At 49.3% G+C, this 139,801-nt stretch overlaps 6 protein-coding genes and 2 long non-coding RNA genes across 20 annotated transcripts in view; 4 read left to right on the top strand and 4 right to left on the bottom strand.

The window, feature by feature from the left end:
- Positions 1–13,938, top strand: part of VPS33A (VPS33A core subunit of CORVET and HOPS complexes) — a 23,804-nt gene extending 9,866 nt beyond the window's left edge. The window contains exons 5-13 of the mRNA XM_082698432.1: positions 502–618; positions 1,567–1,741; positions 2,584–2,777; positions 4,527–4,653; positions 5,504–5,571; positions 6,098–6,235; positions 8,383–8,520; positions 9,853–10,021; positions 11,017–13,938. Coding sequence (XP_082554558.1) covers positions 502–618; positions 1,567–1,741; positions 2,584–2,777; positions 4,527–4,653; positions 5,504–5,571; positions 6,098–6,235; positions 8,383–8,520; positions 9,853–10,021; positions 11,017–11,198 — 1,308 coding nt within the window. The 3' untranslated portion in view covers positions 11,199–13,938. The remainder of the gene's footprint in view (positions 1–501; positions 619–1,566; positions 1,742–2,583; positions 2,778–4,526; positions 4,654–5,503; positions 5,572–6,097; positions 6,236–8,382; positions 8,521–9,852; positions 10,022–11,016) is intronic.
- The window catches only part of LRRC43 (leucine rich repeat containing 43), a 298,822-nt gene extending 244,919 nt beyond the window's left edge, over positions 1–53,903 (bottom strand). The window contains exons 1-13 of one of the 3 annotated variants that reach the window (XM_082698424.1): positions 53,774–53,898; positions 52,103–52,363; positions 50,981–51,091; positions 49,331–49,470; positions 47,565–47,803; positions 46,752–46,939; positions 45,771–45,997; positions 43,965–44,106; positions 43,631–43,789; positions 43,342–43,527; positions 42,977–43,013; positions 42,811–42,855; positions 39,275–39,430 (exon numbers count right to left, since the gene is read on the bottom strand). In XM_082698424.1, the coding sequence (XP_082554550.1) occupies positions 39,303–39,430; positions 42,811–42,855; positions 42,977–43,013; positions 43,342–43,527; positions 43,631–43,789; positions 43,965–44,106; positions 45,771–45,997; positions 46,752–46,939; positions 47,565–47,803; positions 49,331–49,470; positions 50,981–51,091; positions 52,103–52,363; positions 53,774–53,866 (1,956 nt within the window). In that variant the 5' untranslated portion in view covers positions 53,867–53,898 and the 3' untranslated portion in view covers positions 39,275–39,302. Of the gene's footprint in view, positions 1–39,274; positions 39,431–39,769; positions 40,832–42,810; positions 42,856–42,976; positions 43,014–43,341; positions 43,528–43,630; positions 43,790–43,964; positions 44,107–45,770; positions 45,998–46,751; positions 46,940–47,564; positions 47,804–49,330; positions 49,471–50,980; positions 51,092–52,102; positions 52,364–53,773 lie in introns of those variants that run through there. The other 2 variants (XM_082698425.1, XM_082698426.1) reach the window with 2 other exon arrangements.
- On the top strand, positions 15,467–16,876 carry LOC309847779 (uncharacterized protein). Its single transcript, XM_082698587.1, has 2 exons — positions 15,467–15,564; positions 16,430–16,876. The coding sequence occupies exon 2, from the start codon at positions 16,455–16,457 to the stop codon at positions 16,587–16,589; it is 135 nt and encodes a 44-aa protein (XP_082554713.1). The 5' UTR covers positions 15,467–15,564; positions 16,430–16,454; the 3' UTR covers positions 16,590–16,876.
- On the top strand, positions 16,934–35,340 carry DIABLO (diablo IAP-binding mitochondrial protein). Of its 2 annotated transcripts, none has more exons than XM_082698564.1 (6): positions 16,934–17,100; positions 17,907–18,033; positions 23,177–23,308; positions 24,338–24,382; positions 24,536–24,632; positions 34,465–35,340. In XM_082698564.1, exons 1-6 carry the CDS (start codon positions 16,952–16,954, stop codon positions 34,659–34,661), a joined length of 747 nt encoding a protein of 248 aa, XP_082554690.1. In that variant the 5' UTR covers positions 16,934–16,951; the 3' UTR covers positions 34,662–35,340. The 2 variants fall into 2 exon arrangements, with proteins under 2 accessions (XP_082554690.1, XP_082554691.1); XM_082698565.1 differs by having other exon boundaries at positions 16,965–17,100; positions 24,272–24,382.
- On the bottom strand, positions 35,481–39,288 carry B3GNT4 (UDP-GlcNAc:betaGal beta-1,3-N-acetylglucosaminyltransferase 4). Of its 4 annotated transcripts, none has more exons than XM_082698536.1 (2): positions 39,203–39,288; positions 35,481–36,706 (listed from the first exon to the last, which is right to left on the bottom strand). In XM_082698536.1, the coding sequence occupies exon 2, from the start codon at positions 36,696–36,698 to the stop codon at positions 35,625–35,627; it is 1,074 nt and encodes a 357-aa protein (XP_082554662.1). In that variant the 5' UTR covers positions 36,699–36,706; positions 39,203–39,288; the 3' UTR covers positions 35,481–35,624. The 4 variants fall into 4 exon arrangements, with proteins under 4 accessions (XP_082554662.1, XP_082554663.1, XP_082554661.1 ...); XM_082698537.1 differs by lacking the exon at positions 39,203–39,288 and adding an exon at positions 39,033–39,112; XM_082698535.1 differs by lacking the exon at positions 39,203–39,288 and adding an exon at positions 36,922–37,032.
- A 21,692-nt stretch (positions 53,904–75,595) lies between the features above and the next one.
- Positions 75,596–135,856, bottom strand: MLXIP (MLX interacting protein). 7 transcript variants are annotated; one of them, XR_014302583.1, is made up of 18 exons: positions 134,824–135,856; positions 92,456–92,562; positions 91,637–91,722; positions 90,179–90,268; positions 89,756–89,797; positions 89,250–89,421; positions 88,502–88,591; positions 87,749–87,840; positions 86,149–86,800; positions 85,604–85,725; positions 85,331–85,484; positions 83,776–83,900; positions 83,178–83,279; positions 82,949–83,076; positions 82,565–82,688; positions 80,880–81,009; positions 78,372–80,295; positions 75,596–75,962 (listed from the first exon to the last, which is right to left on the bottom strand). XR_014302583.1 is itself a non-coding variant. In XM_082698381.1 (17 exons), the coding sequence occupies exons 1-17, from the start codon at positions 135,234–135,236 to the stop codon at positions 80,174–80,176; spliced, it is 2,751 nt and encodes a 916-aa protein (XP_082554507.1). In that variant the 5' UTR covers positions 135,237–135,672; the 3' UTR covers positions 75,596–80,173. The 7 variants fall into 7 exon arrangements, 3 of the variants coding, with proteins under 3 accessions (XP_082554507.1, XP_082554509.1, XP_082554508.1); XR_014302584.1 differs by having other exon boundaries at positions 75,596–76,161; positions 134,824–135,610; XR_014302585.1 differs by having other exon boundaries at positions 75,596–76,161; positions 82,608–82,688; positions 134,824–135,404.
- LOC309847804 lies at positions 99,591–100,900 on the top strand. The gene is made up of 2 exons (XR_014302636.1): positions 99,591–99,798; positions 100,057–100,900. It is a non-coding gene; the product is annotated as an uncharacterized lncRNA (long non-coding RNA).
- Positions 123,789–130,307, bottom strand: LOC309847796. The gene is made up of 3 exons (XR_014302627.1): positions 130,155–130,307; positions 125,559–129,212; positions 123,789–125,325 (listed from the first exon to the last, which is right to left on the bottom strand). It is a non-coding gene; the product is annotated as an uncharacterized lncRNA (long non-coding RNA).
- Positions 135,857–139,801: the final 3,945 nt, after the last annotated feature.

Here is a 139,801-nt window from a genome sequence, read left to right as displayed (position 1 = left end):
ATAAAGTAAAATGTATTTTCTGAAAATGAGTTCATACTCTAAAAATTGTTCAGCTTCATTTTTTGTCAGTGTTTGTGAGATCTCATGTTTGTCAGAACTGCTGAGTGTTCTGTTGTGCGGTCCTCTGGCACTTTGGGGGTCAAAGAATGTGTGCCTTTGTGGGGATTAGCATGTGGCCTTCCCAGAATGCCCTTCCATTCTCAGTGTCCATCTTCGTTAATCAGTTTACTTGAGAGTCGATAAGTAAGAAGAATTGCTGTGCTTGGTGAACACTTTCCTTCCAGAAGGTTCTGCCAGTTGCTTCCATACTATATCCCAGTAGCATGGCTGTTGACCTCGTGTTCTTGACCGCCAGACAGCAGCTTGACAAGACGGTCTTGCGTTCCCAGCTTTCCAGGCAAAGTGGGAAATAAAGGGGAAGTCCCAGGGCCAGACAGAGGCAGGCGCCCAGCACGCGCCCAGGGACAGGGGCCTAACTGGAACCACCTTTTCTCCCCGCAGGAGTGCTACCTGGAGAGTGACCAGACGAGCCTCTACCACGCAGCCAAGGGGCTGATGACCATGCAGGCTCTGTACGGGACAATCCCCCAGATCTTTGGGAAAGGAGAGTGCGCCAGGGTAAGAAGCGGTGCGTGTTTCTACGGTGAAGGAAGGGTGCCCTGGTACCCAGAAAGGGAGAGATGGGAAGCTATTTACAAACAAGTACAGCCAATCCTATTTATTTCTGAACTCACCTAATGGCTGAAATGTACATGTAACCCCAAATTGATATTCGCAGTGTTTTGCGGCCACGTCAAGAGTGGCAAAAATTTGAGTGGCCCGCTGTGCGTGTTCCCAGCTGACGTCCTTGCAAAAGCAGTGCTTGCCCTCTTGTTACGGCTCTCGGGCTATACACAAGTGTCCTTTTGGGCCCTTATGTAGTGTCACGCATTATTTAACACCATGTTTTTTTGCATTTTTGTGCTTTCTGTTGGTGATTTCCCTGTTTCACAGGGCCCCAAGGGTGGGTTGTGCGGCACTGCCCGTGTCCCCCCACTCAGGACGCTTGCAGTGCCGTGGTTGGGCCTTACCCAGAAGAGGATGCCGTGTTGGCTCAGCTTCCTGCAGGCCTGAGTGATGGTGCTGTTGGCTCAGAGTTCATTGTTGGTGACTCAACAATCTGTAGGAAATAGTGTCTTTAAATAGAGGCACACGGAAAACAAGCTTGCCCGTTGATGAGTCAGTAGAAATGTTGTGACCAGAGGCTCACCGGAGCCTAACCCCGTGTTTCCCCTTGGAGCAGAGGCTCGGTATGCACCGAGTCAGCGCTCGTGGTGGCTTTACAGGGGTCTCGTGAATAACAAGTTCCCGCCTCGCCGAGTGGTGGCAGCCATCGGCGCGCGTGCACATATGGGAGTGGGTGGCCAGCCGCAGACACTTTTCTCTAACTGCTGATTTCTGATCAGTCTCCCCCTTCCACAGTTTCCCTCCTCTTACATTTTTTTGATTGTCTTTCTGGTTTTAGCTACATTTTAAAATCTGCTGCTTCCCAGAAAGGTCCCACCTGATCTAATGTTTTGTTTCCAGCAAGTGGCCAATATGATGATCAGGATGAAGAGAGAGTTTACAGGAAGCCAAAATTCAATATTTCCTGTTTTTGATAATCTCTTGTTACTCGATCGAAATGTGGACTTACTCACGCCTCTCGCCACTCAGCTTACGTATGAAGGACTCATTGATGAAATTTATGGCATTCAGAACAGTAAGTAAAGTGACATCTGTGTTTCCTGAAAGGTCAATGGATAAAAATATTCAAAAGGGCATTTTTTGAGGGGAGGGGGTTTCATTTTGGGGGGGTTTTCTTTGAGATGCTTTCTTTGCACATAAATTAGAAGCTATTTGAGAATATACAATTCTGACTTCTGGCTTTTGGACACCAGATTAAACAAAAATCTGGCAAAAACTGGTGTCGGTCCCACGAAGGCTGGCCGGATGCTTAGCGTGCCAGACTCTGCTTGTCCCTGTGGGCAGTGACCCTCAGTTAGATACAGATGGCACTGCAGTTTGGAGAAGGCGGACCCTCGGGGCTGGCAGTTGTTGGGAAAGCTTGTTGGAGAGGCCGTATTTGCACTGCATTTGGTGAAGGGTGGGCGGAGAGGCCACAGCGAGGGGCAGGCTGAGTCAGGAACGCAGGGATGCCGTGGAGATCACAGTGCGACGTATCCTGGGAAGGGCTGACACTTGACGTTGGGGACACCAGATGGAAGATTGGGGAGGCCTGCTAGTGTTTAGGTGGGACAGATCATTAGGTCCAAGGTCAGAGACATGTTGGTTTGGCTTTGGCCCACACCATAGGCTTGTTTATTTCTGTAGCATTTTAAATTTTAGAAATGTTTAATAATAATTCTAATAATAATCCAGATATATTTCTTTTGCCATTAAAGTCTACTTTGTGGAAGAATAAAAACCTCAGTATTATATGCCATTTGTTTCCTGAAGCTGGCTTATTTGTCTCCTGAGTTGGAAAATCCTGTTTTGTGCCCAGGCACCTGATCTGTTCCTTCAGTAAATGCACACAGTGGGTAAATGCACTGTCGTTCCCAGGTTATGTGAAATTACCTCCGGAGAAATTTGCCCCGAAGAAACAGGGCGATGGTGGGAAGGAGCTCCCCACGGAAGCAAAGAAACTTCAGCTGAATTCTGCAGAGGAGCTCTATGCCGAGATCCGAGACAAAAACTTCAACGCGGTGGGCTCTGTGCTTAGCAAGAAAGCGAAGGTGATCTCCGCAGCGTTTGAGGTGAGGCTGTTTGGGTTTTGCTGCTGCCCTGGGTCGCAGGCTGGACTGCCCCCCACCAAGGGGAGGAAGAGCCTCAGTCTGTGCAGGTGCATGTTTCCCTCCTAAAGACCTGGGGCTCCTAGGGCTTCTTTTGGGACCTGTTCCCAGACCCGTGACAGAACGTGTTCCGTTTGCTCCTTCCTGGTGGGGCGGCCAGAGCACTGCTTGCACTTTACAGCCTCCTGTCTTCGATATTTTTTTACCTTTTCTTTTTCGTTATTTCCTACCTCCCTCATGAGGAGGCCAGCTGTACTATAAATAAAAGATCCTCCAGAATAGAGCTTGTGGTCAGAGGGGACAGCGCTAGGTCCCTGTGGAGGTGGTGGGTGACAATGAGGGAAGCAGTTCATTATCACCTCCCGCCCCCTCTCACCCGGCCGCTCATTTACTCTTGGGTAAGCTCACTTCCGAAACAGGGAAGTTCAGTAACACGGGAAACTCTGCTTAGACTTCGGAAATGTAAACTGGGAGAATTTTTGAAAACTAATGTTTCACCAAGTCTGTATTTCTAGATTTCATCTTTCTGATGGATTATATTTATTCATTGATTTTCATATTTCTTTTTTTTTTAAGATTATTTATTTATTTATTTGACAAAGAGAGAGAGGGAACACAAGCAGGGGGAGTGGGAGAGGGAGAAGCAGGCTCCCCACTGAGCAGAGAGCCTGATGTAGGACTCGATTCCAGGACCCTGGGATCATGACCTGAGCTGAAGGCAGCCGCTTAACGACTGAGCCACCCAGGTGCCCGATTTTCACATTTCTGAAGTTACATTTGGTTTACATGATTAAATTTTGCCAAAAAAAAAAAAAAATCCCATCACTAAGCGAGGTCTACTTTGTTCGTGGACAATATTCAGGATTGAGATTCAGCAGTAAGAATGCATCTTTTTTGTCTTTTTATAGAGGATACTTTTGCTGTTTACGTTTCCCTCTTAACATAATGTTTTTGTTTCTTATTCGGAAGTGTTTGTGGGTGACCTAATAGTGCCCCCACAAATACTCAGATGCCCCCGAATGCCAGTCACAATAGGAGCCCGGGCACAGGAGGAGAAAACCTCACACACTTACTCTCTGAAAACTACTAACACAGTAGTCAGGCACCATGCATGAACTCATCTATGTTTCTCTTGTAACTTCAGAGCTGGGTTTGGCCTGATTTATTTGCATTCTTTTTCTCACGTTGATATAAGTCATACATCCCATGAGCAAGACACAGAAGAGAGCACTTAAAAATAAAATACCTTGGGGGCACCTGGGTGGCTCAGTGGGTTAAAGCCTCTGCCTTCGGCTCAGGTCTTGATCTCAGGGTCCTGGGATCGAGCCCCACATAGGGCTCTCTGCTCAGCGGGGAGCCTGCGTCCCCCTCTCTCTCTCTGCCTCCCTCTCTGCCTTCTTGTGATCTCTCTCTGTCAAATAAATAAATAAAATCTTTTAAAAAAAAAATATCTTCTGGGCATCTGGGTGACTCAGTCGGTTGAGCATCTGCCTTCAGCTCAGATCATGGTCCTGGAGTCCCAGGATCAAGCCCCACTTCGGGCTCCCTGCTCAGTGGGGAGTCTGCTTCTCCCTCTCCCTCTGCCTCTTACTCCATTTGTGCACGTGCACACTCTGTCTCAAAGAAATAAAATCTTGAAAAAAAAAGTCTTTAAAAAATTAATAAATAAAATCTCCCCCCTGCTTGATGGGTCTTCCATTTCTTCCATTTCAGGAGCGGCACAACGCTAAGACCGTTGGGGAGATCAAACAGTTTGTTTCCCAGCTGCCCCATATGCAAGCAGCAAGGGGCTCACTTGCAAACCACACCTCGATTGCTGAGTTAATCAAGGATGTTACCAGTGAGTATCCTTGGAGGGATAATTTTCATTGGGGCTGATTTTCGTACGCACTGACGCCAGGGTCATAGGCGCCACGATACCTCCTTGGGAAAGGCAGCTCTCTGTGAACATTGTCATTCTCAGTGTTAAAAATTAAGTGTTCGCATGTCCATAGTTAAATGTGTTTCATTGATGGTTAGCTCATTTTCTTCCCATTATTAATATCATCCTAAAACAAAATATTTGGAAAAGCGGTAAGAGGAAAAAACTCTTCTGTAAGTTTGCCACCATAGTGAGGCTCCTTTTTGTCTAGTTATTTTCTCTCTTGTTAAGGGTTTTTTAACCAGACCAATGTGATATTTCTGGTTTTGTTTTTTGTTTCTCCCTTGAAAACTTCCTGCAGAATTGGTAGAGAGATCATACATTGAGTATTTTGAAAGCGCTCGGAAGATGTATTTTAAACCAAAGACAAGTTTACTCACAAAACATGGGAGCCGTGTATTATGATGTCTTCGGTCCTTTGTTTTCATGTTAATAGAAAGCAGTTAAAACTGGGTTGAATTTGATGATGGTTGTGAGTTGCTAGGGAGATAGGCTTTCCCTGGTACCGAGGCAAAATTCTTAGGATCTATCTGTGTTGAGTCCTAAGGGCCCCAGAGGGGTCAGCTACATCTCGCTGCAATTTAGGAGCACAAGGTCGTAGGGTTTTCCGTGTTTAGAAGATTGTTTTCAGATGACAGTTTGAGCCTTTTGCTTGCTTGTTTTTTGCACGTCTTGTTTCTTAATTATCTTCTGTGTCGGAAAGTGCACTGCTCAAATAAATCAACATTTACTTAATTTCTAAGTTGCATATTTGCTGATTACATTTCAGCTTCTGAAGACTTCTTTGATAAACTAACAGCGGAACAGGAGTTTATGTCCGGAGTAGACACTGATAAGGTATGTGAACAAAACAACTGAGAAATCATCGGTGATTTCTCAAACATACGATTATAGGTAGAAGAGCAACGGTGTTGATTCCCGTGCCTTGCCGAGGCATTTTTAAGAGCAAGTGTGGAATGTGAAAGTCTTAAGTTTCTTCATGTCACAGACAGCAAGGCGCTTCCCAGCCCCTGAAACCAGCCATCTTTAAGGCCTATCATAGTTAAATGAAGATATTTGCTTTCTGAGGGAACTGCTCATGTAATTCCTTTAAAGATCTAACTCTATTAATACATTTAAAATTCATTCAGTTTCTAGAAATTTCCTATTCTCTAGAAAATCACCTATTTTCCAAGAAAGTGCCTATTACTATTACGCACGGTCACACACGCCCCAGACATCCTCCCAGAAGGCTGGCTGCTGTGCCAAGATGGGCAGTTGCATTGCCGGAGTGTGTCCTCCTTTGAAAAATAATCCTAAAGACCAAGTTTCTTAGGCCCCCAAACCGGATGCCGGGATACCTACTTGTGTGTTTTGTTTCCAGGTCAATAGTTACATTGAAGACTGTATTGCCCAAAAGCACCCACTTATCAAGGTGTTAAGACTGGTTTGTCTCCAGTCTGTGTGCAACAGTGGACTCAAACAAAAAGTTCTGGATTATTACAAAAGAGAAATTCTCCAGGTCAGTAGCTTTCAAATGACTTAATCTTTTAAAAAAAATACTGCTTAAAGCTCCTGTTTTGGTATACTGTTTCCACTGTCTTAAGTTTTTTTTTAACACCCAGAGCGGGGGTTGTCCTTAGTATTGGTCACTGTTTACTGTTTTTGCATCACAATAACAGCTAAGGTTTATTGAGCATTTACTATGTACCAGGCTCTAGTAAAAGAGCTTTATTGTATTCATTTGTTTAATCCTCACTACAGCCCTTTGAGTTAGATACTGTTATCGACCCTATTTTATGGATGAAAAAAACTGAGGCACAGGGTCGTTCTGTAGCTTGCCCAAGGTCACCTGGCTAGTGAGGGGCAGAGCCAGTGCCAAAGCCCAGGGAACTGGGGTCTGGCGCCCTTGCTCTTACCCAGATTGCATTTGATGGAGGAAAGGACATCTTTGCAAATTTTCTGATATGATCCCTTAGCAGACATACTTAAGCCTGTTTTACTTCATGATTAGGAAAAGGCCACCATTATTTTAAAAATTCTCCCCTGTTTGGATGTGTCTCCTGTAGTATTTATTTGCTATCACCAGGCACAGTTAAAGTCATTATGATTAAAACTAAGTGCTCAAATTTTTTTTTATATTGTTTTGTCTTTTAAAAAAAATTACACAGATGACGCATGCATTCTCATCCTATAAGATTCAAATAAGGCAAAGTGTCCAGGAGCAACACGTGGTCCTCCCCGCGCCCCACTCCCGCCCCCGTCGCCCTCCCCAGACAGGCCCCGGGGCCGCAGTTAGGTTATGTGCCTCCAGACTCCCTTGTTTGCATTTATGGGCAAAGAATATTCACTCTCGGGACGCCTGGGTGGCTCAGTTGGTTAAGCAGCTGCCTTCGGCTCAGGTCATGATCCCAGCGTCCTGGGATCGAGTCCCACATCGGGCTCCTTGCTCCACGGGGAGTCTGCTTCTCCCTCTGACTCTGCCTGCCACTCTGTCCGCCTGTGCTCGCTCTCCCTCTGAAAAATAAATAAATAAAAATCTTTAAAAAAAAAAAGAATATTCACTCTCACTGACTCTGGGGGAGACTGGCTGGGTCCGTGTCCCGGCTCTGTTACTGAGTAGCTGTGTGACCTTGGGCAAGTTATGTAAACGTCTCTGTCAGATGGAGACGGTAGTACCACCCAGCCCGTTGGGTTCTAACAAAGACACGGAGTTGGTGCGTGTGACACCCTTACAGCAGACACTGCCCTGCACACGGAAGTGTTATGTAAGCGCTGGCTTTTACTGTTACTATTTACTGTATCTTTAATTTTTTTTAAAGATTATTTATTTATGTATTTGACAAAGGGAGAGATCACAAGTGGCAGAGAGAAGAGGGGAAGCAGGCTCCCCGCTGAGCAGAGAGCCCGATGCGGGGCTCGATCCCAGGACCCTGAGACCATGACCTGAGCTGAAGGCAGAGACTTTATTTAACCCACTGAGCCACCCAGGCGCCCCTTTACTCTATCTTTTTAAAAACAGAAAGAAAGTCCTCCTGTATATAGTATTCTATTACTGTATTTTTTTGTCCTTGAGAATATATCCAGGGGCACCTGGGTGGTACTGCCCGTTGAGCACCCGATTCTTGGTTTCAGCTGAGGCTGTGATCGCAGGGTCCTGAGATGGATGTGGGGCTCCGTGCCCAGCGGGGCGTCTGCTTGACATTCTCTCTCCCTCTCCTGTGCCTGTCCCTCTGCTCATGCACACATGCACTCTCTCTGTCTCTCTCAAGTAAATAGTTTTTTTTAAAAACGAGTGTATCCAGATCTTCCTCATCAGGATGTATCGATGTGCCTCATTCTTTTTTTAAATATCAAATTATATCACACTTAAAACATTTATTATTTATTCGATGCTCACTTGTTGGGTCCATAAATTCTGACTTTATTCTTTTTTAATAAATTCTGACCTTAAAGGAAAAACTTGAACTTGGTCTTTGAAGCAGGGAGCTGGTTAATTGTGACGAGCACACAGGTCACACACTCCACGCGGCTCCCGTGCCCGTAGACAGCCTGTGGACTTGGGGTCCCAGCGTACAAATGAAATCCGTTTGTTGGAAGTGCTCTTTTTAGAAAGTGGCAGAAACTCTTTTCCTGCTCTGACTTCTGTCCAAACTGCTCGCCTTGCAGACGTACGGCTATGAGCACATACTGACCTTGTACAACCTAGAGAAGGTTGGCCTGCTGAAACCACAGACGGGGGGCAGAAACAATTACCCAACCATCCGGAAAACGCTACGCCTCTGGATGGATGACGTGAACGAGCAGGTGAGACACGCCGCTCCGCTTCAGCTCAGTTTACTTCCCGGTACCAGCCTGGGCCCCAGGGCAAGGAGAGGGAACTGCCGCAGAAATCTGTTCCAGGACCTGGAGAGAAGAGCTGTGTGGAGAGGCCATCTGACAAGACGAGGGATGAGAGCCCTCTGGCCGAGAGGCACAGCCCGCCCCCAGCAGTGTGGCAGAAGGAAGCCAGGGCCGTCAACCCGACCCCTCGTGCTGGCCACTCTCCAGGTTCCATCTGGTGCCTCCCATTGGCCAACCCAAAGAGGGCGTGGGGGCACATTGGCATAGAGCCTACAGGTTCGCCTCCTGGACACAGAGCACCAAGGTGGGGGAGCGAGGAGGCAGAAGGATCTGGAAAATGTCCAGCACGTGTGGTAAAAATGTCGGCCGTACAGAAGTAAGGCAGACAGTGACAAGTCAGGTTCCCTCCACATCTCACCCTGGTTTTCCCTCAGAAGGAACCGCTGTAACCAGTTTTTTATCTGTCCTTCCAGGAAGGTTCTGTGTCTCTACAGACCTTTTAACATAAATGATGCATATTTATACCATTGGCCTCCGAAGTAGAGTGCACGTTGTCTTACATTTATTGCTGATTCCAGTTTTTCTAAATTTCTTATTTTCTCTTTTGAGCCTGAACTTAATCAGGCTGCCTCCTACAACAAAAGCTAATAATTAAAAGTGGCAAAATCAGATTATCTTCCCCCTCGGGGGCAGAATATACATACTCTTAATTTCTATATTGTACAGCGCAATAATAATATATGAGTTCCCCTCTCTTCACTGTTCTGACCTGCCTCTCCCTACCCACCCCAGCTACCACTTAACACCACATCTCGAAGATCCTTCTGTGATCTCATTCTTTTTTGTAAGTTTTTTTTTTAATTGCTGCATAGTGGTTTTGCAGCTAAACTTTAATTTATGATGTAACAGATTTCTCCTGATAGAAATTCAGGTACTTCCCAGTCTTTTGCTAGTACGCATGGAGTTGCGGTTAATACATCGGGCTTTGGTCTCTTCCTGTGGACGAGCCCTTCTGTCAGAGAAAAGCCCAAAAGTAGAACGCCTGGCTTCCAGGGACATGCGCGTCATCACTCAGCTAGAGAGTGCTGGCTTCCTTGCCAAAAGCAGATAACAGCATTTCATGGTCAGTGCCTCGAGATGTTTTGAGTTCAAAGCTAACCTCGGGACGTTGCGGAGTTCAGTTGTGTTTCTGCCTTCAAAGCCAAATCACTGAATTTTGGGTTACCCAAAAGGCCGCTGCTCAGTGGCTCTGCGTCTCTGTAGCTACAGACTTTCCCCCCTCTCGTGATTTCACAGAATCCCACGGACATATCGTATGTGTACAGTGGTTACGCCCCTCTCAGCGTGCGCCTGGCGCAGCTGCTCTCGCGGCCTGGCTGGCGCAGCATCGAGGAAGTCCTCCGCATACTCCCAGGGCCCCACTTCGAAGAACGGCAGCCCTTGCCCACGGGACTGCAGAAGAAACGTAAGTCTGTGGCCAGTCTCCGTAGAGAATTACGTGCTGCTGGTGTGGTTTTCGTGGATTGTGCAGTTGCTTTGTAAAGTACATTTGTAAGGTATTTGTAGGATTCAGGGTCGGGTAACCTCTTTTGTTAGTTGCTAACAAAAGCTCTAGAACCCGGCATTCCCTCAGGAGAGCAGCTTTCAACTGCTGAGTTGATGATCTCAGCTCGAAAAAACATTGAGATCAAAATCGCATTCCTGAGTTTCAAAGGAGCTGTCTGTACATACCAAGACACAGTTAACTGCTTTTTCTTACATATGCTGCTTTTTTTAAAATTAAAGATTTATTTTAGAGAGGGAGGGAGAGCAAGCATGGGAAGAGGGAGAGGGAGAAAGCAGATTCCCTGCTGGGCTCAGAACCCGACTCAGGGCCCAATCCCAGGACCCTGAGATCACGACCTGAGTGGAAGGCAGACACTTAACAGATTGGGCTGCCCAGGCGCCCCCAATGATGCAGGTTTTTTTAAAGATTTATTTATTTTTAGAGCAAGCACACGTGAGAGAGCAAGTGGTAGGAGGGGCAGAGAGAGAGAGCCTATAAGCAGAGTCCCTGCTGAGCACAGAGCCCAGCTCTGGGGCTTGATCCCATGAGGTCATGACCTGAGCCAAAACCAGGAGTTGGGTGCCCGACCGACTGAGTACCCAGGCACCCCCATGATGCAGTTTTTTAGTTTAGTTTTTTTGTTTGTTTAAGATTTTATTTATTTATTTGACAGAGACAGACACAGCGAGAGACCGAACACAAGCAGGGGGAGTGGGAGAGGGAGAAGCTCACGTCCCACTGAGCAGGGAGCCCGACCTGGGGCTCAGGCTCAGGACCCCAGGATCATGACCTGAGCCAAAGGCAGATGCTTAACCCACTGAGCTGCCCAGGCGCCCATGATGCAGTTTTTTAAGACGTTGTAGGAGAAGAACCCATAATAAATAATTGTTTTTTCTGAAATGTTTCCCTTTCAGGTCAACCAGGGGAAAACCGAGTCACTCTGATATTTTTCCTCGGGGGAGTAACCTTTGCCGAAATCGCTGCGCTGCGATTCCTGTCCCAGCTGGAAGATGGAGGTACAGAGTACGTCATTGCCACCACGAAGCTCATGAATGGGGCCAGCTGGATAGAGTCTCTAATGGAAAAACCCTTCTAGGGGGATCAGAGTCGACTTGAATGAACTACAAAATAAACTGCTCCTTTGGAGAAGCCGCCAAACGGAAGTGAAACCCCACTGAAAAATGACAGGAGAATACAGAATTTACTTCGGGGTCAGCTTCTTCAATTACACTGGTTTCTCCTTTCTGCTTCTCTTTCGTGTTTCTAATTTCTTGAAGAAAAAAGAGAAGAGAATCCACCTGGCTCCCAGAAACACCAGTTGTTAATGTTCTAAGCTCGGGGTCTTCCTTAGAGACCCTGCAAACGTATTAAGGACAGTGGGGACAGATAATCTCGTACAGCTGCGCAGATGAGGTCGTTCTTAACATAGGAAGGTGGAGACTGGGCTGAAGATGAAAAGTAGAACGTCTCATCCCTAATGGACAGGAATTTCTGGAAGGCACGTCAGGTCTGGGGCAATAGCTAGGCGATAGAGCAGGAGCTGGCCCTGTCACTGAGTTGAGATCTCTTTGTCCTGCAGATTAGGCCACATTCTGTTTGGTGGTTGTGAGCCCCTGTCTTAGGTGATCCCTAAGGCAAGTGTTGATTCCTTCTGCTTCTCAGTCTTCTATAAAGCAAGAGGCGTGGAGATTTCTCCAAACCCAAGTTCGTCAGCTGTCTGACCAGCTAGGTTTCTGTGGGTCTCATACTTGTCAAGGGCTTTTTACGTCGAAGAACGTGAGGTTGGGGAGCCGCTGCCTGAGAATTTTCTTAGACGCTATTCAGACGCTTTCTGAGCATGCGTGTTGTTCCCGGTGTTGCCGTGGTAGATGCCTCCGCCCAGGCGTTGGTTTTCTTCCCCGTCCATCGTGGGCCCCAGCACCAGCTGGTCCCCCGTGAGCAGCAGCGACTCCTGCTTCTTCGGCCTTTGGCGACGCCACCTGCACGGTAGCTGTCGCACGTCCTTCTCTACACTCAGCCTCTTGCGTCTGTTTTGCTCAGAAACATACAGCTCTGCTGCAAGCCCTGGTCCAGTGACCTCTGCCTCCTCTGGTGCAGCTCGTCCATGACCTTGGCGTCCAGCAGTCGCAGCTGCTCCTCCTGCAAGGGATGGTTAGCCTGTGGGACAGAGGGACAGGGTGTTGGTCGAGAGGCTGGAAACCTGCGTGTGTTCCTGCCTCCCTCCTGCTCCGTCCCAGCATCTGGAAATTAAATCCAAGAACGGGACCAAACGGATGGCTTCATAGCCCTTGCCCAATCTCCCCTTTGTGGAGGGATCAAGGTCAGCATCCTTCCTCCGGGGAGGTGTGGCTTCTGTTGTTTCTCAGTAACCACACATGTTTTCTGCTCATTTTGTTCTGTTAGTGAAATTCTGGTAGCACAATGCACGCTGTGAGTGAAAGAGAAATTCTACAAAAACATCTCTGTAAGAATGAGGAGCAGAAGAGGTCCTATTTAAAAGATCTCCTTCTCATGCATTCCACTTGGCCTTGACATTCAGTATTTGGAAAAGGGTCTTTAAAAAAAACAGGTCTGTTATAGAAAATCTGTTTTCAAATACTCATTATCCCAGGGAGATTCGTTTTATACCTTCCAAGCCCCAGCTGTTGTCAGCCTCAGCCGCTTAGAGAACGAAATCCACCTTGTCCCTCAATGTCTTTGGCTCACGGGATTCAGTTCAAGTCTGGTCAGATCTCCTTGGCTGGGGTTTTTGTTCTGTGAACAGACCCTCAGTTGTGTCTCATGTGTCGACATTCACTCGTGACTCTGTACTCGCTTGCTCAGAGGATAGTTAGGTCGGCTCTTAAAATGCATTCAGCAGACAACTTAAAAACATCAATTGCTTCATTTGTATGCAAATAGAAAGTGCTGGATAATTATATATTATACGCCTTTGTGTGAGTTCACTTAATCCTTGAAGCAGCCTCTGTCTCAAAGGAGTATGCCCTTACTGGGAAAGGGTATGTGAATGGTACATTTATTCCTAGAGAGGGCGGATTGTTTACATCATGTCTGGACTTTTGTCTAGCTAGGTAGACAGTTCTGCCTCCCCAGCAACTCCATAAAAAAGAAGTCTACATAGATAAAGAAGTCTGCATAGGCACTATTCTGTGTCTTACTATATACTTTTTTGAGTTTTAGCCAACAGAGAAGTATTTGAGTTGTGGTTCAACTGTAGAACAAAAGAATACAGGCATACTGAGAGATACTTGGCTTTGGTTCCAGAGCACCCCGATAAAGTGAGTGTCGCAATTAAGTGAGGTGAGTGGATGTTTTGGTTTCCCAGTGCATATAAAAATTATGTTTACACTATCCTGTAGCCTCTTAAGTGTGCAAAAGCATTGTGTCTAAAAAAAAAAAACTATATTGCTTTATTAAAGAATTTGGCTACAAAATGCTCACCATCATCTGAGCTTTCAGTGAATTATAATCCCTGGTCACCATGACGAATATAATAGTAATGGAAAAGCTTGAGATAGGAGAATTACCAAAATGTGACAAAGTAAGCAAATGCTGTTGGGAAGATGGCGCTCATCTGACAGACTTGTTCAGCACAGGATTGCCAAACATCTTCAATTTTTAAAAACCACACTGTCTGCAAAGTTCAGTAACATGAGGTGTATCTCTAACGGTTAAAAGGAGGAATATGAAAAATAGCACATTTAATTCTAGAAGAGCACTGGGAAGGTTTGGCTGCTCTGGCTCTGCTGTCCCTAGAAATGGATTATAGTTAACCGTGACCTGCTGGTCTGCCTCTTGTTCTCACTTGTACATTAAAGATTGGCCTGTCACCAGGAGGAAGTGTCTGTATTCAGCAGAAATTCAAGAAGAAATACTTTTTTTAAAAAATTACCAAGTGAACGGTGTGTCTAAAGCCGATAGGAAGAGGGACTGTGGTAAAATAAAGATGGCGGGTCGCACCAGGGCAGCATCCCACAGACTGATCCGTGGAGAGTCGGAATTCTGCTCTTTGGCCAGATGTATTACATGTAGTCCGAGGCTGAATAATCTGCCACAGAAAATAGAAGATGCCTTTTTGTCTGCCAGTGATCTAAGAAAAAGGCAATAATGGAAACTTTCTCAGTTGCTCTTATTTGGAAATGAATGTCTGTGAATTTTAAGCCATGTGAATGTACCATTCACATACCCTTAAGCTTCGGTTGCTGCGTTGGGGACCGGAGTCTGCAGAGCCTGGAACACCTAAATGCTCCGAGACATCCATCTGAAGGATGTGGGAGTGAAAGCCGACCGAACTGCGCCTGCTTTAGTAGCCTCTCGTTTTCGTCTGTTGCTCTGGGGTGGGCTGAAGGTATAAATCTTAGCCATACTTTCTTTCCTTTGCCTAGACAGGACACACAAGCCCTTCAGATGACCAATTCTCTGGGGGAGCAATTACTACTCACTGGCTTCCTGAGCAGCTTGATAATGTTCCGCTCCTGTTTTCAGCAGGGCTGTGGCCGAGGCAATGATTTGATCATAACGGACCCTGATTAGATTAAGGAGCCATTTGCTTCTGGATGATGATGTTGATAAAAAAGGGTTGATGTCCACACTCCCTGCTATTTTAAAGGTCAAAAAAAAAAAAAACCCAGTCTTTAATCACAAACTTACAACAAAAAGCAAAATAATCTGAAGCAGCATAAAGTTTTGTGCTTTTTCTTCATTGTTACATCTGGGAAAGAGTCTGTTCTTTACTTGCCGAAACCCTAACTGGCTCTTTTTGCATCAATCCTGGGAGTTGAAATTGGTAGTGGGCTCACTGGGATGGTGCCTGTACAGTGCATCTCTAAACTGCTAAACTCAGTCAGTTAGAATCAAGCACTCAGGAGCTCTTGGTTTTCCAAGCTCCTGTTTCTCACATACATGCATACATGCATACTCACACATGTTTTTAAGATAACAGCCCTTGCTGTAGTTGGACAGTCGTAAGTGAAAGTCATTTGTATAGTGGTTCTTCTAGTCTGAGACTCAAGAGTAGGATAGGGCTCCTCTTCAATATGAGCTTGTTAGAAAAGGATTTGGACTGTATCCCACCGGCAGCATTGAGAAAAGCAAGACAAGAAGGGACATGAGAAAAATCCCCTAGTGTAAGCCCATCTGATCAGGAGTTTTGCAGGCATCCTTAGAGCCTGTGGGCTGTGGTGGTGAAAACCGGGGGAGGCGGGCGGGGTGGGGGAGAGGCAGGGTTGCCAGTGCCCCGCCTGGCCTGGGATGGGCTCTGCGCAGCTCCCTGATTGCTCAGGGACCACGTGGAGACTGTGATTGGTCTCTAGACCACACCTAGTTGGTGAGTGCAGCTGTTCCCTGAATATCCCACAGCTCTGCCTAGATCGCTGGAGTGCGCACACGCCTACCTTCAGACACCAGACCCGGAGAGGAGCCGTGGAGCTGCTGCAGCAGAGGAGTCGTGGAAACTTTGCTGAGTGAGTGAAATGGGGGGAGAAGGAAGCTAGTGGCTGGCCCTAAGGGAAGTTGCTGGGCAGGACAGCAATGGAGATGAAGAGCTGGTTTGTGATTGTTGCCATGTAATTCCATCTGTGGTGGAAGATAGCAGGACTGGAACAGGTGCCCAGGAGCACAGTTGGGAAGGAGATAAGCCCAGAATCAAATTGATGCCCACCCCTTGGCACTCCTGCAATAGTGGCTGCCCGTGAGGACAAGCGTCCTGCCCACAAAGCAAACATTTTCAAACTCTGCATGCTGTCCAGCCTTGGGGTCCAGGGAATTGCAAAGGGCGTCATTGAGGACCTGCTGTCTTCTCCCCCCGAAATGGGTCTCTCTCCTCTTCCCCTCCCAGGCAGCACTGACAGCTGGGGATGCATCTTGAGCGATGGGAAAAGCAAGCCTTACTCCACCAGGCCATTAGCAGCACTCACAGCATTAAAAATGCAGGAGGTGGATGGGAGGACAGAGGGCCCGTGATGAAGACTAATGCAGCAGCCGAGACTGGGAACAGACAGGCTTCTCTCTCCTCAGAACCCAGATCCAGATTAGGAGCCAAAGAATGAGGGGAGCTTCTGGCTTAAAAGATTTCTATAGTGTAAATGCTAAGAGGGCCTCTAGCTGGTTGTTAGGGAGAAAATCAGAACTTCGGGCTTCTTCAGCCTTAGGACAGCGTGTTTACCCTTTTGAAGGCCAGGACCTAGCCTAGCCTCCGGTGTCCACATCGCCTACGACACTGACTGGCTCAGCAGCGCTGGCTCGGTGGCTGGGGGGTGGAGGAGGTGACCCTGCGGGGGACCGTCCCCTTTGCGCGCTCAAGGACTCCCGAGTGCCCCTGCCCCGCAGGTCCTCGGGCCTCCCGCGCACGGCGATGCCGGCCTCGTCCACCATCCACGTGCTGCAGCTGCTGCGAGAGCTGCTGGCCTTCGTGCTCCTCAGCTACACAGTGCTCATCGGGGCGCTGTTGCTGGCCGGCTGGACCACCTACTTCCTGGTGCTGAAGTGACAGCGCCCAGAGCCCCGCCCCCCGCCGTGCTCGCCTCGTGCCCGCCCCACGGCGCGCTGCCCCGCCTCCCCGCCTCCCCGCCGGACGCGCTCTACTCGCTGACGGAAGAGCCGTGCGCCTCGCGCCCGGGCTAGGGCTGCCTCTCGAGGCACGGCCACGCCCGGGTTGGAGTCCAAGCTCCCCTCACGACGGCCGACTCTGCTCCGCCCGCTCCTAGCCCTCAGGCCCAGGGCCCGCCCCGTCCCGCGCGGAAGCCCGGTCGGTTGGGCGTTTGCCGCAGCCGTTACCGCCGTTACCCTAAGCCCCGCCCCCTCCCTACCTCCCGTCCAATCCCGACTGCTCCTTCGGGTTGGGGTGTGGTCATGGGGGCCAGGCCCACTCAAGAAGAGGCCGCGCCCCGTCCTCCGCTCGGGAAGTGGCGTCACTTCCGGCGTGTACGTCTGGCGTCCGGCCGCCGCGGGATGGCGGCTCTGAGGAGTTGGCTGTCGCGGAGCGTTGCCTCCCTTTTCAGGTACCGCTGCGGTCGGGTATGAGGGCAGTACCCCAAAGGGGGAGGCGCCGCAGGTAGCGCTGTGGCCGGGAGGGCAGCGCCAATCTAGCTGGCGCTCCTTTCGCTTCTCGGCCGAGCGGGCCGCTGCGTCCCGCCCCTCTGGCCCGAGGACGTCCTGACTCTGCCTCCCGCCTCCCGGGGCCAAAGCCGGGGTTTCTTTCCCACTGACGGCTTTTCCGTTATTCCCCTGGGTGAACGCCGGTGCGCCCCCTCCGCAGGCTCGGGTTGGCTTTCTGGGGAGCCTCGGCCTGTGCTCGAATTCCCGCTGGCCCGTCGCCGTCACTGGAGGGAGATCGGGAGCCGCCCGGGCGAGCGGCGGGTTACGAGAGCAAGTTTTCTCTGCGGGCGGGAGGGGAGCTGGTCAGTCCCCGTTCCAGCTGTGGCCTAGCGGGGACCCTCGGAGGTCCGGAGCTACATGCTGCCTGCGGCAGTTTTTTGTTTTTTTTTTTTTTTCTTTTGACCCGAGGTTTTAAAAAAGCTCTGAGACGGTCTTTTATACTTCCGCACCTGTTGCCGGTTAAACTTCGAGATCACTGTGCCCGCATCCTCGCGCGGCCAGGTGCCCGGGAGTTGGGTAGCAGCTGCTCCTTCCAGCGAGTCGGGGCTTTCCAGACTCACAGCTCCCCACCGAGCCCTGTCGTCGGGAGGGCAGACCCAGCATCTTCGTGTGGGCTCCTGCTTGGCCGAGTGTGAGTTTCCAACCCCTGCGAACTGAAGACGTACAGATTGGTAGTTCCTGCCTTCCTAAGTCCGACCCGTGTTTCTAGGTACAGACAGTGTGTTCCTGTCGTGACTAACTTCAAGAAGCGCTGCTTCTCAGAATTGATAAGACCATGGCACAAAACTGTGGCGGTTGGATTTGGCGTGACCCTGTGTGCGGTTCCCATTGCACAGGTAAAAATACTGTAGCGCCGCTGGGTGTTGCTTAGTGTGCTGGGCCTTCCTGAAGTCTCACCTGCGCAGTGAGCCATCAGACAAGCTGTTCGTGGTGCCCAGTGTTCGCAACACTGGTTTACTTTCTCCTGTACCAGCATCATCGTCTCATAGCTGAACAGATCTAGTAATGTTTGCATTTTTAACTGTCCCATTTGGTAGGAACAGTATGTCAGGGTGGTCAAATTGTGTAAAGAGGGCGGAGAATAAGAAAGGGGATATTATAGTCTGTCAACAAAATAGTTTTTCATTCAACAAAAATTTATTGAGCAACTTTAATGTGCCATACGCTGCTCTCGTAAAACTTACATTCTGTGGTGGGGGTGGGGGTGCCTGGGAGGCTCAGTCGGTTAAGAGTCTGACTCTCTTTTAACTTTTTTTTTTTAAGATTTTATTTGTTTTAGAATGTATGCGGGGTGGGGTGGGGTGAGTAACAGAGGGAGAGGGATAAGCAGAAGCAGACTTTGCACTGAGCGTAGCGCCCTATCCCAGGCTCCATCCCACAACCCAGAGAGGATGATCTGAGCTGAAATCAAGAGTCTGCAGCTCAACCTGCTGAGCTACATAGGCGCCCCAAGCATCTGACTCTTGATTTAGGCTCAAGTCATGATCTCAGGGCCATGAGATCAGGCCACATTAGCCCTGCATGGGGCTCCATCCTGGGCATGGAGGCTCTTTAAGATTCTCCTTCTGGGGGGCTCCTGGGTGGCTCAGCTGGTTAAGCAACTGCCTTCTGCTCGGGTCATGATCCTGGAGTCTGGGATCGAGCCCCACATGAGGCTCTCTGATCGCCAGAGAGTCTATTTCTCCCACTGTCCTCTCTCTCTCTCAAATAAATAAAATCTTACAAAAAAAATAAAAAGATTCTCCCTCTGCTCCTGCGGCCCCCCCACGCTCTCTCTCAAAAAAACCCAAAAAAACAAACATTCTAGGGAAAAGAGAGGATGTGATAAGGTGATGTGAAAGTCGTGATCAGAATGGTCTGAAAGAATAAGCCGTGGTAATATCTTGGAGTAGAGTTTCCCTGGCAGAAGGAACTCTTGAGTGCAAAGGCCTAGAAAGCAGGTGTGTCTACCCAATATGTTTGATGACCAGCAAAAGTTACTGTGGCTGGAGTGGAATGAGAAAGCATAACACACAAAGCCAGAAAATTAGCTGAGGGTCAGACTGTTTTGTCCTTTTGAGCCATCGTAAGGCTTTTGATTTTATTCAGAAAAGGCAGCCACCGAGGATTTTAACACAAGGTTGTTAAAATCTCACATGAGTTTTGTTTTGTTTTTTAGAGATTTTTTTTATTTATTTGACAGAGATCACAAGTAGGCAGAGAGGCAGGCAGAGAGAGAGAGGGAGGAAGCAGGCTCCCTGCTGAACAGGGAGCCCGATGCGGGGCTCGATCCCATGACTCTGAGATCATGACCTGAGCCGAAGGCAGAGGCCTAACCCACTGAGCCACCCAGGCGCCCCTCACATGAGTTTTTAAAGGTTGCTTTGTGAAACTAGGAAGACCAATGGGAGATTGTTGCCCTAGTCCAGGCTTGAGTAGGCAGGCACCAGTGTAGGTGGGGAGAAGTGGACCAAATGTGGTCAGCACAAGATGCTGATGGATTGAATGTGGAGTATATTCCAGGATTTTTTAAAAATTATTTTTTAAATTTTTTAAAAAAGATCTTGTTTATTATTTGACAGACAGAGATCACAAGTAGGCAGAGAGGCAGGCAGAGAGAGGCGGAAGCAGGCTCCCTGCTGATCAGAGAGCCCGATGTGGGGCTCCATCCCAGGATCCTGAGATCAGGACCTGAGCCGAAGGCAGAGGCTTAACCCACTGAGCCACCCAGGCGCCCCATTCCAGGATTTTTTAAAAAGCCTAAGCAACTGGAAGAATGGAGTTAGCATTTGTTGGAGGGAAGGGTGGTACGTTTTGGGAGGATGAAATCAAGAGTTCAGTTTTGGAAATGACAGTGTAAAGCATGTAGTAGACATCTAGGTGGAGTTGGCAGGGAGGTGATATGAAAGTGGTACCTTATTAAAAAGATCACTGATTATATGCTTTCTGAGAAAGAGCTAAATAGGAAACTAGCAAACCCCAGTTTGACAAAATAGTTCTAATACTTAAATGTGTGTTTATCACAAGATCCATTCCAGGGGCGCCTGGGTGGCTCAGTTAAGCGCCTGCCTTTGGCTCAGGTTCTGATCTCAGTGTCCTGGGATCAAGCCCAGAAGCGGGCTCAGTGGGGAGCCTGTTTCTCCTTCTTCCTCTGCTCCTCCCCTCCCCACTTGTGTTCTCTCTCTCAAATAAATAAATTCTTAGAAGAAGAAAAAAAAAAGATCAGCTCCATTGATCACAAGTCTTTGCAGCATCTTCTGAGGCTTTCTCATGAGCCCGATCTCTGCTTGTTCATGAATTGTTGATTCTAAAACCCTTACTTGAGCACCAGGCCATTTTCTGCCACAATTAGGATAGCATTTCTTCTTCCCTTAAAACGAATTTTCTGGGTTTGTCCTTTCTCAGTTCATACACTTTTCTTCAGCCCCAGTTACCTCAGTTCTGGGCCACCTGACAGGAGCCTCAGGTCATTTTCCTGCAGGAACAGTAGTTCCACTTCTGTTTTCGGAACCCGAGCAGCTCCCCACTGTGTGCTGCAGAGCTACGCCCCAGCCGGCTCTCCGCGGCCTCGACTCCTCGCGCTCTCCCCTCCCTCGTGCCCTTTGTTGTGACCAGGTCAGATCCCCGGATGTTCCCTGAATGCAGTGGATGTATTCTTCTCCTCCTTATTTCTTCTTCCCCAGGCTGCCTGGCACTTCTCATCCTGGCTATCTTCAGGCCCAAGTCCCACCTCTTCTTAATGCCTTTCAGAGTTTCTGACCAACAGTGATCTCCGTCTTTCTGACCACTCGTGCTGTATTCTGATACTGGTTGATTGCACTCCCCTGAGGCAGCAGAGCATCACAGAAAGGGCACAAACATTGACGAAGGTGTGGTTTAAGGTCTAGATAATGTGACTTTTTGGGAGAGTTTCTGTAACAGAATATTCGGAGTTTCCATCTCCTCATCTATAAAAAAGTGGTAACACCTGGGCTGCTGGGTGCAAGTGAAAACTTGTTAGATGCAGTGTGGGCGGTGCAGCCGGTTAAGCATCTGACTCTTGGTTCAGGCTCAGGTTGTGATCTCAGGGTTGTGGGATCAAGCCCTCCGCTGAGATTAAAATAAAATGTATTATTAAGATGTAAGTTAGAGTATATCAAAGTTAGCTTCCAGTGAGCAGAAATAATATTCTTTTCACTCTTTCTGTACCTTCAGTGCAAGATACGTAATGAATACTTACTTAATTGTAAAGGAAAATTCTGGATTTGTTCATGTGTCAAAGATTTCTTGACTGACAACTTTTTCTTTTTTCTTATTTTTTAATTTTTAATTTTTAATTTTTTATAAAAATATTTTTTTATCCCCAGGGGTACAGGTCTGTGAATCGCCAGGTTTACACACTTCACAGCGCTCACCAAAGCACATACCCTCCCCAGTGTCCATAACCCAACCCCCCTTCTCCCAACACCCCTCCCCCAGCAACCCTCAGTTTGTTTTGTGAGATTAAGAGTCATCTTTTTTTTTTTTTTAAGATTTTATTGGGGCGCCTGGGTGGCTCAGTGGTTTAAGCCTCTGCCTTCAGCTCAGGTCATGATCTCAGGGTCCTGGGATCGAGCCCCGCATCGGGCTCTCTGCTCAGCGGGGAGCCTGCTTCCCCCTCTCTCTCTGCCTGCCTCTCTGCCTACTTGTGATCTCTCTCTGTCTATCATATAAGTAAATTTAAAAATATATTTAAAAAAAAAAGATTTTATTTATTTATTTGACAGAGATCACAAGAAGAGAAGCAGGCAGAGAAGCAGGCAGGTGGGGGGGCAGGCTCCCCGCTGAGCAGAGAGCCCAATGCGGGGCTCCATCCCAGCACCCTGAGATCATGACCTGAGCCGAAGGTAGAGGCTTTAACCCACGGAGTCACCCAGGCACCCCAAGTAGAGCATTCTTATAAACCTTTCATAACTCAGCATACAGTGAAGAGTATCTTTCCAAAAGCTCATGTTATGACACTTTGGTTTTTGCAAAGGACATTTAGTCCAGTGACAGCTTTTTTTCTTTGTAAACCTGAAAATCCTCTCTGGACTTTTGGTGTTTGAAGTCACCTACGAATACAGTCAGATACCTTTAAAGCAAAGAAACTTCACGCAAACTTTCAGAAAGCAGGGAATACTTGAATTTAGTTAAGGTGGCCATACTTCATTAAGTCTTGAGATAGTTACATTGGCTTTTTTTTTTTTTTTTTTTTAATAGCTGAGGTTAGAGTGAAGAGCCCCACCCCCTACCCAGGACTGTACTGTTCCTTCTGCTCAGAATCGCTCTCCCCCATCCACCCACTTACTTTCTTAGACTCAGCTTATCCCTCATCAACTCTGTAAAGCCTCTTTAAGCTATTTTCATGCAATACAGAAGTGACTGTTTTTCATGCATGCCCCTACTTGTAGCTTGTACAGACGTCTGGAGCGCCTGGGTGGTTCAGTCAGTTTAGTGTCCGCCTTCGGCTCAGGTCATGATCTCAGGGTCCAGGAATCAATCCCCACGGCCCGCTCCCTGCTCAGCAGGTGGTCTTCCTCTCCCTGGTGCTCTTTTTCTCTCAAATAAATAAAATCTTTAAAAAAAGATACACAAACTTCTGCCATAGCTCCCATGGTACTTGATTTGCATTAATTGTTCAAGTTCTCTCTCAGCCCCAGCGCCTCCCCTTTCCCATCTGAAATCTTTGAGGACAGAGAATATATCTTATGTGTCTTCATATCCCAAGCATCTAGCACTATGGTAATGAATGAATCATAACTTCATCAGATTTGTTGGTTATAATTACTAGACTTTTATTTCATGTAGAGAAATGCTTGGCTTTTTGGAACATGGCATAAAGAATCCGAGTAGATGGGAGGCACGCTCCTATATGGTCTTTAAGAGCCAGAACAAAGCCTAAAAAGAAAACAAGCAGTTGCAGTGTGGCAAGTGTTTTTCACTTGTTTCTCGGTTTGAGCTTCAGGTTAGAAGTTGAGTGAAAATGTTTATATCTTTCAGAAATTGGAACCTCATTCTCTTAGCAATGACGCGTTAATGAGGAGGGCTGTGTCTTTGGTGACAGACAGCACCTCCACCTTTCTCTCGCAGACCACATACGCACTGATTGAAGCGATCACTGAATATACTAAGGTAAGGGTCTTCCTGTTGAGTCTTGATCTAAACCAGGGGTTAGCCAACTATGGCTTGTAAACCAAATCTAGCGGGGTATCTGTTGCTGTGGCAACGCTGGAGTGTTGCCAGCCTCCTTTGTCTCTATGTTCTATATTTGTCTATATCTCTCTGTATTTTCTAAGACTGCTTCTGTAGGTTGAAGAGTTGTAACAGACTATAGGGCCCATAAAGCCTAAAATATTTACAACAAAAGTTGGTTGAGCCCTTGACCTAAAGCAGTGATTTTTAGATTTTTTTTCCAGGAATGCTTTTTAAAAGAAAAAGAAGAAAAAATTGTTTTTTAAGATATATTTATTTGACAGAGACACAGCGAGAGAGGGAACACAAGCAGTGGGAGAGGGAGAATCAGGCCTCCTGCCGAGCAGGGAGCCCAATGTGGGGCTCAATCCCAGGACCCTGGGATCACGACCTGAGCTAAAGGAAGCCACTCAGCGACTGAGCCGCCCAGGCTCCCTGAGAAAGAAAAATCTTTAAATACAGCAGCTCAGTTTATAAGACAAAACCAAGCTGATTAGGTGCAGTTACGAATAAAGGGGTCTAGAGAGTCTCCTACTCGCAGCACCAGGCGCTTCACTGTGGGGACAGTGTGAAAACCACTTACCCGCGTACAGAGGTATCTGGATAATCCAAACCCTTGTTTATTGGTCTATTGTACCTTCATTTTTCACAGTTTTCCCCTCTGCCTTCTGAGTTTTTCCCTACATTGTAATCTCTCTGTCTGAATTCCTAACAAACTTTTAGAAACACAGAATTTGACAAGTGGAAGTATGTATGTCCTGGGATAATGCCTCTACCTGCCGCAGTAGTGCGGCTTCAGGGACGTGGAAGGACAGAGTGGGTCACTGTAACAGGACTCTCTCCCCTTGGGGTGTAATCTCACAGGTCCGAACATGCCTCACTTACTTTATTCTGTGTTTGTAGGCTGTTTATACCTTAATTTCTTTGTACCGACAATATACAAGTTTACTTGGGAAAATGAATTCACAGGAGGAAGATGAGGTGTGGCAGGTGATCATAGGAGCCAGAGTTGAGGTAAGCAGAACGTTAACAGATGTTTCTGTATTAGTGCCCCTGCCCCGTTGTGGTGTCTAACAGTGACTGTGCTCTAAGTCTGTCTGGAATAAGCCCGTGTTACGTGCTCATTAACCTCTTCGTGTTGTCTCACGTGCCATGTTTAATTTACAGATGACTTCAAAACAGCAAGAATACTTGAAGCTGGAAACCACTTGGCTGACTGCACTTGGTCTTTCAGAGATGGCGGCAGAAGCTGCGTACCAAACTGGTAGGTTCAGAGTGTACTGCCAAGGGGCCCTTTGAGTTTTCGTCTGGCTGTAAAATGAGGGATTTAGATTCGTCTAAGGCCCACGTGGCTGTACCTTTGTGAGAAAGTTCCCCATTTCCACTAGCTAGGGAGTCCGTATCTAGAAAACGATGCAGCTATTGCCCATTAGAATAATGGCATCTAAATCATTTTTAAGCATTTTGTTCCTTTTATAACCCCGGTATTGATGGATAACTGGGCGTACTGTGGCACGTTGGAGACTGGAGACCACCCGTTGATGTGAGCCTGTATAGATGGGAGAAATGGAGACCTGGACTCCTAGTCAGTGACAAATCCAGGACGAGGAATAGCTACCATTTATTGAATACTGGTCTGTTCCATGCTTTGCAGTAAGTATTTTATAGGCATTGTAATGTAAGGAACTGAGGATTAGCATCCCCACGTCTGCACATGAAGAAAATGGGGACCCAAGGGTTACGAAATGCACTGAGATATGCTGGGTGCGTAAGGAAGCAGCCACACCGGCATTCAGCACGGTGCTAAAGCCTCTGCATCTCCGGGTCCCTGTATAGAAAATGCGGTTCCGCATTCACCAGGATGTTTTCTAGACCTCTCGATCCACCCAGTGGGCGTGAGCTAAAGGTTTTTAACTATATTTTGAAGAAAACTCCATTCTTACCTGAATTGGTCTCAAACTGGGTAGCTCACAGAAATTTCTGTTTTCTGACTTTCAGATAATAGACTAGGGTCTGTAGCACCAAATCTTAAAAAGGATATAATATGTATTTTTAAAACTAAAAACAAAAAAGAAGTCTTAGTTAACTAAAGGAATCTGCGATCCTAGAGGCACAGGTGGAATGAAGGGTGAAACTGACGTAGGAGCAGGGTTTCGAGATGCAGCGAACAGGAACGTTTGCTGGGGCGTCCTGGCGTGAACATTCCCAGGCAGCCTTAGATTGAGCTGGAGAAAAGGGAAAATAAAAGTGTAACAATTATCTGGGAAAAAAACTTTCACAAAACTGATTATTAGGGTTCACACTTTAAATCATGACAAAAAAGGCTCAATGTAAAACATACAAAGAAAAATACTTCAACTATAAGAAAAGAGATTTACCTACGAAGGGAGTATATTCTGATATGGTTTCTGATCAACAACCCTGGATATAAGGCGATAAGTCAGTAACCTATAATTTTACATCCAGTCAAATATTTCAGACCTAAAAATACTGTTTACCAACCGCATATGCTTTCTGAAAAAAAACACTTTTTGAAGAAAAAAATTAGGAAAGAACTGAGATAGAAGAATGAAAAAAATTCAGTAAAACTTGTAAACTTGTCAAAACTTCCGAATGTTAAATCAGTTTAGGAAAGAAGTGAAAGCGTGCCGATAGTTGTTTTGAAAAGAAAAGGTAGACATCATCAGCTCAACATTAGACCGGGCTAAACAAAGAAAACTTGGTAAATTCAATTAAGACAGGGAAGTTTTAAAACAAATAGAACAAGTTCCAACATAAGTCATCACAGTAACTGAATATGTTAAATTAAAAAAAAAAAAAAATCACCGACAGTGGTACCTCAGTGGCTCAGTTAGCGTCTTCCTTCAGCTCAGGTCATATCCCAGCTCCCTGGATGAAGCCCTGCATGCCTCAGCAGGGAGCCTGCTTCTTCCTCTCCCTCTGCTTGTGCTGTCAAATAAATAAATTTTTTTTTTTTTTTAAAGATTTTTATTTATTTGACGGACAGTGATCACAAGTAGGCAGAGAGAGAGGAAGGGAAGCAGGCTCCGGGAGCCCAATGTGGGGCTCGATTCCAGGATCCTGGGATCATGACCCGAGCCGAAGGCAGAGGCTTTAACCCACTGAGCCACCCAGGTGCCCCAAATAAATAAAATCTTAAAAAAAAAAAAAAAATCACAGCTAAAACAAAATGATGTAGGAAGATTGAAAATTACAAAAAGCTAAATCAAATCATTATTGACAAAAAGAAAGCTGCTCCAGAATGCTGGCAGAGAAGTGTCAGAGTAAGGATTCAAGACTAAAAGAACATTAAAACAGTTCAGAGGGTATCAGTCATTGGGCAGTGTGCCTGATAAGGAATTCAAAGTCATGTTCATAAAGATACTGGACTTCGAGAAGAAAGTGGATGAACAGAGAATTTTAACAAAGAAAATGCTAAAAAGGGTGCCTGTATGACACAGTAGGTGAAGCGTCTGGCAACACGGTTCCGGCTCAGGCGGTGATCTCCGGGTTGTGAGATCGAGCCCCATACGGGGTTCCATACTCAGCACAGAGTCTGCTTGAGATTTTCTCCCCCTCCTCCTGCTCGCTCGCTCGCTCTCTCAAAAAAACAAACTACCAGTCAGAGGTGAAGAATTTAAACGAAATAAAAAAACACACCAGAAGGAGTCAACAGCAGACTAGGGGATGCAGAAGAATGGGTCAGCGACGTGGAAGACACCGTGATGGAAAACAAGCTGAACAGCAAAAATTAAAAAATGAAAACTGGTTAAGGGAACTCGGTGACATCAAGTGTAATAGCATTTGCACTATAGGGATCCCAGAAGAAGAAGAGACAGAAACGGGCAGAAAACGTTCCTAATCCGAAAAAGGAAACAGACCTCCAGGTCCAGGAAGCACAGAGAGCTCTTAATGAGGTGAACCTAAGGAGATCCGCACCAGGACACAATATTGCCAAAGTGATGATAAACCATTTTACAAACAGCAAAACCATTACAGGCAAGGGATACCCCAGAACGGGTATTTGATAGCTGGTTTTTCAGCACAAACTTTCCAGGCCAGAAGGAAGTGACATAGTATGTGGAAAGTGCTAAAAGGAAAAAACCTATAACCCAGAATACCCAGAATACCCATTCAAAACATAAGGAAGGGTAGTTTCCCAAACAAAAGTTTGAAGGAGTTCGTCACCACTAGCCCAGCCATATAGGACGTGTTAAAGAAAATTCTGAAAGGAAGAAATTGCACAAATAAAAGCAAATATATTTGGTAAAAATATTATTCATTTAGAAAAACATGGTGGTTAAACCACAAAAGTAGTAAAAATCTATTATTAATCTATAAAAATTACTCAAGGGATATACAAAATGTAAAATAAGACATACATAAAACATGGGGGGCAGGGGAGCAAAAATGTAGTGCTTTTAGGATGTGTTTGAACTTAAGCTACTAACACCTTAATAAAGACGACAGTACGTGTAAGACGTTACATACGAACCTAATGGTAGCCCAAAATCAAAAATCTATAATAGATAAACAAAGGAACAAAACCATCAAACTCATAAGAGAAAAGAAAGGAAGAGAAACAAACAGCCAGAAAACAATTACAAAATGGCAGTAAGTACATACTTAATACTACCTTTAGATGTAAATGGACTAAGTGCTCCAATCGAAGACATAAGGTGACTGGATTAAAAAAAAAAAAAAAAGACCCATTTGTAAGCTTCCTTCAAGAGACTCATTTCAGACTTAAAGACACATACAGACAAAGTGAAGGGATGGAAGAAATATATACACTATGTGGATGGGGGGGGCAGGTAGGGCTGCTTCTACCAGATGAACAGACTAAAACAAAGTGTACAGTGGGACACCGGGGTGGCTCGGGCACTTGAGCATCTGCCTCTTGATTTTGGCCAAGATCGTGATCAAAGGGTCATGAGATTAAGCCCTGTGTGGGCTCCACACGAGGCCTGGAGCCTGCTTAAGAGTCTCTCTTGGGCACGTGGGTGGGACAGTGTGTTGAGCATCTGACGGACTCTTGGTTTCAGCTCCGTTCACGAGATTGAACACAGCATCAGGCTCCACACCCCGCTCAGAGTCTGCTCGAGATCTCACGGTCTCTCCCTCTGCACTTCCATCCCCCACAAGCACTGTGCCTCTAAAATAAACCTTTAAAGAAGAAAAATTTCTCTTTCCCTTTCCCCCTCACTTCCCATGTGTGTGTGCGTGTGTGTGTGTGTGTGTGTGTGCTCGACCTAACAACAACGACAGTAGCAGGAGACCGAGGAGGGCAGTACATAATGATAAAGGAATCCATCTGAGACTGAACCGTCGTAAATACACACCCAACATAGGAGCACCTGTATATAGCAAATACAGACAGAAAGGGAGAAGTTGACAGTAACACAGTGATAACAAGGGCTTCACCCCGCTTGCATCAAAGGATGGACAATACAGACAGAAAGGAAGGAAACAGTGGCTTGGAATGCATTAGCCCAGGTGGATCTAACATTTACACCCACAACATCCCATCCCAAAACAGAATATACATTCTTTTCAAGTGCACATGGAAAGTTCTTCAGGATAGCTCATATGTTAAGCCTTAAAACAAGTCTTAAGTTTAAAATTGAAATCCTCCCAAGTATCTTTTCCTTCCACTATGAATTGAGACAAATCAATTTCAAGAAAAAAAAAAAAAAACTTGAAAAATACACAGACACATGTAAACGAGTGGGTCAACCAAGAAAACAAAGATAAAAAAAAATACGTGGAGAAAAATGGAAACATGATGATCTGAAGTCTTTGAGACACAGCAAAAGCAGTTCTGCATTTGCAGTAACACAGGCCTACCTCAAGAAACAAGAAACACTTCAAAAAAATCTAACCGTACACCTAAAGGAACCAGAAAAAGAAGAACAAAGCCCAAAGCTAGTAGAGGGAACAAAATAATAAAGATTGAAGCAAAAATAAATAGGACTTTTTTTTTTTTTTAAAGATTTTATGTATTATTCAGGGCTAGAGAGGGAGTACAAGCAGGGGGAGTGGGAGAGGGAGAAGCAGGCTTCCTGCTCAGCAGGGAGCCGGATGTGGGGCTTGATCCCAGGACCCCAGGATCATGACCTGAGCCAAAGGCAGATGCTTAATGACTGAGCCACCCAGGCGCCTAAATGGGAAATTTTAAAAAATAGATCAGTAAAGCCAGGGACGCCTGGCTGGTATTGACTCTTGACCTTGGGTTTTTGGGTTTGAGCCCCAGATTGGGGTATAGAGATTACTCAAAGAATAAAAAAAGAAAAAGAAAATGAAGCCAAGAGTTCTTTGTTTCAAAAGATAGACAAAATGGATAAACCTTCACCAGACTCATTAAAAAAAAAAAAAAAGTGTTGAGAATTGGAAATGGAAGAGAAATAATGAACACCACAGAGATACAAAGGTTTAAAAGAACATTATGAAAAACTATATGCCAACAAATTGGACAATCTAGAAGAAATACTAAATTCCTAGAAATAGAAAATCTGGGACGCCTGGGTGGCTCAGTTGTTGAGTATCTACCTTTGGCTCAGGTCATGATCCCGGAGTCTTGGGATCAAGCCCCGCATCGGGCTCCCTGCTCAGTGGGAAGCCTGCTTCTCCCTCTCTCACTTCCTCTGCTTGTGTTCCCTCTCTTACTGTGTCTCTGTCAAATAAATAAATAATTAAAAAAAAAAAAAAACTTCCAAAAAGTGAATTAGGAAGAAACAGAAAATTGGAACAGAAAAATTATTAGTAATGAGATGGAATTTAAAAAAAACCTCCCAACATACAAAAGTCCAAGGCCAGATGGCTTCACCAAATTGAATTCCACCAAACATTTTAAAAAGAAATACCTATTCTTCTCAAACTACTCTGAAAACAGAAGACAAAAGAAAATTTCCAAATTCACTCTACAAGGCTAGCATTATCCCAACACCAAAACCAAAGACACTGCAAAAAGAAGAAAACCAGGGATGCCTGGGTGGTGCAGTCCCTTCACCTTCCTACTCTTGGTGTCCGTTCCAGTCCCGATGTCACGGTCAGGAGATCAAGCCCCTGCATCAGGCTCCGCACTCAGCTTTCTCCCTTTTCCTCCGTCCATCCCACTTCCACCCCACCCCACCCCACCACACACACACCCACTCTCTCTCATAAATATTTAAAAGAAAACCAAAAACCAGTATCTCTGATGCACATAGATGCAAAAATCCTCAATAAGACATTAGCAAACTGGGGTGCCTGGACGGCTCAGTCCGTTAAGCCTCTGCCTTTGGCTCAGGTCATGATCCCGGGGTCCTGGGATCCAGCCCCGAGTCATGCTTCCTGTGCAGTGGGAGGCCGCTTCTCCCTCTGCTGCTGTCCCTCCTGCTTGTGCTCATGTGAGCACACTTGTCAAGTAAAATCTTAAAAAAATATATTAGCAAACTGAGCTCAGTCATACATTAAAAAGATCATATACCAATATCAAATGAAATTTATTCTAGGGATGAAAGGATGGTTCGATATCTGCAAATCAGTGTGACACCTCACGGTAATAAGAGGAAGGATAAAAACCATAGGTGCAACTCAAAGAATGCGAAAAAAAAATTTTTTTTTTGACAAAATAAAGCATCCAGTCATACTATCCTCTTAACAGAGTGTGTTTAGAGAGAACATCCCCCCCAACAAAATAAAGGCCATATATGAAAAACCCATAGCTAACATCATACTCAGTGGTTTACTAAAGGGAGCGGGGAGAAAAAGGATTAACAAGGGGCACCTGGGTGGCTTAGTTGGTTGAACTAATCTGACTAATCCGACACTTGATTTCAGCTTGAGGTATGGTCTCGAGGTTGTGGGATTGCAACCTGTGTTGGGCTCCTTGCTGGGTATTTTCTCTCTCCTTTTCCCTCTGCCCCTCCCCCGCTTACACACACACACACACACACACACACACACAAAATAAATAAAAATCCTTTAAAAATCTTAACCATTTACAATTGCACCCAAAACAATAAAATACTTGGGGAAAAATTTATCCAAGGAGGTGACAGACACATACTGTCAAAACTATGAGACACTGAGGAAAGAAATTGAAGACAACAGAGATGTAAAGACACACCACGCTCTCGCGCGTTGGAAGAATTAATATTGTTAAGATAATGCTGCTCTCCCAAACAAGCTACAGAGTCCGTGCAGCCCCGCCACTGTACTAGTAGCATTTTTCACAGAACTGGAATAATCCTCAAGTTCGTATGGAACCATACGAGACTCTGACTAGCCAAAGTGATCTTGAGAAAGTAGAACAAAGCAGGAGGTATCAGTCCTGGATGTCAAAGCACACTCCGCACCTGCGGGAGGACAGTGTGGTACGGGCACAGACAGACTGATGGACGCCACAGGAGAGGGGGCGGGCCCGGAGGTGAACGCGCACCGTGTGCTCAGCGGGTCTGCGACCGAGGCGGCAAGACTACGGGGAAAAGACGGTCTGTTTCCCAACAGATGGTGTTGGGAAGACTGGACAGCTACCCTCAGGAGTGAAACCGGGTCACTTTGACACCGCGCCCACAAAAATAAACAGATTGAAGACCCGAGTGTGAGGCTGGAAACCATAAACCTGAAAGCAAGCGTAGGCAGTAATGTCGGCCATCAGCCTCAACAGCACATGTATGGGGAACAAAAGAATAATAATTGGGACTACACCCGCCGAAATTAAAAGCTTTACCAGAGCAAAAGAAACTACCAGCAAAACAAAAAGGCAAGCTAATGAATGGGAGAAGATACTTTGTAAATTATATATCTGACAAGGGGTTAATATCCAAAATACATACAGAACTTACACAATGCAACACACACAAAAAAAGAAATCCAGTTTAAAAACAGGCAGAGAGGGATGCCTGGGTGGCTCAGTGGGTTAAGCCGATGCCTTCGGCTCAGGTCATGATCCTGGAGTTCCTGGATCGAGTCCCACATCGGGCTCCCTGCTCTGCGGGGAGTCTGCTTCTCCCTCTGACCTTCTCCCCTTTCCTGCTCGCGCACACGCGCGTGCGCGCTCTCTCTCGCAAATAAAATCTTCAAAAAGAATAAAACAGGCAGAGGACCTGAAGAGATATTTTTCCAAAGAAACATAGATGGCCAACGGACACATGAAAAGATGCTCAACAACCCTAATAACCAGGGAAATGCAAATCAAAACCACAAGAGAACCCCGCACGCCTGTCGGAACGGCTCCCGTCAGAAAGGCGGGAAGTAACAAGTGCTGGCCAGATGGGAGGAAAGGGAGCCCTTGCGCACGGTTAGTCGGGATGTAAGTGGGTGCACCCACCGTGGGAAACAGTATGGACGTTCCTCAAAATAAAAATAGAAATACAGTATGATCCACTAATTCCACTACTGGGTACTAACCCAAAGAAAACAAAGACACGTTCAAAAAGATCCATGCACCCCAGTGTTTACAGCATTATTTACAAGAGCCAAGATATGGAAGCAACCCGGTGTCCATGGTAGATGAGTGGATAAGGAAGTTGCGAATGACGTATGCGTGTGAAATAAAACATGTAAGAAGATTTACAGACGTAGGGGCGTCTGGGTGGCTCAGTCGGTTAAGCATCCAACTCTGGATTTCTGGTCAGGTCATGATCTCAGGGTTGTGAGGGAGCCCCCATGGGGCTGTGTGCCCAGTGGGGAGTCTGCTTAGGATTTTCTCCTCTCAGCCCCTTCCCCCAACTTTTGTGCTTGCTCGTGCTCTCTGAATAAAAACTTAAAGATTTCATTTATTTGACAGGCAGAGATCACAAGCAGGCAGAGAGGCAGGCAGAGGGAAGCAGGCTCCCTGCTGAGCAGAGAGCCCGATGTGGGGCTCAATCCCAGGACCCTGGGATCGTTAGCTGAGCTGAAGGCAGAGGTTTAACCCACTGAGCCACCCAGGCGCCCCAATAAATAAAAATCTTAATGGACACCAAACCCAGGCTATTTTGTGGAGAATCTTAGCAAATCTTCAAGAAACAGAATTCCTGTGTTGCAGAAAGCATACCAGTGCATAGAGCATGATGGCCAGTCTCCTACCTGTTGTCACTGTACAAAGTCAGCATGGGCCTGACCCCCAACTGTACTAGGTAAGCACTGGAACAAAACTATGGTCCGCATCACTTATATGGACGTAAGGCCAAATGTCACCAGCCATTCACCCTCAAAATACAAGATGCTTCAATACTGAAAAAACCTATCAACATAACTCACTACTTGAGATTATCTGCAGTGGAGGAGGAAGGCGGTACATGTCATGTCAGTACATGCCCTGAAGCCATCAGTGAAAGGTACCCATTTATGCCATAAACCTGAGTACAGTTACAAATAGAATTTTCCCAACATGATAAAGGCTAAGTAACTACTTAGTAAATATGAGAGGCATTCCCATCAAGGTCAGAAATAAGAGTGGTGCTTACAATTCTCCAGTGCCTTTAACACTGTACTGAGATTCTTAATACAGTAAGGTTGGAAAGAACCAGATCTTCTCTAGATCAGTTTATAGGCAGAGCTCTGTGACGTACTAGAAGCAGGTAGACAGGATGATAGAGCCCAAAAACATTTTTAAAGGAAAAAAAATGGCAAAAATATGTTCAACATGTAAAGACACAAAAGATAACAGTATTTCTCTGTGCGCTCAATACGTATAAAAGATGAGAAGCATGCCCTTTGAACTTCAGCAGAGGTTATCTCTGAAGATTGGGTAGGGTGATGAGAAGTCTTTGACAATTCCACGGAGCTGTTAAGTTGTCCAAAAGAAATGTGTTTCTTGTGTAAATTCCTAAGGCGTCTGGACTAAGCTGTGTGCTATAAAGAGATTGTGGGAATTGTAATTATTAATGTAGCGGCTGATAGCTAGAGAAAAACGCAGACCTCGGTGTGGCGGTAGAAAGGTCTCTGCTGTGCGGAGAGGGAGGACGGGGGGGGGGGGGGGGCAGGGCAAGTCTCCAAGAGGGGAGCGCTCGGATGCCAGCCACGGAGCCAGCCACAGAGCCCCAGGCTTTCCTCGTCTCCCCCCCCCCCGCCCCCCGTGCCTTCCGCCCTGTGCAACCATCCAGCCCAACCGTCCCCTCTTTCGGCAGGAGCAGATCAGGCCTCGATCACCGCCAGGAATCACATCCAGCTGGTGAAGTCACAGGTGCAGGAAGTGCGCCAGCTTTCCCAGAAAGCAGAAACCAAGTTGGCAGAAGCACAGACAGAGGAGCTCCGGCAGAAAACCCGGGAGGACGGGGACGAGAGGGCCGAGCCGGAGCAGGAAGCCTACCTGCGCGAGGACTGAGCGCCCGAGCGGCTGCCCGCGTCTGCCGGTTCAGCCGGGGAGAGCAGGGGCCGCTGCCATCCAGCCTGGGGCGGCCCAGCCTTCTCTGCACGGAGGGGAAGCAGCGGGTCCCGCCCTGGCCCATCAGGCCGGAGGCCTTAGTGAGCTGGGAGCGCCTGGCCCCTGGCCTCCCCACGCGAGGAGCTGGTGCTCGGCCCCGGGGCACTCCCCCTGTTCCACGCGGACCCCACTCAGCACAGCTGCCCACCCCCCATCTTTCTACCTCCCCCCAGCGCCGCTCAGCAGCCTGGCCGGAGAGGGGGGTCCTGTTTCGTCGTGCCCACGAGTTCAGTAGCTGGTTAACGTCCCTTTCCAGTCTTACATTTTCAGATACGGTTTAGTCTTTGCTCCCCCCATAGAAATGTGTGTTGTTTTGGGGAAAGGGGAGCCTGTTCATAAGATTTCTTTTGACGTGTTTCTGATGCCTTCTGTGATCTGGTCCCGTTGCCCGTGAGGACAGCTGGAGCCCAGGCGCCAGGAGCCCATTGCTGCTCCGGAGCTGGACGCGGAGTGTCTACCCGGAGCTCAACAGGACAAACTCCAGCCGCGCTGTCGGTTCCTTCCAGCGCCTCTATTGTATCTGAAGGAGAATAATTGTTCTGTTTTGCACTTCAAAAAGAACGCGTTGGTGTGTATACTCTGGGCCCTGTGCAGCCTCCTTCCTTCACTTCCAGACTGGCAGAGCCACACGGGGCTCCAGGAATCCCCCCACCCCGCCCCCAGCAACCGGCACCCGAGTCCTGGCCGCATTCGCTGAGCCAAACTTGGTACAGGTGAAGCGAGGTTTCGGTGTTTTTAATCAGAGCAAGGTGGGGGGGTACAAAAGCGAGGTTAGCATTTCCTATAGACCCTCAGGGTAAGGGGCACGGTTCTCAGTTTGTCGTCATGAGGGGAGGATCAGGAATCCGCGCGGGCTCTCCCCACTCAGCCCGCCCCCCGGAGCGGACGCAAGGGGGCCGCTGCACACCTGAGCCCCTCATCTGTCACCAGCGCCCACATGGTCCACATCTCCAGGGGGCTGAGGCGGTGCACCAGGAGGAGCCCTCGGTACAGGCAGGGGTCTAGGGGGTCCAGGGGCCGCCGTATTCCAAATGTCTTAAAGCCAGCGTGGTGCGTGGGGCTCACGCCCAGCTTCCTCAGGCACATTCCCACGAACACGTCGTCGATGGGGAAGAGTTCGGCCTCTTCCACGGCCGCTTGGAGGCGCCGCACGGTGGCTCTAGACATGACATATCCCCCACCCCCGGCGTAGGGCGGGTAGTGGCGGGCCCGGTACATGGATGGGGGTATGAAGTACTTGACCTTGGTGTTCCTGTTGGGCAGGGCCTGGCGGATCACGTCTCCCACCAGGAGGTCCCGGGCTGGGTCCCAGCCATCCAGGAACTCCAGCACATTGGGGACATGGACGAAGACGTCGTCGTCTCCCTTTAGCATGAAGTGGGCGTGAGGACAGGCACCCGCCACCCAGCGCTGCAGGTGCAGCTCCTTGAGGGTCAGGTTGAAGAAGTCCTCCGCAAAGTCCCACTGCAGGATGTCATCGAACTCCCGACTCTCGTAGGCCAGCAGCTGGGCGGGGGGCGCAGGGCCCGCCACCCCCAGGAGGAACACCAGCTTCAGCCGCCGGCCCCGAGCCCGGTCCCCCACGCGGCCCCACGTGCTGCGGATGGCCGCGCGCCGCTCCACGTGGCCAGGCTGCGACTTGATGGCCAGGAGCAGGAAGGTGTCCTCGGCACAGCGCGAAGGCTCCAGCAAGATGGAGAAGTTGCGGCAGTGACGATAGGTCAGGAAGAGGCGGTGACGGCTAGGCAAGGACAGGGAGACGTTAGCCACCGTGTGGTTGGGGGGACACTGGCTGCGGCGGGGCCCTGCGGGAGCCCAGAAAGGCTGGCGGGCCGCGGAGCCCCCCACCGGCTTGGCCTCCTTCTTCAGGAAGAGCAGGCAGCCGAGCAGCAGCGCCGCCAGGCTGTACAGGACAGGCCAGCCCAGCCGGCGGGACATGGCAGGGCCTGCGGGGAGAGAGCGCGTGAGCGGCCGCAGCCCCCGCCCGGCCTCTGCCTCCCCGGCCCGCCACCCAGCAGCCAAGTTCCTGCTGGCCGTCTTCGACTTCCTCTTCCCAGCCAGTCCTTTGGCTCTTTCCAGAGTCCCTCTCCCAGGGGACAGGCCAAGCACACCCGCTCCGCCAGCCCTTGCCTTCTGTGGGCATCGGGGGGCTCTCGCGCACCTTCTCCCCAAAGGACTTGCAGCTGCTTTGAAACCGAGGCACCCTGGGGCACCCGGTGGGTTCAGTGGGAAGAGCGCACAGGACTCGATCTTGGGGTGGTGAGTGCGGGCCCTACACTGGGTGTCAGGATCACTTATATTAACTTAAAAAAATAAAACATCAGAAACCTGAGGCACCATGAGCACTTTCCTCATTTCCCAGAAAACTCGAGCATCTTACAGTGAAAACGGCACACAGCTAGTTCAGTTTCCAGTCAGATTCATTCTAAGCACAAAACCCCACATTCAGGGCCCTCGACTCTAAAACCATCGCCCTGCCCCAAAAGTGTGCGGTCTGATCCGTTGGTGGCAGGCCCTGCGCGGGGTCTCCCAGAGAGGACAGCCCCGGGCGTGGCCCTTACAAAGCTTGCTCCTCCAGGGAAAGGCAACCACAGGACAAACCCTTCACATCCGCCTCAAGTTTCTTCCTGCAGCTTCTGGAAAGAAGTTTCTTCTTTCCCACCAGTTTCTTGGAGGAGTCACTTAAGAGGGGGTTTAAGAACAAACCCCTCGCACACAAGGGCATGAAAGCAAGTAGGAAAGCCGGAGGCCTGTGCGGGCTGCTCCCCTGTGGCCGGGGCCCCGAGTCACGCCTCTCGCAGCTCTGCTTCTCCCAGCAAGGACCCCACAGTCCAGAGGGAAGGCCCAGAAGCAGAAGCTAGTGGGGGACACTGCCCAAGATCAAGGGCGGCAAAGCCAGGCCTCCAGCCCCTTCCCTTCACCTCCACCGCCATGTGGTCCTTGTCCAACAGGCCTCTGCTTCCACCCAGTCCACCCGCAGTTGCCCCATCCCGGTCACCCTGCTGCCACCCGGACAAAAGCATCTCTTCCAGCTGCCAGGGACGTGGAGGAGAGAAACCAAAACAAAACCAATCCGAACTTCAGACGGTGCAGAGACATGAAAGCAGCGCGAGGGCCTTCCGCGACGGGAGGATTCCAGCCCGTGGTGGGTCCGAAAGCTCTGAACGAAGCGACCCAACCGCAGAGACGCGGGGAAAGGGTGGCCGGCGGCGTTCAGCGAGGCTCCTGGAGGAGGGGGAGGGGAGCCGCCTCTGCGGGCAGGAGGCCGAAGCGCCGGGAGGGGAGGGCCGGGGAGCACCGGCCTGGGAAGGCAGGCGTTAAAGGCCAGGGCGAGGGGCGCGGGGCAGCTCGGGTTTACTGTAACCCCAGCAGGGACCCGCTGGAGGATTTAGCAGAGGCGGCGGCAGAAGTCACAGCGCTGGAAAGGTTCCTCCCGCTGCGGCTGAGATGAAGGATTAGGGCAGGGAGAAGGGAGCGGAGACGGCGAGGAGACGCGCGCGGCCGCGGCCCCGGCCCCGGCCCCGGCCCCGGCCCCGGCCCCACGCCGCAGCTGGGACGCGCGCGGCGGCCGCGGAGCAGCGAGCCGGAGGACCTGCAGCTGTGGGCGGGGAGTCCCGGGCCCGCACCGCGGCGGAGGGGGGCGCAGGGCCGGCGGTTTGGCTCCGGAGCTCCCGCTGCGCGCCCCCGCGCCCCCCACCCCACGTGTGGCCCGGGGCCGTCCCCCCACCCCCGGCTCCCCGGCCCACACACTGCTGCGAGTCCCAGTTCGGTACCTGCCCAGCGCAGGTCCCCAGTACTGGGAGCCCCCAAGAGCCCGGTTCTTAACCGCGCCTGGGCTTCAGCGAGGGCACGACCCCCCTGCGAGAGCGGCGCCGAGTCCTGAGGGTCTGCTGGTGTCTCTGGGGCGACAGCCGTCTCGGCCCTGGGAGCTCCAGGTCCCGACACGCTTCAATAAGGGGAACTGCCAAGGGCTAGTTCACTCCTCCCGACGGCCTCTAGCCGGCTGCTGGGGGGCCGAAGGCCGGCGGGGTCGGCGGAGCACGGAGCGGGGCCCCCGCGGCGGACACAAGCCGAGGGGCAGCAGGAGGCCGCCGGGCCCCGACGGCCTCCCGCGGGGAGACGCGGAGACGACCCCCGCCCGCGCCGCCAGACCCAGCGTCCTCGCGGGTGCGCGGGCGGTGCGGAGGCACGGGCCCCTCCCGCACGGGGAGACACGCCTGCCCCCCGCAGCCGCGGCCCCGGGCCCGCTCAGCCCGCCCCCCGCGGACCTACCGGAGCCGGGACGCCGAGCCACGGACAGGCGAGGAGCTCGCGCCGCGGAGCCGGGACCCGAGCTCTAGCCTCGCCCGGCCCGCCCGGCTGGGGCGGGGCTCCGGGAGGGGCGGGGCTCCGGGGCGCCGCGGGACCCCTCCCCCACGCGGCTTCGCGCACACGCGGCGCACCTGCGGGCGGAGAGGCCGCCGGGCGCCCCCAGCCGGTGCCCCGCTCCCGGGCACACGCACGCGGAGCCGCGGTCGTCAGAACAGCCTTTAATCCCGCGCGCTACAGGGACATCTCCCGGAGCGCCTCCTCGGCCGAGCGGTACTGGTTCAGCTGCACCTGCACCTCCACCGTCAGGGGCTGCGGCCGGTAGTCGCCGTCGTCCGTGTGAACCGCAGGCTTATTCTTCTCTGAGAAATAAAAACACGCGTGTGTGAGTCCCGAGAGACGTGCCGGCTGCCCCTCGGCCGCCCTGGACCGGCAGAGCCGTCCTCCAAGCCCAGGGGCAGCGCGGTTTGCGAGTCCGAGATCCCAGCCCCTTCCCCGCAGGGAGGAGCCGTGGGGCCACCTGTCATGAGGCCGTCATCTGCCGGGCGCAGCTGTGCGCGCTGCAGGGCGAGCCGCTGCCCGGGCCTGGGAGCGCCGTCCTCACCTGGCAGAACCCTAACCGCGGTTGCTCCGACGTGACTGTTTGGCAGCTATTTTCTAAACAGCGCATGAAGTCTGGCATTTCAGGGAAGACAACGGAACGCATTTTGATGAATTTATAACATTTGAGCTTTCCAGTAGAAATTAGAATTTTGAAATACTGGATCTACCACCATGAGCGTTAACAGTTTCCCAGTCCTCAAAGACTCTTCTAATGATATAGGTGCGGAACATGATTTTTGGATGATGTATAATGAAATGTGTCAACAGTTGAAAGATCTGCATACTCAGTGAACCAGTATTCTACAAATAACCAATGCCTGATGTTACAGATTGTGCATGAGTAAGACAGCCCTTCAAAATGCAATGGGGAAAAAAAAAAGGCAATGCAGACCAATGAATGGATTTTAACATAACTGACTACCAAAAATGCATTCATATATATTGTTTTCACTCTGCAACAGCCTTTAAAAAACTACTAGTTGTCAAATTTGACATACTATCAAAGAAAAATATCATTATTTGAAAGTCTATTAAAATATTCCCTTTTCCAATTACACATCCATGAGAATGGGTTTTCTCCATCCATTTCCAACACTGCAACACAAGAGATTAGCGGCAGATGCAGCTATTTCAATGCAACTGTCAATTAAGCCAGACAATAAAAGGATTTACAGAGGTGTAAAAAAAATTAAGACCATCTTAACCCGGTGGCTTGATCGTAAATCTGCGTGGGTCCTTCCTGAAGTCCATTGGTGTGTGTCCTTTGTTCTTTTTCAAAGTTGTTTTGGCTATTCTAGGTCCTTTGAGTTTCCATATTCAGGGGAGAGGACACTTCACACAGAAATAGGAGCCTGATGGTGATGCAGTGATGCACTGCTGTCCCTTCCTTACTCCCACCCTTCGTCTCTGCTATCCTTACATTCTACTGGTGGTGTAGGCACTGCAGTGCATCTTTCCATGAAACAATGAACAATCATTTAAACATAGCTAAATAATAAGAAAGGAGTCTCTATATTTAACCACAGTTAGCATTTCCAGGGCTCTTGAATTCTTTGTGCAGATTCGGATCCATCTAGTATTTTCTTCCATTTACAGGACTTCTTTGAACATTTCTTGTAATAGAAGTATGCTGGTGATACTTTCTTTCAGCATTTGTAGGTCTAGAAAAGTGTTTGGTTCACATTTGTTTATGGAAGATATTTTTGTTGGGTAAAGAATTTTAAGTTGAGGGGTGCCTGAGTGGCTCAGTGGGTTAAGCCTCTGCCTTCAGCTCAGGTCATGCTCTCAGGGTCCTGGGATCGAGCCCCATGTCAGGCTCTCTACTCGGCTGAGAGTCTGCTTCCTCCTCTCTCTCTCTCTGCCTCTTTGCCTACTGTGACCTCTGTCAAATAAATAAATAAAATATTTTTTAAAAAAGAATTTTAAGTTGGCAGTTATTTTTCTTTGAGTGTTTAAGAATTCTTTCACTGTCTTCTGTTTGGCATTTTCCCGGTGATAAGACTGCTGTTGTCTTTATCTTTGTTCCTCTGTCTTTATCAATGATTTTAAGCAGTTTTATTACTATGTAGTTTGCCTTAGTTTTCTTCATGCTTCTTGAGTTTTGAGTTCACTGAACTTTTTGGATTGGTGTATTTATAATTTCCATCTAACTTGGAAATAGTTTAGCAATTACTTCTTCAGATATGCTTTCTACCTACCCCTCTCTCCTTTAGGGACTCCAACTAGAAGGACATCAGTTCCTTGAATTTGTCTCAAAACACGGATGCTCTGTTCATTTTTTTCCAGCCATTTTTATGAGTTTAATTGCGGGTCGTTTCTACTGCTTCCAGTTTACTTATCCTTTTTTCTGAATTATCTAATATGCCATTAATCCCAATGAATGTATTTCTGATGGGACATGGTTGTTTTCATCCCTAAAAGTTTAGTTTATAGTCCGTACTGTTACACACCACCATCTTCCCTTTAGCTTTTTAGATATATGGAACATAATTATAATAACTGCTTCAATGTCCTTATCTCCTAATTCTAACACATAAGTCATTTCTGAGTCAGTTACGGTTGATAAATTCCCCTTATATATTAAATTTTTTTTTTTGCAAGTGTGGTAGTTTTTTTGCTGGATGGTAGATGTGAATTTTACCTTGGGCACTTTTTTCTTTTTTAAGCTTTTACTTATTTTGGAAAGAGAGAGAGAGAGAGAGAGAGCATGTGAGTTGGGGGAGGGGCAGAGGGAAAGGGAGAAAGAGAATCTTCAGCAGACTTCACGCTGAGCACAGAGCACAGAGTGGGGCTCTATCTCATAGCCCTGAGGACCATGACCTGAGCTGAAATCAAGAGTCTGATGCCTAACAGACTGAGCTACCCAGGCGCCCCAACTTGGGGGGTAGTTTTGCATTCCTTTCAGTATCTTTGAGTTTTGTTTTAGGACATGGTTAAATGTGATCCTTCCAGGTCTTGTCCCCTCCTGCTCAAATTTTGTAGTGGTCCCCCGGGGGGCTGGGCTCAATCCTTTCCTCTTCTCTGTCAACGTAAGTACACATATTTTCATGGTTTTAAATACCACCTATGAGCTGATTCATTGAGTCAACCCATGTTGATAGCCTACTATGCTGGGGACTAGGGGTTCTAGGACTTTAAAGAATGCAAAGACGGCCAATGTCCTGAAACAGGCCCCAGATTGCCAAGCCCGAAGGACCCCCGGGCCAGGCCCAACCCAGCCCCCTCCCACCTCGCCTGCCTCCTACCCCAGGTCCCTCTCCGGCCCCGATCCACAGCTGGCTGCTCCTGTCTCAGGGACACAGGAAAGATGGAGGGTTGGGTCCTTAGGGTGGGTCGGGCCCTCCTGCTGCCCAGGAGATACGATTCTCGGTCCTTCCATTTCTTTGGCCCCAAATCAGGCTGCTCCTTCCCCAGGTCCTGCTATGGTCTGAATGTTTGTGTCTCTGCAAAATTTACATGTTGAAATCCTGACCCCCAGAAGCGACGGTCTTAGGGGAGCCCTGGGCGGTGACAAGGTCATGAGGGTAGAGCCTCGAGAATGGGATCAGGATCCTTACAGAAGGAGCACCAGCGAGTCCCCGAGCCCCTCCCACCACATGAGGACGCATCGAGAAGGGGCTGTCACGAAGTGGGCCCTTACCTAGCGACGCTGGCACCTTGGTCTTGGACTTCCTTGGCTCCGGAGCTGCCAGAAATAAATGTCTGTTGTTTACAAGCCCCCCCGGGCTGTGGCCTGTGATCACAGGGGACAGACTAAGGTCCTCAGGAAACATTCCCCGCTCTCCGCGGCCATCATTAGCTCTTACCTTTTTTAGCTTTCTTGTTCTTGTTCTTCTTTGCATCCTGAGAGAAAGAACGGGAGAGGCTTATTGGAGTTGGGGGATGCTGGGGAGGGGGGGCTGCAGATTCCCCCCCCCCAGGCCCAGGAAGGAGGGGACCTGACCCGCCCCCTGGCGGGGCTCCTCACACCTAAGAGGGCTGCTCCAGAGAGCTGGGAGCTGGGTACAGCTGCAGGCCGGGGTGGAGGCCCCCCTCTTCCTCCCCCCCCACCCCCGTGCCTCCCCAGGGCCTGCCCACACGGGGCCTTCCAGAGGAGGCTCAGAGGCCTGCATAGCCCTTCCCGGCCCAGCACTGTTTCGGTGGGGAGGGGTGTGGCAGGGCCCCCCCCTACCCTGAGGGCGATCAGGTTGTCCGTTTCCAAGGTGCGGATCACCCCGAAGTTGCACACTTCGAACACCAGTGGCTCCCCCACCAGCAGGGGCTCCAAGGCCACCAAGCCGCTGCCCAGCACCCGCAGGATGGGCGGGTCCTGCCGGAGCTCCTTAGGAAGCTCCTTCTTCTTGGACGCCTTCTGCTCCTGGGGGCAGAGGCGGGGAGAGTGAATGGGGCCTGGCAGGGACCGTGCCCAGAGCGCCCCCGGCCACCGCAACGGCCCCGAGCACCGGGCAGCCCGGCCGCACCTTCGGCACCGTCTCTTTCTCTGCTTTCCCAGCCTGGTCTTTCCGGTCCTTTGCCTTCTTGTCTTTGTCCTTCTGCCCCTTCTTGTCCTTCTCCCCTTTTCCGCTCTTGGAAGACAACACAGCGTCGACAGCTGAAGGCACTGCAGGCCAGGAGAGAATCTGGGGGACAGCGAGGTGGCCACGAGTGAAGGAGGCCGGCGCAGGGCTGGCCGGGATCTTGCCGGAAAGGCACGGAGACCTCGCCTACAAGGCAGCTGGAGCCCGGGACGCCCTGACAGATCGGAAGACGGGACAAGGGGACCGACGCACGGAGCGTGGGAACCCCGTCACCCACCTTCTCCTCCACGATGGTCACGGTGGTCCCTGCCAGCAGGAAGGCCTTGAGGGGCACCAAGTCCCGGAGCGTGTGATGCATCTCGTAGTGGCAGGGGATGACGTCAGTCCAGGGCTTGCGGACGGTGCTGAAGAGAACAGTCCTGGGGGCGGGGCGGAGGAAGACGGGGTGCTGTCACCCGGGAGGCCAGGGACACGGCATTACTGCCCGAGGCCATGTACAGGAAGGTCTAAGAGAGGCCCACGAGTTAGTGGTGTTTGTTGAGTTGACAGTGACCCTTGGAAGGAGGGACGGGCATAAGGAACCTTCGGAGGTTCTGGTCTGTTGTTTCTTATCAAGGGCAGTGGTTCCCTGAGCCTCATCACTTGGCCGCAAGGTGGCTTCTTCTGTATATGTGGGTTACATTTGAATCATTTATTGTTGTTTTTTAAATAACAGGTCTGTGTGTCCACAGCCACATGCGAAATAAGCACATTTCAAACTGAGACAGAATATGAGTACATTTTTTGAGAAAAAAAAATTATAGGTGTATATAGGTTCATATATATGAGTGTGTAAGAAAAAAACAAGGAACTCTACGCACAAAACCATTCAGAGTAATTCCCTCTGGGGCGCCCGGCTGGCTCAGTCGGGAGAGAATGGGGGCTCTCGATCTTGGGGGTCCTAAGCTCAAGCCCCACCTGGGATGTAGAGCCTCCTTAATAAATAAATAAATAAATAAATAAATAAATAAATAAGAGTAATTCATTCTATGGCATGAGTTCAATGGATACAGGAGAAGAAACCTTTATTTTCTAACTGACTTTTTTTTTTTTTTTTTAAAGCAGAATCACTTGTGGTTCTTACTTTTTTGTTGCTATTTCCCAAAATTCAACCACCACCACCACCACAAGGCTGTCAGCTGGGGTTTACTGGGGAGCCTGGCTAGGGGCTGGCTGGGGGCTCCCCCTCTTCTGACAGCTCGGGGAGCTGCCTCCGTCACTGTCACCCACAGGAACTCAGCCCCACAGCCCAAGGCAGCTCCCCCATACTCTCCATAAGCCTGTATCATGTACCTTCAGTGGAGGTTTTAAGTCATTAAAAAAATTTAAAAACTCTTTTAGCTTCAAGAGAAACTAACTAAGTTTCCAAACTAAGGCATGGGCTGCAAAATCTGTGGGGGCGAAGGCTCGGTTCATTAGAACTCAGCCACAGATTCTGTTTTCTGAGTTCTGGTCCTCAGAAGAAACAGATAGCAACCCAGCTGATAGCAGGAAGTTTGTTAAAAACGAAAACAAAAGCCCCAAACCAGGCTCGTGTTTTGCAATGACTTAAAACTCGGTTTAATGGAGCTTCCAGACTAAATGAGAAGTGATTTCAAGTTCTTGTGAAATTCTCCATCCCCCAAAAAAGATTCTTTATCAAGTAAGACAAAACATGTGATACGCAACAAACAAACAAAAAACACCCCCCAAAACACGTGATAGGCACGACGCCCACGTGGTGGGCTTTGGGGGTGGGTGCGTGGGAAAGAACCCGCGACTCAGACCCACACCACGGGTCAGAGGCCGGAGTAAATCCCGGATGAATGGAAAGGCCGGACTGGGAAGGTCTTCAACTAGGAGGGCGGGGGAAGGGCTGCCCCTCTCTGACCTGCGCGCGGACGGCAGCCAGCCCCGCATTCCGAGCACCTGGCGCTTGGGGAGCGGGAGGGCTCCCGGGGCCTGGAACACTGAACCCCGCCGCACCTGCTGTCCGGCCGGGAGGGGGTGCGGACCGAGCTCGCGGGACCCCCGCCCCCCGCTCCAGCTTGGCCTCCGTCCTTACCCCGGGGAGGGGCAGAGCCGGGGATCTATTCGCGGCCGCAGCTTGGCCAGCTCCTCCGCGGAGTCGGTCACCCTGGGCAGGTGCCCCGAGCCCTCCGAGCCCCCCGATTCCTCCAGCTCTCCCGACTGGCTGGACAGCCCGGACTCCGGGGAGTCTTCGGCCTCCCCGAAGAGCTCTTCAGGGATGTCCTCATCCAGCTGTTCGGTGCTGGGCGAGGGCTTGACGATCTGCGGGAGAGACCCAGACCCCGGGGGACAATGTGCGAGGGCTTCTCGTCGCGCCTGTGCGGGAGCAGGTGTCTGCGCCGCGGTGAACTTGAAGCCCTAACAAACGCGCGGGCTCGGGCAGGAAGTTTTTAAAAATGCCCATCTTGGGGGTGCCTGGGTGGCTCAGTGGGTTAAAGCTTCTGCTTTCAGCTCGGGTCCTGATCCTAGGGTCCTGGGATCGAGCCCGGCATCGAGCTCTCTGCTCAGCAGGGAGCCTGCTTCTCCGTCTCTCTCTGCCTGCCTCTCTGCCTACCTGTGATCTGTCAAATAAATAAAAAATATATATATATTTTTAAATGCCCGTCTTGCCACTTCTGAGAGGTCTGTGTTGGGAGTAGGAGCAGTAAAATTTCTGCAGGAATTCGGCTGTGCCCCGCCTCTCCGGGTTGGAGGATTCCCATGGGTCTGCTTTTGGCGAGAAGGTGACTGGGAGAGGCACGGGGTGGGGGACAGCCAGGCTGGTTGTAAATGTTGCCCCTTGAGAGGCCCTCTGCATGTATTTCCAGGGCAAAGGAAGGAGGTGAGCACAGGTAACTCGAGCTGCAAGAAAGGGGCTGAATAGAGCCGCTTCCCTTCCGAGTAGAGTGTGAACCGGAAAGCTCGGAGTAAAGGGGTTTTCTGGGCCCCAAGAAGCGGTTCTGCCTCACAGGAGACCCCGTGAAGGCAAGGGCAGCGCGTGTCCCCCGGTTCCCCGGGGCAGCCCGCGGGCACGCACCTCAGCCAGCACGCCACCATGCGTGCTTCTTTCTCCTTCTTCATCTTCCACAAAGTCGTAGGTCACGTAATAGCTGTAGGAGATAAAAGGGCCTTGAGGCCCCGGTTCTGGGTCCAGGATAGAGGTGTCCAGAACGCCCTTGACATTTCCAATAGTCACCACAAGCTGGGCCTCACGGGCCAAGAGGTCTGTGAGGGGAAGGGGCAGAGGTGAGCGGGACGGCAGGGGAGGCCCTGCCCAGCCAGGTCCCTGCATTCTCCCCTCCTCCCGCGTTGAGCCTCATGGTTTGCAGAGTTGGGTTCAAATCCCAGTTCTGCCGAATTCAAACAGGGACTTGAAGATACCCCTCTTAAGCCTTGTTTTCCGGATTCGTATAACGGGAATGATAGTAGCTGCTTTACAGGATGCTTACAGATAAAGACTCCATGTTACCTTAGCACAGCCTGGCACACAAGACCGGAAGCTATGATTACCAAACTCCATTGCCCTGACCTCGAGAAGGCCCTGATGCAGCTTGTGGTGTGGGCCACAAGGGGGTGATCTCAAGCCACCACAAAAGTACAGAAATGGATTGATAGAATGCTTCCTGTTGGCCTAGGATGGTTTCAGCCTCCTTACCACTTGTCTCCAGATCCCAGTGACAGGGACCAAAAATCTGGGAGAGAACTCTGATCAGGAAGGTGAGCTACCCCTGACTAACTGGGGAGCTGCGGGGACAGGCCACCCAGTTCGATGGTGGACCTGCGAGCAGAGGCTTGTGGGGGGGGAGGGTCCAGTGCCAGCCCCTCCCCAGTCTGCCCATCGGTGCCTCACCCCCACTCCGGCTGAGCCCCCGGAACTGATACTTCTCACTGGGAGACACGGTGATGTCGTCCAGCACGCAGAGCCGGGGCAGGCTGTCGATGGTGAAGCCTCGGTAGTAGGGCACCAGGGCCAGCGGGTTCCCCTGGAGCACGAGCACCCGCAGGTGCGGGAGGGTGCGGAGGCTGGCAATCAGGCCCTGCAGGTCCGTCAGGTCGTTGAAGCTCAGGTCCAGGGAGACGAGGTTCGGCCTAGAAGGGGAGCGGGACCCTCCGGGAGTCCTGAGGCAGGGTGGGTGCAGGGATGGGCACAGGCAGCTGTGGTCCCGTGCCGGGCCTCCCCTGCTTAACAGGCCCCAGCACCTCGTGTCCAGAACAGACCGCAGGCCCACGCTGAGGGCAGGAGGGGAGCCTCGGAGGGCGGGAGAAGAACCTCTTGGTTCTACTGCCCCTCCCCCACCCCTCTCAGTGACACTGCCATCCTCATTGTGACAGAGATGGCCCTGGTCACATCCTGCTTGCGATCACTTCCATTTACAGAGATCTCTTTTTCTCAGTGGCACTCTTGGTACCACCCATAGATCTTGATGCAACACCATGCATCTAGAATGTTCTCAACAAAGACTGACACTGGCAAGGAAGACAGAAGGAAGCCACGTGGGGAGAAGCCATGGGCAGAGGTAAGAGAGGCCAGTAAGTATGGGGACCTGGGAAGAGGGTGCGTGAAACTTGACGGGTCCAGATGCAGGAGGATACCTTCCAAAGCCCGACTGACTCATCGAGGGGAAACCTTGTGATTCAGGACTTGGGGGCACGTGAGAGAAGAATGCCAATGAGGACAAAGAAGGCGCCCTCCACCCCAGTCTGGCAGAAAGGGCCAGGAAGGGGGGCACGGGTGCTCTTCCCACACACAAACGAGAAAGCAAACAGGTGACAGGTCTGAGAACAGCAGTAAGAAGGCAGGACATTTCAGCAGCACATCACAGCCTCTGGTCTCCAGCAGACTGAACTCGGGCCCCTCCCGTAGCCTTCCGCCCTGCTTTCCTGGCCTGGACAGCCCACGATGCAATGCTGGGTGGTCAGTCAACAGGAAATACCCAAGAAGAACATCTCTTAGAGGCCAGCACACGAACCTTACCCGATGTCAGCCTTCAAGAAGACAGGGAAGACATCAGCAAAACAGATCCATGAACAGGGTACCCTCCTTTGAATTTCAAGGCAGTGAAAGACAGAGGTTTCACTTCCGTGTTTTTACGAAATTCACACTTGGTATGAAGCAGTTTACCTTGGTTTACAGGAGGTATGTTTTCCAAATAAAAAAATCCGAACACAGGGTACTCTGGCCATGGTGTGAGTCTACAGACTTTGGGTGGTTACAGCTGGTGTGGGGGAGCTCCTGGCCTCTAGTGGGTGGAGGTCAGGGGTGCCGCTCAACTTCCTACAGCGTACAGACAGCCCCACAACCGACTGTTGACCACTCCGACATCGGCAGTGCCCGAGCTGAGCAGCCCTGCCCTAAAGGCATCAAAACGAAAGGTCTGACCCACTCCCACCACCCGTTGCTCCCCTTCCCTGGGCTTCGGTGGGAATTTTTGCTTATTCAGTCAGAGACACGAATCCTAGGTCTGGGGCTGGTGGCCAACCAGCAGTTATAGAAAAGAATAAGGCAAAAAGGGAAAAAAGAAAGAAAAAAAAGAGCAAAGCTAAGTTCTTCCAGACGAGACCCAAACCTAAGGCTTAAACCCTTCTCTCTCTTTCTGTCCGGGGCTCTGGAGTTACCAGTAGTCTGCGGTGACATAGAGACTTTCCAAGGGGCCCAGAAGCTTGTTGTGACCCAACCCCAAGTGCTGGAGGTGTGGGGGCGGGCGAGTGCACAGACACTCCACGCTGCTGATCTTGTTGCCGTAGAGCTCCAGCACCTGGGGGGAGCAGAAGAGACAGTGCCCGGGACCTCCAGTCTGCCCTTCTCCAGCCTCCCTCCCTCCCTCCCTGAGAAACAGCGGGGTGGGACCAGGAAGTACTCAGACCCTGCCGCCCTGTGCCCGCCTAGGCTCCCTTTAAAATATGGGGGGGAAAAATAAATAAAATAAAATGTGGGGGGAAAAATGGGTGACTGGGTGGCTCAGCCGGTTAAGTGTCTGCCTTCAGCCCAGGTCGTGATCCCAGGGTCCTAGGATCGAGCCCCCATGGGGCTCCCTGCTCGGCGGGAAGCCTGCTTCTCCCTCTTCCTCTTCCCTCTCATTCTCTCTTGCTCACTTGGGGAACAAGTATTTCTGCAGTGAGTTTTGAAAAGTTTTTCCTTTTGCGAAAGAAATGTTAAAATTTGGCATGGGAGGTGATGGTGGAGTGGATGGGGACAGGCGCAGCATTTTGGCAAGTGCTCATCCCACGGCAGCCTGTGTCTGGGAGAGCCAGAGGGTCCCGGGCTGGAGTAGGGCCTCATGTGGAGGATGACAGCACATTCTTGGATTTCTGCTCCGAAGCCTCATCTGGTTTCTCCCTAAGCCTGGCACTGAGCCACATTTCTGAGTTCCTTCTGCCACAAAATCTACAAAGTTCCATATTTAATTTAAAATTGAGACCACAGGGGCTCCTGGTGGCTCAGTGGGTTAAGCCTCTGCCTTCGGCTCAGGTCATGATCTCAGGGTCCTGGGATTGAGCCCCTCATCAGGCTGTTTCCCCCTCTTTCTCTGCCTGCTGCTCTGCCTACTTGGGATCTCTCTGTGTCAAATGAATAAATAAAAATCTTTAAAAAATGATTTTTTTTATTGTGGCAACATACATACAATTTGCCATGTTCCCTACTTCGGTGGTGCTAAGCGGCACCACTTGTGCAGCCATCACCGCTCCTAGTTCTCACCACCCCAGATGGCTCTGTCTCCATCACAGTGGGTCCCCCGTCCTATACCACAATGACTCCCCATCACTCTCACCCCTGCCCTAGTAACCTCTGCTCTACTTTCGGTGCCTGTGGATTTGCCTCTTTTAGGTATTTCATGCAAGTGGAACCCCCTAATATGTGACCTTCGGGGTCTGGTCTCCTTCATTCGGCATAATGTTTTCAAGTTTCCCCCATGCTGTGGCATGCATCATTCCTTTTTATGACTGAGCAACACCCCACGGTCCGGAGAGACCACATTTCGTTTAGCCACTCATCTGTGGATGGATGTCTGGGTTGGCCCTGCTTTTGGCTGCAAGAATCCCAGTTCCTGCCTTCAATTCTGTGGGGCATATGCCTAGAGATGGCATTGCTGGGTCACATGGAAATTCTACTTTTTTTGAGGAATCTGGCTTCCCTCTCTAAAGCCTGGGGCTGGCCCTTGGCATACAGCCACACTGGCTGAAACTTCAGGCGGCAGAACAAGGCAGGGGCAGGGTCTCTGGGCTGAGCCGGCACAAAGACGCCACAGGGAGTCTGGGCTCCTTTACCCTGAGTGTTGGGGGCAGGTTGATGGCGTCTATCTCCTTGATCTGATTGGCACTCAGTACCAACTCTTCAAGATTCAGAAATTTCAGGAGACCTTTATCCACCAGGCTCACCTGGAAGGGAAGATCAGGAAGCTGAGAGCTCTCCTGGGTGAGGCAGTTGCGGAGCAGAAATGGGGCCCAAGGGGGACAGCAACAGGTGGCCACTTCCCCTCCTGAGTCACCTCACGCCTGCCGTAACCGACCTCCCTAGCGGCCCTCCGGCACATCCCACCAGGATCCCTGTGCCTCAACCCCAGCCCACCCTGCCCCCTAGGAGTGTTGTCCAACTGTCAGCTCAGTGTCCTGTTAGACTCTGAGCTCCCAAGGGCCGGGATGCCATGTTCTTTGCTGTCTCCTGCTGGGTGGCAGTGAACCCCGAGGCCGTAAGAAACCGCTAGCTGATGCGCAGCAGAGTCAGACCCGAAGTTCAGAGCTCCATCTGTGAATCTTCAGTTGTCTGTGGCCTCAAAGACATTAGGGTCCTTCCTGATGACCATGCCGGTTTGCCCAGGATTGAGGGATTCCCAGGACACAAAACTTTCAGAGCTGACACCCGCAAGGTCCCGGGCAAATTGGTAGGAGCGGCTCCCACTCCCCATGCCCAGTCCTGTGTAAATTCACAGTTTCTCTTGGGGAGGAGAAGCGAAGGGAGGAAGGCTGAGTTTGCAGTTTTGGGGCTCTGTTATTTGCTAGAAGCGAAGAAGGCTTTTTCATAACAGAAAGTAACATACAGTACTATGCCCACCCTCCCTAAACCCGGGCCCCCAAAGTTTAAGTAAAACCAATACAGATACTTTAAAGGTCTGTCCTAGGACCCAGGGGGCCTACCGCAGGGTGCAGCAGAAGTCAGCTATGCAAGACACACCTGGACGACCCCCCCCACCCACCCCCGGGGACAGGGAACGAGGAAAGACACACAACAAATGAGCCGCTGGGCCTCCCTGCTGCAGGGGCTGGTGAAATTAACTTGGGGGGCACGACGACCTTCCCACCCTGCCTCCCACTGAACACTGAGGTCCCACCCTAAGGACTCTGCAGTTCTGTAGGGGGATGGCCTCCCCACCAGCAGCTCCCAGCTCTTACCTGCTTGTCCACCACCCGAAGGGACCTGAAGTAGGAGTAGAAGAAGGTGTCTTTGAGCACCAGGGGGTTCTGGATGGCCAGTTCCTTCAGAAAATGGTCCTCTGCGCTGGAGCCCTCCGGCAGAGCCCAGGGTGAGTTGGGGCTTCGGACCAGGCCCAGGAGCGCCTCCACCGTCTCCTCCCCAGGGTTCCCGGCCTCCTCCTCTCCGGGGACCAGCTCCTTCCATGCTCGCCACGTTCGAGGAAGAAAGCGTGACTTATTCTACAGTGGTGCAGGTGGAGAATTTCGCTGCTCAGTAACTCAGCCCTCTCCAGGACTCGAGACGCCCCAAATAGAGCAGACTGTAACATTCAGGACAATCAGGGACAAAGAGCTTAGACATTTAGACAGTGAGTACTCAATAGTTTTGACTGATTATTAGCCCCAGATAGAACTATAGACCGAGAACTACATTCCTGCCTTTAGGAGTTTACTCAAGCTGGGAACCTTGAAGAAACAGGGGAAAGCACCCAAACATTTCAGAAAGATTTATGTACTAGAAGCTACAAGGTGCAAAAGGTCATCTGGGGGATGTATTAACCAAGGAAAGGTTTGTGAGGAAGAAGTGGCAAGGCTGGAAAGGTGAATTCTGTATTTACATATCACAGTGGCCCAGAGTTGACTGTCTCCCAGCCCTTCCTCCGGGAGAATCTTGAGAGACATCAGTGAAGCCCAAAAGCACCTCAAGGACGCCAGGCACACAGTAGGTGTGCAACAACGTTTGTTGATGAAACAAACAAGTGAATTAGTTCCTTGATTGGTGTCTCCGTTTTCTCCTCTATGAGAAGAGGAACACTGACCTCCCCTTCGTGCTTTACCAATGTGGGGGATGCCAGCTTTCCATCAAGTGTGAGGGAAACGTTCCAGACCCTCAGGATATTCCTGTGCACCTCTGAGGGACGGTGGGCTGTCCCTGTCATGCCCCCCAGCCCCAGCAAGAGCACGGAGCTTATTGGGGGGGAGCAGCGTAGGCAGACACACCTGCTCTAGTTCTCCTGAGCCAGACTTGCTCCCCAGGGAGAAGCCTCAGAAGGGAAATGTTTCTGGCCTTAGAGACAAGGGGACAGGAAAGGAGGGAGGAAGCTGCTTCTTCCAGACCCACCAGCCTCTGCAGGCCTCAGGACAGAGCCGGCTCAGAAACCACCATCCCCTCCACAACCCCCCACCCCCGCGCGGCCCGTGCCCCTGCCCCTGCCCCGCACTCCGCGGTGTGGGGCCTCTCCCTAGGTGTTCTGGAGCACTTGAAGGTTGAGAAGCTCTTTCCCCGGGGGAAAAGCTTTTCACCCCAAAAGGAGCCTGGTGTCTCTAACAGGTTGAGAAACCCTACCCCAGGTCAGCCTGATGTGCTCAGGAGAGAGGGTCCTGCCCTCCTCTCTGGTCAGGCGGGGTGGGGGGCGCTCTGGGGGGAGCCATCCCGTCTGCCGCGGCAGTGTCCCAGCTCCCACCCCAGGTCAGGCCGCCCCCTAAATGCCCAGATCCAAACCTCCCCCTCAGGCCTCTCCAGATCAGCCGTATCCTGCAGCGGGCGGCCCCTAGGGCCCACCCTCCCGCCCCTGGTCCGTCCTGTCCGTCCCCCAGACCCCGCAAGTCCCTCGTCCGGCCGCCCCCGGCCGGCCCCGCCGGCGCCCGCACCCAGCTGCCGGTGCCGCACGGGAACTCGCGCAGACACAAGCGCCTCAGGTGCTCCCGGATCGCCGCGCTCAGGGTCCCGCCCGGCTTCTGCATGGCCGCGCGGCGCCCCCGCCAGCCGGTTGCTGAGCAACCGCCGGGACGCAAACGCGCGCGGGCGCGTGCTCGTCCCAACGGGGCCGCGCGGCCCACAGACGCTCCTGAAACCCACGACTGGCGACTGGTGGGTGTCTGCGGGCTTTTCCGAGACCCTGACTCAGGCGGGGACCACCTGGGTTCTCTCTTCTGACCCGTCCGCAGCATTGTACAGCTCGCAGCTGTACAATGGGAAAACAGTCCACTTCCCACCGCAACCAGGGGACTGTAACCTGTAAGGGCTGTAGCTCCTAGCAGGTGCCGAGCGCTTCCCGTATGAAAAAAGTGCTGTCGTCCTCATTTGACAGATCTAGAAAAGAGAAATGAGCCGAAGGTCAAACAATCTCAAGATTCTAACCAGTGGATTGCAATGTGGATCCCTTTAACCCCCGAGTCACAGGTTTTAATCACTGCCTGCATATATAATCATTCTAGTACCAAGATCCCCTTCCAGACTGAGGAGTCTCATTCATCTCTCCATTTTCAGAGCATCTACCATCTAGCCTTCTGCTGGCCACACAGTAAGGGCTCCTGGGCACAGCTTTGACAAATAAATGGGATAAGATGATTATGGTTCCTATAATTTGGAAATGCAGTATCTTTATTGAGATACAATTTATGAACCCCCAAACTTACCCGTTTAAAATGGGCAATTTTGTGATTTTTAGTATATTCACAATGCAACTATATTCATAGTGCAACTAGCACCGTTATCTGATTTTCAACTTTTTCCTCACCCCAAAGGAAACGCCATTCGCACTAGTGTTTCATATTAAATGGAATCATACAATAGTTGTCCTTTTGCGTCTGGCATCACGTTTTCATCCATGTTATACCGTGTATCAGTACTTCATTCCTCCTTTGGCCGAGACCATAGTATAGTACAGTATGGGCAGACCACGTGTTATCCATTCACCTGCTGGCTGAAGGACATTGGGACTGTTGTTACTTTTTGGCTCTTATGAATAATGCTGCATTCAAACTTCCTGTATATATCATTATGTCAACAGATGTTTTCATTCCTCTTTAACAGATACCTAGGAATTATATTGCTGGGTCATGTGGTCACTCTATATTTAACACTTTGAGGAACTCCCAAATCCTTTGACACAGAAGCTGCACCATCTTGCATTCCCATCAGTTCTATATGAAGATTCCAACTTTTTATATCTTCACCGACACCTATTATTTTACTGTTCATTTTTTAAGTGATAGCCATCTTACTTGGTGTGATGTATCTTATTGTGGTTTCTATTTGCTTTTCCCTAATGCCTGACTCGTAAGAATACAGAGCATCTCTTCATGTACTTTTTGGCCATTTGTATATCTTTGGAGAAATGTCTATTCAAATCTTTTGGTCATATAAACATTTTTTTTTGTCTTTTAATTGTTGAGTTGTGTATATATATATCCTGGATATTAGTTCCCGCTTTTACATATAATTTCCAAATATTTTCTCCTGTTCTGTGGTTGCCTTTTCAATTTCTTTTTTTTTTTTTAAGATTTTATTTATTTATTCAACAGACAGAGATTACAAGTAGGCAGAGAGGCAGGCAGAGAGAGAGAGGGGGGAAGCAGGCTCTCTGCTGGGCAGAAAGCCCGATGTGGGGCTCAATCCCAAGGCCCTGAGATCATGACCTGAGCTGAAGACAGAGGCTTAACCCGCTGAGCCACTCAGGCGCCCTGTCTGTTCAATTTCTTGATAGTGTCCTTTTACTCACAAAAGTTTTTAATTTCAATGAAGTGTAATCTATTTTTTTTTATATTGCTTGTGCTTTTGGTGTCATTTTAAAGAAACAATTGCCTAATTCTAATAAAACTAAGCTTGAGCAGTCTTTCTATATTTCATCATATTTGTGATTTGCAAATCTATTTCTCCCAGCCTACGTTTGTCTTTTCATCCTCTAAACAGTCTTTTAGAAGACCAAACATTTTTAACTTTGAGGAAGTCCAATTTATTGATGTGATCCTTCTGAAAACACCCACTATGGTGGACATCTATCATCCTTTTTGACTGCCTTCTGTCAGAACACCTTTATTATTTTTACAAAAATTCTCCAAAACTGAACTATAAGACAAAAAAAAAAAAAGAGTCACATGTCCTTAAGGAATAAGATACATATGGAGCACCTGGGTGGCTCAGTGGGTTAAAGCCTCTGCCCTCGGCTCAGGTCATGATCCCAGGGTCCTGGGATCGAGCCCTGCATCGGGCTCTCTGCTCAGCAGGGAGCCTGCTTCCTCCTCTCTCTCTCTGCCTGCCTCTCTGCCTACTTGTGATCTCTGTCAAATAAATAAATAAAATTTAAAAAAGAATAAGATACATATTCATGAGTAATATAAACAAATCAAAGAGATGAATCTGGGATGACTCCTGGGATTTTGATAAAACAACCGGGTGGCTGCTGTGCGGTGAGGGAAAATAAATCTGGGGAGGGGAAATCAAGAGTCCTGTCTGGACTGAGTTAAGTTCCAGATGCCCACTGGCATCTCCATTGTCAAGTCAACAGTTGGATAGGGGTCAGGAGCCCAGGGAAAAGGTCTGCCCTGAGTGGTCTGCAGATCCTAATGCCCAAAAGAAGGAATGGCTGGGAACCCCCCTCCACCACAAGGGCCCCTCCAACCACTGCTGTCTCTTTCCTTTTCTTTTTTTAAAATTTTTTATTTATTTGACAGACAGAGATCACAAGTAGGCAGAGAGGCAGGCAGAGATACAGAGGGGCGGAAGCAGGCCCCCTGCTGAGCAGAGTTATTTTTTTTTTTTCCTATGCGGGGGGCCCTGGGATCATGACCTGAGCGGAAGGCAGAGGCTCAACCCACTGGGCCACCCAGGCGCCCCTCTTTCCTCTTCTTATTCAAGGCTTCTTGACAGAGCAGTCTGCGTGCACTTTCCCCCTTCCCAAACGGCCATAGAATAGCTCCTACTCCCAACTACTTACTCAAACTCCTCCAGCAAAGTTCCCAGTGACCTCATGTTGCCAAACCTAGTCCCTCTCTTCAGCCTACATCTTATTTAACCTCTCCATGGCTCGTGATGGTGCTGATTGCATTCGCCTTCTTGAAAACCACTTTTCATCTTGCTCCATGACAGGTTTTTCTAGTACATTTCTCTCCCTCTCACAAGTGCCTTCTCAGCATTTTAGACTGTCATCGTCCTCTCCCTATTCTGTGGCCAGAGGTGTACCACTGGCCTCCACACTTACCTCACATGTCTCTCACTGCTTATCTCTGGTAGGCTTACAGTTTTCTCAACCACAATGTGCAGACGGCACCTGAAGATGGCACAGTACGCAGATAGGGCAGCCATGTCTCTCGTTCCTTCAAGCTGCAGATCCAAATGCCTAGTGGCTCACTGTACATCTTCCCCTGAGAGTTCCCTGACGCTTCTAACTCACTGTGTCAAAACTGAATTCCTCATTCACCTGAGCCCTGTGGTCCTCTCTGCAGCACCTCCGGTCAGTCTAGTTGCCCAAACCACAAACCCAACCCAGAAGCAGTCCTCAGCTCTTCCCTCTCCACCAGCCCCATATATGGTCAACTACCATCTCCTGTGAATTTTGCCTCGTACAGATTTCCCCAGTCCCTTCACATCCATTCATCTCCAGCATCATTATTACCCTGGTTCAGATGCTTGGGTTTTGGACATGTCAAGGGTGGGGCATTCAGGCGGAGGTGTTCAGAGCCGTTGACCTTGTCCCTATGCCCTTGATTCCTAGCCAAAGGCTGACCTGACATTTAGATCTGGAGTTTGAGAGAGACATTCAAGTGTGAGAACCATGGATCAAGGGTGGGGCCCTTGGAGACACACCTACTAAAGGACCAGGCAGGAAGATGATTTGGCCCGAGGAGGCACTGTCAGAGGGCCACAATGTGTCAGGATAATATTGTCATGGAATAAGAGAAAAAAGAGGTTTTTAAGAAGGAGGAAGTGGCTGGCATTACTGAGAGTCATGGAGGGGTCAAGTAAAAGGAAGGCTGAGGAGAACCCAGTAATGCTGGCAACACGAAGCCACTGGAGATTATATCGGTTCTCAGTTGCTGCCATAACAAATACCATAGACTCAGCAGTTTAAACCTACAAAGCTACCGTCCCACAGCTTCCGTGTGTTAGAGAAAAAATTTTTTTTTAAGATTTTATTTATTTGACACAGAGAGAGAGATCACAAGTAGGCAGAGAGGCAGGCAGAGAAAGAGGGGAGGAAGCAGGCTCCCCGTGGAGCAGAGAGCCTGAAGCGAGTCTCGATCCTGGGATCATGACCTGAGACGAAGGCAGAGGCATTAACCCACTGAGCCACCCAGACACCCCCCATGTGTTAGAGGTCCAGTGTGGAGTAACCGGATTCTCCTCGCAAGGTGTCACCAGCCTAAAGTCAGAGCTGTAGCTGGGGCTCTGGTTCTCAGCTGGGGCCCGTTGTCCTCCACCAACTCATGGTTCTTGACCAAATTCATCTTCTTCTCGTGCTTTCCACCTGGTGCCTCCCTCTGTAAGCCAGCAATGCCAACTGCGTCTTTCTCCTGCTTTAAGTCTCTCTGCTTTCCTCTTTGTATCTAAGGGTTTGTGTAACTACACTGGATCCACCTGGCAAACAACCTATCTTCAGATCAGCTGCTTAAAAACCTTAATTACATCAGCAAAGTCCCTATAATGTCACAAAATTAGGGAAGTTAACATCAGAGGGTGAAAGTCACGTGGGCAAAATTCTGCCTACAGTGGACTTGGCTAGAAGATTTTGAATAAGTTGTTAGGGTAGAACCATATTGTGGTAGTTTGGGAAGTGAAGGAAAGGGTGTGTAGACCCTTCTGTCAAGAAGCTTGGAGAAGAAGATGAAAGAGACAACAGGGGCTGGAAGGGGGCTTGAGTTTAAGGGTGGGAGGGGGGTTCCCAGCTCTCTCTTCCATTGTGAATCTTGAATTCTCTGGATGGCGCTGGCCTGACCTTGTCCCTATGTTCTTGATTCCCAGTCAGCCGCTAACTTGACGTTGAGTAGATGCCCAGAGGGCATCCTGACCTTAACTCATTCCAGACAGGACTCTCAGCTTCCCTTCTCTAGACTTATTTTCCCTCTCTGCATATCAACCACCCAGTGGCTTCATCAAAACCCCAGGAGTCATCCGATTCCTCCCTTGGATTCACCTCCACGTAAGTCCATCAGCCAGTTCTGTGGACTCCACCCCCATCTACTCTACACTGGTCCAAGCCACCATCATCTCAACTTGGACAGCCACACAGCCTCCCAATAACTCCTCTGCTTCCATCCTGGGTTCACACAATCCATTCTCCACTTAGCAGCTGCTCTAATTCTCACTTCTGAAAGCCCACCAGATTCTACATTCCCCTCCCTAGAGCCATTTGGCGGTGCCTTGTCACACTTGGGGTAAAAATCCAAGTTCTTTAACACGGCCTCAGAAGGTCCTCTGTGACCTGGCCTCTGCCCACCTCCCTACCGCCCTCCACAGCCCTCACTTTGCCCCAGCGGCCATTCTTGGCCACACCAAGCTCACTTTTGCACTAGAGTCCCGCACTCTAGGAGCACACTTTCCCCAGAGCTTCCCACAGCACACACTTCCCCAGAGACACTATTCCTTATCACCTGACTTAAAGTATCTCACCCACTGGTCTCGATCCCATCACCTTGCTTTATTTTCATAGTTCTTACCACTACCTTACACCTTCTTGTTATTCCTGTAGCTTACTGTCTGCCCACTGTCTGCTAGAACGCCAGCTTTACTGGGGCACAGACCTTGTCTAACTTCTTTGCCACCATCCCCAAGAACCTAGAGGAGTTCCTGGTCAACAGTGGCACTCAAAATAGGAATAAGTGCCTTCAGCAAATCACCCCGGAGCACGGATTCTGGCTGCTGCCAAGGCACAGCTGAGAATCCAACAATGTTCAAGGCCAAACAGTGGAGGCAAGGCCTTGACTTACCTCATTCATAGTGGTCATGGGGCCATCCCCGCACACTGGCAGGGGCATGCTTCAGAAATTTACAAAGGTAATAATACATTTTTGAAAACCTCACACCAGCCTGACACCTACACAGCCTCACTGTGACCTCCCCAGAAATTCCCTATGGGGTACTCGCCCTCAACTCCTGTAAATCACCTGTTCCTGGGCAGTTACGTCTATCAAATCTGGGCTTCAGAATTTCTTCTAGTCAAATCAATAAGCTTTTTCCCAGAAGAAATGGCAAAGATGCGTGTGCCTTCCTGTGTGTGTGTGTACTGAGTCAGGCATCTGCCCACCTTGAGGGTAACCTCAGCGCTTCCTTCTAGCACTGATTTCACCCAACCTTGGGCCGCAGAATTTTGAGTGTTTTCTGGAGAAAAACTGAGCAATGATTTTTGCCATGGGCGGGACGTTGATTGTGCTTCCCCCCCTGTGAGCGGCCCTTTATATATCTCCTGAGGACCATGGCGAGCACATCTGACTGGAGGCTGCTGCCGAGGCAGGCTGCGCGTGCTCTCTCTCGCCATGCTCTCCCACACAGGTATTGCCGGGTCCTGCTGCCCCATCTGTGGGCACGGCTTTGTCTCCTCAGAAAGAGGGGAAGACTCTGGAGAGGCTCAGCCAGCGGTGGTGGCAGCTGGGGCGGGCAGGCCGTGTCAGATCCTGTGTCTCACGGCATCATTCTCTTTCTCCAGGACCAGCCAGGTTCACCCTGTTCCTGCTCTGCTGCATGGAAACTTCGCTGACCTCCCATGCAGCGCCCGCCCAACGGCTACAACCACGCGATGTTCGGAAAATCATCTTGGAATTACAGCACTTGTCGAAGGGACTTTTGGAAGACTATGTGAGTGTCCTACAGAATTCTTCTCTGGGCCATTTCTTTAAAATGCCTTCCGTTGCCCCCAGAAGAACCCTCCTCTTTTCAGACCCGAAGCTAGGGATGGGAACAACAAGCCAGGCTATGATGGACTTTCTATGAAAATCGGAGGCAGAGATTAGCCCAGACAGCCTGAAAATCAAGCACTTCTCATGTACTGTAGGTTCTGTTCATCCCCAGCATATTTGGTTCATGGCAGGATGATGTGGATTTTCCTGCCTGGAGCGTATCTTTAGAGATGGGCCATCTTGCTTGACCATTTAGGAACCCGCTAGGGAGCCTTGACGATCTAGGGAAGCTATAAATGTGAACTCAGTGAATTCAGGACGTTAAGCTCCTCACCTGGGTAGCAGAGAGTCACTCTTACCGCAGAGAAGGGCAGTTAACGAATTAGCATCTGTTTGTGTACTACTTTGTTGTTTAATTAAGACCCAGCCTGCTTTTGCCAGAGGCTCTTCTGAGCCCAACCCCACTGGCGGGAAAGTCTGAGGCTGAATCAACGTGAAAGCTCTCGTTTTCTCAGAGCCGAGATCAAGATAGAACCTCGTGGGCAGCTTTGATTAAACAAACAAATAAAAACCAAAACCTGGAAACGACTCATCAAATTGGCCTGGCTCTTCCCTTCCACCCTGACCTGTAAACCTTAGCCTTGGTTGTTACAGACGCCTAGCTACCCGCCAAGGTGACTAGGCAGTTCAGGCTGGGGAGGTGTTCTCAGCATTTCAGGTGAATCCAAAAGCTCTTAGTCCTTAGGAAGAGGGACAGGAGAGAGCCTGGTCTGGAGTCCATGGTATGCTTGGAAAAACCCTCCCTGGCATCTTGGAGGCCTTTCCAGACATGCATATACCCCCTCAATGAGCTGGGATACATGGGCTCTAACACAGAGTCACAAAGAGCAAGAAGCAGGAGGGAAACCCAGATGCTCTCCTCTTCACCAGCTCTCCGAGCCCTGGAGCAGCTGAGAGAAGATTCTAGGGGTTTGTGAAGGCCTTGGGCAGAGGGGCAGGGGAGGCAGGATGGGGTGGCGGTTATCGGCATCGTCTTTGGGATTGCTGCTGACGTGGGTTAGAATTCCAGGCCTGCCACTTGACTGGGCCAGCTCTGCTAATGAATGGAGCTTTCGTTTCTTCTGGGAAGGGAAATAGTGATGATCACAGCCTCACAGGTTCGTGGAACCTATTACGAGAGATGGCAGGGGGATGCACTCCCCCACCCCAGGCCATCCCAGAGGGAGCATTCAGACGCTAGCGTGGGGGCTTCCAGCTACCACTGCAAACCTAATGCTCACCCAGTTCTCCACCTCATTCCACAGCTGAAGAGAGAGACCGGGGTGCCGGAATCCAACCATTTCCTGCTGCCGTGTCTCACCTCTGATTCCCAGCCACCACGGATCAACAGCTCAGCCATCTTGCCTTATTTCAGGGCGATCAAACCATTATCAGACAAGAACATGATCGATAAAATCACAGAACAGCTCGACAAACTCAAATTTCAACACGAGCCAGAAACAGAAGTTTCTGTGCCTGCAGATACCTTTGAAAGTAAAAGCTTCATCTTGACGATTTTACAACAGTTCTCGGCGTGCCTGGAACGTGTGTTTAAATCACTGAATCCCGGACCCCAGTAGGTCATGCAAGGCCATCGGGTTGAACCTATTCCTTTTGGAACAGCGGACATGTATGAAGCCTTGAGACAATACGACTGACAGCCAAGTGTGACAGCTCTGCTTTGAGTTGTCAAGTAAATTATTCTAATAAATAATCTCAAAGAATCCCCAGGTGGGCTAGTCTTGGGAGGACTGAGGTATAAATGTGTGAATTAACTTGAAAAGACTTCAGGTTAAGTCACTGTTATCGCTCTTAGTATTTATAGAATGCCTTTCTTCTGCAGACTTAAATCTAATCCTCATTATGCTTCTGTGACGGCAGGAGGGGGCACCTATGTTAATTTATTGGTTTTATTGTATTCAGAGTTAATGTTCCTTGAAGGAATCCTCGGGAATTATTTAATAAATTATATTGAATTTTTCTCATAACCTGTTTTGGATTTTGTGAGGGGGTTAACATGAGCGGCTGGGAATCCAAGCTGGGTGGTGTTAGGGCTGGGGGAGCATGGGACACGCTGTGAAAATGGAGACCATTGTTCTCACTGGTACTTCTCCCCACTGAAAAGGGTCAGTAGTAAAAAATAGTTAATTCCAGCAGCAACAACCACTTATCGAGCATTTTCTTTATGCTAGGTCACGTAAGTACCATTACTGTCCTATTTTTATAGGTGAGGACAACTGAGGCGAGGAGTCCTTTAGCCACTTGCCCAAGGCCACACAGGTGTTCAGGGCTGGGACCCGGACTCAAGCTTGCCCTTTACCACTCTGCCCGATATTTGTCCCTCTTTGGACTGCATCTTAGAAGCACGTCATGGCATGCCTAGTACCCAACAATCCCTCAAGGGTCCTCTGCATGTTTCCATGCTGGATTTCCAGGGCCTCTGTTCCTGCAAAGTGCTGTTCCACAACTGCATCCATGACTTTTTCAGAGCCAAGCCCAAAGATTTCACCATTTGAATAAATATTGAGTCCAAAGTTGTGAATGGGTCTTTGAGAGCCTCAGGATTAATGGTTCTCAAAATGTGGTCTCTGGACCAGTGGCATCGGCATCATCTGGCAATGTGTTACAAGGGCACAGTCACGGGTCCCCACCTCACACCTGCTGGATCAGACACTTTGGAGGTGCAGCCAGTGATAGGGCTTTTAACCAAAGCTCCAGGTGATTGCTAAGCATGCTGAAGTCTGAGAAACCCTGATCCTGAGTTGACCAATACCTTCATCTTCATCTTATTGGGGGGGGGGGGGAGACTGAGGTCCAAAGAGACAGTATGATTTTCCCAAGTTCTCATATCAGGGGGGATGAGGTTAGGACTCTGAGACATGCAACTCAGCCCTGGAATTCTCATTCTCAGTCTTGGGGGGTTTTCTCTCCTTCAGTCCCACACAGGGCTCCTAAGCGTCCATATATTGTAGCCTTCGAAAACAGTGTTTTGGTCAATCTTTCCAAAAACATCCACCGTGGTGGTCACTTATCACCTGTCCTTTTTGACTGTCCTATATCAGAACACATTCACTGTTATTAGAAAAATTATCCCAAAACTGGGAAATAAGGCAAAAAGATGACCATGTGTCCTTCTAAAGAGTAAAACTAATATCCACTATTCTGTAGTGATATAAATAAAGGGAGGAAAAAGGACAGATGTTCCTTACAGAATTCCAGTTAATTAACATAGAAGGGATGAGGGAAAGAGAAAATCACCTTTAGAACATGTGAGCCCTGGGGCACCTGGTTGGCTCAGTCAGTAGAGCATGCAGCCTGATGTTGGGGTTGTAAGTTTGAGCCCCATGCTGGATGTAAAAATTACTTAAAGGTAAAATCTGGAAGGAAGGAAGGAAGGAAAGAAGGAAGGAAGAAAACAACGTCTCAGTCCTAATTGCTATAGGCAATTTCCACAGATGAAGGTTAAATTTTTTTTTAAAGATTTTATTTATTTATTTGACAGACAGAGATCACAAGTAGGGAGAGGCAGGCAGAGAGAGAGGGGGAAGCAGGCTCCCCGCTGAGCAGAGAGCCCGAAGCAGGGCTCAATCCCAGGACCCTGAGATCATGACCTGAGCCGAAGGCAGCGGCTTAACCCACTGAGCCACCCAGATGCCCCATGAAGGCTAAATTTAATGAGTGAGAGATACCTGGGTGGCTCAGTCGGTTAAGCAGCTGTCTTTGACTCTCTTTGACTCCCAGTGTCCTGCGATCGAGCCTGGTGACAGGCTCTCTGCTCAGCAGGGAGTCTGCTTCTCCCTCTCCCTCTGTAATTGTGCTCACTCGCTCTCTCTCTCTCCAATAAATAAATAAAATCTTTAAAAAATAAAATAAAATAAAATAAATGGGTGAACTGAAAAGAAACAGGAAATTTGCATAACATCAAAGGATCTTCCCACAAATATTTACTAGTCATTTGGCAGTTTTAACTTATGTCTACAAATTCTTTGATATTCCCTCTCCAAAAGGTGGAGGGGAACTCCCTTCCCCATGACAGCAGACTGGATCTGTGACTTGCTTCCAAAACACAGAGCACAGGAGAGCAGACAGCAGCGCACAGAGGTGACAGTGGCCCTGATGGGCCCCGATGGGAAGGGCGGCTCCTCACCTCTGTGGAGCTCTTCCCCCAAATCTACGACTGGCCCCTTTGTGAGAAAACACCAGGCAAATCCAAATCAAGAGATATTCTACCAAATTCCTGACCACAACTCTTCAAAAGTGCCACAATCAGGAAAACCAAGGGAGGACACAAGGGTTGAGTGTAATCTTGGAGGGGATCCTAATAAAGGACATTAGGGGAAAAAAATGGGTGAAAATCCAAATTAGGCCTGTACTTGTGTTAATTTCATAGTTTTGATAAATGTACCACGGTTGTGTAAGATATTCCCATTTAGGAGAAGCTGGGAGAAGGGTATATGAGAGCTCTGTATTATCTATAACTTTTCTGCATAACTAAATCTATTCTAAAATAAAAGATTTTTTTAAAAATCCAGGGGTGCCTGGGTGGCTCAGTGGGTTAAGCCTCTGCCTTCGGCTCAGATCATGATCTCAGGGTCCTGGGATCGAGTCCCGCATTGGGCTCTCTGCTCAGTGAAGAGCCTGCTTCCTCCTCTCTCTCTGCCTGCCTCTCTGCCTACATGTGATCTCTCTGTCAAATAAATAAATAAAATCTTTTTTAAAAAATCCAGTTCTGGGACGCCTGGGTGGCTCAGTTGGTTAAGCAGCTGCCTTCGGCTCAGGTCATGATCCCAGCGTCCTGGGATCGAGTCCCACATCGGGCTCCTTGCTCCGCAGGGAGCCTGCTTCTCCCTCTGACTCTGCCTTCCACTCTGTCTGCCTGTGCTCACTCCCGCTCGCTCTCTGACAAATAAATAAATAAAATCTTTAAAAAAAAAAATCCAGTTCCTTGGTCCCACTAGCCACATATTAAGTGCTCAAGAGCCCCATGTGGTTAGTGGCTCCTATTTTGGGCCACACAGACCTAGAACACCTCCAAGCGTCACAGAAAGTTCTGTCGGACAGCAGTGCTTCAGGGGATGGGACTTTGGCATGATTTCTTTAGGACTGAGGTCCCAGAGCCTCTGAGTTTGTAGGAATTGTAGAAAATCTGTAGGATATATAGAAATCTGTAGAAAATTGATAAGGTACAAATCATTCCTAGCTAGTAGAGAAGTAAGCCCAGGGGTGATGGTTTTACTGACCATGAGGCCAGTCGAACATCTACCTTATCTTTTTGTTCCAGCGCTGATTTCCCACACTGAGGATGGAGGGACAGATGAGAGAGAGACACGACCTTCTTGAATTGTCCTTTGAGCCAGTTGTGCTGGGCTGACTTATTCCTTCACCGATGAGGTAAATAAAGCTTTGGCACCTAAGTTACCTGGATTTCAGCTAACAAGAATTTCTTTCAGTGATAATCTGCCAAAACCTAGGAAGAGGCAAAAAGACAAGCAGATCTTGGCACTTTGTCACAAGTTTAATATCTCCTCCACCAAATCATTTCCTCAATATGTTTTATGGTCAAAACACTCCAAAATAATGTCTTAAAAAATATCCCGGGGAGCCTGGGTGGCTCAGTTGGTGAAAGTCTGCCTTTGGCTCAGGTGACGATTGCCAAGAGTCCTGGGATCCAGGCCCAGGTCAGGCTCCCTGCTCAGCGGGGAGTCTGCTTCTCCCTGGGCCACTCCCCCACCCCGGCTTGCGCTCACTCTCTCTCTCTAATAAATAAAATCTTAAGAAAAAAAAAATCCAGTGCCACTGACTCATAGAGGAAAGGAAAGCAAATGGTCAAGAGTCACAGAGAAAAAAAAAAAAAATTAACATGATATGATTAAACATGACTTCCTCGTTTTGGGGGAATTCTCTGAGGCTGAACAAAGGCTTAAACGTGCGCAATTTATAAAGGAAGAACAGGCAATATAAAGCTCTAAGAAAAGCACTTTTACGCAAGGTCATCTTCTGGTTCTGGAGAATTAAGAGGTGAGAGGAAAAATAAAAAGGAAATAGAAGGGGCGATCAGATAGCGAGAGGAGGAGGAGGAGAGAGAAGACGGCGCAGTGGTTAAATGTACAGTAGGAAATCGAGTCGCTGCTAGATGTGAAACTAGGCTGAACCTCACTAGTAACCAAGAAAGGCAAATAAACAGGAGGTCAAATCTGCAGAGGTTTTACACATGATAAGGCTTGCCTGCGAGGGGGCGAGGAGGAAGGCGTCCTCAGCCTTTCACAAGTGGTACCGCTCTCCTGAGAGGATTCCTTCCCTCACCAGAGAGCCTCTCCCGCTCTTCTATCCCGCGGTACTTCCCTAAGGAGCCGACCACAGACCCGGGCGGGACAAACACGCGTGCGCACGCGCGAACACGCACGCGCGCGCCCCCCCCACACGCACATATACAGGTGGGCACGCACGCGCCCGCACACACGCGCACACGCATGCGCGCGGGGTCCAATAGCATCAGTGATCTTATCAGAAACGGGCGGGGAAATCTGGGTCAGTGCGGATCCCCCGAGGAGCAGACGTGGTGCTGGGACTCCCCACACAAAGGCTCCACAGCGGCCAAGCCGGTGGGGGCCGGAGAGAGGGAGGAAGAGGGGCTGGCGGCAGCCTCTCAGAACCAAGTGCTTCTCTAAGACACATGGGCGAGGCTGTCGGGAAATCTGCAGGGTCACTTGGCAGAGGAGCCTCGTGGCCTCGGGAAGGAGCCCACCTCAGCATCGCTGCCATGGTCACCGGCTGGGAAAGGCCGCGGGGAGGCAGGACCCCTGCCTGATGGGCGGATGGATTTCGGGGTCTATTACTGGGCAAGTCTCGTAGATCGCCTATATGGACAGGGAGCAGGCCTGGGAAAAGGTATCCTTAGGGACCGGGGTCATTTTCTATTTTTAGTACTTTACCAACTATTCTGAAACCGGTATGTATTATTTTAGGAACCAGTAAGATAAACACAATTTCAAATGTTGAAATAGCAGTGTGAGAAAAACGGGATGAGAACAGTGTTTGAAGGCCACCCCAAGGCTGTTCACTGTGACAGTGGGTTGACTTCTGACCCCTGATCTCTGAAATTAGCTTAGCATCCACTGCTGACTGCTCTCGGTCTGCTCCTCAGACTCCCAGCTGAAAGGCACGGCCAGAGCAGCCCAACCGGGCACGGTTATTCCTTGTCCTGAACAACCGACTTCAGTGTAAACCCATGCGGTACTCCTACCTCCAGCCCTTCTGTGAACTATCCCAAACTATAATACTTCGCAATGAGAAGATCTCTTCAGAATGACAATCCTGAGGCTCTTTCAGATCTCGGCTTTCTTAATTTACTTACTCAAGGACCCCAGAAACCTTCTGCCTCCAACAGCCACTGGTGCCATGAGCAGATGGTCTTGGGCTCCAGGTTCTGGTCCTCTACTTATTGTATGTGATGGGACCTTAGACGGATTATGTCATCCCTCTAAAGTATGCAGTTTGGTAGTGCATGTGTATATACGTCTTCACAGAATTATGCAACTATCCCTGTAACCTAATTCCAGAACATTCTCATCACCCCTAAAAGAAGCCCTGTACCCATTAGCAGTCATTCCCCATTCTTCCAGCCCCTGCAAACCACTAAGCTACTTTTCTTTTTTACAGTTTATCTATTCATTATTTTTAGTAATATTCACACCCAGCGTGGGGCTCTCACAACCCTGAGATCAAGAGTCACATGTTCCACCGACTGAGCCAGCCAGGGGCCCCTCTACTAACCTACTTTCGGTCTCTAAGGATTTGCCTATTCTGGGCACTTCATATAAATGGAATTGTATAATATGTGGCCTTTTTTAATTTGGCTTCTTCTACTTAGCATAACGTTTTCAATTTACCCTTGTAGCAGGTGAGAGTACTTCATTCCTTTTTATGGTGGAGTAACATTCCATTGTATGGGTATGCCACATTTTATTTGTTCATCCGTTCAAGAACACTTTGGTTGTTTTGATATTTGGCTATTATGAATAATGCTGCTATGAATATTTAAATCAGCTTGTTCATTTCTGCAGAAGGGGTAATTATAATCTTGACCAGGATTGCCTTGAGTCTGTAGATCACTTTGGGGAGTGCTGCCCTCTGACAATGCTGTCTTCCAGTCCGTGAACACAGAATGACTTTCCATTTATTTAGGTCGTCTTTAATTTCCTTCAACATTTTTAAATTGAGGTGAAAATCGTGCAACATAAAATGAACCATCTTGAAGTGTACGATTTCACTGGCATTTAGTACGTTCACAGTGTCATGTAACCACCACCCATATTAAGTTCCAAAACATCACTACCACCCCAAAAAGGAAGCGCCATACCGGTGAAGCCGTCACTGTTGCTCTCCCCCTGCCCTCACTGGCCCTGGCAATACCAGACTGCTTTCTGTCCCCATGGATTTACTATTCTGGGTATTCTATATATGGAATCATACACTGTGTAGCCTTTTTGCCCATGGGCTCCTTCCACGTAGCATGGCATTTTTGAGGTCCGTCCACGTCGTAGCATGGGTCAGTGCTTCCCTCCTTTTTATGGGTAACACGTCTCAACTCTGTCCTGTAGTTTTCAGTGTAACAGTCTTGCACTTCCTTGATTAAATTTATTCCTAAGTATTTTATTCTTTTTGATGCTACTGTATATGGAGTCGTTTTCTTAATTTCACTTTTGGGGTGTTTATTGCTCGTGTCCAGAAATGCAGCTTATTTTTGTGTACTGATCTTTCCTCCTGCCTGGGACCTTGCTGAACTCATTTATTGGCTCTCCCAGGTTCCCGTGGGCCCGTGTGTCCTTCAGGGTGTTCTACATATAGGATGGCACTTGCACATGGAGATAGTTTTACTCCTTTTTTTTTTCCCCAGTTGGAATGTGTTGTATTTCTATGCATTGCCTAACTGCTGACAAGGCCCACCAGGATCGTGTTGAGTCTTGTGCGCATCTCAGATGGAAAGCTTTCAGCCTTCCACCATTCCGTGTGTTAGCTGTGGGGTCTTCGCAGGTGCCTTTTTTCAGGTTGAGGCTGTTCCCTTCTCCTGTTTGTGGAGTGTTCTTATCATGAAAGGGAAGCCTTGGTTTTCTCCTGTGGAAAGGGAGGAGAGCAATCTAGGGACCACATAGGGCCTCTTGAGGATACAAATTGGGATAATGTGAAAATCTCTGGCTGGGGGTGGGCGCCTGCTGCTGCTGTCAGACACACCCAGGCCTAGAGCACCGATCTGCACTTGGTGAGAAGCCGCTGGGCAAGCTGTGTGCTTCTCTACACCTCAACTTCCTTATCTCTAAAGTGGGGACGATAACAGTACCCATTTCATACAGTGTTGCGTCGCCCTGGCAGGCAGTGGTAGATATGACTTAAACCATGAGCTGACTCGGTGCCCAGGACACAGAAACTGCGTGTGATGGTAGATGGCTGATAAAATGAGATGTGGTCCCTGTCCTTAGGCGGTGTGTGTGTGTGTGTGTGTGTAATACTGACAGTTACATTACCAAGAGAAGGTGGTGTGTGGCAGAGGTGACACGTGGAACACTGGTGTTAGTTCAAAGACCAAAGTGGGGTGGGCCAGGGCAGGCCACAGAGAGGGACAGAGCACAAGGGGTTCCAGGGGCAGGGACTGTTGGCCAAGCACAGAGGGAGGCGGCTCAGGGCATAGCTGAATAACCACAGGGCAGGCATCTAGCCTGGGACCTGGGCTGTGAAACGGACGGGGATGTGACGTGGAGCCAGTGGGCCACTGAAGGCCACACTAAGGACTAGGGACTTGATTCTAGAATAGGAAGTTCTTTTTTTTTTTCTAAAGATTTTATTTATTTATTTGACAGAGAGAGAAATCACAAGTAGGCGGAGAGTCAGGCAGAGAGAGAGAGAGAGAAGCAGGCTCCCGCTGAGCAAAGAGCCCGATGCGGGGCTCGATCCCAGGACACTGAGATCATGACCTGAGCCGAAGGCAGCGGCTTAATCCACTGAGCCACCCAGGCGCCCCTAGAATAGGAAGTTCTGAAGTACTGGGAGGAGGGCAGGTTTTTGAAAAAGGGATGAGTGTTAGGAAGCTGAATGCTATTTCCTGACTGTAGACCGGAGTGAGCTAGGAAGGTTCTGTTGGGATATTTCTTAGCTCTGACCCATACCGCCTATTCTGCGGCAAGGAATGGGACCCTAGTTGGTGACGTTTCGCAGAAAGAATTCACAACACGAGATTCAGTGAATGAAAGGGAGCAGGCAGGATGCAGTGCGGCAGGGAGAATCCGAATGACCCCAGAGTACTAAAAAGGAGGATGGGCTTCATGGTAGCACAATTAAAATCCAGGAGAGTTGGGAGAGGGTACAGTGTTGGGAATGGGGGAAGAATGTGGGGAAGAGAGACGAAGATTAGCAAAAGTAGCTCACGTTACAGGGGCTTACTGTACACCCGGCTGGCTTAATCCTCCAGCAACCCAGTGGGGTGGGTGTGAATTTTATCCACGTTTTCTAGATGAGGACTTTCAGGCCCAGAAAGGCTGTCATTCGCCCAAGGCAGGTAGGGGCCAGATGGTGAGGAGTTCGGACTTTATTTGAAATGCAGCAGGAAACCACTGGAAGTCTGAGCCGGGGAAGGACACAGTGTGTCCTAAGTGTCTTTAATAAGGTCACTCTAAATCTGTGAAGGACTGGTGATGAGCATCAGGAAGTGGCACGTGTAGGAGGTTATGGTGGTCCCTCCGGGTCGTGGCAGTGGCAGCGGGGAGGAGTGGACCTGTGGCTACCTGGAGGGGTCACTGACAGGATTCAACCACAGATCAGAGGTTGGATATGACGGGATGGAAGAACCCGGGCGGGGAAGCGGGGAAGAGAGATGAGGGAGGGATATCAGAAGTCTCGGCTGGCCCCGGTGTGGGGGGGGGGGCTGGCAATAGCACGTAGCCAGATGCAGAATACTGGGGGCTGAACAGGCCCCAGGCAGGGGAAATTGAAAGTTAAAGAAATGGTGGTTAGAAGCAGAGAGACCTGAGGACGAGCAACGGGTGCCTAGAGAGTGAGTCAATAGGAAAAGGAGAAAACAGCGAGGCAGGAGAGATAAGGAGAAAAAGCCCCAGCGGGGAAGGTTGGGGGGGCGGCGGGGAGGCTCCCTCAATGGAGGTGTCAGCCTGGGCAGAGCTTGCCTCCGGTGGAGCCTGTTCTTTTTCCCTGAGGGCTCTGCCCCTTTGCCCAGGCAAGGAATGGGACCCTACCTTGTCCCACTGGCTCCTAGCTCAGGCACTACCTACCTCGGGGACATTTCCTAGCCCCTCCCAGGATGGGTTCCTGGCGTGCCTTCATGACCTCATGGCCTCCCGTGCTTACCCCCATCACTCAGTATCAAGACGGTGACACTGTCTCCAATAAAGTCATTGGGTGTTCCCCGATGATCCTGTCTCCAATAAAGTCATTGCGGTGTTCCCCGAGCTGGGTTCGAATTGAGCCTTCCACACACACTTGTTGATCAAGGACTGGGACAAAGAAGGCACAGCTGGGCAACCCCCCAGCGGGTGCTGGCTAAGAGGCACGGAACCGGAGCTGCTTGAACGTATCCCCGTCGAGGTCATTCAGTGACACCGATGGGTGGGCTGGGGACGCAGGAGACACCCAGGCTGGGATCGGGGCTGCCAGACAGGTGAGGGGGCAGGTGGGAAGGACTCGACCTCCTGCTCACGGAGGCCCCACTCTCACCGCTGGTCTGTCGTGGAGCCCAGCCAGCACAGCTTGGTCTCGTCCCCCAGGAAAGAAAATCAGTCAGACGAGATCAAGAGATTAGATTGTTTGCTGCACCAAACCCATTAAGGCAGGAAAGTAGACTCTTATCTTAGAAAGCTTTTGCCTCTTTAAACAATAAGGGTTTTCTAGCTAATGATTCAGTGAAACAGAAAATCTGATCAATAAGAACTCTCCAGTCCTCAGATTTCTTATTAACTGTGACTTTGTAGCTTTTGACAAAGCCTTTAGGAACCTTTAAATGACCACAACGCAGGCATATATGAGCTTCTGTAAATGGTACTAAGAAGTGCATTTACTATTAACAAATGAAACCCACATGGTGTCTGGGACTTGCTTCAAAACAATGGGGGTAGGGGTGCCTGGGTGGTTCCGTGGGTTAGAGCCTCTGCCTTCGGCTCAGGTCATGATCCCAGGGTGCTGGGATTGGCCCCGCATCGGGCTCTCTGCTCAGCATGGAGCCTGCTTCCCTTCCTCTCTCTCTGCCTGCCTCTCTGCCAACTTGTGATCTCTGTCTGTCAAATAAATAAATAAAATATTAAAAAAAAAATGGGGGCGGGGGTGAGGTACATAGGAAACAAAACTGGCCCCGAGTTGGCAGCTGTTAACGTGGACGATGAGTAAGAGGGCACTCCTTGTATTAGCCCCTCTACTCCTGTAGGCGGGAGATTTTCCGAAATAAAAACGTAAAAGGCACGCTTACTGAAATTTAGGACATGTGCACTCACATCGTCCTACACGAGGCTAAATTCAGATCTTGACATATGAAAAGAAAGTAAACGGGTCCTGGAGAATAATCACGTCCACATCCAAGAGGAAAGGCTTTTAAATGCCAGTTAGAGCTTCTTCTTATACCTGCTATCTCAATTGCTGGAGTTGATGTTTTATATTAAAAATGGACTCTCAGGGGTCAACCTCTTGACCTTGGTCAACATCTACACCAGCTTGACCTCTGCACCGGCTAGTTGCCCCCTTCCCTTCTCCCGAATTCTCACAGGCTCTGGGCTGGGCGTGGCAGTGAACATCGGCACCACATCCTTGTCCCGACGGGCCTCGGTACCTGCTGGGGAAGACAAATGACAGTGATAAACACGACCGGCGTCCTGAGCAACACAGGGGTGCTCTGAGGCCTGACTCCACGTGCATGTGTGCGCCTGTACATCGGGGAAGCAGGGCCGTGAGGGCTGGTTTCTGAAGAACGAAGGTCCACAGATTGGGACTGGAAGAAAGAATGGGAGTGAGCCGGGGGATGGCGAGAGGCTTGGGCAGAGGAAAGAGGCCTTGGAAAACCCAAAGACTGGAACGGCACCCAAAACATGGTAGTTCGGAGAACAGAAAAGAGCAAAAATGAGGTCGGGAAGGCAAGTAGGGGCCAGATGGGCAAAGAGATGGCGGCGGGGGTGGGGGCGGTGGGAAGGGTGGGAGAAAGCCACTAGGGCTCGGCCCTCGTCTGGAAGGCCGTGGATGGACTGAGCACGGGAGTGACACCACTGGACCTGGGCTTTTCCAAGCTCCCAGTGACTGTGACAGACCCCACAAGACAAGAGTGAGGGCGACACTGTTAACGTGACCTGGTTTAGAAATAATGGAGACTCAGCTTTGGTGACAGCAGTGGTGATGGAGAGAAGTGGATCACATAACCACATCTGGAAGAGAGCGAGAAGACAAACTTGAGCAGACGCGGTGTGGGGAGCAGGGGGGAGGGGAGGAGGACAGGGCAAGGATAATCCTCCCATTATGGTGGGTGGGGACACCAAGTACAAGGTCAAAAAAAAACAAAAACAAAAACCCCCAATCCTTTAGCCTTTTCTGAGGCGTGCGGCCTTGACACTTTGGAACGACTTTGACTTCTTCCTCTATGAAAAGGGAAGAGCCACACTGCCAGGTCAGGAACTACCCAGGGGCTCCCTGAGGAGCCCGGAGCCTGATGCCTGGGGACAGTCTCCAGCACATTTGTCTCGCTCCCTCTGCTCTGTCTCCCCACTCCCGGCCTATCCAAACTCAACCCTCTTCTCCGAATTATGAATTATGTCCCGAGCATCTTTGAAGATTCCATACATAACATGGAGCTGGGTTCGAAAACTTAAAAAAGAGCAAAGCCGACATCTGTTGCTCAGTGGAAATCAAGTCTCTCCCAGGGGAGTCTGTGAATCACTCGCTTCTTTGTAGGGCCTCCTGTTCTTACGGCCCCAAATCTTGCTTTGTGTCATGGAGACGTTTTTCTTTGGGGGAGGCATGGGGTTTGATCAGACAAGAGCCCGTGTACCAACCCACGGGATTTCAGTCAGAGATCTGGATCTGGGCAGCTGTTTGGGGAGACAAGCTGGCAGCGGCCAGGCCGCCTGCAGGAGGTAGTGTGACTCAGCTCACTGGGTCACCTCTCAAGCCCCAGGAGCTGCGGTGGGGGAGACGGGGGGTAGTGGGTGCAGGAAGATGATATGGAAGAGAGAAGCTTCTAAATTAAACAGAGATCATCAGAATCTTCTCAGCACAACAAAGAGCATCTTTGTCGGTCAACTTCCCTTCCTTTTCCTACACCTCTGGGTGCAGGGTTAGCAGGGAGACCACGGCCTCCAGGGGCCATCACCTTGACTTAGCCCTGGGGCCGGTGTTAGCCATGCTGACGAGAACCGAAGCTTTCTAAGCACAGTGCTTCATGGGTTACTGAGCTCTCTGACAGGATTTTATGGGAACCTCATAGCCACCCTGTTCACGTGTGCAGGGCAGGTGCTGGCTGCCTGGGTTCCGATGGGGTCGTGGGCAGTTTGTACAAGCACCACTGAACTGCAGCCACCCGGGAAAGGCCTGGAGCACCAGGCCCTGGTGAATTCACAGCGAGCATCAGTAATGTGGGGCTTTTGTCATGGGTTCTTCCAGCAGCCTCTCTTCAGGACCCCCTGCTCACCTGGGGCCTCTCTCCTCACCAACCCGCTCCCCCCCACCCCACCACCTTCAAGGTTAGACCGAGTAAGCCAGTCTGAGCGTCACCGTGTTCGGATCTCCCGGTATCCTCATTTCCACAGCCCGACAGGGAGCATTTAAGAAAAACCATCACAGGCATTTCAAAAAAATACAGCTTTTTATTGTTTTGGATGCAAATATAGTTTTAAAACTGCATTGTAGTGTTGAATACAGCTGGTGGAAACGTGCTTCTCGACCGCGGAGCATGGAGGATGGTGTCTGGATGGCGCAGCCTGAGGGAGCCTCCGAGGGACTAGGCTCTCCTCGATTGTGCTGTTCGGACCACAAGGGGAGACCGTCTCCTAGCGGAGCCCTGACACAATCACCGAAGCTCACAACAGAAAATAGGAACCATTTACACAATGAACTGGAAGCAGGAAAAGGAAGAGAACGTGGTGGCTCAGCCGTGATGTTCCAAAATAAGTAGATGAACAAAGTCTCCTTTCCTGGGCCTCCTGAGAAGACTCTGCAGAGAAACAGCAGGGCGCTGTGGCGTTGTCGGGGAGAGAGGCTGCCTTCAAGCTGCCCCGTGAGAAACACGATCTGGGAACTGTGTCTCCCCGGGCTGAGCCCATCAGACTCTTCAACTGCAGGACAAACTCTACGGAAATGGATCTGCTTCTCCCAAGCCCTCCACAGTCTCAAGCCTTGGGAGGGGCACACCTCTGTTCAGAAACCCAGAAGAGAATTCTTCAAATTAGTGATGCCCAGGGTTGACCGTGAAACCAAAAGTTTGACTGGGAAACGGAGGTGAATTCTGCTACATAATTGGAAAGGAATTTCGCAAAAATAAAATTCCATTAAGTGCACACACACAGGTGGGCTTGCGCAAGCACGTGCACGTGCGTACACTACACACACACACACACACACCCAACACTCAACATGAAAATTCCCTTTTCTTTCTCAAAGGCTGATTTTCACAAACCCCAACAAGGAAACAGCCCCCTGCCTGATGAGCCAAGCAAAGCCAACTCCTCAGAAGGGAATGAAAATGGGGCAGTTGTTGGAGGTACACAGTAGGCTGGAAGTCTCCTTCCTGCTCCTGCAGCCTCTCGGATCCAGGAGGGTCAAGGCCACGGAGACTACTGAATGTTACAAACAGGTGTTGAGCTTCCAAGCTAACCCTCTTCTCCCCCTGTCCACGTTCAGACGTGGTGAGGACCCATTCGCGGTATCGGGGCACTGAGGCGTCGACCCCGGCCCGTGGCTGCCGTGTCGCTCACACCTGGGTATCCCAGCTCTCTCTCCCCCAGTGAGACCACAACCGAGGGAACACTTGGCAAAGCTGAGTTCCCATGAGCGGTGGGTGGGTTATCACTGCCAAAGTGCATAATCGGAGGCAGGAGGTCTCCAGGGAAAGGCAACTTTACACCAGAGAGAGGAGAGAGAGCGGGCCAGCCTGTCCACGGCATGGGGGGTCCTGGGCATGGGGCAGAGGGCCCTGAGGACAGCGCGGAACCACGCCGAGCGACCGGTGCTGCAGCTGGACTGACAGCTTGTAATCCTAGAACAACGAACCTGCTCCTCCTACCTCTCTGGTCACTTGCGACCATACCCCCTCACCTGGGGCGACACAAAGGGGGTTGGCACCACCCTGGGGGGCCATGCTTGCTCAGAGTCCAAGTTTCTATTTCTATAGCCAGAGCAGGAAAACCTTCAGGCCCAACCATCAGGTCACAAGGGCAGGAAGCAGATGAAGCTGGGAGCCCAAGGACACATGGACAACCACGGACCACTCCTCCTCCTGCAGAGGCTCCAGGAACAGGGCGGTGCTGGGGGCTCCCTGCCCTCCAGCCCTTCCTCCTGACAAGAGCCAGTGATGCCCATTGGCACCTCATTAACTCTAACTTCTGATGCTGGAACTGCTGCTCTCATGTGAGAAAATCTGGCTAGACAGCAGCCAGGATGCATGGGCTGGGGCCCTCCTGGGGGAGGGGGTGACTGCTGCTGTGCAACTCGCCAGAGATGGGAGGGACGGGCCCACCAACTTTCAGAAAGCCCCATGGTGGCACCTGCCCTGTCCCTCTGTTTCCCACTCATCGTGAAAGAGCAGGCAGCAGTGTTTCGGGAGTTGATGGCACAGAAAGATTTCATAGAAATGCTTTTCAAAGATTTATGTGCCAGGCAAGCTTTTTTTTTTTCCTTTTCAAATTGATTCTTTTTATTCTCCAAAGTGTCAGCATTTAAAAATTTCTCTTATGGGAGCAGATGCAGGGGCAGGGGTGAAAACGAGTGTAAACAAAGCACAGCCCTGTGGTCGGCAGGTCCCGGAGGCCTCCGGCAGGGTGGTCTCGCTGTCCCTGCACCCACGCTGGGCCCCTCTGTCTGGCCAGATTCATCAAGCAAGATTCCAAAATAAATGATTCTGGGACATGAAACGATCACGTCTGTGGGAAGAGATACAGCTTTGCAGCCCTATAGCCAGGGTAACCGTGAGCACCAAGAGAAATGGATTTAAGTAAATGTCTCAAAACAAAAACACGCATCTAGTTAACAGTCTGCCAGGACACACACACGAACACACACATACCCTTCAAAGTCTCACGTGACCTAACAGCCTTAAATATTTAACAAAACAGAATCATGAACATTAATTCAGCAAAAGGAAGAGGAGAGGTAGGCCGAAGAAGCCAAGAGGCCAATTTTATATACCCATAGACTTAAAAAAAAAAACAAAAAAAAAAAGACTCCCAGCACAGGGTGGGGAGAAGGTTACTAATTTAGGAGAGGTCTTGGTGGGCCAAGCATTACGGCCATCCGCACGGTTTACAAAGGCACAGGTACTGGGGAAGGATGGCACTCATGACCCCCCACAAGCCCTTACAGCTAGGGACATCTCGTGTTTTTCCTTCTGACCCTAGTGAGTTCTTACCATGGTGGTCTTCCCCTTTTGAAGGGCGACTTCATGTTTATCCTGGGGTGAAGGAGAAGTTCTCTTACCACTTCCCAGTGGACAGTAAGGATCAGCCCAGCCTCGTCTTGTGCTCGCCCCTCAGGGGAGTGAACTGGGAGGCTTGTAAACACGGCTTCTGGAGAGGCTGAGGGGTGCCGCCAAGCTGCTCTTGTGCGGAGCTGAAGCACAGATGGGAGTGGGTGACGGGTTGGTGACCTGCAGCGAGACGGTGGCACAGCTGGCGGGCGGTAGGGGGAAGACACCCCTTCCATCCTCCATCAACTGAGGCTGAGGCAGGGATGGCTGCCCCCCGAGCACCTTCAGCGGGCCTCCAGGAACCCACGGGAGCCTCCGAGTAGATCCAAGCTGCAGGAGGTGGCCCTTGGTAGCCCCCACAGAGCCTACCCCAGGGTTTCCGGTCTGCCTGGCACTGCCCAGGCTCCATCTCTGGCAGGGAGGACAGAGGTTGAATGGAAAGCCCGCAGACCCTCTGAACTTCACAGCAGGACGTTTAAAAGCACATTCTTTCGACGAGGAGGTTCCCCTGGCTGGGCTTCCTGAGTGTTAGAGCGCGCGCCCGCCGTCCGTCTGCACCCCCTCTTGCAGACACGGCAAGAGGTTGGGCCTGGACACTCCAAGTGCAAGTCCCACGTTCAGAAGCAGCCTGTTGCCCTCAGCTATCCTTCTGCCTTGTTCAAACAGGAGTGTAATTCTTCACCGTCTGATATGGGAGAGGCTAGACAGCCCTGAGGCCAGCTGCCTCAGAGCGCTGCCCAGCAACATTCTGTTTCTTCCTCTAAACACAACATGGGACAGACTTTGGGTGTGGTGACATCTTTGGTCCGAGAACTGTTATGGTCTGGGACTCCTGGCTGAACAATCCAGACAAGATGACAGCCCGCTGGCGGCACCGTGGAGTCTGGCCTCTCGGATGCTACACCCTGAGGGCTGTGTGCGTCCCCCAAACGCTGCTGGCTCGTCTGAGGCTGCAGCTTGGAGGAAGGTGGAGAACAAGGGCCACGTGGTGAGGTGGTGCCCAGGGAGGCCCCGCCGGAGTCCCCGCCACGGTTCTCAAAACACTGCCGTGTGGCTGCCGCCCGCAGCGCCGCCCGAGGGGTTCCAGGCCGGAGCCGCGGCTTTGCACTGCTGTGCTCTCCTCGCCGCGTGTGCACCCACGTCCACTGCTTCCTCCCACGGGGCCTGGGGTTGCCTGGCGGCCCACACGGTGGAAGCAGCCTCCGTGCGCGAGCCTGAGCTGCTGTCCAAACCTACTTACAAAGCCAGAGTCTGAGAGAAGAGGAAGGGGCCTTCCACCTGCCCCCCCAGGAGAGTCAGAGCAGCTCAGGAAATTGCTCAGAGCCATCCGAGGGCCCAGGGCTGACAGGAGCCAGCATCCTACGTCTGAGCACAGAGCCAAAGAGGAACCCTTGTGCTTCCTAGCTCCCGGGAGCAGGCCGTGACTGTCTGTCCCATCTACTCCCTGCTTAGGCCACCAGTAGGACAGGACACTGTCTGGGTTGCCTGAGCGCAGGGGAGGTCACGATGAGGTCGCTGAGTAAGAGTTCACAGCAAGGGGTTCCCAAAGACGAGCTATTGCTGTCGGCAGGACCCGAACCTGCTTCAGACCTGAGCGCAGCGTTCTGAGGGGCCCAGTGGGCCGGTGGAGCTGGAGGGGGGCCCTGAGCTCGGCGTCAGGAGAGGCCTGGGGGTGCAGCGTCCTCTCCGTGGGCAGGGAAGAGCCTCCGTGGCATCTTGTGTGGCCGCGTGCCCGCGAGGCACTGCTAAGACTCCCCCGGTGTCTTGCCGATTCTGGTGACAGCCTGTGCCGCCTGCTCCGGCAGCTGGGATGGGTCCGTCAGGACGGAGGTGGTGGTGCTCAGGTGCCGGAGGGTGCCCAGCACCGCTGCAAAGAAGGGGCAGATTAGGCCAGGGCCACCGGCACCCGCAGTCGCTTTAAGTCCCGCAGTGGACAGCACGCGTGGTCTCCCGCACAAACGCGTGTGGTCACTCTCATGCCACCGGAGGAGGAGGCACACTGAGCACCGCTGAGGGACCAAGGCCAGCAAAGCCTCTCGGCTCCAGGATAACTGTGAGCCCTGTCTCCTCTCCCGCAGACGAGCAGGGAATCCCAAGCTCCTCCTGTCTGTCCACCTCCATCCCCTCAGGATACGCGCGCAGACTTGTCCGTGGTAAGAATTAAATCAGAAAACATACGTGAAACCACTGAGGCCGGGGCCTGGTGAACAGCCAGGGCTCAGTAAGCATAAGGGGCCCTGAGCACCCAGACGCACAGGGACGACAGGAAGCAAAGGAGTGGCATGGGGGCCAGGCCCCTGTCCCGCAGCTGGCATCTCTGGCCGGGGCCTCCCACACAGCGTCACCTTGTGCCGATGCGGCTGCCCGTGGGCCGCCTAGATCTGCACTATCCTCACAGGCCCTCCTCCCCCCTGGACTATCCTCGAGGGTCCCGGCGAGCCCCGGACTCACTCGGCCTGAGGACGGGCAGGGAGCAGTGCTGGTCCAGCCAGGACAGCGCCGTCCGGTGCAGCTCCTCCAGGCTGCTGGTGGACACCATCCCCTTGAAGGACTCAAACAGCGGCTTGATGATGATACTGAACTGTACAGCATGTGGGTTAAAGAAAAGGTAAGCGAGGAGGAGGGCCAGCGAACATGTAACCAGGGGTGGGAGAATCAAGTCCAGCTACTGGCTGGCCCGTGACCAGCTTCCCCTGGGAGCGGCAAGTAACTGCTGACACTGGGTGAGGGAGTGTGATCCGGGGAGATGCAACCTCACGTTCCCCTGAGATCTTTCCATCTAACTCAGCACCAGCTTAATGACCACAAGAGGCAGGGACAGAGATGTTTCCTCGGTGTGGGACACGTCCTAGCACTCCGGCATGAAAGCCAGCAGTCTGTGGATGATGGCAAGAATAGCAGAGGTGCAGGGCGCCTGGGTGGCTCCGTGGGTTAAGCCTCTCCTTCGGCTCAAGTCATGATCTCAGGGTCCTGGGATTGAGTCCTGCATCCGGCTCTCTGCTCAGCGGGGAGCCTGCTTCCCACCCCACCCCCCGCCTGCCTCTCTGCCCACTTGTGATTTCTGTCTGTCAAATAAATGGATGAGATCTTAAAAGAAAAAAAAAAAGAACAGCAGAGGCGCACCGCAGCCCGCAGGGTGGACCGTGTTTCTCGTGACAAACACACGTGCTGGCTCTCAGTCACGTTCTGTGTGGGTCTCCCAAACCATCCTGGGCAATCAACTCTGCAAAGGCATGAGGTCCATTTTCTCCCTGATCTGAACCACACTGGTGCCCCTGGTCCCCCAAGCTGAGGCTGAAGATGAGGAACATGCCATTTTACCAAAGAGGCCCTGGTGCACCCCAGCTGCCACCTCACTCCACCAACGATAAGGGCCAGAGCCAGGCTGAGTAAGCCGGGCAGAGCAGAGGAAACAGAGCTCGTGTGCGCTGTTGGCTCTGCTCCCAAACGGCCGTCTCCTCAGTCTGTCAGCAACAAGGTGAAGACACACAGCCAACCCACCATGCGTGCACATGAGGCACAGAGGTGACTGGAAGGGCACTGACAGGGTAGGAGCTGCCCCCCAGAGGGGCCCTGCTGACATCTGGAAGGCTGAGCACAGATAGGTCTTGGTCCCAGGGACGGACCCCAGCACGCTGGTGAATGTACCTCACAACAGCATCTAAGACCATGTGGCCCAAGCGAGACAACAGCCTGCAGGGAGCTGGTTTCAAATCCTGACTCTGCCACTTAGTCATTTATGAGCCCTAGTTTCCCGTCTACGCCACTGGCAGTACTCGAGCCCGTTGTTGTTGCAAGGACCGAGACGGCCGCCAGGATGTGCGATTAGATCCTACCTCTTCCCTACGGGATGGCCTCAGCTGGTGGCTCTGGCACCTTGCAATAAAGCATCTTTATTTTCCAAGCAGGCAGAGAGCAGAGCTGGGCTGTTCAACCTCCCCAGCAAGCTCCAAGCCTGGACAGTCACCAATGACAGCCCCACTTCATAGCGTGGGCCAGGCCAGGCCCCTGTACAGCGCCTGTTGGGTGAACTCACGAAAACCATTTATATAGAATTTCTTGAAAGGAACGGTGGGTAGGGGCTGCTGTTTCAGTGCACAGAGTAGGGGTGGGAGACAAAGAAAACGCAAAGATACAATCCAGAACTTCCAATTCTGCAGGGTCCGGCTCTTCACATACTCATCAAACATGTCTCTCATGTGATCGAACTGGTGCCGGGCGACGGGGACTCCTGTGGCAGGGAGCAGCTGCTGGCAGGAGCTGGAACAACAGGAGGGATCAGAGGACACTCAGAGCGGCTGGCAGTGAAGCTGGACCCTGGCGCTCCAAGTGGCAGGGCCAGCCGCTGCTGGCCACTGTGGGCCCAGGAGGAAAGGCCCCAGGAGGAGGAGGACAAGAGCCCAAAGCACGACAACAGAGAGGCAGCTATGGGTGACAAGGCCACAAACGACCCTCCTGTCTCTGAGACATGCACGCGAGAGGATGAGGTACCAGGCCGGGCCCCACGCCCCCAAGCTCACATGATGGTGGCATTGAGCTCCTCGATCTCCTCCCGCAGCCGCCGGGCTTCCTCCTGCATCTGGCTCCGCTCCTGCTGTAGCTTGGTGATGTACTCCACGGTCTTCTGCAGCGTGATGGCGTGGCTGGTCTGGGAGAGGGGTGGCGGGGTCACAGCACAGCAGCCACCCTGCCTGTCCAGCCGGTGCCGAGGCCAATACAGGGGCTCCCCGCCCACCTGACACCACTCACCAGCTTGGAATTATTAGAGATCAAACTGTTGAGGGTGTCAAAGCTCATCTTGATGTTGAAGCGTCTTTTTTGCTCAGCTGAAATATGCTTCATCTGCCGGTTCTGTTGGAGAATCAGGCAGTGGCTGTGACACACGGTGCCCTGCAGGGCTGCTGCCCCTCCCTCCCACCTGCGACTCGGGGGCAACAGTGAGCAGGACAGGGTGCTAGAAAACCCCGCCTGCAGAACGGAGGCCTGGGCAGGGGCCATGACTGCTGCTGAGGAGCACTCCGCAGCCCCCCTCGGCCCACTCCTCGCTGACCCAGTTCTTACAGCCACCACCTCCCGCATGCTACAGGGTTCGGGGCTGGTCCAGGGCTCAGGGCTGTCTAGCAGGTGGGGCAACGGGAGGAGCCGCTGACCTATCTCCAGATTAAGTAGCAAACATCCAGGTTCCTGATGGTACCTTAGCCTGCTGGAACATCGGCCAGATCTGTGCTGCTCCTTTCCTGTGAGTCCCTCGTAAGGGACACAGCAGCCCCAGCGGTCCCTTGATATTCTCCTTGCCCCTACCCCCATCGCTCCAAGGAAATCAAGACCCAAGAGAGACCTGTGATACCTTTAAAACAGCCACATTTTTGGGGTCTGCAGATTTCCCTGAGCAGTTGTTCTGGGGAGACTGGGGACTAGGGCTCTGCTCTGAAGCACATGGAGAGGCCTGCCCTGAGTTTGGGCCATCTCGACCTGAGAAGAACAGAGACTCCTCTTAGGACACGGCTGGCCACAGCAGTTGAAACAGTGTTCACCAAGGAAGGGAATCCCCGCAAGTCCCAAACCCGGAAACCCATCTGAAACCTCCCCCAGTGAACCCAGAGCAAAAACTGGAGAAATCCTTGCCAACCTCCCAAGATTAGGTGTGGACAAGGCCTGATGAAGGCTGGCTGGACGTGGGGTGGCAATACGGCCTGAGCTTGGCCAGCAATAGCTCTTGGGGCATGGAGAGTTCCGAGAGGAGGCCTGACTGCTAATCCAACCTATTAACAAGCCACCTGGAGGCCACCTGCAGTTTCCGCAGCCTCTGTGAGACTCTTACCCTGCGTGTCCAGTATACAAAACTGTTCATTCTTGTTCTTTCAACTCTACATATACATTTTCTTGTATTTTCAATCTTGTCCACTCCCATGCCAGCCGTGCCCCGGTCACTGGCAACTCTCAGGAGGCCCCTGGAGTCGCCTAGGGCTGCCCCGCCCGCTTGCCCAGAGAGCCTCCGCACACTCCTTTCTGCGGCGCTGACCACCTCCCTGCCTTGCTGCTCAGTTTCCCATCGTGGCTCCAGTGCCCCGTGTTCTGCGTCCCGGCAGTCAGGGTAATGCTAGGCTGCCTGAGCCCTGACCCCACCGTACAGGCCTGACCTGTAACCAACCAGTCTTCGTCTTTAGCTGTCCAGGCTGGAGGCCGTCATTCATCCAGCCTCCCTGGACAAGTCCCTCTACGGTCTCATCTCTGTAGGCGGAGACCAGCCCTGCTCATCTCCCAGACTGTTCAGCACGGAGCTCCAGCAGCGGCCATGCCCAGCTTTTACTTGAGACAAGGCAACTTTGGTCTCCCTCCCTAGTGGGCAACTGAGAGGAGGAAGCCTAGGTTCTGGTTCTACCCCACCACCAGGGGCACAGCCTTGGGCGACTCCTTTATCCCGGGCTCCATGGCTCTTCACTGGGCACAATCAGTTCTCCCCCGAGCCTCCTGCTGATGGAAGACCCACGGTGTGGAAATGGGCTCAACAGATGTGAGGGGCTTGAAAACTAAGGGATGACCACATTGATGTGGAGACAAGCTTGGGTGGTTCCCATTTTCTGGAAAGCGTTGACAGCCTCAATCCATTTCTCAATCAGAACCGGCAGCTCTGAGCCAGGCCTTTCTGAAGGGGGTCAGAGTGGTGTTCCCCAAGTGCATCGGTCACCTGCCCTGCACACGCTTGCCCCTTTCCTGCTCCTGGGGTGAGCTGCCACTGGCTGAGCACTCCCCAGCGTGGGCCACGGGCAGGCTTCTAAGACCTCACTGCACAGTCCCGCCCCAACCCTGGGGAACCCCATGGGTGGTCTCCCTGACCCAGGTGCGGGCGTGCTCATTTCATTCACGAAGTCCCAACCGTTCAGACCGGAGCGCACACTCACTGGAACCCGTGGCCGGGACCTGCTCGCCCTTCACCAGGGCGTCTTGTACTGTGCTTGGAGAGAAGAGCCGAGAGACAGGCGCCGGCTGGCTGCTCGTGGTGTGGCCAAGGTCTGTCACCAGGATGCCACTGTGGAACTCCGTGACTCCAGGAGCCTGAGGTGACACAGGAGAGGGAGGTCCTCCAACCACAGTCATGTCAGGTAAGAACCACCCAAAAGCAGGGCCATGTTGAGGTGATAAGGATAGGAAGGGTCTGCCTAGGGCCTCCTCACCCGGGCAATAGCAGCAGGCATGAGGACCACATTGGACTGGGACACGGTAGAAGCCAACATCCCTTCTCTCTTCAGAGGGCCTGATGTCATAATCACCGCTTGTGGTTGTCCTGAAAAGGCAGCTGCCAGAACAAGAAGTGACAGTGAGGCCCGGAGTCGTGGGGGTCTGCTGAGCCCAGGCCTGTGGGGCCCCCAGGAGCAACACAGACCCCTCCCCTGCTGCTCAGACGTCACCTCTCTCACCACAGGCCACAGAGAGACAAAACCACTGGTTTTGTATCTGACATTTGTTTTGCAACTTTTCCTCCAAGAGGACAGATTACAGGCCCAGGAAAGAGACCACCTGGACGGTGCTTTTTCAAACTCGGTTGAGAACTAACTTGGAAAGAACACCACAGAGTAGACAACAGACGAGATCACACGTGGTAGACTGGAACACTTTCGTTTCACAAGTGTGTGTGTGTCATAAGTTTGCAAGCCTTGGAGACAAGGACATAGCCCCGGGGAGGGGAGATCAGACGTTGGCTTCCTTCCACCTGACTCACCTGGGGCGATGCAAGCATTCTTCAGTACCACGGACACAGACTCTGGTTTGGGAGCAGGCACTATTTTGGGGGGCTGCTTGGGCCTTCCCCCAGTCAGAGAGACAGGTTTGGGGTGCACAAATGTTAAACAGGGTTGGGGAGGCCCAGCAGTTGGAGGCCGGGTGACCGGAGGAAGCGCCAGGCCACAGGGGGACACCGAGGGCGTGGGGTGCTGGGTTGTGATGACAAGGCCCTGACTCTGGCTGAAGGTGGTGGCAGATGCATCATGCGTGAGGGTGGCAGAGGCCGTGTGTGTGATGACGGAGGGTGACTTGCTGGCGCCCGCAAACTTCGGCTGCAGGAAGGTAGGTGGAGCCGAGCGGCTCAAGGCAGGGGCAGGGGGCGGAGCTAAAGGCAGGGCAGGAGAAGCAGGTGCTGGGGCAGGGCTGGGAGATAGCAAGGGCATGGTGAACACGGGCAGGAAAGGCTGAGAGACATTCAGTGGTGGTGCAGGGGGACCGAAGTCTGTGGGCTGGATAAAGGGGTCTCCAGGCCGGGGAGCTTGTTCACAGCCCTCTCCATCCGCGGCATCCAGGGCGGTGGCTGTAGGAGGTGCTATGAGGCCATCAGGGAGGCTCACGGCAGGGAGAACTGTGGTTGACAGGACGCTCTCCTAGGAAAGGAGGACAAATGCTGGATCACACAAGTCGCTGTCACTTCCTGGTACAACACACCACAAAGTCCAACAACGGATGCTGGGCACCTGAGCAGAACCTTCCGACAGAGGGACAGGGCGATGGCTCCTGTTCCCATTTCTGCCAGTCTGGGGGGGAACGGAGCTGTGTCTCTCCAGGCGTCCACAGGGGTCTTGTTTCCATTAAGGACTAAATGATAATGCGGAGCTCAGACAAAGTGTCTGTCTGCGCCCAGTTGGCTCTGGGCCTGGGAATATCTTGTTTCTAGAGTCCAGCAGGGGTCCCCCCAAAGTCCCGGCCATCTTCTGTTACAGAGCACAGGCAGCCTGGAGCACAGCTGCTCATGGGGTTCCCTCAGGACAGTTTCACGTATCAACTTCTAGAGGTCACCTCTTCCTAAAAGGGAAACGCTATAAGGAATCAATTGTCAAGATCTCAGTCTCTATAGAAGAAATTCTTCCCAGAGCCAGATGGAAGAAGATGGGGCCAGGTTTCTGTGTCTAACCGGATACGGGTACCAGCCTGAGAGCCCCTGCAGGCAAAGAGCGGTGCCTCAATGGGCTCTGCAGCCCCAGCGGCTGATAACCAGCCTGTGTTAATTGTTAAGTAGAAAGTAAAAGAGGAACCTCTTTTTATGGAGCTTCTGTTTATTAGCAATCCATGTTTTCCTTTGCTAATTCTTTCTTAACTGGTTAAACAGAGCTCACTGCACACCGGTTATGTGGAGCCTCAGGCAGGAGCCAATGTTTACAGATAGCTCCTACCTTTCGGAGATCTATGGCTGCTTTCAAGGAGGGCTAGAGTAACTTTTTCACACATCGTGTGTGTTTGTTCAGCACTAGAGCTAGCGAGCGGTAGCACTCTGCTTATGGCTGCGCAGTTACTCATTAGCCTCGCCCTGGCCACCTCGCCCCAGCTCCCTCTACCTGAGCAGGTGGACTGTTGGGATCTGGTGCAGGTGCTGAGACAGGAGCAGGCAGCATGGAACCAAAAATGGAGCGGCTGGAAGAGAAGAGGTCTGAAAGACAACATCAGGTGCTTTTAAGCTCTATGTGCCCATCATATCCTTGAATTAAGATCCAAATAAATCGGGCACTGAACCCTATCTTACCCAGAGGAATGCCATGGCCAGAGGGCATTCCCCCGCTGAGGTAACTCTGCAGAAAGAGGCCCTCTGATTGGACCTGCTCATGCTGGCAACTAGTGTGGGGTCTGAAATACTCCCAGGCCGGGTGTTTGGCAGCCCTTATGAACCCAGTTCTAACTGCAGGACACTGCTGGGAGGCGGCTGTGTTGCCAGCGCCCTCTGCTGCCTCTAGGGAGAATTGCTTACAGTCCTGGGCAAACCTGAGAATCTGAGTCCGCAGAATGGTGATTCTTTTTAAGAGAGAACCCTGCTGCAGAAAAGCTTCCCAGACCTTGCAACTCCTACTAATATAAATATAAATATAAATATAAATATAAATATAAATATAAATATAAATATAAATATAAATATAAATATAAATATAAATATAAATATAAATATAAATATAAGTATATATATTTCTGAAAAATTCTAAGTCTTCCCTCTTGCTCATTCTAACAGTTCCCTCTGTGAAAAGGAAACACCAGTGTGCTTTATCCTGGGCAAAGGGAGATCCAGGTGGCCATGCTCTCTTCCTGCCCCATGTCCTTACCCTGGAAGGGTTCGAAAGTGTCCATGAAATCCAGGTTGGGCTGCAGGGGAATCAGCCCCGGCTGGATCATGTCTGCATTTCCCAGATGTGCTGTAAGAATCAGAAAGGAGACAAAGGAATCATTCTGCCTTCTCAGACAATGTTGTGAAAACACATAAAAGGCCTGGACTGGATCCTCCTGGCCCTGTTCAGATTCTTCCAAGGAGATGTGCAGGCAGATGGCAGGAATTTCTACCTTCTTGTGGGTTTGTGGCTATTCTCCACCCTCAGATGGCAGGAAAGAAAGAAAGAAAGAGAATTTCTGTAAGAAAGATAAAGTGTCAGGGAACAGATACTGCTGGGACGCAGAGATCCCCAGTTCTAACTGGTAGGCTGTGGGCTCTTCCCTGAGGGGTTAACTGGATGCCTGACTTCGACCAGGCAAAAGGTCATGCCCAGCAATGCTTCTGATTTTCTTCCCCCTCAGTCAAAGGCCCTGTCAGTTGGCCTAAGCACAAAACCTCTGCTGAGGGGACAGTGTCAGAAATGTGAAATTGATTCAGACTAAATCCTAGGCTTCTTGCAGGGGTACCATCGACCTGACAGCTGCACAGGAAGGCCTATTTGCAGTCTTCACCCACTCAGTGCATGTGGCCCTCAGATGCCAGCAAAGTTGGCCAATCCTGCCCCGGGGGGCCAGGTTCCGGAAGCGATGCCAGAGAAGGAAGCCAGCTGTGTGTTCAGGGTCAAGGATCTAGAGATGGCTTACCTATTTCCCGGGGGTTGGGCCACGCCACCGGTTGGTGTGAGGAAAGTGTTGAGAAGAGGGTGTCGCTGAATTCCGACATGAGCATGTCTGTGTCCAGCAGTGGGTCCTCCTCCATGGGGACTGGGGTCTTCCATCCATCCCCACGTTTGTGCCAATAAAGCATGTCATCATCCTACCGCCAACAGGGACAGGGGGAGGGAGGAAAAATCAGAGGGACACTAGTGACCTCAGAATTCCCAATCACATCATGTTACCCTATCGGAGAGAGCTGCAAGGGCTGCTGTGAAACACGAGGGGAGCGTGCAGAGCAGGAAGAAGTGGCCTGTTTCCTTAGCCTGCATGCCTTCCGTGCGAGAATGGAGGTGGCCCCTCCTGGAGCTGCAGGGACAGTCTTTGTCCCCACAACCTCCTACTGCAGGCTTCACTGTCGGGCCACCCACATCATTCCCGTTTCTTGTCAAAGGAGGGCTCTCGTGAGGGTCCTCATGGCCCCTAAGCTCACTCACCTGGGCCAGGCTGGAAAGGTCCTCATCCTTGTGCTGCTGTAGCTGTGGAGAAAAGGGGAGACAAGGTGGTCACCAGGGTCCTGGGAGGGGATGAGGCCCTCAGCCTCTCCTCAAGGAAGCATCTAGGGCTCATCTCCCTGAGAGGCACATGAGAGATCCTGCTCTCTGCCATTTCCAGGCCCCTGCTGGGCACAGAAGAGATTCTCAACCAGTGTTTGTGGGGTAACTAACAGCCAGAGAAACTGAGACCACAGATAACTTGGCCAAAGCAGGCCCATCACTTGGGCTGGGCTAGAATGCTGGGTTCCCCAGGGCCAGTGACGGAGTCACAGCCTTGGGGGCCAGTGTCAGAACATAGACTTAGATTCTCTCTCCCCTATGGGGCTTCCTGAACATGCTGTTCTGGGAGTCTAAGCCAGATACCCTTTTCTTGAAGTAGGTTCTCCACTTGTGATACTCCCGGATCACTATCTCAATGCGGCTTTTCCAGTACTTCCCTTCTGTGGTGATGGCCTGTGAAGAGATGTGGGTCGGAATCAAAAGAGGGCAATCTAGGTTGATTGGCAGAACTTGACCTGAAAATAAAGGCTGGCAGTCAGCCCTGGGCAATCCAACTCAGAGAACCCTCCCACATGCACATAATTTCATTCACAAAGGGTGTCCCACCCCAAAGACGGGCTTTTATTTCATGACCTCAGATAATGAAGTGCGGCTTCGGCAGTATGGCTCCTAAGCGTCTGGACTGGCGCGTGGGTCAGAGAGTGCTTGGGCCGGGCAGAGGGAAAGGGCGCTCCACCCGGGCACTGAAAAAGCCCTACAAAGAGCCACGGGTCGCACTACCTGCCCTTATCCAGGAGACTCTGCCACATTTTCAAAGGGTGAAAACAAATGGCGAATCACAGAAGTTTTAGATGGAAAGTGGCTTCTAAGAGCAGCTACTTCAAACTTTCCATCACGCAGGGGAGCCCCTTCCACGATATGCCTGAAGAGCTCGGGTGTCAAAGAAGCTACGAGCTCCTCAGAGAGCCCGCCTCACTTTCAGGCTCCTTTTTGTTTATGGCTGGAGTATATTAAAGCAAGTCCCACACATCATAAGGCCCATATAATTTCACCTAACAATACTTCATTATGTGTCCGACAGTAAAGAATCTTCACAGTGAACAATACAATATCATCACCAGACCCAACCAAATGATATTCCTTAATATTGTCCAATACCAGATCACATCCCACCACCAAAAGGGTCTTTCACTGGGTCTTTTACTTTCTAATGGTTCCCCCTTTTATCCTAACAGTAAGACAGGCCGGGATATCATTCAAACAACACAGGAGGGTATAAAGGATATCTGCCTCACTCTAATCACCCTCCCCAGAAGCAGCACCCAATAAAGGATTTCGGTGTATCCTTCTAGACTTTTCCTACACACACAATCATGCAGATACACGCTTTTTAAAAAAATTAACATAAAGTTACTAAAATACTGTTGTACAACTTTTTTTTTTCATTTACTATTTCTTCAGCATCTTTCCATCTCCACATAGAAAGATCTTGAGGTCATTCTTTAACTGTTAAGATAACTGCCTTGTAAGGAGCCCAGATCTCTCCCTTGACTTCCAGGGAAAGGCCAGTGTTAAGGGACTGTGGAGAGTAAGTCCCAGCGGGAGAACCCCTGAGTGCTCTGGGTCAGCCCAGCCTGAGAAGAGGGGAGCCTCTGTGGGCTGTCACAACATCAACATGGTTGCAGGGCGGCGCCGCCAGACCTTCTCCCCACACCACCCCGACTGCTGCAGAATCCAACCCCTGCTCCGGGCCCTGGGAGAGTCGCTTCCTCCTGATGAGGGCCGATCCTTTCCAGCTACTGATGGCCGCGAGCCAAGTACCTCTGGCCTGCGGTGCTCATCTACTTCAACAGAGCCATCTAGTGGAGTGACAAAGTGGCACACGGGATTCTTGCGCTTCTCCAAATCTAGGCAGAAAAAGGATGAAACATCATCACTATGACCAAGAACCCTGAAGGAGCCCTTGCCTCCTCTGTCCACATCCCCCTTAGAGTGGGACCCTCCAAAGTGTTCTTTCCTTTTCCTTCTCTTGAAAATGAGATTTCAGAGTATAAAGGAAAAGAATCTGTCAGTAACTCATGGGTAAGAACCCAAGGGTTCAGTACCCATGGGTCAGTAACCCAAGCATGCCCCAACCCAAAGATCATTGGATCTACTGGCATGAAGCCAGGTGGAGAATAAACATGGCCTGGGTCTGTATCTTCTTCCACCTGCTGCAAACAGGAACTATTCCCTGACTCTTCAAATGTCACCTCTTCTACAACATCCTTGACTCCCCTGGAGAGAACTAAGCCCTCCCGCCTCTGCCTTTACAACCTGGACCCAAGCGTCTAACCTAATAGTGAGCACATTATGCTGTGAGCACTGGGCTAACACATCTGTCTCCTGCAGATTATGGGCAGCTACACGACACAGACCACATGACGGGCCCCCTGGGCCTGACACCTGAGAATTATCTAGTTCATTAGGATTTGGCTTGGTTTTCCAATTGCTGCAGACTCCCCAAGAGAGGCTTCCCTTTGAGGCATCATGTTTGAAAAGTGGGCTCTGGGCACCACTGTGAACCTGGAGGTCCCACCCACCGCAAGGCCTCGGGGGCCGCCGCAGGCCCCTCCTGCCAAAAGCCCGGGTAGCACTCACATTGCATATACCACGCCCGCCAGATGGCATTATTGAGGCGGATCTTGTCTCTCCACTGGAGCTTCAGGCCCTTGAAATTCTTCCATTTGGGGGATACCAGCTTCCCACTGAAAGGTAAGACAAAGAAGGGAAACTTAGTGGTTCCTCTGAACATGAAATGAAATGGAGAAGTGCCACCCACTCACTCCAGGCCTCAACATTCTGGATTAATCCATCATAAGAGACAGGCTAGGCTTGACAGAAGATACCAGTCACTTTGGGATTTCTTCAGTGATCAGCAGTAGGGAAAGGGGAGGTGGGAGTGGGGGTGGTGACGGTGTCAGTGCACAGCGGGGAAAGGACTGGCCACGCATTGGTAGGTGCTGGAATGGGATGATGGCACACGGGTTCACTGTCTTAGTCTGCCGATGTTCACCTTTTAAATTTTCCATAATTAAAAGTTAGAAAATCTTTTGATTTTTCAATGTATCAGATCTTCATGTTGTACACCTTACCTCAGCTTATGCAATGTTGTAGGTCAATTACAACCCAATAAAGCAGGGGGTGGGAGGAAGAAAGAAAGAAATCCGCCAGCAAATAAGTAAAAGCCAAGCTCCTTTACCCTGGTCCACCTCCTCTGTCACCAGTCCCCAAAAGGCATTTACAATGCAGGCACACAAACCATCCCATTGGCCTCTCCTGCCTCCAGTCCTGTGCACCCATGGTCCTCCCTCCTCACGGGCCTCCTTCTGCCCCCTCCTCCAACAGCATCTCCTCCGTGCTGGCACTGGCCTCCTCCAGGCTGCTGATGGACTCCTTCAGGGTTCCCGGAGGACCACTCAAATTCAAAGGTGGCACTCAGCCGCCCCCCACAGGGCAGTACCCACACCCACAGCTGCATGTAGTGCCCGGCAGCTCACCGAGGGGAGGACCTGTTAGGTGTTATCCCCCAAGTGCCTAGCACAGACCCCGGCACATAGCAGGATCTGGGAATAATTCTTCTCTGGATGAGCTATGGAGCCCTTGAACCCCAGCCACCCGCAGGCGAGTCACTCCCCAGTGGCAGGGGCTTCTCAGACAGTCTAGTTTGCCACGTGCTATGTCAAAAGCCAACTTTGGGCAGGGCAGCTGACACTGGGCTCCTTTTTCCAGAAGGCTTGAGATGGACAAGGCAAGATCTTCAGTCTGTACCCTAGTGGGTTCTGGTGGTTCTACCTGGCTGTGAGCCACAGCCCTGCCTCTTCTGCAAACCCACTCAGAAAGACCTCGCGAGGAACAGCAACTGGTCTCCAAAGACAGCCCCCAAGCCATAAGCCCTGTATGAACCTGAGAACTAGGCTTAAAAGCAAAGCCCCTGGCTGGGCACCTGGCAAAGACCTCGTGCCTCTTGCACCTATCCCAGCGAGCCGGGGTTTGGCTCACACGGGGCAGAAGGCTGGGAGTCCCAGAGAGAAAACGTCTTGGGCTGTCCTCACAGAGTCTGAGGGACAGACCGAGCAACAGCCTCAGCTCAAAGGGTTGGACATTTCCAACCCATCAGACACCTTCTTTGCCACTTCTGCTCAGTCCGAAGGTACTCCTAAGCCACCTCCAAGTGGTCTGTTCGCCCTCAGCCTCAGCAGCCAGTGGCTAGGCCTCAAGCCTCTGCTGCATCGCGTGTGCACCAGGCAGCTTTGCGGTCAGGTAACTTGTCTGACACCCAGTTCCTGGGTAAACTCAGGATAATGCCATTTCCTCCTGAGCGTTTTGATAAGGATCGTGTACATATACATATACACTTAGACACATATAACTGGCAAACCCTACCGCAAAATACATCATACATAGCCATCTCAACTATTTGGACTTAAGTTACCACTGAAAGGCCTGAGTTTTAACATCATCTGACTTGAAAAGTTCTTTGTGTTTGCCTCCACTGTCATGTGGCTCTTTCTCCTCCAGGGGAGGAAAAAAGTGACACCCACAGGCCCACCCTTGATACTAGTGAACAAAGACCAGGACAGAGGGCAGCCTTGTCTCAGAGCTTGGAAGGCAGAGACCCTCACTCATGCATTCGACAAAGGACAAGCGCTACAAATGGGAGAAAGGAACAGATGGGGCACGTGAGGCCCCGCCCCTGTGCTGAGGGTCCACAAAGAAGAGCAGAGGGCTGTGGGAGCACAGAGTTGCATAACCAACCCAGCCTGAATAGTCAGGGGAGGCTTTCCGGAGGAGGTGACATTTCAGCTACCACCTAGAAGATAAGGAGACAGGCTTAACCTCAGCCAGGGGGTGGCCCCTGCTGCTCTTCTGCAAGCCTGTGGTGGCCCTGGGGTGAGCAACCACACACCCAGTCTAGAGCTCCTGTGGTGGGGGGGGGCTGTGGGGGGTGCGGCGCACGTGTGGGACACTTGACACCAGGCTGGAGAGCAGAGCACACGGCAGAGTAGATTAGGTTCCACAACTTGGCAAAACCAACCCTCTCTCCCCTCTTCTGTAAGACCTTCCAGCAACTTGGTATCTAGCTAGGCAGGTGGTTCCCAGAAACAAAACAAAACGGAAAACTGTGTCTCTGTTTTTTAATTTCCTTAAAGAGAGAAAAGACACTTTTTCCGTAATTGACAGCTTTCTTATGCTGAAGCCAGGATTCAAAGGTCACTCTCTGTGTGGAATCCTTCCAGGGTGTTTGCTGCTACACAGATGACCGCGGACGACAGAAGCAGAAGGGACGCCATGCGAATGAGGAGTCCAGGGAAGAGAAAAATCTCTGGTGTCCCGAGTGCTCTGTAAGAACCAACCATTGTGCTTAACTACAGACCAACTCTTACCCCTGCTTGTTAAGAAAAAGTGGCTAACGTGCACACAAGACCATCTCCTCAGAGACGTCAGATCACGCCGGCAGCTTCGATTTCGTAAAGTGAAGAGGGGAAGATACAAAGGAAGCTCCAACTCTGCGAGCTAGAAACCAAACTGGACAGGGGGCAGTGTGGGGTTCTCCCGTTCTTCCTCCTTGCCTGCTCAAATGGTTCACTTTTCCTTGATGTTTACATCAAATTTGGCCAAACCTCAGCACAAATACGTAGGAATCCAGAACGTCCAACTGCTGTCCGACTGTCGTCCCAGGTTTCTGTAATATCTCAACAGTCAACAGGGGGTGCTCAACCAGCACGAAGAAGTGAGTCCAAAACCCAAACCTAAGCTGCCCACAGAACTAGAGACAGTGAAAGAGCAGTGTCTAGGATGTTTTTTTATGGTGACTGACCACCCCTGGCCCATAGAAATTTCAAGACAAGGTCTGAAAAAGCAGCACAAACAGTTCTATATATCGAAGTACTACAGAGAAAAAAGGACTCCATAGACACATTTTTAGGAAAATGGGGGGTAAATTTCTTTAAGTCTCCTCACCGATGGGCTTCTCAGAGCCTTTGGTCCACTGATGTCATCATCAATCTTCAAGGAGGGAAGAGGAGACATTCCTTATGCAGATATCCACAGACCAAACCTGGACTGAGACCCTTATCATGGGGGGGCACCCAAAGTCTAGTTTCCCAGGGAACACACTGGGGATGGGTTGCTCTACACACTTGTAAAAGGGACTCGTAGCTCCTTTGGCAGCGCTCTCCAGAGCAGTGGCCCCAGAAAGCATTTGCAGTCAGATTTCTGCTCCCCCAACCCTGCCCCAGCTTCACTCATCCTCCAGAAATGGCTGATGGAGTCCTTCTTGGTCTAACTCAAGAGTATGCTACTTTCCTTCCTTTTGGAGGGGAGGAGGAGAAAGAATCTTAAGCAGGTGCCCAGCACGGAGCCCAATACTAGGGCTTGATCTCATAATCCTGAGATCAGGACATGAGCCAAAATCAAGCCAGATGCTCAACTGACTGAGCGACCCAGATGCCCCACCACATTCCTTCTTTAAAGAGTAACCAGAAACACATGACAAAAAATGTTTAAGACCACTGGCTTCGCCTCAATAAACAAAGCCCTCTTCCGGCCTCACCTCCCCAAACTGCCCTCCTACATACCCCATGGGCTTCCCTGTCAGAAGAATGACCCCGGATTCTCCCCAGACTACAGGAAGGCCAAGGTCTAGGGCTGACTCATCCCAGCACAATGCCTGGCACATGGGAGGCGCTTCTAAATATGGAGCTACTAAGTGACTGTTAACCTCCATAATGAAAAATCTTCCCGCTGCCCGGTCACGGACACTCTCCTGGAAGACAGGCTCACCGCCTGAAACAGGTAATTCAGAGTACAACAAAGGTCTCTCAGAACTGTTGGTGGTGGTGGTGGGGGGGGGTGCCTGGAGGGGCCCAGTTGATTGAGTAGCTGACTCTTGGTTCTGGCTCAGGGTCATGGATGGAGCCCGGCATGGGGCTGGCTCCGTGCTCAGTAGGGAGTTTGCTTGAGATCCTCTCTCTCCCCCTCTGCCCCTCCCCACCTCAAATACATAAATAAATCTTAAAAAAAAAAAAAAAAAAAAGACTGTTGTTGGATGGACTAGCAAACTGAATTCTTCAGAGGTCTGGCAAGAGACTGCTTTGGAATGGAAATTAAAGTGCAAGCTTTACACAAACAGGAGCTGAAATTAAGAAGAACTGGGGGTAGGTGGACCCAAGAGGGGACTTCTGTCTTCTGTCCGTCCCAGGTAGGATTAGCTCCTAACTCCCAGTCGGACCATTCTCTCCAAAGAAAGCAGGCAGAGGGCTCTAGGATCTGTCGCCACAGGTCCCAGAAGAGTGGGGGGCCCCATTCATTTGTTCACTGAACCATCCTTGCTTGTTATGGGGCAATATTTCTTCCCCATTCCTCAAAATGCTTCCTGGACACCCAATAGCAAGTTATCCCTAGCCCTGCCTCTCCTTTATTCCCACCCAGCCTAGCAGCGTGGGTTATGTCAGCAGGGAGTGTAGGAGGAGGATCCGGAGTGGGCGGTCCCGGCCCGTCCCTGCCTCTCCTCTTGGGAGCAAGCTGCCATTTGTCCTGCTCTGCTCCTGCAGAGCCTGGGGTGGGGGATGGGGCCTGTCCTAGTCCAGGACTGCCGGAGACGCCTGGAAAGGCAGTCTGCGGTTCACTTGTAAGCCATACCCTCAGCCTGATCAACAATAAAGGTAACATTCTGGGGCGCCTGGGTGGCTCAGTGGCTTAAGCCGCTGCCTTTGGCTCAGGTCATGATCTCAGGGTCCTGGGATCAAGCCTCGCATTGGACTCTCTGCTCAGCAGGGAGCCTGCTTCCCCTCTTTCTCTGCCTGCCTCTCTGCCTACTTGTGATCCTTCTCTCTGTCAAATAAATAAATCTTTAAAAAAAAAAATAAAGGTAACATTCTGGCTACCATTTATTGACTCTTTTTTATTGTGATCAAGTATACATAACATAAAACTTACCATTTGAACCATTTTAAAGCAGATGATTCAGTGGCTTTAAGCAATCTGCAATGCTATGTGCCCATCGGGGCTACCTAGGTTCACAACAGTTTTCATCATCCCAAAAGGAAGCCTGTACCCATGGAGCAGTCACTCCCCATCTCCTCCTCCCCATGCCCTGGCAGCCACTAATCTACTTTGTCTCTCTGGTTTGTTTCTTCTGGACACTTCATATAAACAGAATGATTAAATATGTGGTTTGCATGTCGCATTTTTCACTAGGCACACTAGTTTCAAGGGCCATCCACGTTGTAACAAGGGCTGGTCCTTCGCTGCTTTCCACGGCGGAATTCCATCCCCCTGGAGGGACAGACCACGCGTGCTTATCCTTGCACTCGCAGATGGGCATTTGTCGTTTCACCTTTTGGCTGTTACGAATAGTGCTGCTGCGGACCAACTGCTCTGTTTCAGTTCCCAAACCGTGCGGCACTCTGGCAGGGAAAAGAGGGCTGATCAGTAAGCTGGCCCTGGGGACACAATGATGGGCAAAACCAACTTTGTTGGCGGGGCAAGCAGACGACTGTCTGTCAACATCCTCAATGCACATCCCTTTGACTCACAATCCCCCTGTTAGGAACTGATGCACGTGCACACGTGCACAAGGACACATATGGAGGGGTGCCTGGGTGGCTCAGTGGGTTAAGCCTCTGCCTTTGGCTCTGGTCATGGTCTCAGGGTCCAAGGATCGAGCCCTGAGTCGGGCTCTCTGCTAGGCAGGAAGCCTGCTTCCCCCCCACCTCTGCCTGCCTCTCTGCCTACTTCTGATCTCTGTCTGTCAAATAAATAAATAAATAAATAAATGAGGACACATATGGAAAGACATCAAACAGAAGCACTGATGTGGCAACCAAAGCTGGAAATAACTTACACACTCCTCAGAGGGAACTGGTTTGAAAACTGTGTCGTACCCACAGAGAGGGACACCATGGGGCAACTGCACAATAGCACACATTTTATGCGCTGAGACGCAGGTAGAGCCACAAGCTATAGGAAGCGAGGAGGACACTGAGGGGCAAGATGGACGGCGTAGCTACCGTAGGTATTTGTAACAGGGAGCTACGCACACAAGACACACGGGCTGGGCCGAGAGGGAGAAGAGACAGCTTGTCAGCCAATCTCAGAGAGATGCAGGAGAAACAGGGAACAGGGAAACAGTGATTTCCCTTTAGAGAGCTAAATTGGAGAATGAAGGGGTTCAGTTGGAGACTTAGTTTTCGCTGTTAACTGTTTCATACTGCTGAAATACAATACAGGTTATTATTATTATTATTATTATTATTTTTTTTTTTTTCAAAATAAGTAAGGCAAAAAGACCAGGTACAGTTCAAGACCTTATAAGAGAGCTTCGGGTTAATTGGGGAAGGCAATTAATCACATGAACAGATATAAAATTCATGTGCAAGTCAATTTTGTGAACTAGACCCAAATATGAGGATAATGCTTATTAAGTGGTTTCTTTAATGAGTGAGTAGATTAATAATGCTCAGACCGGTCTCTCTTCCAGGATTCTCTTTTTCTTCAAAAGAGCGGTCTCTATTGGCTTTTCTGGATCTGGGCCTGGTTCCACAGGCAGCTAGGAGCCAAAACTAACAGGCTCCAGACGGACAAAGGTTCATTGAGGAGCCAAGACGTGGGGAGCAGGCACAGCGAGAGGCACGGCAGGAGGAGGGCAGTGTGTTTAACGGAATCGCCAGAGCTGTGGGCCTCCGCCCTGGGCCTCCTGCCCGAGCAGAGCCTCCTCCCAGAGGAAACTCGTGAGGCTGTCAGGCCCTGCTCCCACGCCTAAACATGGGTCCTCCCTCCTGCCCCCGCAACTCATCCTCCTCGGGGGTTGCTTGGTGTCTATTTTACTTTCTTATATTCAAAGAAAGTCCTGTTGGAGAAGCAGATTCTGAGGGCAATGACAGCAAGGCAGGAACACACCTTCCTGAGGTCCTTGTCCCCAGGTCTGTCCTACTGACAAGGTAAGCGAGTGTGTGTTGTGTGCATGTGTGTACGTATGCTGATGTATGTGGTGTGTGGGTGTGTGATTTATATGGGTGTGTGTGTGTGTACAGGTGTGTGGTCTGCATGTGTGACTATGTGTGTGAGAAAGCACACTTGTGTACATGTGTGTACTAGTGTCTAGGTGTGCGTTTGCCCTCATGTGTGAGCATGTTTGTGAGGGCCTGTCTGTTTTGTGTAAAAAACAGGGAGTAATCATTTCTTTTATTTTTTTAAAGATTTTATTTATTTGACAAAGAGTACAAGCAGGGGGAGCAGCAGGCAGAGGGAGAAGCAGACTCCCCGCTGAACAGGGAGCCCGATATGGGGCTCAATCCCAAGACCCTGGGATCATGACCTTAGCCCAAGGCAGACGCTTAACCGACTGAGCCACCCAGGCACCCAAGGAGGAATCATTTCTATAACCTTCAAAAATTAAAGCAACTTGAAGGAGTTGACACCAGGCAAAATCAGAGAAGCTGCAGTGGTGATCTCTCATTCACCCTGCGAATGCTGGTGACGTGTGTCCTTGCTGGAAGCAATCCCTCCTGCGTCCTGGCCTTCCATAAGGGGGCAGACACCGCCAAGCTTGTACCACTTCTAAGACAACAGGGAAAGGAGAAGAGTTTCCATTTCCGAACAAGGGATATGAGCTGTCCGAGCCCCAGCTTCTATATAAAATGGTGTCAATGTCCACCTCACTGGAAGAATTACAGGACAGAGGGAGCACCAGCCAATGCTGGGGCACGCAGCTGAACAGCAGTCAGTTCGGGGCATGTTGCTGAGTTTTAAAGCCCGGAGTTTCCAAATTCTAGCCATAACTGGACTTTCAGGCAGGAGCAGGGATGCTGGGCAGGGAACCATTTAAAGCCAGATTCATTTGTTTATTTGTCAGGGTGTTCAGACTCCTTTGGACGGGGAATGGGACCAGACTTAAAACAAGAAAAAATGCTATGACACTTCAGGTTGCATCATTTGTTAATAAATTTTAATACTTAAAAAAAAATCTGTGCATTAGCCATATGTCTCTCTTGCAGTATTGAGCTGTCTGTGCCCTATGCCTTTTAAAAAACTTTTTTTTTTTTTTAAAGATTTTACTTATTTATTTGACAGACAGAGATCACAAGTAGGCAGAGACGCAGACAGCGAGAGGGAAGCAGGCTCCCTGCTGAGCAGAGAGCCTGATGTGGGGCTCAATCCCAGGACCCTGAGATCATGACCTGAGCCGAAGGCAGAGGCTTATTAACCCATTGAGCCAGCCAGGCGCCCCCTAAAAAACTTTTTTTTTTGAAATAATTATAGACTCACGGAAAGTTGCAAAAATAGCACAAGGAGTCCCCAGTCCTTCTCCAGGGCGGCATCCTCCACAGCTGTAAGCACAATCTTGCCACTGGGACAACAACCCTGCATCTGATTGATAACTAGACTACAAATCTTCAGTTTTCACTATCCATTAAAACGTACGCTGTTTTTCTCTTGCTATTTTATGTTAGTAATGCCATAATATTAATTTGTGATGTTTCTACAAATGTTTCCCTTAAGTTTTGGAGTTTTACTTCTTGATATAACATATCTTCGAATTAAGTAGATTTTACATGTGTGCAGTCATGTCTACTGGTCTTCCTTTATCATTTCTTTTATTGCTTTGCCGCCCGCCCGTCTACCCCATGAGACTGTTTCCATTAATCTCCCTTTAAAAAGTTATTTTTAGTCTTACTGATTCTAAATTATACACCCACACTGAAGGAAAACTCAAACGACACAAAATAGTACAATAAAGCAAAGCTCCCTGTAATTCCACTACCTAGAAATAACCATTATCTGAATTTTGGTGACAATATTGTGTAGTGAAGAAATGAAATAACCTTATCCAAAGAGAGTCTGGCCTTTGCCCTTGGCTCCTGGGAGGTGACCTCTTTGCCCCTGGAATGTCCTGCCTGACTGGAGTATCTTTGTTTGCCTGGGGGCTTTGGTCTCAGGAGACTCTAACAATCTGATTCACTATAGGGGTTTTGGACCACACAGTATCAGTTGCAATCTCCAGAGGAACTGATAACTAAAGATATTAGCCAGATCTCCAGGAGGCGCTGGGGACCAGAAGGTGGCCACACAGGCAGTATGTGATCAAGCCCCATAAAAACCTCGAACACCAAAGACTCAGGTGAGCTTTCCTGACTGGCAAGGCTCCATGTGCGTTGTCACACAGTGTGGTGGGAAGGAGGTAATGCCAGCAGAAGGATGGCACTGAATGCCTCTTCAACTCTGCCTTATGCACCCCTTCCCTTGGCTGATTCAATTAAAGGCTTTTTCCTGTAATAAACCCATAATGAAGACTTTAAGTTTTCAGTGAGTTCCCTGAGTCCTTCTAGAGAATTGTTCAACATGAGGATGCTTTCGGAAATTCCTCTAATTTACAAGCTGGTGTTACAAGTGAGGACAGTCTTGTGGACTATTATCCCTAACTTTGTAGTTGGTCCTTAAACCCTTGTAATATACATATATTCGTGTATATATATATACTTACACATATGAATAAACAAAATATTTAAATATGTTGGATCATTAATTCTATTTTATAACCCATTTTCATTTATGTTACAGGTATCTTATTATGCCAATAAATATAGTTTTATATAATTTTTATTGGCTTTATATATTTATCACAATCTACTTAACTTTTTCTTCATAAATAGACATTCATTTACACTAACGGACACATGTTGTTTCTGTTTTTTACTATTATAAACAATGCTGTGATGAACATCCTGTTACTTACATTTTTGTGCAATTACATGACTGTTTCTGTGAGATAAATACCTAGAAACTCAAAAGCTGAGTTGGAGGGTATATATATATATTTATAATTTTATTACAAAGAATCAAAGCTTATACTAATTTACAGATCCAACAGCAATGATTAGTGTCTATTTCCCCAAACCAGTACTTACATTAGTTATTATTAATGTTTGTGAAGCCAACAAGCAAAAAAATCAGTTGATTTTTTGGTTCCCACTTATTATCTTTTTATGCTTATTAGCCATTGGAACTTGTATGTTAGTTATCCACCTATCTTTTCCTTGTTTTGTGTTGCGTGAGAGCTCTTAATGTGCTAGGAATGTCTGCAACACATACGACAGAGTTATTGGGCATATCTTTGATGGTCTAACTCGGCCTTGACCATTTATGGTGTGCCTTGCTTTGGTTTTTGCTCTACTCTACTTTTTGTATGTATCGTGGGCTTTTGTTGTTATTTTTAGTAGGAACTTCTCATTAATGTAGTCAAAAATTTTAAAGTCTTTTCTTTAATGTTTTTACTTTTTTGTCCGTACTTTAAAAAGGCTTTTCCTATGCCCAAACTGTGAAAAGTGTTCCAGTTTTCACAGCTCCAGTGCTCTCACAGCTCCACAGTTTATAGTCAAGTCTTAGGTCCACTGGGATTTATTTTGCTGTAATATGTGTTAAGGAGATCCTGCTTTAGTCAATGGTTCCTACTTATTTATTAAGTAATCCAACTTTCCCCTGCTGGGATTAAAATACCATCTTTATCCTACACTACGTTCTCATATATGTATTTGGGACTATTCCTGAACATCCTATTTCTTTTGGTGTTTTGTGCATGTGTTTTTAAGGGTTACACTTTTTACATTTAACTCTAATTCATCTAAAGGAAAAAAATCAATTTACTTCTTTATACAGCTCACCCTAATTAGCTATCTGATTATCTCACCTTGCTCAACTATTTTATGAAACTTCCATTAACATATATTAAATTATAATATACACTAGGGTCTGTTCTGGGGCCTTGTGTCACTGATGATTCATGTCTAATCCTATGCTAGCATAACACTGATTATTAAATCAGTGTTAATACATTTGTAATATACTTTACTATCTAGTTTAGGTTGGTCCCCATCATTTTTTTAAAATGTTAGAATCCTTGCCTTTTTTTTTTTTTTTTTAGATTTTATTTATTTATTTATTTATTTATTTGTCAGAGAGAGAGAGAGAGAGAGTGAGCACAGGTAGACAGAGTGGCAGGCAGAGGGAGAAGCGGGCTCCCTGCTGAGCAAGGAGCCCGATGCGGGACTTGATCCCAGGACGCTGGGATCATGACCTGAGTCGAAGGCAGCCGCTTAATGACTGAGCCACCCAGGCATCCCAGAATTCTTGCCTATTTACTCTTCCATGTTCCAACTTTACAATCACTTTGTCAAATCTCAAAAGACAACTATTCTGGTATTTTGATTAGAGTGGTACTTAATAAATAAATTAATGTGGGCAGGGCTGACCATTCCATCTGGGTCATCTCCATCCTAGATCAGTGTACGTTTCGTTACTTATTCAAGGCACTTACCTTACTTAAAATATCAGAGGAATTTGAAGCTGTCAAGTATTTTATAATTTACTTCATCTACATCTTTCACATTTCTAATCATATACTTCTTTAAAAAAAAAAGATTTTATTTATTTTTGGGGAGAGAGACAGAGCACAGCAGGGTGGGAAGGGCAGAGGGAATGGGAGAAGCAGGCTCCCCACTGAGCAGGGAGCCCTGGGATCATCACCCGAGCCAAAGGCAGTTTACCTGAGCCACCTGGCACTCCTAATCATAAATTTCTATTACTGGTTTAAAATAATGTAAGAAGAAAATTTAGAAAGCTAAACCAGCAAAATTAGTTACACACCCAAACACAAACTCTGTCTACATTTTACTGTATTCAACTTAGCATACTCTGGCCCCGCAATTAGCTAGCTAGTATGGTAACCGCCACCCTCACCCTGATCAAAGCCACCAAGCCACAGACACTCTGACGCAAGTCAGAAGCTTCTACCATATCAGTACTAGGCGTAACTACCCTCAAAGAATTCAGCCATTTCCTAGCACTTTTTTTTTTTAAAGATTGATCGACTGATTGATTGATTTGACACAGAGAGAGAGAGAGAGAGAACGCACACAGGCAAGGGAAGAAGCAGAGGGAGAGGGAGAAGCAGACTTCCAACTGAGCAGGGAGCCTGATGGGGCTTGATCAGAGGACCCTGAGTTCATGACCTGAGCTGAAGGCAGATGCTTCATTGACTGAGCCACCCAGGCAGCCCTTCCTTAGCACTTTTATCCACCTACGCAAAAAGGTAATTAGTAGGTTCAAATATTCACCACAGTTAAGATTTTTATGTAAAAGATGAAAACTCCACCGACATCTGGCCTAAAGGGAAAGTAAATTAACAAAGGCCTCCAGCCAGAGGACACACCTGAGGTCAGGACTCTAGTAACTATCCACCAGAGAGGTAATAGAAATAGATCAGTAGGGCGCCTGGGTGGCTCAGTGGGTTAAGGCCTCTGCCTTCGGCTCTGGTCGTGGTTCCGGGATCCTGGGATTGAGCCGGGTGTTGGGCTCTCTGCTTGTTCGGGGGCCTGCTTCCTCCTCCTCTCTCTCCTCTCTCTGGCTGCCTCTCAGCCTGCTTGTGATCTCTGTCAAGTAAACAAATAAAATCTTTAAAAAAAAAAGAGGGGCGCCTGGGTGGCTCAGTGTGTTAAGCCGCTGCCTTTGGCTCAGGTCATGATCTCAGGGTCCTGGGATCAAGTCCCGCATCGGGCTCTCTGCTCAGCAGGGAGCCTGCTTCCCTTCCTCTCTCTCTGCCTGCCTCTCTGCCTACTTGCGATCTCTCTCTGTCAAATAAATAATAAATAAAATCTTTAAAAAAAAAAAAAGAAAGAAAGAAAGAAATAGATCAGCAGATGTTTCTGAGTTCCTATGAAGTCTTTCTACAAATACTGGCAAGAAACAAATTTGTTATTATTATCATTACCAGTCGTTTTCAAGGCACTGCCAGCTACCTAACCCACTTAAAAGGCAGAGATATCTGAAGCTGTCTGATGCATTTCAAAGGATAAGGTAACACTCTTCAGGTAGCCAAGACCTATAAATAGGCTTTAAAAACACTGGCTCCTTTTCTAAAAGTCAGCTTTGACAATTAAAGAAAACCACTGCAATCTGCTCTCCACTGAATTTGAAACCCAAACCTTGACTTTGATAGGAACAAGGGTCGCAGTGACAGTATAGGTACCATTGACCAAATCCCCCCTTTTCTGGGGGCAGGAGCTAGAGCTAGCAGGTTAATTCTATGTAGCACCTACTCTAATGCCCATGTAAAATGGTGCTTAACAAAAGAAATGAGTTGATGATGAGAAGGAGAATGTTTTCAGGTTGCATGTGGGCTAGAGAGCCTGAACACTGTAGCCAGATTAATTTGGCAGGGATACCACTTTCTTCCTGACACTATCCTGATTTACTTATTTAACACTGTTCTAGCTGCGAACGATACAGCAGCAAACAATACAACATTCCTCGTCCACAGAGCTTATATTCACAGGGAAAGACAGACAACCAGGTATGTGCTATGTTGGGAGCCCTTGTGGTGTGGAACAAAAGCACGGTGGAGGGAGCGGAGGTGCTGTTTCTACAGGGTGAGGTGTGAAAGCAGAAGGCGGATCCTGTGGGCACTGATGGATCCCGGCTTCTGCCTCAACAAGCCAACAGAACCGCTTTTGCCAAGGATGCGGACGGCCTCTACACTATCAAATCAGTCACTGTCAGACCTCACCCGAGTTTCCTCCAACATCTGCCCCTACCCCATTCCCAAGACCTCACCCACTGTCCAGCCTACTCCTATGCCAGGCTGCTCTCCCCTTCACCAGCTTTTCCTCCCCCTTCCCACAGTCGAGGGGCTTGACCTGAACCCTCCACACCCCACACTCTCTCCCTCGCCTCCCCTCTACCCGCATGCCAGGATGACCTCAACAACTCTCTCACACCTCTCCCCTGCTGAAGCTCCTGCAGGGGTTCTCACAGCTTAAAAGGTAGAACAGAGGAGCGCCTGGGTGGCTCAGTGGGTTAAGCCTCAGGTCATGATCTCAGGGTCCTGGGATCGAGCTCTCCATCGGGCTCCCTGCATTAGGAGGAGCCTGCTTCCTCCTCTATCTTGGCTGCTTCTCTACGTACTTGTGATCTCTCTGTGTCAAATAAATAAATAAATAAATAAAAATTTGGTTTTTTAAAGGTGTAACAGAGTCCCTACTCAGGAAGGTAGAGCCCCCCCCCCCCCCCAGCTGCACACACCTGGTGTAAACAAGCACTTCACTCACCCGGCAACTCCATCATCTTGCAGATCCTAGCCTCCCGAAGGATCCCTCTTGGACCACTCTCAGTGTAAATTACTAGCTAAGCCCTCTTCTAACAGGCTGTACCCGCCGCAATCTGCCATTACCTACTCATGTATATGCTGATTGTATCTACAACAGACTGCGATTTCCATGAGGAAGGAGCTGTGTCTATCCCATTCACCGACATCTGACTTGTCCCAGCACAGCGCCACCATATAACAGGCTCTCGAGTATATGCTGAGTGACCTCCAGAGTGAAAACACCAGTGTGCTCCTACTGCCCACAGAGCCCCTCTGCAGACTAGAGCAGCTGCTGGCCTTGCCCCATTGGTCCTGCACTCTGCACTCCTCTGGGCTCTCTGTAAGGGACCCCAATTGCAAGGAGTCTTCTGTTTCGGTCTCCATTCTCTTTCCCTCCTGGGAACGCCAGGTATTCGCGCAGATGCGTTATTATCCATTTGTTCTTGGTTTGTGGGTCCCCCCATCCTCCCCCTCCCATTTACAGCTGTATAGATGAACAATTATAGCCTTTTCTAGATCTGCTTCATTTTAAAGACCTCACCTAGGGCACCTGGGTGGCTCAGTGGGTTAAAGCCTCTGCCTTCAGCTCTGATCCCAGAGTCCTGGGATCAAGGCCCGCATCGGGCTTTCTGCTTAGCAAGGAGCCTGCTTCCCTTCCTTTCTCCCTGCCTGCCTCTCTGCCTACTTGTGATCTCTGTCAAATAAATAAATAAAATCTTAAAAAAAAAAAAAAAAAGACCTCACCTAGATGAAAAGAAACAGTATGTCACCAACTGAACAAAACTAAATCAGGAGTGGGGACCCAGCAAGGCTGTCAGTTCTGATGCTAAGCAGCATGTGATTTTCAGTGGGATACCATCTCCGTCCAATTCAGTTCTCCTGGCCTCAGTTTCCCTTTCTGTGATGAAAGAAAACTTAATCAGCTTATCCCAACTTCCTGTCAGTTCTCCAGTCTGGAATTGTACCCCTCCTCAGAAAGGGAGATGCTGCCCCTGGGGCGCATAGAGAGGTACCCAGAGTAGGGGTCTACGGGGGAAACAACGGCTACTGTTAAGCAAAAGAAAGAACAGAAGGATCTGTAACACCCACCACAACCACACCCCTCTGCCATCGGAGGAGGCTTTTACAAAGCATGAATGTGGGGGCGGAGGGACGGGTGGCTAGGTGATGGGGATTAAAGAGTGTGCTTGTGATGAGCCCTGGGTGCTGTACGAAGTGCAGCATCACCGTCCTGTACACCTGAAACTAGTACCACACTGAATGTTAAATGGAATTTAAACAAAAACTTAAAACAAAAACCCCAAAACAAAACAAACTAAAAAGCACAGACAAACACCACAAGAAACCGTAAGCGTTGGCGAGGATGTGGAGTAAAAGGAACCCCGGTGCACAGCTGGCGTCGATGCAAACTGGTGCAGCCGTGGTGCAGGACAGTGTGGACTGCTTCAGAAAGCTGAAAACAGAACCAGCCTCTGATCCAGCAGGCACACGGCTGGGTACTTACCCAAAGATAATACAAGAACACTAATTCAAAAAGATACATTCCCCTGTATGTTTACAGCAGCAATATTTATAGCAGCCAAGACACAGAAGCAGCCCAGGTGCCAGCAGCTAGATGACTGCAGAAAGACGTGGAATATATACACAGTGGACTATTATTCAGCCCCGAGAAAGAATGAAATCTTGCCATGTGCAACGACAGGATTGGAGCTGGAGAGGAGAAGGCTAAGTGAAGTAAGCCGGTCAGAAAGACAAATACATACAATTTCACTCTGTGGAATTTAAGAAACAAAACAAGCAAGCAAAGGGAAATGAGAGAGAGAGATAAAACCAAGAAACAGACTCTTAACCATAGAGAACAAACTGACGGTCACGAGGGAGGAGGGCATGGGCAAATGGGGGACCAAGGTGACAGGGAATGAGGGAGGGCACCTGTCCCGATGCGCACCAGGCGATGTACGGAGGTGCTGAATCACTGTGTCATACACCTGAAAGTAACACAACACTCTGTTAACTATACGGGAAGTAAAATAAAAACTTAATTAAAAAAATAAAAACCACAAACAAAAGAACTTTGTATGGCCCTCCTCATGTAACAGAAATTCCCAAAATGAAATGTTTTACCTTTGCCTGCTAAAGACAATCTCCCTTCCATCTGCTACTGAGAATCAGCTGTCACCCTAAATCTCTCTTTCTCCTAATTCCCCTCTCATGCATGCATTTTAATCAACTTGTCAGGCACCCAAGTAAGAAGTTTGGGGTGGGCTGGAGAGCTGGGGCTCACTCACTAAAGGCAATCGAGATAATCTCAGGCTGGTGTCTATTTCAGAAACAATGTAAATCTGCGCCACCCTGAAGGCGCCACCCAGCCCTCCTGCTGACCGTCCCCTGAGACATGTGTAAATATTTTGTCATTACTGGCACTCAAAATACCTACATTTTTGTCTTCATGATATTTTCACGCTGGTCTTTCTGTCAAAAGCAACAATTTGCTATTCATGAAATCAAACTGGAAAACAGTGATAGAATATGAGGTTTTGGTTCATTAGCAAATCCCAGTTTTAACCTCAGACCTTTATACATATGAACCCTGCTGCACCAGTATTTCCCATTTTAACTGCCGCTGCAAATGCTTAAGAAGAGGAGTGTGTCTTTATAGCTCCACGGGAGGAGAAACACACCTTAGTTACTACAGTGCTATAAAAACCAAGGTCAGGGTAATTTCTCTCTCTCTCATTTACTCCTGCTTCAGGCCTCCTGGGAAAACACACAAAAACAAAATGCACATATCTAAGGCACAAATTATTAAACAAACTACCCAGCAGGAAAAAAGTCAAAAGAAAAAGTGATGGACATGTGTCTTCTTAAAACCAAAGTCCTTAAAATGCTGATATTTTTCTCCCTCCATATTCACAAATGAAACCGACAAATGAGGTGGGCAGGAGGAGCTTGTGGTATGCAAGACTGAACCAAACGGCAAGGAGACGCCGTTTTCTCTCCCTGCAGGTCTAGGAACTGGTGTGCATTTGGGAGGAGGAGAAGAAGGACAAGAGTACGGAGAGAAGCTCCTAGAACGAAATGTGAAGCCAACCATTTAAACTAATTTTTATGTGTAAAATTTCAGAATCTTCTTATCATTGTTAAGAGACCAATCCACTTCCCTGATATAAGGAAGAGAGTAACACCTGATTCTTAAGTCAAAATCCCAGATTTTTTACTAAGGAAATCTGATCCTGTCCACTGGGCCACGGTGATGGATCATAAAAATCCATCTACCAAGAGACTCTGAGGCCAGGCCACAGTGTGGCTCCCACTACGGGCTGACTCTCAGAACAAGAGCAGCCCTTCTTTCATTACCACCTGTTACCTGCCGGCCATGGGAGTGGAGAAACACTGTGTCCCCCCCCCCTTCCTGCCCACTGTGCAGCCTTGGGTAAGCATCTGGCCTTCCTGAACTTCACTTTCTTGGCGGGGGGGTGGGGGGGGCAGGAAACCAACCTACTTTACAGAACTCTGGTAAGAATTAAATGAAGTAAGGTGTTTAGATGGACCTAAGTTGTTTAGATGGTTCCAGAGTCTGGAACACAACAGGCTGCCAATACAACGCAACGGGTTTCTGAGCTCAGCTGACACTACCCACGAAGTTCAGAGCTGCTCTGACTGTGCTGTGATAAAGCAGTTGAAGGCTTCCCGGCCACAGCAGCCAAGCCTCCCAGCAGATGGACTCAGGGGACAAAGAGAGAGCAGGACTGTTAGGGTGGGTGTTGAGCAAAGGTCTTGAGAGTGGGAGGGAGCTGCCATTTAGAGATTAGATACGCGGCTCTTCAATGAAACACCATCAAATCCCACCAGCGCCTGCACGCAGACACAGCTGTCTTCTTTATTAGCACTGAGTACTGGTTCACTCTCCAACACAAAGGAGTCTACATAGTAGCAAGATCTAATAGCCCTTCAACAAGAACTGCAGTTGGGGCCCTCCACAGCCTCTCAATACTGGCACACACACACACACCCCAGCAGCTCCCTCAGCAAGGAAGTACCCCCTGGGGGCTGATGCCTCGCCTTCAACATCCACTCTGGGGCATACTTGATAGCAGTATCCCCTACCAGACCGTACTCAGGCTAGAGAGCGGAATGCTGTTCTGAGCGCTGCAGGAGAAAGCAGGCAGCCTGTGGTCTGTCTACTTGGTGGTATAGCTTAATGCTAAGCCTGTTTCAGCTCCAAGTCCACAATTCTATAGGCCTACAAGAATAAAAAGTAAGAAACGTACTGAGTGAGAAACAACTACCCTAGAATGCAGAGAAGCCAGCTTTAAGGCTGTTGGCACAATTAAAGAGGGGATGGCCAAGGAGTGTTAATTCCTCAATTATTTATAAGGTACAGATAAATGTGTCTTTTGATCAAAAAGAGCCTGCGAGGGACGCGTGGGTGGCTCAGTTGGTTAAGCCACTGCTTTCGGCTCAGTTCATGATCCTAGGGTCCTAGGATTGATACCCGCATTCGGCTCCCTGCTTGTCAGGGAGCCTGCTTCTCTCTCCGCCTCTGCCTGCCACTCTGCCTGCTTGTGCTCGCTCGCTCTCTCTCTCTCTCTCTCTCTCTGACAAATAAATAAATAAATAAAATCTTAAAGGGTGGGGGGGAAGCCTGCGATTCCCTCTTGTTTCCATGCCCAGGAAGCAGACGCATCCAGCCGGTGCAGCAGGTCATCTGCAGGCCAGGAAAGGAAACATCCCAGCAACATGTACCAAGAACCTGTGATGTGACAGGCTCTGCACTGAGAACTGGGTGACAGTAACATCAGGACGTCACAAGCTAATGGGAAAGACAGCTTTGAGGGAACTAGGGCACATGTGCAATGTATGGAAACACACACACAAGAGCATTCAACATCGTCGGCAGGTCCAGAACGCCTTTCTCAGGTAGGATGCCTGAGCTGAGGCCCCCAAGGAAGGGCAGGAATGAACCAGGGAAAGAGGATGTAGAGAAAAGGGTTGCAAGCAGAAGGAATAAAGAGCTCTTTCTCAAAATATTAGCAGTCTGGCTTCTGATCCCCTCTCCCATGCTTCGCTTTGATGAGCAAAGAAGTGAAGGTAAGAACATATTATCTGGAGCCCTCAGGATCCAAGTCTCCCCCTTGCCAGTGAGATGGGGTTGGGCACAGCAGTGACATCCTGGGATAAAGGAGAAAGAGGTAGAGAGGAAGTTAGTCTGTATCTACATTGAGGACCAGTGCAATTTTCTGAATCTGTCATTCAGAAAAGATGACAGAATGGGAGGAAGGGCTAGCTTGTCACACGCATTTCTGAACTAAAGCAGAAGGAGAAAGAGGGGAGAAAAAGAGAGGAAGAGGAAGGGGAGAGCAGGGTCGAGAAAAGGAGAGTTTGGTAAAGATATGTCTTCTACTATTGGTTTGACTTTAAAAAGGGGGTAAGTCTCTCTTAAGTCAAAAAATCAATAAGCAAGTTAGAAGGTAAGTGCCAAATGGAGGGACAGATCATGGAAGAACATTACTAAGTAGTTCTACAAGATCGGTTAAGCTCCCCAACTACTTACTAACTGCAGAGAGAAAAACATATCTTTACAATGAAAAGACCTGGCTGTTATCCTAACCAAATGATCAAATCCAGCATCATTAATGTGGGACATCATTAATGTGTGACATTATGTTCCTTTGATGTGAGTGTCTGTGAAGCACATCCACCAAAAATCCTGAACCGAAATGTAATCAAGTCTTAGGGGCTCAACATGGTTTACAGGAAGTCCAGGGGACGGAGGAACATGTTAATTAACCACAACAAGAAAACAAATACAGAACGTGGGATGTTCTTCCGTACAACTGGACCCATTACTTAAAAAGTCAATGCCAAGGGGAAAAGGTGGAAGGATTATTCTCTTTGGCATGAAAATGACATAATGATCATGAAAGAGAATGTCTTTATTTGTAGGAATACAAGGGCACGATGTCTCTAACTTTTTCTTTGAATCGTATGAAAGTAAGAAAGACAGGTATGTAAAACAAATATGGCCAAAGTTAAACAAACATCTACTGCAGGTAGTGGTTATGGAGGAGACGGCTGCACCATTTTTCAAATTTTCTCTGTTAATGTTTTTTATAATAAAAATGTTGGGGGGAAAAAAAAACCTGGAAAAAGAAAGACCTGGGGCACCTGGGTGCCTACTCAGTTAAGCATCTGCTTTTGACTCAGGTCAGGATCCCGGACTCCCTGGATTGAGCCCCACATCGGGGTTCCCTGCTCAGTGGGAAGTCTGCTTCTTCCTCTGCCCACCTCATCCCGCCCCGCTCCTGTTCTCTCTCTCTCTCTCAGATAAATAAAATCTTAAAAAAAAAAAAGCAAAAGAGAAGATCTAAAAGGAAATTCACAAATATAAAATAAATGATCAAATTCAGGGAACAATACATGAACAATACAAAGAAATGAAAATTAAAACACCGGAGATACTGTTTTTTGCCTATCGGATTAATGAAGATTTTTAAAAGCACGGTAATAATGGTACATGATTTTTTAAAGACATACAGCCATTATGGAAAACAATTTGGCAGTTTCTTATGACATAAAACATCTTCTTACCTATGACCCAGCATTTAACACAAGAAAAATGAAAACGTGTCCACATCAAGATTTGTATATGAACAGTCATAGCAGCTTCATTCATAATGGAGCTGAAAACAATAACGAAGACAAGCCAAATGCCCATCAACAGGGGAGTGGATAGAGCCAACTGTGCTTTATCCAAGCAGTCGCATATTAACTACTGAGATACGTAGCAACACAGGTAAATCTTAAAAACACGCTGAGCAAAAAGCAAAAGAGTACGTACTGTATGATTCCATTTATACACAACACAAGGAACAATCAGTCCTCTGCTCAGCAGGGAGCCTGCTTCCTCCTCTCTCTCTGCCTGCCTCTCTGCCTACTTGTGATCTCTGTCTGTCAAATAAATAAATAAAATCTTAAAAAACACACACACACAAAAAAAACCCTATTGAAATGTACATTTAAAAGGGTAAATTTTATTGTCTCCATATTAAACCCCAACGGAGCCGAATTAAAAACACCCAGAGTTGGGGAGAATGTGGGATAATGGAGTCTCTTATATACTGACTGGTACAATTTTTTTTTTTTAACTAAAAGCTTTATTGGAATGCAATTCACATATGACATAATTCATGGACTTAAAGTGTACAATTCAATAGTTTTTAGCCTAATAACAAAGTTGCACAGCTATCACAATTATTTTACAACATTCCCATTCCTATTCCTTCAAAAAGACATGCCATACCCTTCAGTCATCACCTCCCAACTCTAAGTAACTACTAATCTACTTTCTATCTCTACATGTGTGTCCACTCTAGACATTTCATATAAGTGGAATCATGTAGTATGCAGTTTTGTGACTGGTTTCAACTTAGCATAATGTTCTCGAGGTTCATCCATGTGACACCAAATATTTAGTTCCTTTTCATGCTGAACAATATCCTATTATATGGATGCAACACATTTTGTCTATTTGTTTATTCGTTGATGACCATTTGGGTTGTTTCTACCTTTAGGCTATTCTAAATAATGCTGCTATGAACATTTGTGAATAAGTTTTGTCCACACGTATGCTTTCATTTCTCTTGTGTAGATACCTAGGAATGCTAACTTCTGAGGCAAGTGGTACATCTATGTTTAACTTTTTAAGGCACTACTAGATCAGTTTCCACAGTGGCGGCACCATTTTCCATTCCCACCAGCAGTGCAGAGGCTTCTAGTCCCCTCCACATCCTTGCCAGCACTTGTCACATCCTAGTGGGTGTAAAGCAGCATCTCTGTGGTTTCGATTTTCATTTCCCTCATGATTAATGGTGTTGAATATTTTTTCATGTGTTTATTGGTCATCCACATATCTTTGAAGAAATATCTATACAAGTCCTTTGCCCACCATTTAATTAGGTTGTCTTTTTCTTTCTGAGTTGTAGTTTTTATATATTCTATATAACACATCCATTATTAAATACATGATTTGCAGGATGCCTGAGTGGCTCTGTGGGTTAAGCCTCGGCCTTCGGCTCAGGTCGTGATCCCAGGGGACCGGGATGGAGCCCTGCATCGGGCTCTCTGCTCAGCAGGAAGCCTGCTTCCCCCTCTCTCTGCCTGGCTCTCTGCCTACTTATGATCTCTCTCTCTCTGTCAAATAAATAAATAAAATCTTTAATAAATAAATAAATAAATAAATTCATGATTTGCAAATATTTTCTCCCATTGTAGGAGCTGTCTTTTCTAAGTGGTACAACTTTTAAAATGAAGTCTGACAACATATATCAAAGATTTCAGTGTGAATACCCTTTTATCTTTTAGTTTTACTTCTAATAATTTATCCTGAAAAATAATTAAAGAAGTGGAAATGAGTAGAGCTAATAATAAGAACATTCATTACAATACTATTTAAACTGGATCTCAATCCTTTCCTCATACATAGATAAAAACTAACTCCAAATGGATCACTGCCCTACATTTAAGAACCAAAACTATAAAACTTCATGAAGAAATATAGGAAAACTTTAGAGACCTTGGGTCTGGGATTTCTTTCTTACTTTTTCTTTTCTTTTTCTTTTTTTTTTTTTTTTTTTGGTAGATAATTTCTATCATACACACAAGTTAATGTAATTTTTTTTGTAGATAATTTCTATCATACACACAAGTTAATATATTAACAAATTTCAGTGATGTAAATGGATAATAATGGCTTAAGATTATTCTGTAAAAGAAGTTTGTATGTACAGCATTATCTCACAACTCTCTGCAGCTTAGTTATACAGAAGTAAAAATAATTCAAGATAGATAATGTCTGTGCACTTGACTCAGAGGAGACACTCTAAGCCCTCACTAAGTGAATTGCTCTAATTTTACACTCAATTTAACAAGCTATGCAAACCAAGAGAAAACGGGAGGCACTAGACCAACAGGAACGGTAAGTGGCAAACTCACACACAACAAGTGGCAGCCAAGAGCCTGGAGGAGACAATCACTAGAGATAGGAAAGCCCACACGCAGGAGAGCCTGTGAGGGCTGAGCAGAGAAGCAGATACACACACACCTTGATGGTGCAAGAACATCAAGAAGGGGCTATCAGGATATAATAAATAATAATCAGAAATCGGTGGCTAGACAATCAAGTTATACTCAGTACATTCTTTCTTGAAGTGAAGACCACTATGTATTTGAGAGACATTTCCACTTTTCATTAAAAATGGCTAATTTGGGGGCGCCTGAGTGGCTGAGTGGCTCAGTGGATCCCTGCCTTCGGCTCGGGTCATGATCCCAGGGTCCTGGAATCGAGCCCCTCATCGGGCTCTCTGCTCAACAGGGAGCCTGCTTCCCCCTCTATCTCTGCCTGCCTCTCTGCCTACTTGTGATCTCTCTCTCTCTGTCAAATAAATAAATAAATAAATAATTTTTTTTTTAATGGCTAATTTTATTAAAGAGATGATTAACAAAATAAGCCATGGAGATCTGGAAGACCAGCTTATTCCAAAGGAAGCTCTCTATTCATTGAGAGACAAATAATGAAGGTATTTTGGTCAGCATATTTCAATAGCTACCCAACATTAACACCACTCAAAGGACTGAAGTAAAGAAATAATTAAGATCCACTGACAGATTCTTCTATGCTCCTCAGATCTCACCATGTAGGTAGGTGGTTCCCAAGACCAGTACTGAGTAAGAACTAACCCTGTGGACAAGATCACTTTATTTTTTTGTGGGGAGCAAAGCAAGGCTTATCGTATGAGAGTAAAGTGATAGTACAAAGCTCCAGAGGAGCAGGGACCCAAGAGTGTTGCTGCACGATCACTTTTGAGTGCTACTCCATCTGGCTCTGTCCACCACATCTAATCCCCTGCCTTTGCACCTCTGCAAAAAAGCACTTCAACTTGGCTGTCTGGGGCCCCAGGTCTGCATTTTTCCCAAGCTCTTCCAATGCCACTCTGCAACCACACCGATTGGGATAGCTAGCAGTTCATATGAAGAGAAACTAAGCTCCTGACTCGGTAAGGAAATGGAGTCCGATCTTCTCACTGCTTACGTGAGCTACCTCCACCCCGACATGAGTTCCTGCTGTCCGCACCCATGAGGCTGGCATTTCCACAAAGACAGCTGGATGTGACTGTCTGACCACACAGATATGAAACTAAACGGGGGGTGGAAGCCAGTGCCACTTAAGTAAGCAGCAGAAAGAACCCAAACACCGAGTTCCTGCTCCCAGGCTGGAGGGATTGTGTTTGGGACGCCAGCCAGAGGAATCATTCACTCTTCAGATTAACTCTGTAGCTTGAAGCATCATATGCGTGATAGGGGCAGATGCCAGGCCAAAAGGTCAGCATGAAGGTCAGCTGGGCTGAGCGACAGCAGGTGGGGAACCTGGCCAGAGAAGGTAGTCTCCTGTATGAGGCAGGGGAGTGCCAAGTGAGGCAGAGGCCACGGGCAAGCAGCATGATTCCTGGAGGCTCCACGCCAGGAGGCCATGATGTCTGTGACCCAGCTGAGGTCCAGGAGTGGCCTGGGATGGCCACTGACCAGGTGGCAGCTGTCTATTCTGGAATGGTTAGCTAATCGCCCAAGATGCTACTGAGCCAAGAGGGCAAAGGAAAGCAGGTTCTTTCCTCTGGACTGGCCAGTTCTCCTCCCCCTCCCCCCGGGGAGCGTGGCTGAGGTGGAAGAAAAGCAGCCAGTTTCAGAGCACTGAACTGATTCAAACTGAACCAACTGGTGCTTTATTCAAAATAATGACAGCTTTGTCAGGCGACTGCAGCAGGCCAACCAGGGCCAGTTGAAAAACCTGCTCTCCCCTCCTAATTTCTGCCCCCTAGTCCCCATGACTTTAAGACATCACACAAAAAAGAAGGGGGAAAAAGTACACATTTAAACCAACATCAGCCAACCCATGTGACGTGAGAGAGGCAGGCCAGCTGCTGTGCAGCGATGACACATCACTGGAGCTGGCTGTTTCGCGGCCATGGGATCTCCTACCCTGGAGCTGGAACTCCCGGGACATATTTGAGTCTCACTTACTGATATATTTCCAGTGATCCCAGCCAACAGAGAACAAAGGGCTGAAACGTCAGGTTTTTCTGCAGTGCTGCTGGGTCAATGTTCCAATCCGTTTGGGAGGGCAGCACACCCAAGACCTCAATTAGAGCTACCAAGCTGGGGTGGCTACCCCTAGCTTTACAAGAGCCTGAAAGCGGCTACCCCAGGACCCTCTAGTTGCGAAACAGAAAGAAATTCTCTCTGCAGGAAAGAACGTGGAGAGAGCTAGGGTGCGGGAACGAGCAGATTACAGTATTTCTCATACCACACCCACGCTTGCTCCCTTCATCCTTGTTTACCAATCAGCAGCAATCACCTCAAGCACTGTCCAAACACACCCATAACTCCAAGGAGCCAGCAACAAGCACAAAACCAGAGATAAGCAAACAAAGTCATGGGGCAAAAAGCAGCTGGCTACCTACTGGCCAGTCCAGCTCAACTATAATCAAGAGGTCTTTGGTAGGCTGTTTGGAAAAGCAAAGAAGGGAGATCATGTTGTGCCTCGTGCCACAGGTGAGTTTCCCCAGCACCTGGTTCTCAGGAACAGCACAGGGACAATGCCAAGGACAAGAAAGAAGCTGATAACTGGGTTATTTGCTTTTGTCAGAAGGCTTTTATTCCATGGGCAGGGATGGGGAAGCATCATGAGTTCCAAAACTAAAGAGAAATAGAAATAAGGACTTGTCTAATGAATAGAAGACCAGCCTGAGAAAGAGCTAGGAGGCTGGGGGGCTTGTCTGGACCCCTGAGCCGGAGTGTGGTGTGGTGGGTGGCTGTAGATGCCTTAAGGGGCAGCCCAGCCTCTCCACTGAGCCAAGGAGTCCTACGACCAATGCTGTTCTTCAAACATAACCAAGGCCCTCATGTCTCCAACCAGCCCCTCCACTACACACCACACATTCTGCCAGCAGTGCAGGGGGGTGCTAGATGGTACCACAGAAATCCCACAACTGATGAGAGTGACAAGCAAGGCTACCAAAGCCAGAGGTCAGCATCTCCGGACTTGATGTGACAGATTAATTAAATTGTTTTCCAGCAAACTGAGTTAGTTCTTCCTTCCACAAACCAAGTCATACCAGCATTTTGTTTTACAATTCAAAGGAAATGCACCCACACAGCTCGCCGTCACATGTGGTGTGGATTTACACAACTGGAATTCCCACCTTTCATGACACTCAAGGCTCTCCCTGCCTCTGGAACCGCAAGAAGCCAAGGGACCGCATTCACTCGTTCACATCATTACAAAACCCTTGGCCTGAGGGGTCTGTCCACCAGCAGGACACAGCAGAGACATCCAAGTTCAGGCCTCAGTTCAGGCGTGTAAGCTGCTGACCCGCGCGTCAACCACCACCCATCGTGTTCCCTGCCCTTCTGCAGCCTGTAGGGAGCACGTAAAAATGCCGGAACGTTCCTATCAGCAGCAGAGGGCAGAGAACAAAGGGTGATTTTCTGCTGTGTACCTGCTCACCTCCTCCCTCCACACACACCTTATCGATGAGGGTTGGGAGGGTGTGACAAAGCAGGTGGGTGCCATATGTGGCAATCCTGATTGCTGCCCGTTTCCAAGAGTCTGCAGAAAGATTCTCAGGGTCGAGGGTTATTTCTGTTATGGAGAAGGAGGCAGCAGAGGGACATTTCCAGAGTAAGTAGCCACCTTACAGTACGGTAAGAGAGATGAACAGAACAAGGGCCCAGAAACACCTTAAAGTTACACAAAAATAACATAAAATATTCTCAATAACCAAGAGATTAAATAAATAGTACATCCACACAGTGAAATACCATGCAGTCAATAAAAAACATTGCAGATGCGTATTTTAGGGCTTAGAAAGGCATCCCTAATCTATTCAATGGAAAAAAAAATACACCCATCATGACCAAAACAAAAAAAAAAAAAAAAAAGAAGAAGAAGAAGAAGAAAGAAAAACAAACAAAATCCCCACAAGGTCTGGAAGGATAAACACTAGGGAACTGACAGTAGTTATCTCTGGGTGTGGGATTTTTTTTCCTGGAAGGAGGCCTGGAAATACAGTCAAATTTCAAAAACTACAGTGTTAAGCCTAAAAGAATAACTCCCCAACTTTTCAGAGACCAGATGTCAGCAGAGGCACTGCACCTCTAAGAAATACAAATTCAATTTCACTCTGGCTTAGAAGCAGAAGTTACTGGCCTTTAAGAACCATAAAGCTAATTTGCCCACACCCTTACAGATCAGATCAAATACAGATAGAAATCGGAGAGCAGGAACATGCCCACGGCGGCTGCACAGGCCGTACTTTTATGTGAGAATATGTGTGTTAGGTGAAGGCTTCTAAAGTGGCACATCTATTTACTTAACTGCCTCAAACACACACACACACACACACACACACACACACACACCCCACACATACACTAAAACTGAGGCGGAAAACACAGAGGCATGTAATATGTTAAATGTGTAGGTTAGAAACCTTAAAACAAGAGCCCAGAGACAGGCCTCCTCAGTCTAACTTAGAGTTATAATTTTGTTTCAACTATAATCAAATCAACTGTTTGTGGAGTTCAATCAAATTATTATCCCTTTCCTCAGAATCCCCCTATGAAAACAGCCCCACCCCAGTCAAGTATGGTGAAGTTAAGGGGTGTAGTCTGAGACAGACTATATAGCTAAGAGTAACTTCTAGTTCAAGAAATTCACAAAATGGAAAATCGACCCTCCACCTCCCAAGATCATTTAAAATAATTGCCTAAGCCCCTCCTAACTCAGAGTAACTGTCTACTAGGTGCATATATATCTCTGGGATTTACCAGGCAATCTTAGATTTTATATTCAGAAGATTATGGTCCTGTGGCTTTAAACACAGCACAAGGCAGAAAGTACACATTAAGAGTTAGTACACCCGGGGCGCCTGGGTGGCTCAGTGGGTTAAAGCCTCTGCCTTCAGCTCGGGCCATGATTCCAGGGTCCTGGGATTGAGCCCAGCATTGGGCTCTCTGCTCAGCAGGGAGCCTGCTTCCCTTCCTCTCTCTCTCTCTCTCTGCCTGCCTCTCCGCCTACTTGTGATCTCTATCTGTCAAATAAGTAAAAAAAAAAAAAAAAAAAAAAAAAGTTAGTACACCTAAAAATACTTCCCTTGTGCCAGAAGCTGACCTGTGGCAAACAGCACAACACATTCCTTAATCTCTTTGGCCAAGACTCATTTCTAATTTCTAAACTACACTTAACCTAGCCCAAACTCATTTCCCCAGAATAACTAATACTTGGACTCAGACATTAAAATGTAAATTGAAGCAAAATATAAAAGTACAGTTCACATATTAATTCAGATTTCTCCCAACTTTTCAAATATGCCAAATCTTCTAATAGTGGGATCACATTCCCAAATAGCAAAAATCACCTGAGGCTGAGTGATGGCTGCCCCCTTTAGACCAGACAAACATCCTTTAATTCGCCACACACCCCACCACTCCCTATTGCCTTTCCATCTATCACTTAGGCCAAGTTCAACTACAGTTTATGCTTACAAGGGTTTTCACAATAAAAAATTTCTCTGTAACCATGACTGTATCATAAGAAGGTAAATACACAGTAGAAAAGGTCCTCTTTTCCTCACAGATGGCTCATGTCACTTTCTGGCCCTTGTGGGCATTTATATTTGTAACCCCTCACTCATACATTAAGAGGAAAAAGAGCTTAATAGGATAACCTCAGAGAGGGTGATCTGGCAAGCTATCAGGAAAGTTGGAGAGACAGGTCATTTTCCCAACCATTCTCTCAATTATGATACACAGAAGAGACAGGGAGATACCAAATTATGAAATTTCTAGACACTGACATATTTAAGATCTTCAAGATCACGTAGTCCAGAGTTTCCCAAGTCAGACTTCCTAAAGATATTGAAAACCTGAAGTGTTTTAAGTATTTTTTAAGTAACAGTTCTATTGGGACATAATTTCCATGCCACAAAATTTTCCCTTTAAAAAAGTGTTCATTAGTGGGGCGCCTGGGTGGCTCAACTGGTTAAGGGACTGCCTTTGGCCCAGGTCATGATCCCAGAGTCCCGGGATCCAGTTCTGCGTCAGGCTCCCAGCTCCGTGGGGAGTCTGCTTCTCCCTCTGACCTTCTCCCCTCTCATGCTCTCTCACTCTCTCTCTCTCCCAAATAAAGAAAACCTTTGGGACGCCTGGGTGGCTCAGTTGGTTAAGCAGCTGCCTTCGGCTCAGGTCATGATCCCAGCATCCTGGGATCGAGTCCCACATCGGGCTCCTTGCTCGACAGGGAGCCTGCTTCTCCCTCTGCCTCTGCCTGCCATTCTGTCTGCCTGTGCTCACTCACTCTCCCTCTCTCTGACAAATAAATAAAATCTTTAAAAAAAAAAAAAAAGAAAACCTTTTTTTTTTTTTAAGATTTTATTTATTTACTTGACACAGAAAGAGAGATCACAAGTAGGCAGAGAGGCAGGCAGAGAGAGAGAGGGGGAAACAAGCTCCCCACTGAGCAGAGAGCCCGATGTGGGGCTCGATCCCAGGACCCTGAGATCATGACCTGAGCCATAGGCAGAGGCTTTAACCTACTGAGCCACCCAGGCGCCCCTCAAATAAAGAACATCTTTAAAAAAAAAAAAAGTGTTCGTTGGTATTTAGTACATTCACAGGGTTGCATAATCTTTACCATTCTCTGATTTTAGAACATGTTCATCACTCCTTTAGAAACCCCACCCCCATTAGCTGGGCCCATCCATTCTTCTATCCCCATGGCAACTGCTACTCCACTTTCTGTTTTATGAGTTGCCTAATCTGGACATTTCATATAAATGAGATCACGACAGGTGGGCTTTTGTGTCTGGCTTCTTAGCATAGCGTTTCAAGGCTCCTTCTGGTTGTAGCATAGATCAGTACTTCATTCCAAAGGTTGTCTTCAATATTGTTCAAAATATCTATTTTTCCATGATAAAGCCTGGGGGGGTCATTCTTTAAATAAATGAATTTTTCTCATTTTGCTAACAATGTGAAGATTTTCAAATATACAGAAAAACTGAAGAAAAAAAATATGCTGCACACCTGTGTACCTACAACTTGGATGCTACAATTAACACTTGGATATATTTACTTTATCACGAGTTGATCTATCCAACTATCCATCTTATTTATTTTTAAGCAGTGGTTCTCAAAGTGATCTGGAGACCCCTGGGACTCTGTGAGGCCCTTCTGGGGGTCCATGATATCCAAACTATTTTCAAAATAATACTGAGAGGCTCTTGCCTTTTTCCCTCTCATTCTCGCAAGAGGATACAGTGAAGTTTTCCAGGCATGTGATACTGCAACAGATAAATGTAGATACGAGCATCCAGCTGTCTTCCAACTAAACATTAGCTAAACATTAAAGAGAAGGGCTCGTTTTCTTCAGAGAACAGTTCTTTTCTTTTCTTTTTTTTTTTTTAAAGACCTTATTTATTTATTTGACAGACAGAGATCACAAGTAGGCAGAAAGGCAAAGGGGTAGGGGGAGAAGCAGGCTCCCTGCTGAGCAGAAAGCCCAATGCGGGGCTTGATCCCAGGACCCTGGGGCCATGACCTGAGTCGAAAGCAGAGGCTTTAAACCACTGAGCCACCCAGGTGCCCCTTGAGAACTGTTATTTTCTACAAAACCGTTAACCGTTAGGTTGACCCAAATGAGTTTATTATATTTTTTAATGCTTACCAAATATTTTTACATTTTCTCAGTTTTCATTTCTAATATGGAAAACATTAACAGATATAATCCACACAAACAAAAGCTCTTTGGGGTTTTCAATATTTAAGAGCACGAAGGGGACCTGAGGCCAGAAGACTCGAGCACCACTATCTTAAAGCACTTCGGAGTAAGACACAGACATCTGTACACTTTGTCCTTAGCATACCAGCATGCACAACATCAACCAGGGTTCCATATTTGTCAATGATTCCTGTTGCTTTTGGTTAGATTTACATGAAAAAAAAAAGTCCAAATTTTAAGCTTACTGTTTTTATTCAAAGAGTTCTGACAAATATATACATGATCCCCTACCAAGATTACCACCATCCTAGGAAGTTCTCTTGCGCCTCTTTCCAGTCAGCCCCTCTCCAACCTCCCTCAGAAGCAGGTACTGGTGTGATTTTTCTTCACCTTAGTTTCACCTATTCTAGAACCTCATATAAATGAAACCGTATATACTCTTCAGAGTAAGGCTTATTTCACTCAGCACAGAGTTTCTGAGGTTCATCATGTTGCACATACCGGCTCTTCCCCAACCCTTGCCTTTTTCCCCCCAGTTAGAGACACAGTGACTTAGAGGGGCTGTGGTATGTTACCAACTAGTGACACCACTGTCCAGTAGCATCCAAACCAAATATCTTCCCACCACATGCACTGCCAGTTCCAATTCTCACCTTAGAAGAAAGTTCCCATCTCGATCTGCATGAGAATTTTATTACAGGGAATGGAAAATCAAGACCCAAATGATGGAGGTACTGGGCTTCCTTCAAAAACATGTCTGTCATGAATGGATAAATAAATGTGGTATGTTAAAACCAAGAATACTATTCAGCAATCACAAAGAATAAAATATATTGTTAAGTAAAATATCCACCATGGATGAACCTTGAAAACAGGACGCTAAGTGACAAAAGCCAGATGTAAATGGTTCCATTTATATGAAACTGTCCAGAAAACGCAAATCTAGACACACAAAGAAAATCAGATCTAGACACACAGAAAGCAAATCAGAGTGCATCTGGGGCTAACGTGGGAACTGGTATTAAACACTAAGGGGCAGGATTTCAGTGGGGTGATGGAATCCAGTTCTAGAACTGGACTGGGATAACGACAGCACAACAAATCAATGAGTGGTACACTTAAGATGAGTGTGCTTTGGGGCACCTGGGTGGCTCAGTCAGCTAGGCGTCCGACTTTTGATATCGGCTCAGGCCAAGATCCAACATTATGGGACTGAGCCCATCTCAGATTCCGGCCTAGCAGGGAGCCTGCCTGTCCCTCTCCCTTTGTTCCTCCCTCCACTTCGAACTCTCTCTCTCCTCTTTTTCTAATAAATAAACAAAAATAAAAATCTTTTTAAAAAAATGAGTGAGTTTTATTGTATATAAATTATACTTCAGTAACGTTGCTAAAAAACAACAAAAACTTGTCTGTGCAAGTGGCTAAAAGAGACCTGCTTCAAGGCAGAGAAAGACCTGTTTGATAATTTAAAGAGCAAAGAGGGCATTTTAAAAGACCCTGCTCGGGACGCCTGGGTGGCTCAGTTGGTTAAGCAGCTGCCTTCGGCTCAGGTCATGATCCCAGCGTCCTGGGATCGAGTCCCACATCGGGCTCCTTGCTCAGCAGGGAGCCTGCTTCTCCCTGTGCCTTTGCCTGCCATTCTGTCTGCCTGTGCTCGCTCTCTCTCCCTCTCTCTCTGATGAATAAATAAAATCTTTAAAAAAATAAAAATAAATAAATAAATAAAAGACCCTGCTTGCTACTCAACTAGAAAAGAGTTGTTCACAATAGCAAATCAATACAATCATATGTTGTTTGAAGAATTCAAAGTGTTTCATTTTTTTCATTTTTTCATTTTCATTTTTTTCACTTTTTTTCAAAGTGTTTCATTTTAATAAATAAAAGGGATTTATAAATTAACTTCCTCTAAAAAGCTCAGTATCAAGCTATCAGGGCAGGTCCCCACTGCCCATCAGGAGATGAGGTAGCCACTGGCACACGGGCCGGAGACCATATGTCAGCAGAGGCACTTGTATTTCTTAGAGGTGAGCACAGGATAAAGTTCCTCAGGGTGTTCTTTCAGAAACCCGGTTATTGGGTAAATATCTAGAAACTAAGTTAATCCCCCTACTTTTTACATAAGAAGCTTTTTTTGTTTTGATGCCCGAGTTTATCTCATGGTGACAAACCAAAAGAGGCCACGTTCCTTCCTAGGCCCACAAGCCACGGGGGGAAGGAGCTGTAACTAGCGTTCAGAACAGACCCTCCTACTCCCAGACTATTCCTCAACAGCAAAGCTACGCTACCTAAATCCTCACGGTTTCTCGCTCACTGCACCCGAAACCCAAACCTGTTTCCAGCAGGCACCGGCTCTCGTTGCTGTCTCCTTATGAGCTCTTACTGCTTAGCTTTATTCCTCGCTGTTAGGTTCTTTTTCTTCACTCTTGAGACTCAAAAGCGAAGGGCAAGAAATCCTGTTTCTGGAATTGTTTTTCCAGATCTTGGACGCCTTCCTAGAACTCCCCTTTTAAACTGCCTCCTTCCAGACGATTTTTCTGGAATGCTAGATTTAGAGAAGTTTCGTTAGAGCATTTAAGATCGGGCAGTGTTCCTCTACCACAACCAGACACAGCTGAGCAAAAATATCTTGGGATATACGATAACATATATTTCACAGGAAAAAAACACTACCTTCCAAATGCCAGCTCGAACATCCAAAACCTCCCATCCGCAGCTGCCCCCTCAAGAGGCAGTGGAGGTCTGGGAGGCAGGATGGAACAGCACGGACTGGAGACTGGCCAAGGCTCTGCGAGGACTGCTTCAGCAGTAGTGAGCACCTTGCTGAACCCAAGGGCCCCCCACATTGACAGCCCCCTCACAGCCTCCTCTTGGGGAGCTGCCCCTCCCACAGCTCCGGCCACAGGGCACCCACGGCAGACAAGTCCAGTGCACAGCACACCAGTGTCCTGCCACTGCAGGCGACTGGGCCTTCCTCAGCCAAAACCTCCCAGTCATGGCGATGCTGGCCTTTCTTTAATCTTCCATGTCTAATCCCTTGGCAAGTTCCAAACCCGCCTTGAATCCATCCAGTTCTCCTCACCTCCAAGGCTGCCATGCTAGTCTGAGAGGCTCCACAGCCTCCCTAGTGGTACTCTTGCCTCCTATCAACCCTTCTCCACAGAGCGGCCTCAACAAGCCGTATCCCCCAGGACAGTGAGCACAAGACCCTAATGTCCCCCCATGGCCAACAAGGCCCCTTGCCTCTTGAGTCTTATCTCCTACCACTCTTCCTGCCCTCAACATTCTAGCCACGCTGGCCTCCCTTCTAGCCCCGCAGTGTGCCAAGCTCATTCCACCTTGGGCCTTCGCCTCGGGCTCTTCTACTGCGTGGGAGGCTTATCCATGGCTGGCGCCTTCTCACAACTCAGGTTTCAGCTCAACCGAAAATGTCACCTCCTCAGAAGACTCCCCTGACCAGGGAGGCAGAGGGTCTGCCCACCCTCCCCAGCCCCGCAGCACTCTCCTTCCTTCATCTTGTTTTATGTTCTCCACTGCACTGACAACATACATCACTCTGCTTACCGATCTGCCTTACTAGAATACAAACTCATGAGGGAGATTGACTGATTTTCCTCAGCTACTACTGGATCACCAAGGCTAGAGCTGTGCCTAGCACCCAACAGAGGCATGACTAATAATTTCTGGAAGGAAGGAGGAGCCAGCCCAAAGACCAGACTCATGCTCTGGGGCCTGTGAGGTTCTGCTCAGAGAGGGAGGGGACAGATAATCTCCCCCTCAAACAGATTAATTAGAGGCTGTGGGGCTTAGTTAGGCGACTGGCAAGGGGCAGTGGTAACAGGAAGCTCTAAGCAAGGGCTCTATCCGAAACACAGGCCACGGGCAAGCGCCAGTCAGGCAGATGCCAAAGCTCCGCTAAGCAGAAGCTTAGACGCAGAGAAGAAACAGGCTGCAGGTGAGCGAGCCAGCTGGCAGGGGGCTATGCAAGACTGCAAAGGAAAGCAGAGCCTGAGAAGAGCCGACTCACTTCACGGGGTGAAACAGGAAAGGAGGACAAGCTCCCTGTGCTGAGGACCCAGAGCCGCCTGGAACTTGGCTCCAGCCTGCACTGAAGTCAGGCGGTCCTAAGAATCCCAGAATCATCGCAAGATTCCCAGCACCTTTCCTGATCCTTGTAATCAGCCCCCATTACCCGGGTGAGCACAAGAAGGTCCCTGATCCATGATCCTGATCCCAAGAGATCTGTCTAAATAAAATACAAGTCCTGGGGCCTGGATTTCTAACTATAAACAGAATTTCAACAAAAGATGGAAAACATCACCTAAGATATTTGCTGTCCGAACTGCACATACTGTATCCAAGAGAATGGGAGCTCACGCTGAATTTTTCATCATCGTATGAATCCTTAAAAATAAGTAAAGTTAACTCTCTATAATACCCTGTTCTCGGATTGTACTGGGGACTAAGGGTAAGACCCATTTTACAGGCTTTTCCTGATATAACTGGGCCCTCCTATCACTGGATCCCCTGCACTGGTGCCTACTCTAGCCTGTATAACTCGATAGAATTCCAGGGTGGGCTGCTATGCTCTTCTGCAGTTGAAGAGCTGAAAATGCCTTTATAGAAGCTGGGTTACTTAAAAACATGACCTCAAGGAACATTTCAAACCAGGCTGTATTAGTTTCCTAAGGCTGCTATAATAAATGACCCCAAAATGAGCGCTAGAACACCACCTATTTCTTATCTTATAGTTCCGGGGATCAGAAGTCTGACATGGGTCTCACTGGGCTAAAAATAAAGCTGTTGGCAGGGCTGGGTTCCCTCTAAAGTACTAGGGGAGAATATGTTTTCCTGCCTTTTACAGCATTTGGAGGCACCAACTTTCCTTAGCACACAGCCCCGCTTCTGTCTTCAGGGCCAGCAACTAATCAGGCCAGGGCTTCTGCTGCTCTCTCTGCTTCTCTCTGATTTCCTCTCCTATTTTTTTTTTTTTAAAGATTATTTACTTATTTATTTGACAGACAGAGATCACAAGTAGGCAGAGAGGCAGGCAGAGAGAGAGAGGGAGAAGCAAGCTCTCCACTGAGCAGAGAGCCCAATGTGAGGCTTGATCCCAGGACCCCGAGATCACAACCTGAGCTGAACGCAGAGGCTTAACCCACTGAGCCACCCAGGCGCCCCTCCTCTCCTATTTTTAAGGACCTTTGTGATTACAGTGGGTCCACCCAGTTAATCCAAAATAATCTCTTCATTTTGTTTTTTTAAAGACATTATTTATTTATTTGTCAGAGAGAGAGAGAACACAAGCAGAGAGGGAAAAGCAGGCAGAGGGAGAAGCAGACTCCCCACTGAGCAAGAAGCCTCATGCAGAACTTGATCCCAGGACCCTGAGATCATGACCTGAGTCGAAGGCAGACATTTAACGTACAGAGACCCCCAGGCAACCCTAATGTCTCCATTTTAAAGGTACCTGATTAGCAACCTTGATTCACAGTCACAGGTTCTGGGGATTACCACATGAATATTGTGGGAGAAGGGGTGTCATTAATCTGCTCCACAGTCCATGTGGGCCACGATACAAATACCAGTCAACAGAAGCACTCAGCCTGTTATCCCACTGCACACCAATGTCGTCTGAAGCACCACCCCAGAGTTTGTGTTTATCTTTGCACAGGTGAAGATAAACAAGACTGCCAAGAGCAAGTTTATGATGTTGGCTTCCAGGTCCCTGAGCTTCCCTTTTCAATGCCACAAGTATTTCTTAATCACCTAGTATGCGCCAGACACTGTCAGGCCCTGTGGGAAAGTCAATGGTGAAGACAGCATGAATGGTGCCAAGTCAGGTCTACATAACAAGAGCGGGCAGAATCCACGGTGTCACGGATTTACCGAGCAATGTGGCACACGCGCCCTTTGCAAAGTCCTAGTAGGACAAGAGTGCTTGAGCTGAGTCTGGAAGGATGGGTGGGAGTCCATCAGTGGGGAAGGACAGCACCTGGAAGGGCTCCGAGCCGCCTAAAACCACCTCGGCTTTAGACGGACTGGCACTCTTGCCTCCTAACAGGGCCGCAGGCTTTCGTGGAACAGATGAGAGAGGCAACTTTTCAGCCCCACAGACATTGCCTTGGACAAGTTGCTTCACCTGAGCAACAGGGCAAATTACCTTCTAAATTTGGGGAGGGAGATATTTGTTTAATAAGAAAAATGAGGACTCAACCACCACCCACCTGAGAAGGCTACTGTGAGAGTTGCTTAGGATCACATAAAGAGAGGGGTGCCCGGGGGGCTTAGTTCAGTGTCTGCTTCGGCTCAGGTCATGATCCCAGGACCCTGGGCTGGAGCCTCATGCCGTTGTCCTCAGGCTCACTGCTCAGAGGGGAATGGGCATCTCCCTCTGCCCCTCCCCACCACTTGTGCACATTCTCTCTCTCAAAATAAATAAATAAATAAAATCTTAAAAAAAAAAAAAAAAAAAAAACAAAGACCACGTAAAGAAAATCCAGGACACAGGAGAGCTCAGTTAGCGCAAGTCCCTTCTTCCACCCTTGCAAATAAACTCCCTCCACTTTTTCCTCTAACCTCTTTTCCCAGGCTATTCCTAATATTATCAACTTTTTCTGCCCTTCCATCAGGATGGCAATTAGCAAATCAGCCTCTCTGTGAAAAGGAAATCTGTTTCCAATCTACTCAAGGGAAGAAGACAGAGAAAAGGAACACTGGGGCTTCCTGCTGGGGAATATGGTCCTTAATTGTGGACAGTTAACATGGGGAAGGGGAGGTAAGTATTAAACCCTGATGTCAGGGCAAACTGTCCACATTGATAGCAATTATGTAAACACACACACACATACACATTCACACACACACTCAATCTCAGTATGGCCCTAAGAGCTGGCTCACATTTCACATTTGTTATCACAGCCCTTGCTAATTATTCTACCACCGTCTGTTTATCTGTCCCCTACTCCCTAGTTTGTGAGCTCCTCAAGGACAGAGACGGTCTTTCTCATCTCTGCAGCCCTCGTTCCCACCTCAGTGCACGCCCCTCAGTGCACACTATATAATGATCAAATACTGAAAAGAGTGAAAGAAAACCTGCTTATCCTTGGCATGCTGCAGAAGAGTAAATTTAGTCATTTGTGTGCACAGTTCCCATTTACAAGTAGTTACCATGCCTAACATTAGAAAGTACCTCTACTGGTAACCTAAAATTTGGAGGATACCATGTTCCAAACCTTTAATCCTGGCAATTCCTTGAGTCTGGCAAGAGACTCCCACCATGGGACAGGAGCCCAGGTTACTATACAGAATATACGTGTATAGGAGTAGATTTTGGAAATCTGTATCCCCACGCTATCTTACAGGTACGAATTAAAAGGTCTCCTCAGATATCCACTTCAGCAGAAACCCACTGTCCAGAAAGAACTGCTTATCCCTAAATACATAGAAAGACCATCTCTTGCCCTCCAGAGACATTTATACCTAGGATTCTTATTAGGTTCTTATTAGGAACTACATAAAAAGATGGAGAAATGAAACCAAAACCAACCACAAAAAAACTATCTACTAGATGTGATCAGAATCTGTGTGGGTGAGTTACATGTGTGACATTCCCTAAAATGCTAAGAGGGCAAGACCCATGAGCGATGTTCTAGAGTACATAGCTCCATTGTGGAGCTTGGGAAGCATGGGCAAAGCAAGAATGCATCTATTTAGTATTTGTCAAGCAGGCATTTGAAAACCACACTGAAAGACCCCAGTCAGACCCGTTACTTCCTTCAGCTTATACATGAGGAATCTTGGTCCTCCTAAACATCAGCAGGGTCAGGACAGAGAACTGGACTCTGCCTGTGAGTTCCTCGTGCCTGCCAGGAGGTATTAGGCACATTCAGGACATTCTATCAGTTAATCCTCACATCCACCCTGCCGGGCAGTTTTATTCTCCCCGTTTTACAGGGGGCAGACAGGAAGGCTGTGTCCTGGAAGAGCCAGACACCCCGGGCTCTTCCCCCATCCTCTATCCCCTAACTCCGCCTTGGAGAAAGGCAACTTCTTCCCCTCCAGAACGTCCCAGTAACTGAGCACACACTGTAGGACCAAATCAAGAAGTTCTGTTGTGGGGCTACTTAGCGTCACAGAGCAGGAAGGACGTGGATGCTAAGGCCAGATATGGAGCTGGAATCCCCCTGGCACTGTCACCCAGGCGGGCCACTGGATGCACTCACACATAGTCCCCATTTCTCAAACACCCTATTCCCTCATCCAGAGTCTGTCTTGCCAAAGACCCTTTAGGAGTTCAAGACTTTGCATGTTCCGGAACAGATCATACTCAGAATCCCTGGACCACTTCACAGGACAAGGGAAAAAATAGCCACAACTTCCCTTGCACTTAGTTCCTCCCCCAAAGAGCTGTTGAACCTCATCTGGAAACAGCTGGGAGACAGCAGTTCAACAGGAAACCAAACCAAAAAAAAAAAAGGCACAGAGTGTACCAGGGAGAGTTAGGCAGCTAGAACCAAGAGACAGGAAGCTGAGGTTAGAAAGAGCCTAGGCCAGAAACAGTCACGCAGAAGAGGAGGCCCTGCTGGCCTTCCTCTAGGCCCAAGGAGAAAGAGAAAACCTGGAAAACAGCGGTGAAGGCTCGAATCCCAGGAAAAGGAAGTCAGACCACCAAGATCAAATCTACTTCCCTCCCTGCCCCCATCTCAAGTCTCAAGCCAGCTAGTGGTCATGATAGGACAGCTGAGGTCAGAAACTCACTTCTGTTCCCCTGCTGCTTTCCGCGCCAGAGGCGACAGCCCAGACAACTGGTTTTGAGTCATTCCTCTGTCAATCTGTCCCACAGCTCCACACCGCCAACTAAATTCAGGGACATTCACACAGAGAGACAAAGAGCGTCTTCATGAGAAATTACTAGGCAGATACCCAATGGAGACTTGCAGAGTGGCAGGACTCGTGCACAAGGAACTACAGCAAAGCAAAAGAACCAGTGGGGCTGGAGGTCTTGAAGAGCAAGGTAAGGCTGCGTTTTGCAACCAAGAAACTTAATTGAGCAATGGCCAGTTGCCAAGATATTTTTGAAAGAAGTTGGGGGGGAAAATGCCATTACTAAAATTCTTTGGTGTTATTTAATAATAAGCCTTTAGGTTATCCAAACCTAAAAGGGCAAAGGGAAGACTGGTTTATTTTTCCTTTAGCAGAGTTTAGGTAAGAGTTTTCTACTCATGCCTCCTGCGACTTAATCATCTTTGTCTCCCAGTACACGAAGAAGTTTATATTAAAAGAAAGGAAAGGATTCAGCCCTCTTAATAAAACACATTCCTGTCTTTCACCTATAGTTTTGTTGGAAAAGGCTCTTGTGGCATATGCTACAATCTAGGTGGGTTTGATTCCAATGAAGTGCTTAAAATTCAAGACTGAGTAAGCAGAGCTAAAAGAGGGCAAAAGGCTGCAATCTCAATACCATTAAGAGAGAGAGAGAGAGAACATCTTCACAGGCTCAGTGCCAGCTCAAACTGGCAAGACCAGAGAAACAGAGCAGAGCCTAACCAATGTGCCACGCAAGGGGGATGGGAAGAGAGCTCTAGGTAATCCACTGCAGCCATGTGGCAAACAAACCACCAGGGAAACCTTCAAGAGAGGAAATGGGGTGGGAGTGGGAGGGTTGTTTCAGGAACATAACAAAGGAACAAGTTGACTAATCATTTATTCCAGAGAGGGAGCATGCTACCCTGAGCCATGTTTTAACTTCAGGTAAATGTGTAATGTTTTTAACTTGGGACGTATCAGGGTTTAAAGGCTCTTCAAAAAAAAAAAAAAAAAAAGAGGGCGGGGAATGGGGGGAACATACCTACTTTTCTTTATGCTGTTTCTGGAGTCTCCTAGGAAACGTTCCCTGTGCCACCTGCAGACCTGAGACAGCCAGAGCCAGTCCAGTTACCAATGCAATAACCCCCACTCAGCAGAGATCCTATCGTGAGCTTTGTGCAGGACTGGACTGCTCTGCACTGCAGCTAGCCCAGAGAAGTTCTGTTGCTGAGGCAGAAGTCACCTGGCACAAATACCTAACATGCACACGGAAGGAGGAGAGGGCGGAAAGGCACTTAACTCATGAGGGCCAGGCATATCTGTGACTTAGGGGGAAAAAAAAAAAAAAGGATTTCTGCCCAGAGCTGGATCCACGTGTCAGAGTCGTGTCTGGGGAGCCTGCCCTCAACAATGCCATCTCCATATAGTGTTTCACGGCTGACCAGAGAATCTTCCAACTTGTCAGCGGGGGCAGACTGCACCTCCAACCGCTGTGGCTCTGAAAGTCTACCTAGGAGGCACCCAGGGTGGCCACCAAGGTGGGAGAGGGTCTCCCAATAAAGTAGATGTGAGGAGAGCCAGCCTCCCTCTGCTGGGTCAATCAGAAAAGTAGCCAACATTTAAGGAGCATCTAACCATGTGTCAGGCACTGGAAGAAGCACTACCTCTCTCGTTCCATTCCCCAAAATAGCCAATGGAGGCTGATCCACTGTCATCCCCCCCTTCATAAAGGAGGAAACAGGCTCTGAGATTGGACACAAGCCATTAACTACTGGAACCAGCACTGAAGCCAGCCCTGGGCAGGTGCTCTTACCTACCACCCGATATTGCTGGAAACACACAAAGCGTTTGGGGGAAGGGGTGGAGAGTCGAGTTAACACAAGGGGCAGCCTGTATTTACACCTCTTCCGTGCCCCAAATCGGCGGCCTCGGGACCTTGAAGGGAGGGCCTGGATGGAGAAGGCGAACCGGAAGAACCCAAGCACTGCTAGCACGGGACGAGGCCAGGACAAGGACCCCTTTGGCTTCCACCGAGGATCCCAGACCCATAAACCCTTCCAAAAGGGCAAGAACCAATGGGAACGCGTGCAGCCCCGGGGTCCTCAGGCGGTCGAGCCCTCCGCGCCGGTTTTGTCAAAGTAGAAAGCTCCTCTCGAGAGGTGGGGCCGGCCCGGGTCGCCAGGTCCCTACCTGTAGGCCAGGGTCATGCACTCGAAGAGTTTGGTGAGCGAAGCGTCGATGGACAGGTGGCAGGAGCTGGTCTTGCCGAAGCTGTAGGTCTGGCACGTCTGCTTGTTGACCGTGTCGAAATCGTAGCCCTTCTTGGGCGGGTGCTCGCGGTGTGGCGACGACACCATGAAGTGGCCGCTGTGGATGATCTGCTGGCGGCGCGGAGGCTCCTCGCGGCCCGGCCCGGCCCTCGGCGGCGGCGGCGCGGCGCTCGCGTGGGCCCGGGCCGGGGCGGCCGAAGCGCAGGCGGGCGGCGGGGACGGTTCATCGGTGTCCGAGTCGTCGTCGTCCTCAGGCACCTGAGGCTTGAGCAGCACCGGGCGGCCCCGACTGCGGGGCCGCCGCGGGGAGCATATGAAGACGTCGGCGGCCATAGGAGGTGCCGTCTGGGGGCATCCCCCGGGGCTCCGGGCGACGCGGGCGAACTAGGCTGACTGGGCGCGGGCCCCACACGGCCCGCGCGCGGACTGTCCGCGAGCGCGCCGCGGGGCGGGAGGGGAGGGCGCGGGCCGACTGGGCCGCCTCGGCGCCGGCCCCGGTGTGACGTCACCGGCGCGTTTCGGCCAATCGGCTGCCCGCGTCGGCCTCTTAAAGGTGCAGGGGAGCCTTTCCGTATCTAGGCGGACAAAAAAAAGCGGGGGGGTGGGGCGGGGAGGAAGGTCGCGGGAGGCCACGCCTGGAGGCCCCGCCCCTCGCTGCCCCTCGCCGCCCCCTGCGCTCACCGGTGCGGGGGATGCTATGGGCCGCCGTGGCCAGGTGGTGCGGCTCGCAAGTGTCGCGGCCTTGGAGAGGCGTTGGCCAAACGGGGCCGGGCCCACCCCGCCCAGCTCTCCCCGGAATCGCGCTGCGGGCGGGGCGGGCGCTCCACGTGGTGGGTGGAGGTGGGGCTCCTTCCCCCTCTCAGACTCCGCTTTCTCTGGCTGGGCCTGGAACTGTGTCCTCGCAGCTGGTCCCCGGTGTTTCTGAGCACAGTGGTTATGATCTCCATCTTACTGATGAGAAGACTGAGTCTCTGAATACCAAAGGGATTTTTCTAACGCGGAAACACGATCGAGAACGCTTCTCACTGAGACGTCATATCCACAGGGGTGGAAACTGGCTCGGCCCAGTTAAGGCACTCTGCGCGGGGCATCGCAATTAGTACACGGCAGAGCCACCAGCTTCTTTAACCCCCCAACTACTGTCTTTTCAGACTGTTTAGATCTTAAATTTGGTGGGTGAACCAGCCCTCAGGCAATTCTGAAAGGGGAAATTCTGAGCCATAGTTTACTTCCCTTCCTAACGGAGCAATTCTATGTCTCAGAAAGTTGTGACAGTTAAAAATGATGATAAAGTGCTGAATGAGTGCTAAAGAATTGTTCCAGGGGCGCCTGCGTGGCTCAGCGGGTTAAGCCTCTGCCTTCGGCTCAGGTCATGATCTCAGGGTCCTGGGATGGAGCCCCGCGTGGGGCTGTCTGCCAGCGGGGAGCCTGCTTCCCCTCTTTCTCTCTGCCTAGCTTTCTGCCTACTTGTGATCTGTATCTGTCAAATAAATAAATAAAATCTTAAAAAAAAAAGGGGGGGGGGTTGTTCTACAGACCAAAGCAATGGAACCAACCAGACCAGAGGTACCTAGACATTGCCAATACTCAACCATTTTGGTTGAAATAGCAATTTCATATGGTTCAACCTAATAGTCAACACTTCTAGAAAGCTGTCAAGGTTTCGGGGACTCAAAGCCAGCCTGGGGTTGGGGGCTGTGTTGGGAAGATAGGGGATGAGAGGGCATCAACAGGCAGAAAGAGGCACTTGGCCAAGAGCCCCCACTAATCCGTTGAGAGTCCTCCACAGTTTCTGTGCTCTGCTTTGAAACCAGTTTCACTTCCAGATTTGGAAGCTGAGCACCCTGCCCCGCCCTCCTCCTGACAAGGGCCTCCAGAAGGGCAGAGTGCTCAGAGTGAAAGTGAAAAAGGGCTCTTAGTGGCCACGCACCTTCCTTCCCCAGATGTCTCCAAGAAGGGAAGTGGAAGTTTGAGGTCTTACACCTTGCCCAAAGCAGCACCCCCAACGCTGGTTGCAGATGTCTAAAAGGCCACCCTTTGACTTGCCATCCTTCACCTGAGGCTTTTTTTTTTTTTAAAAGATTTTATTTATTTATTCAACAGAGAGAGATCACAAGTAGGCAGAGAGAGAGAGAGAGAGAGAGAGAGAGAGGAGGAAGTAGGCTCCCCGCCAGGGAGAGAGCCCGATGTGGGGCTCGATCCCAGAACCCTGGGATCATGACCTGTGCCGAAGGCAGAGGCTTTAACCCTCTGAGCCACCCAAGCGCCCCGACCTGAAGGCTTTTCTCCTTGGGTAACTTTTTTTTTTTTTTTAAGATTTATTTATTTACTTGACAGAGAGCACAAGTAGGCAGAGCGGCAGGCAGAGGGAGAGGGAGAAGCAGGCTCTCTGCTGAGCAGGGAGCGAGATGCAGGGCTCCATCCCAGGACCCTGAGATCATGACCTGAGCCAAAGACATCCACTTAAATCAACTGAGCCACACAGGTGCCCCAACTCCTTGGGAAACTCTTAAATATCCAGCTGCATTTGGTGACAATCCCACTTTAGAATTTGATCCTAAGATTGTAGCATCACTTATCAAGAGTGGAAATTAGAAACAACATAATGGGGGCACCTGGGTGGCTCAGTGGGTTAAGCCTCTGCCTTTGGCTCAGGTCATGATCTCAGGGTCCTGGGATAGAGCTCCACATTGGGCTCTCTGCTCAGCGGGGAGCCTTCTTCCACCCCCCACCCCCATCTGCCTGGCTCTCTGCCTACTTGTGATCTCTGTCAAACAAATAAATAAAATCTTAAAAAAAAAAAGTACATAATGTCTGACAAGAGGGAATTCATTGAATATACTGTGGCCCCAAATGGAATAAAATGCTACATTTGGGGGGCGGGACGCAGAGAGAGAAGGAGAGAGAGAATCTCAAGCAGACACCCTGCTAAGCACAGAGCTCCGACAGAGGGCTTGATCTCACAACCCTGACATCACAACCTGAGCTGAAATCAAGAATGGCTCAACTGGCTGAGCCACAGGCGCCCCGGAAACACGACATACTAAATGAAGCAAATATTACTGACATGGAAAAATGCCCATGATATGATGTTGGGTGGAAAACCAACTTTTAAAAAGTTATCAGTAGTTTGATATCAATTTCAAACAAATACTAACAAAGCATATATTTCTGTGTGTGTGTCAGAAAATGCACCATAATGTTCACACCGGTTATTTCTGGGTAGAGTGATTCTTATTTTCTTCTTTATGCTTATCTGTATTTTCTAATTTCCAAAAGAAATGTTTCTTACTTGTATACCTTTTTTTTTGTTTTGTTTTGAGTATACTCTTTATTTCTCTTTGGTCTCTTAGCACAAAAGACATCCTTGTGGGAGTATGTATACTTTTTTTTTTTTTTAATTTAAAAAAGCAAACATCAATTCTGTAGGAGGACAGAGCCTCTCTAAAGGCTGATGTTGCAAACTGGCAACCCATGTGCCGTATGTGGTGCCCAGACCTGCTTTGTTTAATCCACATCATCGATTCTTAAAGACTATATTAGAGAGAAAAAAAAAAAAGACTGGAGGAAAACACAGTTTAAAAGGCAGGAAGCAGTGAATTACCAAGAGTGAGATCTGGAGGGTGTAACAAGCAATCAATGGCTAGAGGGAGAAGGCCTTGGGGGCAGTTAACCAGGATATGGGGAAATGATTGCACAGAATCTAGCCTGAGAGGCCCCCACCTTCCTTCCTGCAGAGGAATGAGCAGCCACAGCCACACGTGCACAGAGGGACAGGCAGGGCAGTTCTCCAGGGGAGCTGACAACTCCCATGAAGGACAGAGAGCTCCTAGACCCAGCAAACAACAAGAACACGGAACCTCATCAAGACAGCCATCTCTTTTAGAAAAATCAGAAGCATGCCATTATAATCAAATCAACAATCAGGCAAATAGGAATTCCCCAATACAGAGTATTACAGACCAGCAAAAGTCAGTCAGCAAGCACTTAAGGAAAGCCAGCACTCCGGAAGAAAGCTAGCTGAGAACTGACAAGTAAGGGGGAAGTTAACAGAACAAACAGAAGATTTTAAAAATAATTAATAGCCCTAGAAAAAAATGTCGAAGATTCTGTGCCCATCAAGCAAAAAACTCATTTTAGCTCCTTTGTTAAAAAAAGCAAATAGAGGGTCCCTGGGTGGATCGGCAGGTTAAGCCTCTGCCTTCAGCTCAGGTCATGATCTCAGGGTCCTGGGATCGAGTCCCAAATCGGGCTCTCTGCTCAACAGGGAGCCTGCTTCCCCCTCTCTCTCTGCCTGCTTGTGATCTCTCTGTCAAATAAATAAATAAAATAAATAAATAAAACCAACTTGTGATCTCTCTGTCAAATAAATAAATAAAATTTTTTTTAAAAAAGGAAACAAATAGAGATCTTGGAAAATAAATAAATATATGATTTTGAAGAGCTGAGTTGATAGCAAAATGAATATGGCTGGACAGCACAGTAGTAAACTAAAAAATTAAAACAGAATTTCTCCTAGAAATTCTAAAAGAACAAAGAGAAGGTAAATGACATGGAGGATATATTCAAAAGCTCCCGCACCTGCCTAATAGTTCCAGAAAGAAAGAAGAGAGTGAGAGAGAGAGGGGGAAAAATAGAAGAAACAGTTAAAGCAGCAGTAAAAGAACAAGTTCCAGTGCTTCAATGCACAGGCGTTCTCTGTGGATCAGTATGGGCTGATTGTGCTGTGATAACAAACCACACCCAAATCTCTATGACTGAAAACCACCTCGGTGTGTTTTTTGGCTCTAACTACCTATCTATTGGCTATCCGGTCCATCACACATCTCTCTGCTGGTTGCAGTCGCTCGAAGGCTCGGGCTAGCAGAGCAGCCAGCGTCCAAAATGTTGCCCATCGC

Source organism: Mustela nivalis, assembly GCF_964662115.1.
Source record: "Mustela nivalis genome assembly, chromosome: 14".
In the NCBI taxonomy this organism is placed as follows: domain Eukaryota; kingdom Metazoa; phylum Chordata; class Mammalia; order Carnivora; family Mustelidae; genus Mustela; species Mustela nivalis.
The sequence above is the reverse complement of the archived record's forward strand: the minus strand, read 5'-3'. Positions and strand labels throughout refer to the sequence as shown.

Excerpts from the sequence above, each read along its gene's own strand:
- LOC309847779 (XM_082698587.1), top strand. The coding sequence starts at position 16,455 with ATGCCGGCCTCGTCCACCATCCACGTGCTGCAGCTGCTGCGAGAGCTG.
- DIABLO (XM_082698564.1), top strand. The coding sequence starts at position 16,952 with ATGGGGGCCAGGCCCACTCAAGAAGAGGCCGCGCCCCGTCCTCCGCTC. Across the intron at positions 17,101-17,906 it reads AGCGTTGCCTCCCTTTTCAG|GTACAGACAGTGTGTTCCTG; the intron begins GTACCGCTGCGG and ends CCGTGTTTCTAG. Across the intron at positions 24,633-34,464 it reads AGAAGCTGCGTACCAAACTG|GAGCAGATCAGGCCTCGATC; the intron begins GTAGGTTCAGAG and ends CTCTTTCGGCAG.
- MLXIP (XM_082698381.1), bottom strand. The coding sequence starts at position 135,236 with ATGGCCGCCGACGTCTTCATATGCTCCCCGCGGCGGCCCCGCAGTCGG. Across the intron at positions 90,269-91,636 it reads ATGAGCACCGCAGGCCAGAG|GCCATCACCACAGAAGGGAA; the intron begins GTACTTGGCTCG and ends ATCTCTTCACAG. Across the intron at positions 85,726-86,148 it reads GAATGCTTGCATCGCCCCAG|CTGCCTTTTCAGGACAACCA; the intron begins GTGAGTCAGGTG and ends TTGTTCTGGCAG.